At 42.2% G+C, this 121,329-nt stretch overlaps 1 protein-coding gene and 1 pseudogene across 1 annotated transcript; both read left to right on the top strand.

Annotated features, from left to right (window-relative positions):
- Positions 1-27,111: 27,111 nt before the first annotated feature.
- Positions 27,112-67,058, top strand: LOC115137181 (S-arrestin-like). The gene is made up of 16 exons (XM_029673313.1): positions 27,112-27,219; positions 27,635-27,700; positions 27,935-27,995; positions 28,118-28,162; positions 28,395-28,594; positions 41,302-41,361; positions 41,449-41,516; positions 43,334-43,469; positions 64,259-64,343; positions 64,430-64,502; positions 64,709-64,846; positions 64,960-65,037; positions 65,177-65,191; positions 65,368-65,420; positions 65,971-65,980; positions 66,533-67,058. Exons 2-16 carry the CDS (start codon positions 27,653-27,655, stop codon positions 66,621-66,623), a joined length of 1,161 nt encoding a protein of 386 aa, XP_029529173.1. The 5' UTR covers positions 27,112-27,219; positions 27,635-27,652; the 3' UTR covers positions 66,624-67,058.
- Positions 66,678-118,351, top strand: LOC115137516 (diacylglycerol kinase delta-like; annotated as a pseudogene).
- The last annotated feature ends 2,978 nt before the right edge of the window (positions 118,352-121,329 follow it).

Genomic DNA, 121,329 nt, shown 5'->3' with positions numbered 1-121,329 from the left:
TTAACCATACCCACATGAACATACTACCTCAATAAGCTTTGACTAACCGGTATCTGTATATAGCCTTGCTACTCTTATTTTCAAATGTCTGATTACTGTTGTTTTATTTCTTTACTTACCTACACACACACACACACTTTATTTTTTTCTTCTCCGCACTATTGATTAGAGCCTGTAAGTAAGCATTTCACTGTAAGGTCTACTACACCTGTTGTATTCGCAGCACGTGACAAATAAACTTTGATTTGATTTACTCTCTGAGGTCTAGGCTGCTCACTGGAGACTTTTCCATCCAAACTGACTGCACTGGAGACCATGAAGGCACTCCTCTTCACTTCCAGGCAAGACTAGAAAGTTCACACACAGCAGCAGGTTGTGATGGACTACTTTGGACTGGACCGTGACAGGGTCACTGATCTGAAAGGTGTGGGTCTTGGGATTTCTTTCCACCACCGTGTCGATGAACATCCTCCCATCGGTCTACCAACTTCCTCTGTCCTCTCTTGTTTGCTAGAAGAACTCTGTCACCTGGCTCGATGAGTGCACCTTTTACTCTCCTATTGTAAATATTTGCTTGGCGCTTCTGCTGACCACTGGTGTGTTTATCAGCGAAGACCATTGCCCCCTGGAGATCTTTCTTCAGTCCCTTCACATACTTTGGGTATGAGACATCACAATCTTCTCACACAGCGTACTTGAACAGTACGTCAACAGACAGACTGGGGACTCTACCAAACATCTGGTAGAAACGGGGGGAAACCAGGGGTCTCATGGGCAGTGCTGTTATACAGTACCAGTCAAGTTTGGACACCTATTCATTCCTGGGTTTTTGTTTTATTTTTACTATATTCTACATTGTAGAATAATTGTGAAGACGTCACTATGAAATAACACAAACATGTAGTAACAAATGTTAAACAAATCAAAATATATTTGTTTCTTCAAAGTAGTCACCCTTTGCCTTGACAGCTTTGCACACTCTTGGAATTCTCTCAACCAGCTTCGTGAGGTCACCTGGAATGCATTTCAATTAACAGGTGTGCCTTGTTAATTTGTGGAATTTCTTTCCTTAATGCATTTGAGCCAATCGGTTTCTTTTTTTGTGACAAGGTAGGGGCGGTATACAGAAGATGGTCTTTTACCAAATAGGACTTAGTCCATATTATGACAAGAACCGCTCAAATAAGCAAAGACAAACGGCAGTCCATTACTTGGTCAGTCAATCTGGGAAATTTTAACAACTTTGAAAATTTCTTCAATCACTCAAATATATTTATGAAGCCCATTTCACATCAGCCAATGTCACAAGGTGCTAAATGGAAACCCAGCCTAAAACCCCCAAAAGTAAGCAATGTAGAAGCATGGTGGCTAGGAAAAACTCCCTAGGAAGAAACCTAGAGGAGAATCAGGCTCTGAGGTGGCGTCCTCTTCTAGCTGTGCTGGGTAGAGATTATAATAGTACATGGCCAAGATGTTCAAATGTTCATAGATGACTAGCAGGGTCAAATAATAATCACAGTGGTTGTAAAGGGTGCAACAGGTCAGCACCTCCGGAGTAAAATGTCTGTTGGATTTTCATAGCTGAGCATTCAGAGAGAGAGTAGAAAACAGCAGGTCCCGGGCAAGGTAGCAAAGTTCCGGTGAAAGTTTCAAGTGCAGTCGCAAAAACCATCAAGCGCTATGATGGAACTGGCTCTCATGAGGACCGCCACAGGTAAGGAAGACCCAGAGTTACCTCTGCTGCAGAGGATAAGTTCATTAGTTACCAGCCTCAAATTGCCACCCCTAATAAATGCTTCAGAGTTCAGGTAATGGACACATCAACTGTTCAGAGGAGACAGGCCTTCATGGTCGAATTGCTGCAAAGAAACCACTACTAAAGGCCACCAATAAGAAGAGACTTGTTTGGGCCAAGAAACACGAGCAATGGACATTGTCAGTCTGAGTCTAAATTTGAGATTTGTGAGACAGTGTAGGTGAACGGATGAGTAGGTGAAAGCTTGCGTAGTTCCCACCATGAAGTATGGAGGAGGTGGTGTGGGGGTGCTTTTGCTTGTGACACTGTCTGTGATTTAGAATTCAAGGCGTACTTAACCAGCATGGCCGCCACAACAGTCTGCAGGCATACAGCTTCCCATCTGTTTTGGGCTTAGTCCCACTATCTTTTTGTTTTTCAACAGGACATTGACCTAACACGCCTCCAGCCTGTGTAAGGGCTATTTGACCAAGAGAGGGATGAAATGCTGCATCATATCTGGCCTCCACAATCACCCGCCTCAACCCAATTGAGATGGTTTGGGATGAGTTGGACCGCAGAGTGAAGGAAAAGCAGTGCTCAGCATATGTCAACTCATTCAAGACTTTTGGAAAGCATTCTTAGGTGAAGCTGGTTGAGAATGCCAAGAGTGTGCAAAGCAGTCAAGGCAAAGGGTGGCTATTTTGAAGAATCTAAAATATTTAGATTTAACACTTTTTTTTTTTTACTACATGATTCACCATATGTTATTTCATAGTTTTTATGTCTTCACTATTATTTTACAATGTAGAAAATAGTCAAAGTAAAAACCCTTGAATGATTAGGTGTCCAAACCTATGACTGTACATGAATGTCAATGTGTGCAGAATCTGAGGCCATGCCTGCTTCGTTCATGGTGGGAGTGCTCTGATTGTGTTCCCCAGAGTATGATTGAAACGCTCATTGGTGCCATTTCCCATAGGGTGTTATGGAGTACGAGACTTAATGCCTGAGATGTTGAGCAGGGCAGCTATCAACTCACTCTCAAAGTTGGCATCTCGATCAGAATGGATTCTCTCAGGGAAACCATTGGCACAGAAGTAGTTGTCCCACAACTTTCTTGCTAGCTACTTTGTGGTCTGGGCAATGGAAGGTATGAGCGAGCTTGGTAAAGTGATATGTAACCACCAACACATCCATAGATCTGTTCTTCAGTCTACAGCTGTCCAGAAGTGCATACAGACCAACTGCAGCAGCGCTGTTGTCTTGATACCCTTGAGTGGTGCCAGGCCCTCTGGCTCTGGTGTTTTACCCACCCTGACACAGCACTTGACATGGCTCTGCACATCACGTTCCATAGTACTCCGATAGAATCTGCTTGACGAGGTTGTTTGCTCCTGGCCTTGGTGACCTGCCTCGTTATGGCATCCATGCAGGTCTTCCTCTCGCAGTGATTGGGGTACTAGGTATATCTTTTTCCTAGTGATTGGGTCCTTACCCACTCTGTATAGGATTCTATCCTCCAGCACTAGCTTATCCCACTGTTTTTCAAGAGCTTCAGCGCATTCAGCGGCTCATTGCGTCGCTACCGTCTGGATGGTTGGTGGCGGCATTCCACATAGATCACACGGGCTAACTCTGTTCCCTCGCTGCTTGGCTCACAGGTAATTTTTAGGGATGGATGGCAATGCATCCTGGCCTATGTCGGTGACACTGGACATGGCTTGCCAAGGCTATATTTCTGATTCTGGCAGCGGTGTTCCAGTTGGCATGACTGTCAAGGATGGCAGAGACTTCATCACTGCAAAATGAGCTCACTGAAAGTGCAGCTGTGAAGGCTCTCACTCTCTTCCTGGTCTTCTAAGTGTACTAGTGAACATTGGACCACCTAAACATACCCTGGACTTTATCACCTGACAGCTTTTCTGGCTCAAAAGATTCTCATATGGCACACAGGGTGGACACTCCAATGCTATTGCCTGTGAAAGGCTCTCTGCTGAATATGTAAGCCACAACGTTATTTTGCCCAGGGGCGTATTTGAGATTGACGTTATAAGCAGTCAGCTTCGCCACCCTACGCTGTTCACAGGCATCCAGATTATCAGCCTGAGAAATAGGCAGTTTCATTTGGGTACGTTTTTCATCCAAACATCAAAATACTGCCCCCTACACTCAACATGTTTTAAGCATGTTCCAGTTTAGGTCACCTAGCAGCACGAGCTCTGAAGATAGATGGGGGGGGGCAATCAGTTCACATATGGTGTCCAGAGCACAGCAGGCGGCAATGGTGAGAGACTTGTTTTTAGAGAGTTGGATTTAGAAGTTCAAATTGTTTGGGTACAGACCTGGACAGTAGGACTGAACTCTGTAGGCTATCTGCAGTAGATTGCAACACCACCCCCTTTGGTCGTTCTATCTTGTCTGAAAATGTTGTAGTTAGGGATGGAGATTTCAGAGTTTTTGGTGGTCTTCCTAAGCCAGGATTCAGACATGGCTAGGACATCTGGGTTGGCAGTGTGCTAAAGCAGCTTCTAATGTTAACATGCATGAAACCACGGCTATTACGGTTACAGAAGTCATCAAAAGAGAGCGCCTGGGGAATAGGAGTGGAGCTAGGCACTGCAGGGCCTGGATTCACCTCTACATCACCAGAGCAACAGAGGAAGAGTAGGATAAGGGTACGGCTATGAGAATTGGTCGTCTAGGACGTCCGGAACCGAGAGTAAAAGGAGGTTTCTGGGGGTGATAAAATAGCTTCAAGGAATAATGTACAGACAAAGGTATGGTAGAATGTGAATACAGTGGAGGTAAACCTAGGCATTGAGTGATGAGAGAGATATTGTCGCTAGAATCATCATTGAAACCAGGTGATGTCATCGCATGTGTGGGTGGTGGAACTGAAAGGTTGGATAAGGTATGATGAGCAGGGCTAGAGGCTCTACAGTGAAATGGCATATTGACATTACGGAGAGGCATGCTTAGCCGAGTGAGCATAAGTGAGGAGTGCGGTTGGTTGGGGTCGGGGCGATTCAGACAGCTAGCCGGGCCATGGGTCGTAAGCTGGCAGAGGATGGAGGTCTGTTTTTAGCCTCCTCGTGCGTTTCCGTTGGCAGATTAGTGGGGTTCCGTGTGATAGAGGGGACCAATCCAATTGGCATGATAGATATAGTTATAGTGACCCAAGAAAATTGTCCGATAGCCGTCTTATCGGCTGCTATCTGAATAGGTCTAACGTTTAGCTGGCAGCAGATGGGCGTTCAGGTAACGTCGCGACGGAGGGGCCAGATAACTCCCTCGGTCAGATAACGTCGGTAGTCCAGTCGTGAAGGCCCGGTGGGGCTTCGCATCGGGTCCGGATAGGTGATTGCAGCCCAGGAGTGGCTGATGGAACTCTTCAGCTGGCTTGCTCCGGAATAATTTATGTTTGCTCCAGGACCGACGTAAGCAAAAGTCACTCTGATAGCAGCTAGCTCGCTGCAAGATCCAGGTGTAAATGTCCAGAGCTTGCGGTAGAAATCCGAGACATGGAAAGAAAATTGGTCCGGTATGTCCTTGTCTGAGTCGTGTTGTACAAAACTGGCAATAGCTTTTCGAGCTAAAGGATAGTTGATGACGACCAACCGTGGTTAGCTGAATACTAACGTTAGCCAGTAAACTGGCTAGCTTCTGGCTTGCTTCTATTGTGGATTTCAGATTTGAGGTGAATAATACGTGTTTTTCTTTCATTGGTGAGGCGGGTTGCAGGAGAGTGTTTGAAGTTGAGATTTTTAGAAAAAAAAAAAAATATATATATAAAGATATGCGAAGAAAAGATATTGTGTGTGTGTGGGGACAGACGGACGGACGGACCTCTGACTGCTATGCCATCTTGGAACAATGTGTGTAGTGTACTGAACTATGACTTGAGAATGACTGGGAAAATCTCACTGACTACTTCATACACTGTAGATCTGGTGTCACTGAGGAAGTTTTCATTAGAGCCCACACTTCCCTTCTCAAAATGTAGGGTGTCTAGTTTCACTGACTGGGAGAGGCTGTCGCGGTGGCATGGTTGACGAGGCGGTAGGGCACTGGTCCCTCATATGGCCTGGCTCATGACAGCTGAAAAAGGCAGTTCATTTGGCAGTATCCAATGGTGGAGTGGGAATTCTCATTACATACTGTATGTCACATGCTCTTCACCATGTGAATCGCCTTCTCTGCTGTGGGTGAATCCTACCCTGGGTGTGAGTGACAAGAACATGTTTAGGGGGAGACGGGCTATTCAGGACTTGACTCAGCATGTCTGCCATTCTATCCATATTGCTCTGCATTGAGGCACTCATTACTTCTCTGGGGCTGCTGGATGTTTTGTTTACATGTTTGCGACACTCACATGGCACATCTGATTGTGTGCTGTCACTCACCACTGCAACGACCTGCCTGGCAGTCGAGTGAGTGCTTACTGGGCCTGCATTTCAGCTCTGATATTCATAGATTATCCCGCACCTCCTTCGCTGTTCAGCTGTCAACCATCTTGCTCTTAAACACAACAGACGGATAACTCAGGGCAATTCCTCACAAACATCATGGCTACCTCCTGTTTCGGGTTTTCCATTCTCCTCCCTTTGCTTTGGAAACACTCATCTGCTATGTCAGCTACTTTCTTCAAACGCACCCAGTAATCAACACTACTTTCATGGGCCTCGGGTAGAGTATTATAGAAGTCTGCAAGAGGCATGCAGGAATAGGAGAGGTCACTGAAGTGTTGCTTGAGGATAGCATAAATTGTGTCAGGGTGCTGTACAACATCAAGAGATGTGTCACTGTGTAATCCTATTTTCACCACATATTTGGCTCTCCCCATCAGCCTACTCATTATCTTATCACTGGTCAGCAGCACAGACATCCTTCTTTCTCCAATATGTTGTCATCAAATCAACCCACTTATGGACAGAGTACTTGTCAGCTCCGTGTTGTCTGTGGTGCGTTGCTGCTATCACTGGTACTGCTCTGTGAAGGTGTTTATTCTCCATCAGACATCAACCTCGCTGTGACAGAATCACCAATGTGTGTCCCCAACTCTGTAATTAAAGCACCTAAATGCTTAGAATGTATTGTCTGCTTTACGTGACAGATGGTAGGGAGTGGAGGTGCATGGGGCCTGTGTCACCTTGTCATACACATTATCACTAATGAACTCATCAGAAAATAACTGCTCACACAATATGTGAACCCACAGATCCTAGCACAATAACTGAGTGATAAGGAATGGGCCTACCCCTACTGTACCAACCAATGTTTTAGGGCGTACACAAACAGTTTGAAACACATTATCACTGTTCCCCTCTGCCATTGTTAATCATAAAAACACAGTACCAGAATTTAAAATATGAATAATCACACAATACAAATGACCACTGACGCTTGATGGCATACTATCAGCGTAAACAAATCTGACGTAACTCATTAGCGCAAGTTAAGGCCTTAACATATTTGCCTAATTGCGTAATCTGCACTGTCTCTGTGGATGCAAACTTCTCGGCTGTCACACCGCTTTGTAGCTGCGTCCCGCGACCGGCAGTGACGCCTCCATGAACTCACCAGGTCACGGCACCAGATGTAACCCCTCGATTCTTGACTGTCACTACTTTGCAGGACTGATACACGTGCCCACAGGATCATCGTTCAGTCAAGTGCCCAGTTTATTGTAGTCTGGCAGTAAAGCACACAACAACATGGACAATACATTGGAGATGGTGTAAGACAAGTCCTGGAAACAATAGAACACTATGAAATATCTGGGAAACCAGGCCTGGTTTACATAGCTGACTTTGAAAAGGGTTGTGATAAAGTACGACTGGAGTTTATATATATATATATATTCCTGGAATATTTCATTTATTTGCTCTTATAAAGTGGGTTAAAGTTATGTATAGTAACCCTAGGTGTAAATTATGGCTACATCTCAGTTTTAAACTGTCAAGAGTGAAACAAGGTTGTCCACTATCTGCATGTCTATTTATTATTGCCATTGAAATGTTAGCTGTTAAAATGAGATCCAACAATAATATTAAGGGATTAGATATCCATGGCTTAAAATCAACAGTGTCATTGTACGCTGATTCATATTTTCTTTCAAATTCACATTTAGAATCCCTCCACAGCCTCAGAGGATCTAGATACTTTTTCTAACCTCTGGATTAAAACCAAATTATGTGTACTATATTACGAATTGGATCACAAAAAAATACAACTTTTACATTACCATGTAGTTTAAAAATAAAATAGTCTGATGTGGACATACTCAGTATGCATATCCTGAAAAATAAATTCTCACTCCAATACGTTTCGATAGAAAGTTAGCAAAAATAGATAAGATCTTGCTTCCATGGAAAGGAAAATACCTCTCATTCAAAAGTTATACTTAAATCCGAAATGGTTCTCTAGCAAATTAGTAAGAATCTCTCACCCCATGTTCAGGAATGATCTTTTCCCCTTTATTAAAGATGACAACTGCTCACTTCCGGTTATTTGAAAATGAAATTATATCACAAAAAAAAGTTTTGAACAAGCCATAGAAAGTTTGCAATTTCAGTTTAATCCACCTGAAAATACAGAACAAATAATACAAGTATTGTGGTTCAAATCTATACTAATTGATAAAAGAGAAACAAGAACCTGAAGATCTCGTACAACGCTGTGTACTACTCCCTTCATAGAACAGCGCAAATTGTCTCTAACCAGAATAGGAAAAGGAGTGGGAGGCCCCAGTGCACAACTGAGCAAGAGGTCAAGTACATTAGTGTGCATCGGGGCCTCCCACTCCTTTTCCTATTCTGGTTAGAGACAGAACAGCTGGTAGTCGATGAACAGCATTCTCACATAGGTATTGCTCTTGTCCAGATGGGTTAGGACAGTGTGCAGTGTAGTTGAGATTGCATCGTCTGTGGTCCTATTTGGGCGGTAAGCAAATTGGAGTGGGTCTAGGGTTTCAGGTAGGGTGGAGCTGATATGGTCCTTGACTAGTCTCTCAAAGCACTTCATGATGACGGAATTGAGTGCTACGGGGGCGGTAGTCGTTTAGCTCAGTTACCTTAGCTTTCTTGGGAACAGGGACAATGGTGGCCCTCTTGAAGCATGTGGGAACAGCGGACTGGGATAAGGATTGATTGAATATGTCCGTGAACACACCAGCCAGCTGGTCTGCGCATGCTCTGAGGACGCGGCTGGGCATGCCGTCTGGGCCTGCAGCCTTAACACGTTTAAATGTTTTACTCACGTCGGCTGCAGTGAAGGAGAGTCCGCATGTTTTGGTTGTGGGCCGTGTCAGTGGCACTGTATTGTCCTCAAAGCGGGCAAAAAAGTTATTTATTCTGCCTGGGAGCAAGACATCCTGGTCCATGACGGGGCTGTTTTTCTTTTTGTAATCCGTGATTGACTGTAGACACTGCCACATACCTCTTGTGTCTGAGCCTTTGAATTGCGACTCTACTTTGTCTCTATACTGACGCTTAGCTTGTTTGATTGCCTTGCGGAGGGAATAGCTACACTGTTTGTATTCGGTCATGTCTCCGGTCACCTTGCCCTGGTTAAAAGCAGTGGTTCGCGCTTTCAGTTTCACGCGAATGCTGCCATCAATCCACGGTTTCTGGTTTGGGAATGTTTTAATCGTTGCTATGGGAACGACATCTTCAATGCACTTTCTAATGAACTCGCTCACCGAATCAGCGTATTCGTCAATGTTGTTGTTATTGACGCAGTACGGAACATATCCCAGTCCACGTGATGGAAGCAGTCTTGGAGCGTGGAATCAGATTGGTCGGACCAGCGTTGAACAGACCTGAGCGCAGGAGCTTCTTGTTTTAGCTTCTGTCTGTAGGCAGGGAGCAACAAAATGGAGTCGTGGTCAGCTTTTCCAAAAGGAGGGCGGGGGAGGGCCTTATATGCGTCGCGGAAGTTAGAATAGCAAATTTGTGCACAACATTTTAGAGAAATTAGATTGTTGTGCATATGGAACATTAAAAATATTTTATTTCAGCTCATGAAACATGGGACCAACACTTAAAATGGACAAAATATTTTTGGGGTCTGTATTCGCTGCTACTGGCCAGGGCTTTTTAGTTTGCTACTTGGCAAGAAGACAGAGTGGTTGGTTGATGAATTTGACAATGAATGAACTAGGAAAATATGTTTTTCTCTACCAGAGGTTTCTCATTTCATGTTCAGGATTATTGATAGTTAATGAAATAGTAATCAAGTATAATTTCAAAACATGAGCAAGAAAAAAAAATAAAAAATAAACAATGAATCATTATATTTATTCAAAGTCCTCTATTAAAATAAGCCCTCTTTTTCAGTCCTTTCTCTTGCGTTAGCAGTGGGAGTTTTTTTTTTAGGTTTAGTCCAGAGAGAACTGTATATCTTTTGAAATTTCATTTGTGGTTTTATGCTGCCATGTATTGTAAATATTTTGCTGTACATTAAACAATGTGTTGATCAGACCATCAAAAAGTTTTTATTTACTGAATAACTGAATAAGTGTATGGTAATCCTGAAGTAGTAGTTACCGAGTGGCACAGCGGTCTAAGGCACTGCATCTCAGTGCTAGAGACTTCACTACAGGCCGGGGTTCGTAATCGGGAGTCCCATAGGACAGCAGACAATTGGCCCAGCGGTTTCAGGGTTACGGGAGGGTTTGCCCGGGGGGGGGCTCATCATGCTCTAGCGACTCCTTGTGGCAGGCTGGGTGCCTGCAGGCTAACCTCGGTCGTCAGTTGAGTAGTGTTTCCTCTGACACATTGGTGTGGCTGGCTTCCTGGGTTAAGCAGGCGGGTGTTATGACCTGCCAAACTGCAATTCTTGTTTCAGATGACGCATGAATCAACCTTCGTCTCTCCCGAGCCTGTTGGGGAGTTGAGCAATGAGACAAAATCTAAATTGGGGTGGTCTCCCGCCACTGTTCTGGGATCGGGCTGGAGAAATGTAACCACTAAAATGTATAGACAGAGCTATGAATGCAAGGACTGATCATCCATGGTATAAAAGTTATAGTTTGAACATTATTTTAGGCTTTAAAGTGTTTATTTACATTCACTTTGTTTACAAACATTGGAGTAAAACAAGCTAGCATCTAGAGATGGCGCTGGCGGAGATGGCTGCTGTTCTACGGGCTTGTCATGCCAAATGTCCCCCGGCCAAATATTTTTCCCCTCCGTCACAATGAGATTTGATAAACTATTAGCGGCAGTTGCTATATCAACGGTGTGATGACCTAATGATTAGAATTTTGGCGATCATTACAGCCTAAATTACATTTTCTTCTTCGCTATGCAAACAAGGCTGATTTCTGTGACAATTTCACTGTTAAAATAAGTTTTGTTTAGCTAATAAAATGAACATGAATTTGAACTACTTTTGGGTATCTTGTTATCATTACAGCATGAAATCCATGTCTTAAACATTGCTACGTTTCAGAAAGTGGCCAAGAAAACGTTAACCGCTTGACATATTAAAGTTACTTACCTTACAGATCAGGAAGTGAGCTAATTTTCACTCCATTCATATGCAAATCCATTTTTTTCAAACACTGTCTTGTCTGACTGTCATGTTTTTATTTTCACCCGCCCTTCCCTTATCTACACTGAAATAATATCATTTCTGTAGTCCTCTGTTAAAAAATATATATCTCACATTGCTCATTAGTACACCCTTGTGGTTGAATGTATATGTATCTATTGCAGGTCCTAGGATACAACAATGAATAATTTGGAACAAGTAAATACCATCAAAGGATACCTTACAACTTGTCAATCAACTGTGAAAACTAATCTGCCAATATTTAAGATTTAACATAAAATTTGAACGTTTTTGTCATTCATTTATTTTCACAGATTTTTGTGTACACTCACATGGCAATCATAGACAGTCAATGGTCCTAAGCCATTTGGGGAGGTAGTATTGTATCCCTTATTTCTTTTCTCCAAAACTCTTGAACGTGCCGTCCTTGGCCAGCTCTCCCGCTATCTCTCTCAGAATGACCTTCTTGATCCAAATCAGTCAGGTTTCAAGACTAGTCATTCAACTGAGACTGCTCTTCTCTGTATCACGGAGGCGCTCCGCACTGCTAAAGCTAACTCTCTCTCCTCTGCTCTCATCCTTCTAGACCTATCGGCTGCCTTCGATACTGTGAACCATCAGATCCTCCTCTCCACCCTCTCCGAGTTGGGCATCTCCGGCGCGGCCCACGCTTGGATTGCGTCCTACCTGACAGGTCGCTCCTACCAGGTGGCGTGGCGAGAATCTGTCTCCTCACCACGTGCTCTCACCACTGGTGTCCCCCAGGGCTCTGTTCTAGGCCCTCTCCTATTCTCGCTATACACCAAGTCACTTGGCTCTGTCATAACCTCACATGGTCTCTCCTATCATTGCTATGCAGACGACACACAATTAATCTTCTCCTTTCCCCTTCTGACGACCAGGTGGCGAATCGCATCTCTGCATGTCTGGCAGACATATCAGTGTGGATGACGGATCATCACCTCAAGCTGAACCTCGGCAAGACGGAGCTGCTCTTCCTCCCGGGAAGGACTGCCCGTTCCATGATCTCGCCATCACGGTTGACAACTCCATTGTGTCCTCCTCCCAGAGCGCTAAGAACCTTGGCGTGATCCTGGACAACACCCTGTCGTTCTCAAATAACATCAAGGCGGTGGCCCGTTCCTGTAGGTTCATGCTCTACAACATCCGCAGAGTACGACCCTGCCTCACACAGGAAGCGGCGCAGGTCCTAATCCAGGCACTTGTCATCTCCCGTCTGGATTACTGCAACTCGCTGTTGGCTGGGCTCCCTGCCTGTGCCATTAAACCCCTACAGCTCATCCAGAACGCCGCAGCCCGTCTGGTGTTCAACCTTCCCAAGTTCTCTCACGTCACCCCGCTCCTCCGCTCTCTCCACTGGCTTCCAGTTGAAGCTCGCATCCGCTACAAGACCATGGTGCTTGCCTACGGAGCTGTGAGGGGAACGGCACCTCAGTACCTCCAGGCTCTGATCAGGCCCTACACCCAAACAAGGGCACTGCGTTCATCCACCTCTGGCCTGCTCGCCTCCCTACCACTGAGGAAGTACAGTTCCCGCTCAGCCCAGTCAAAACTGTTCGCTGCTCTGGCCCCCCAATGGTGGAACAAACTCCCTCACGACGCCAGGACAGCGGAGTCAATCACCACCTTCCGGAGACACCTGAAACCCCACCTCTTTCAGGAATACCTAGGATAGGATAAAGTAATCCTTCCCCCCTTAAAAGATTTAGATGCACTATTGTAAAGTGGCAGTTCCACTGGATGTCATAAGGTGAACGCACCAATTTGTAAGTCGCTCTGGATAAGAGCGTCTGCTAAATGACTTAAATGTAAATGTATTGGATAGAAAACACTCTGAAGTTTCTAAAACTGTTTGAATGATGTCTGTGAGTATAACAGAACTCAAATGGCAGGCGAAAACCTGAGCGAAATCCAACCAGAATGTGGGAACTCTGAGGTTTGTAGTTTTTCAAAGCTTGACCGACCGAATACAGTGTCTATGGGATCAAGTTGCACTTCCTAAGGCTTCCACTAGATGTCAACCGTCTTTAGAAACTTGTTTCAGGCTTCTGCTATAAAGGAGGGGGAATGGGAGCTGAATGAGTCATGGGTCTGGCAGAGTGTCTCAGGCTCGTGACGCACAGCCCCAACAGAGTTAGCTCTCGTTCCAGTGCTTTTCTACAGACAATGGAATTCTCCGGATGGAACCTTACTGATGATTTTATATTAAAACATCCTAAAGATTCATTCCATACATCGTTTGACTTGTTTCTACGACCTGTAACGGGACTTTGAGTTTTTGTCTGAACGAAGTGCTTGCGCCTCATGAAGATGGATTACTGGGCTGAATACGCTGACAACAAGTGGCTAAATGATAGACTTTATGGAACAAATCAGTCATTTATTGTCAAACTGGGAGTGCATTCTGATGAAGATCATCAAAGGTAAGTGAATATTTATAATGTTATTTCTAACTTCTGTTGACTCCAACATGGAGGATATTTCTTTGGCTGGATTGGGCTCTGAGCGCCATACTCAGATTATGCTTTTTCCGTAAAGTTTTTAAAAAATCTGACGCAGCGGTTTAATTAAGGAGAAGTCTGTCTTTAATTCTGTGAATGACACTTGTATCTTTTATCAATGTTTATTATGAGTATTTATGGGATTTGATGTGGCTATCTGCAAAATCACCGGATGTTTTTGTATCAAAACATTACTGCACGTAACGCGTCAATGTAAACTGAGATTTTTGGACATAAATATGCACATTATCGAACAAAACATACATGTATTGTGTAACATGATGTCCTATGAGGGTCATCTGATGAAGATCATCAAAGGTTAGTGATTAATTCTATCTATATTTCTGCTTTTTGTGACTCCTTTGGCTGGAAAAATGGCTGAGTTTTTCTGACTTGGCTCTGACCTAACAAAATCATGTGTTGTGCTTTCGCTGTAAAGCCTTTTAAAAATCGGACACGATGGGTAGATTAACAAGTAGTTTTTCATTTGCTGTATTGGACTTGTTAATGTGTGAAAGTTACATATTTCTAAAATATCTTTTTAATTTCGTGCGCTGCCTTTACAGCGGAATGTGGTCGAGCGGTTCCGCTAGCGGAATGCCTGTCCTAAAAAGGTTCAACTCAATTTTTCACAATTCCTGACATTTAATCCTAGTACAAATTCCCTTTTTAGGTAGTTAGGATCACCACTTTATTTTATGAATATGAAATGTCAGAATAATAGTAGAGTGATTTATTTCAGCTTATTTATTTCATCACATTCCCAGTGGGTCAGAAGTTTACATACACTCAATTAGTATTTGGTAGCATTGCCTTTAAATTGTTTAACTTGGGTCTAACGTTTCAGATAGCTTCCCACAATTTGGCCCATTCCTCCTGACAGAGCTGGTGTAACTGAGTCCGGTTTTTAGGCCTCCTTGTTCGCATACGCTTTTTCTGTTCTGCCCACAAATGTTCTATAGGATTGAGGTCAGGGCTTTGTGATGACCACTCCAGTACCTTGACTTTGTTGTCCTTTTTACCACAACTTTTGAAAAACCCATTTGCGACCAAGCTTTAACTTCCTGAGTGATGTCGTGAGATGTTGCTTCAATATATGCACATCATTTTCCTTTCTCATGTTGCCATCTATTTTGTGAAGTGCACTTGTCCCTCCTACAGCAAAGCACCCCCACAATATGATGCTGCCACCCCGTGTGCTTCACGGTTGGGATGGCGTTCTTCGGCTTGCAAGCCTCCCCCTTTATCCTCGAAACATAATTATGGTCATTATGGACAAACAGTTCTATTTTTGTTTCATTAGACCAGAGGACATTTCTCCAAAAAGTACGATCTGTGTCTCCACGTGCAGTTGAAAATCGTAGTCTGGCATTTTTATGGCGGTTTTGGAGCAGTGGCTTCTTCCTTGCTGAGTGGCCTTTTCAGGTTATGTCGATATAGGACTTTTTTTTTATTTTTACTGTGGATATAGATACTTTTGTACCTGTTTCCACCAGCATCTTGACAGGGTCCTTTGCTGCTGTTCTAGGATTGATTTGCACTTTTCGCAGCAAAGTACGTTCATCTCTAGGAGACAGAATGCGTCTCCTTCCTGAGCGGTATGACGGCTGCATGGTCTCATATTGTTTATACTAGCGTACTCTTATTTGTACAGATGAACGTGGTACCTTCAGGCGTTTGGAAATTGCTCCCGAACCGAACTTGTGGAGGTCTACAAGTAGTTTTTCTGAGGTCTTGTCTGATTTTCTTTTGATTTTCCCATGATGTCAATAAGAGGCACTGCGTTTGAATGTAGGCCTTGAAATACATCCACAGGTACACCTCCAATTGACTCTAATGTCAATTAACCTATCAGAAGCTTCTATAGCCATGACATCATCATCTGGAATTTTCCATGCTGTTTAAAGGCACAGTCAACTTAGTGCATGTAAACTTCTGACCCACTGGATTTTTGTGATACAGTGAATTACAAGTGACATAATCTGTAAACAATTGTTGGAAAAAATTACTTGTCATGCACAAAGTAGATGTCCTAACTGACTTGCCAAAACTATAGCCCACAATCATCACCTTGATCACATTGAGGTTGAGGTTGTTGTCCTTGCACCACACGGTCAGGTCTCTGTAGGCTGTCTCATCGTTGTCGGTGATCAAGCCTACCACTGTTGTCATAAGCAAACTGAATGATAGTGTTGGCGGCTTGCATGCCCGTGCAGTCATGAGTGAACAGGGAGTTCAGGAGGGGACTGAGCACGCACCCCTGAGGGGCCCACGTGTTGAGGATCAGCGTGGCGGATGTCTTGTTCCCTACCACCTGGGGGCGGCCCGTCAGGAAGTCCAGGATCTAGTTGCAGAGGGAGGTGTTTAGTCCCAGGGTCCTTAGCTTAGTAATGAGCTTTTGAGGGCACTATGGTGTTGAGGGCTGAGCTTTAGTCAATGAATAGCATTCTCACATAGATGTTCCTTTTGTCCAGGTGTGAAAGGGCAGTGTGAGGTGCAATAGAGATTGCATGATCTGTTGGTGCGGTATGCACACTGGTGTGTGTCTAGGATTTCTGGGATAATGGTGTTGATGTGAGCCATGACCAACCTTGGAAAGCATTTCCATTTTACTCACATCGTCTGCGGAGAGTATGATCACACAGTCGTCTGGGAACAGCTGATGCTCTCTTGCATGTTTCAGTGTTACTTGCCTCGACGCGAGCGTAGAAGTTATTTAGCTCGTCTGGTAAGCTCGTGTCACTGGGCAGCTCTCAGCTGTGCTTCTTTTGTATTCAGAAACAGGCTGCCTCACTGCTTGATAGTCAGCAGCAGCAGGTCACAGTGAATTGTATATTTTTAAGAAAATGCCATGGCAGCCACAGTGCAATTTAGAAATAGCCCAAAAACCCGCAACCCGCGACCAATACATTTTCATCCACAACATTGTTTTGAAAGTAGCCCAATTTGTTAGAAAACCGGACATGGCGACCCTGCTTGTCACTCATTCAACTGACAAGCTAGCGCGAGAACTACAGTAGTGAGAGCTCGTGAAGAAACCGACAAGAGCCACCTCTGTTGGCTGAAACCAGCACATACCCACTTCTATAAATAAATGATTAGTTAGAAATTACAAAGTTGACGATACATCTCACACACACAGTGGCATTTTAACATGTACATTTTGGTGGGGAAAAATCCCCAAAAAATGTGCGATGCATGCGGGCGAAGCCACTACACAACACAACACTAAACAATATATTAATTGCACTATAACGGTAACAAATGGTGCCCATAAACTGTTAAAGCCTACAGTAAAGCTGTCCCAACAGCAGAGCTTTATTTACATTTACATTTACATTTAAGTCATTTAGCAGACGCTCTTATCCAGAGCGACTTACAAATTGGATTCTTTTCAGTACCATGGAGTGAATCCTTACCACTGCTACACCTGGCTATCAGCGGAGCCTTGTCTGGCAGCGAAACAGTTAATTCAGCCTAATTCTCTGCCTTTTATAAACCAAAGCTGATGTGGCTGACTTGCTTAACTAAATGTGTTTTCTACTGACAATTGAGGTCAGTGGCGATTTTAGCATGTAAATCTTGGTGGGGCAAAAGAAAAGTGGGATGCATGCCAGCAAAGCCACTACACAACCAACACTAAACAATAAATTAATTGCACTATAACGGTGACAAACGTTGCCCACAAACTGTTAGGGCCTACATATAGCTGTCGCAACAGTAGTCCCAGCACCTTACCATTGTTGCATCTGGCTATCAGTGGAGCCTTGTCTGACAGAGAAACAGTTCATTCAGCCTCATGTACTGCCTTTACAAAAACACAGCTGATAAATGGCTGACTTGCTTAAACAAATGTGGTTTCTAATGACAATTGAGATGTACAAACTATGGCATAAAGGGATGACAAGCGGATAAGAGGCAATCCGTATTTCGATTAAGACATTAATGAGCCAGCTAATGTAGGACGGACGTAGTCAATACAACTATTTGTTTAGCACTTTTGAAATGTAAAGCGACAGAATTCAGAACATGGACTGTTCTTACATTGTAATCCCTGTACACCAAGTCAGGGACATATAAGCAGACAATGAAAGCAGACAATATTTGATGATTACATTTCTCTAGAACAGGTTATAGGCTACATGTGCACCACCAAGTCAGAACAGTAGGCACAACTAAGAGGGGTAAATAAACCAAATTAAAAGGGAGAGGCACATGGGCTACATACCATCTTGCTACAGTATACATATCTCCCTGGCATATTACATCATTTATGCAGCAGCAAACAATACAATAAAAAAAAATTGGACTCACCTTGTGCTGCGCTCACTTGAACAGGAAGGTGGCACAGCGGTCCTTCATGGGCAAATTTTGTCCTCAAAGTCTGGCATTCTCTGGATTTAAGGTCCATAAAAACCAAGTTCAAATCATGGTGACGTCATTGATCTTCAGGTCATAGCTCTAGAAAGACGACAGATTTACAATTCCGAGTTGGATGACCGTTCAAAACGTATTTTCCCAGTCGGAGCTTGTTTATTCCCAACTTCCCAGTTGTCTTGAACTCACTGAAGTCATGTTTTGAGCATGGCACAAATCCTGTTTAATTGACATGGCATGGTCGATGTTGAATGTTTATAATTTTAAACTTGAAAAATAGACCCTTAATAACAGATTTGGGACCACACAGACACTTCACAATGTCACTGATTCCTTCCATACCACATTGTTGAATTTGCAATTTCCAACTTGTTGTGTAATGTTTATGTCCAATGGCCGATGAGCACCGATACGTTATCTTTCATTTCTCTTCATTGTTTTCTCTTCATATGACAAGGATTAAAAACGATTTACCTGTAGATTGTTGAATTGACTCATGATGCTGACTGCTAGCTAAGATTTTGAAAGTCTGATGATGACATAATCAGTCCAATCAAAGCTACTGTACATATGTTATTTGAAGTCATTTTATCTGTGGAAAATGACCTTGAGCCTTCTTGGATTGGCACTTCTAATGTAACTTCTATGGCTGCATTCAAGGGGCAAGAATTTTCTAGCTCTACCCTTAGACTTGGCGGCGACATAGTAACGGAACACTGAGCCAATCACGGCGCAATGCTCCGTATTTTCTGCTCGCTTGCCCCACCATCACAGAAAGCACTAAACTAGGCTGAAACACCTGCATTTTGGAGCTGCCTTACTCAAGAAAACAAAAAAGAAGCCATGTTTGTATGTGGTGTCGTAGCTGAATCAGAATTAGTTAGATAACATTGATAAATAAAATGTTTTATTTACCTAAATAATATGCTTATGTGAGATAGTCACTTGGGGCCCAGAGACGGGAGAGGTCAGGATTGTCTTCATATTTGAATGTGTCTAACTATTCCTAAACCATGTGAAGGGCTCCACCATGTCTGTACTCCAGTCACTCCCTCCTTTTCCCATTGGGGGGAGGAGTATGGCAGTGTCTGGAACCATTGTATTACCCCTCTGATGTTGCATGAATCTTGACCTAGTATATGACCTAGAGGCTCACTCCCCTCCGTGAGCTTGCCCAGTAGGGGTGTTGTATTTGAGATGGGAGTATCTAGAATTGACAATTGATATATGCCATTGGATGAGGTAATGTTTTGGTACTATGAAGTACCAAGAACGAGAAGTAGAACCTCGTCTAAGAGACCAAACTGAACGATAATTTATAGCTTATGCTATCTGGCTATGGAATATATGGGATACTCCTCTCAAGTAAAATGCCCTTTGAAGTTCCTAAGATCTGTGGTTCGTCATGTGAGTTGAGAGGGGTGTATCTTATCTTATTATTTTGTAAGCACTCTGAGAATTCATTTATAGACACTGAATTGATCTGAGAGTCAAAGGGCTATGGTGAAGCTCATATTATCAAAATATGAAGTTTAAAATAGAATTCTGACTTGTGTATGGTCTGTAAACTCTCCTCATTTACATTTATATTACAGGAAATGACCACGACAGTGGCTTTAACTCAATGATATTTATATATATATATATATATGCATTCTTTGCAAACTGATATGTGACACGTATTAATGCCAAAATAACATGTGAAACAGGAACACCCCCCCCCCCCTCTCAAACTGGGGGGCTCAAAACAGGTGAATGACGGGTCGCCACTTACAGTGCCTTGCGAAAGTATTCGGGCCCCTTGAACTTTGCGACCTTTTGCCACATTTCAGGCTTCAAACATAAAGATTTAAAACTGTATTTTTTTGTGAAGAATCAACAACAAGTTGGACACAATCTTGAAGTGGAACGACATTTATTGGATATTTCAAACTTTTTTAACAAATCAAAAACTGAAAAATTGGGCGTGCAAAATTATTCAGCCCCCTTAAGTTAATACTTTGTAGCGCCACCTTTTGCTGCGATTACAGCTGTCAGTCGCTTGGGGTATGTCCCTATCAGTTTTGCACATCGAAAGACTGAAATTTTTTCCCATTCCTCCTTGCAAAACAGCTCGAGCTCAGTGAGGTTGGATGGAGAGCATTTGTGAACAGCAGTTTTCAGTTCTTTCCACAGATTCTCGATTGGATTCAGGTCTGGACTTTGACTTGGCCATTCTAACACCTGGATATGTTTATTTTTGAACCATTCCATTGTAGATTTTGCTTTATGTTTTGGATCATTGTCTTGTTGGAAGACAAATCTCCGTCCCAGTCTCAGGTCTTTTGCAGACTCCATCAGGTTTTCTTCCAGAATGGTCCTGTATTTGGCTCCATCCATCTTCCCATCAATTTTAACCATCTTCCCTGACCCTGCTGAAGAAAAGCAGGCCCAAACCATGATGCTGCCACCACCATGTTTGACAGTGGGGATGGTGTGTTCAGGGTGATGAGCTGTGTTGCTTTTACGCCAAACATAACGTTTTGCATTGTTGCCAAAAAGTTCCATTTTGGTTTCATCTGACCAGAGCACCTTCTTCCACATGTTTGGTGTGTCTCCCAGGTGGCTTGTGGCAAACTTTAAACGACACTTTTTATGGATATCTTTAAGAAATGGCTTTCTTCTTGCCACTCTTCCATAAAGGCCAGATTTGTGCAATATACGACTGATTGTTGTCCTATGGACAGAGTCTCCCACCTCAGCTGTAGATCTCTGCAGTTCATCCAGAGTGATCATGGGCCTCTTGGCTGCATCTCTGATCAGTCTTCTCCTTGTATGAGCTGAAAGTTTAGAGGGACGGCCAGGTCTTGGTAGATTTGCAGTGGTCTGATACTCCTTCCATTTCAATATTATCGCTTACACAGTGCTCCTTGGGATGTTTAAAGCTTGGGAAATATTTTTGTATCCAAATCCGGCTTTAAACTTCTTCACAACAGTATCTCGGACCTGCCTGGTGTGTTCCTTGTTCTTCATGATGCTCTCTGCGCTTTTAACAGACCTCTTAGACTATCACAGTGCAGGTGCATTTATACAGAGACTTGATTACACACAGGTGGATTGTATTTATCATTAGTCATTTAGGTCAACATTGGATCATTCAGAGATCCTCACTGAACTTCTGGAGAGAGTTTGCTGCACTGAAAGTAAAGGGGCTGAATAATTTTGCACGCCCAATTTTTCAGTTTTTGATTTGTTAAAAAAGTTTGGAATATCCAATAAATGTCGTTCCACTTCATGATTGTGTCCCACTTGTTGTTGATTCTTCACAAAAAAATACAGTTTTATATCTTTGTTTGAAGCCTGAAATGTGGCAAAAGGTCGCAAAGTTCAAGGGGGCCGAATACTTTCGCAAGGCACTGTATTACACGGTAACCTCAAACAACCTCAAACGGTCCCTTCCACAAACTACCTGAAAACAGCTTCCACAGACTACCACAAACAACCTCAAATAACCCCAAAATACCTATATTACAAGAACAAACTACCACAATCAACCACATAATATCATAATCTGTAGTAGTTTCTAGTGGTATTTTGAGATTGTTTATTGTAGTTTGTGGCATTATGGGGGGGTTGTTTGTGGTAGTCTTGGGTAATTCATAGGAATGACCTTTTGTTACAAATTGTCTGATGTCACAAATAGTTTCATTCAGATATGTTGGAACTAAAATGAATGTAATATATAATAATACATGCCATAGCGCATCCTGACGTTGCAAGTGTCATGCTCTACCAACTGAGCCACAGAGTACCACATTAATGTGATTATATATGTAAGCAATGCATGCTCTTTCAGGTGCATGTGGGCAAATGCATGTCAGTATTAAATGCAGAGGAAGGACTGTAACTCCCTCTGCCCATCTTTGTTTACTGTATTAACAGTGTGTGTAGAATGGTCTGTGAGAGAAGAAATTGCAGCGATTCATCTCTGGTGATTAATATTCAAAGTGTAATCCCCTAGTCCCCTCTGCTGATGTCAGCCTGCAGACTGCTGAGTTTGACAACAAGGTCTTTACAGCTCAGAGTCAGGCAGGAGAGACTGTACGGTGTCCATATTAGGACAATCCTAGCAAGATTGACGCTGCCCTCATATGGACACCTTATTACAGACCCGACTGACTGACCAGTCCTCAGACAAAAACTAACCCCCAGCTACAAATAGCCCAAGTTAACAAATGTAACTTAAGAAACAAGGTTCATGAAATCAATCATTTGCTAGGAGCAGATGACATTCATATTCTGACAATCACTGAAACTCACTTAGATAATACCTTTGATGATACAGCGGTAGCAATACATGGTTATAACATCTACAGAATAGACAGAAATGCCAAAAGTGGGGGTGTTACCGTTTAATGCTTAGAGAGGATCTCATGTTAAGTACTGTTAAAGTAATATGGCTACAGGTTCATCTCCCTCACCTAAAGCCTATTCTGTTGGGACGCTGCTATAGACCACCAAGTGTGAGTAGTCAGTATCTGGATAACGTGTGAAATGCTTGATAATGTATGTGCTATCAACAGAGGTATATATTTTGGGTGATTTAAATATTGACTGGCTTTCACCAGGTTTCCCACTCAAGAAAAAGCTTAAAACTGCAACTGTTAAATCCCTGTGAATTGATGAGGCAAAGGGAATGGTAAATAAGTCTGGCTGCACAACCAATTGGCAAACGTACTGCAAATTGAGAAATCATGTGACTAAACTGAATAAAAAGAAGTAACTATACTATGAAACAAGAATAAATTACATAAAGAATGATAGTAAAAAGCATTGGAGCACCTTAAATTATAATTTGGGCAAAAAGGCAAACTCAGCTCCACCATTCATTGAATCAGATGGCTCATTCATCACAAAACCCACTGATTTTGACAATTACTTTAATGATTTATTTTCATTGGCAAGATCAGCAAACTTAGGCATGACATGCCAGCAACATATGCTGACACTACACATCCAAGTATAACTGGTCAAATTATGAAAGGCAAGCATTTTAATTTTGAATTCCATAAAGTGAGTGTGGAAGAAGTGAAAAAATTACTGTTGTCTATCAACAATGACAAGCCACCGGGGTCTGACAACTTTGATGGAAAATTACAGAGGATAATAGCGGACAATATTGCCACTCCTATTTGCCATATTTGAATTCTAAGCCTACTAGAAAGTGTGTGCTCTAAGGCTTGGAGGGAAGCAAAAGTAATTCCACTACCCAAGAAAAGTAAAGCCCCCTTTCCTGGCTCAAATAGCTGACCAATCAGCCTGTTAGCAACCCTTAGTAAACTTTTGGAAAAATGTGTGTTGGTCCAGATACGATGCTATTTTACTATAAACAAATTGGCAACAGACTTTCAGCATGCTTAAAAGGGAAGGACATTCAACAAGCACGGCACTGATGATTGGCTGAGAGAAATTGATGATGAAAAGATTGTTAGACTTTTTAAATGACATTATTGACCATAGTCTGCTGCTGTAAAAACATATGCATTATGGCTTTACACCCTGTGCTATATTGTGGATAAAAAGTTACTTGTCTAACGGAACAGAGAGGGTGTTCTTTAATGGAAGCCCCTACAACATAATCCAGGTAGATTCATGAATTCCCCAGGGCAACTCTCTAGGCCCCTTACATTTTAAAATGTTTACTAATGACATATCACTAGCCTTGAGTAAAGCCAGTGTGTCTATGTATGCAGATGACTCAACACTATACACATCAGCTACTACAGCGAGTTAAATCACTGCAATGCTTAACAAAGGGCTGCAGTTAGATTCAGAATGTGTGGCAAGGAATAAGTTAGTCGTAAATATTTCAAAACTAAAAGCATTCTATTTGGGACAAATCATTCACTTAATCCTTAACCTCAACTAAATCATGTGGAAATTGAGCAAGTTGAGGTGACTAAACTGCTTGGAGTAACCCTGAATTGTAAACTATCATGGTCAAAACATGGTGATACAACAGTAGCAAAGATGGGGAGTAGTCTGTCCATAATAAAGCGCTACTCTGCTTTTTTAACAACACTGTCAACAAGGCCGGTCCTACAGGCTATGGTTTTGTTGCACCTGGACTACTGTTCAGTCGTGTGGTCAGGTGCCACAAAGAGGGACTCAGGAAAATTGCAATTGTATCAGAACATGGCAGCACAGCTGAACAGTAGAGAGAACATTAATACAATGCATGTTATTCTCTCATGGCTCAAAGTGGAGGAGAGATTTACTTCATCACTAATTGTGATTTGTAAGAAGTGTTGACATAATGAATGCACCGAGGTGACTGTTTAAACTACTAGCAGAAATCTCGGACACCCATGCATACCCCACAAGACATGACACCAAAGGTCTCTTCACAATCACTAAGTCAAGAACAGACTATGGGAGGCGCACAGTACTACATCGTGAAATGGCTACATGGATCTCTTTTCCACATCAGGTAACTGATGCAAGCAGTAGAATCCGTTTTTAAAAAACAATTAAAAATACACCTTATGGAACAGCAGCTACTGTGAACAGACACACATACACATAAGACACACACTTCACACATACAGATGGATGTTATATTGTAAATATGTGATAGTGAAGTAGTGGCCTGAGGGAACACACAAAATGTATTGGGTAAATTGCTATGAAATGTAATGGCATGTAATGTTTATAATTGTATATAACTGCCTTTGTCAGGGTGTGTATGAAGGCGAAGTCAGGTGCAGGAGAGCAGAGTATGATTAAATAAAGCTCACTTTATTATAGTTCCAAACCAGGAGCACAACAAGATAAATGCGCTCATGAAACAGAACAATAAAGTAAAGCGCTTAACGAACATCACTTGAAACAGAGGGTTAAATACAAGTAGATTGAGTGGGGGAATGAAAACCAGGTGTGTATGAAAACAAGACGAGACAAATGGATATATGAAAAATGGAGCGGCGATGGCTAGAAAGCCGGTGACGTCGATCGCCGAACGCCGCCCGAACAAGTAGAGGAGCCGACTTCGGCGTTGGAAGTCGTGACAGCCTTAATGTTGCTGCACCCTAGCAACAGTAGCTGCTACCTTGGATCCTTAATAAATACAGATGACAAAGTGAAAACATGTTTTTAGAAATTTTCACAAATGTATTGAAAATGAAAAATATAACTAATTTACATAAGTATTCAAACCCATGAGTAAAAGCACCTTTGGCAGTGATTACAGCTGGATCTGGATTGTGCAACATTTGCCCATTCTTCAATATTCTTCAAGCTCTGTCAAATTGGTTGTTGATCATTGCTAGACAACCATTTTCAAGTCTTCCCATTGGATTTTCAAGTAGATTTAAGTCAAAACTGTAACTCGGCCACTCAGAAACATTCACTGTCTTAAGCAACTCTAGTGTAGATTTGGCATTGTGTTTTAGGTTATTGTCCTGCTGAATGGTGAATTTATCTCCCAGTGTCTGATGGAAAGCAGACAACCAGGTTTTCCTCTAGAATTTTGTCTGTGCTTAGCTCCATTTAGTTTATTTTTTATCTTGAAAAACTTCCCAGTCCTTAATTAACAATAACAAGCATACCCATAACACCACTATGCTTGAAAATATTTTTATTCTGGACAAAAAGTACATTAGATTTGCAACATTTTTTGCAGTATTACTTTAGTGCCTTGTTGCAAACAGGATTTATGGTTTGGAATATTTGTGTTCTGTACAGGCTTCCTTCTTTCCACTTAGTAATGTGGAGTAACTACAATGTTGTTCATCCATCCTCAGTTCTCCTATCACAGCCATTAATTCAACTCTGTAACTGTTGTAAAGTCACCATTGGCCTCATGGAGAAATCCCTGAGCGGTTTTCTGTAGCGAGTGGGTGTATTGATACACCATCCGAAGTGTAATTAATCAAGGATATTTAGTGTCTTTTAAAAAAAAATTATGCATCTACCCATCTTTGCGAGGCATTGGAAAACCTCCCTGATCCGGGTTGAATCTGTGTTATAAATTCACTGCTCGACTGAGGGACCTTACAGGTGTATATGTGGGGTAGAGAAATGAGGTAGTTATTCAAAAATCATGTTAAGCACTATTATAGCACACACAGTGAGTCCACGCAACTTATGTGACTTGTTAAGCACATTTTTACTCCTGAACTTATTTAGGCTTGACATAAGAAAGGGGTTGAATACATAGTGACTCAAGACATTTCATCTTTACGTTTTTGGTTTATTTGTAAAGATTTTGAAAAACACAATTCCACTTAGACATTATGGGGTATTGTGTGTAGGGCAGTGGGGAAAAAATCTGAATTTAATACATTTTCAAGTTGTGGAAAAAGTCAAGGGCTGTGAATATTTTCCGAAGGCACTATAGTAGTATAATGGCTCAAAGCTCAGTCAGAGGTCGCGTTCCAGGCCGAAAACATTGCAACAGTTACATTGCATCAATTAATAGTGGCATGCCATGTCATCAACTGTGCAGTCGGGCATCAGATTACTAGCTGATGTGGCTAGTGTATATGTTAAACACCTATCCAGGTGTTGTGTGTTGTGGCATACCTCTGCAATATAGTCAACCTGGAACGCTGCCAGTGTGTACGACCCATCACGGTGCACTCTGCTGGTTAGGCCTACTGTACATGTGTAAGGATTATGTCCTCGTGCTTCAGATCTTGGCCCTTAATCAAGCTGATGGAAAGGAGCTGACGATCCAATTACTAACTAAACTCCTGCTTTATCCCGAGGGAGGCGTGACAGGGAGGACCTGAGGTGGGATGAAGTCGTCCCTAGACACTGATCTGTGGTCAGTTTTGACACTTTACTCCATAGTGGTTTAGAATAGGATTCATGGAGGGTGAACTTATCCTAGATCTGTGCTTAAGGGCAATTTCTGGCTTGAGATGAGGCAGAGTCGAGGGAGGGTCAGCAGCACCCACACAGATCATAAATGCAGCCACATAGTTGTGCCTGGTACACTAGTGTTACCTGCAGCTGACCCCTACACATCCAGCACTACAACTACAGGTCAGTCAACCTGCCCATGTGGCATTTCTACTGTATAGGTCGGGTGTGGGGAAGATGGGTGGTTAAGCATGTTTGTGTAGCAATTCTAAGGTAGTTATCATACGATGCAGCAACTTCCCTAGACTGGTATTGAGAAAATAGCAATGCCAGGTGAAGAGGCAAACTATTAGTACAATGAGAGAATATTGGGTTGATGATATCATATGATGGGGTTTTTAGAACTAGAATGCTGGAGGCTTTAAACTGTTTTCAGCAGCCATTTAGTGTTTTATTGCCATTGCACTGATAGACTGAGTCAGATTTGTATCTATGCCTGCAGATATCGAATAAAGACGGCCGCCAATCAAACATCAGCCCTTATTTGATCCTATGTCAGTCAGCCGCATTTGTAGTGACAATGTAATTTCTTCTGTAGATTTCAGAGACTAAAACCATGAGCCCCAAACATGTTATCTTCAAGAAACTCTCCCGTGATAAGTCGGTGAGTATCCCTCCTAAGGCCAGCAAAGACAGTACCAGAGTTGTCTTTAAAAAATGATGTATTCATTTTGGTTTTATCCTATCCATCTGCCCGTGCTTGTCATCTATGTTATTTTCTCCTGTTTGTTTGTTTGTTTGTATTTGCAAGCAGTTGGTGACAACTACAACGACGTAGGCTATGTACAGGGCCGTTTGTCATTACCATTGGAAAAGTCTCATGTCTGATCTGTCATAGGTTGGGGTGTACATGGCCAAGAGGGACTTTGTGGATCACTGTGACTCTATCGACCCTGTTGGTGAGTGTGTGACTGAGAAACAAAACCATTTCAGAGAAGGGAAGGACTTGCTTCTATTTGGATCTTTTTGCCTTGTGCTTTTGTCATGCTCAAGGGCTATTTCTCTCCCCTATATGAATCAGATGGAGTTGTGCTGATCGACCCTGTACAGGTCAAAGGAAAGAAAGGTTAGTTTTTCAACATTTGAACTCATGTCAGCTTTGTAAATTAGGAATGAAGAGGGGCCAGGAGTTTTTCCTGACCATGTGATTTCACGATAGGAAAATCCCTGGGTCCTAGTTATAGCCTATAAATATGGCACCAAGTTTTTCCTAGTAAGCTTACGTTGTACCTAGGAATGAACGTAACTGTCTATAAAAAAAAGCAGTGAAGACGTTGTTTACTACTTGTGCCCCATAGTGTTTGTCATGCTGTCCTGCACGTTCCGGTATGGCAGAGATGACATGGACGTGATGGGTGTGGCCTTCCGTAGGGACATCTTTCTGACCACCCGACAGGTGTACCCCGAACTGCAGGACAAGGAAAGGAGCATACACACCAAGATGCAGGAGAAACTACTGCGCAAGCTGGGAGACAATGCCATTCCTTTCTTCTTTGAGGTGACAAAGAGCAGACTCATGCTTCGGGGTGAAGTGTACCCCTAGGTACAGATCTAGGATCAGCTCCCCTTCCCCAAATCCTAACCTTAACCATTAGCGGGGAAAATTCGAAACTGGCCCACATCACATCTAGGGGCAACTTCACCCTACACCGCAGACACACAGTACACAAAGGCGTCATGCCCATAGGGGGCACAGGGGCTTGTGCATTCAGATTTATCCTGTTTAGAAAATATAAAATATTAATGTTCCATTTTCTGTTGTTTCTCTGTAATACTACTAACCACCTTGCACTTTTATGAAGTTGGCTTCAGCTAGCCCATGTACAGTTGAAGTCGGAAGTTTACATACAAAAACAATTCCTTGTCTTAGGTCAGTTAGGATCAACACTTGATTTTAAGAATGTGAAATGTCAGAATAATAGTAGAGAGAATGATTTATTTCAGATTTTATTTATTTCATCACATTCCCAGGGTGTCAGAAGTTTACATACACACTGATAGTATTTGATAGCACTGCCTTTAAATTGTTTAACTTGGGTCAAACGTTTCGGGTAGCCTTCCACAAGCTTCCCTCAAGCTCCTGACAGAGCTGGTGTAACTGAGTCAGGTTTGTAGGCCTCCTTGCTCGCACACACTTTTTCAGTTCTGCCCACAAATATTCTATAGGATTGAGGTCAGGGCTTTGTGATGGCCATTCCAATACCTTGACTTTGTTGTCCTTAAGCCATTTTGCCACAACTTTGGAAGTATGCTTCGGGTCAATGTCCACTTGGAAGACCCATTTGCGACCAAGCTTTAACTGCCTGACTGATGTCTGGAGATGCTGCAATATATGCACATAATTTCCCTTCTCATGATGCCATCTATTTTGTGAAGTGCACCAGTACCTCCTGCAGCAAAGCCCCCGCACAACATGATGCTGCCACCCCCGTGCTTCACGGTTGGTATGGTGTTTTTTGGCTTGCAAGCCTCCCCCTTTTTCCTCCAAACAGTTCTATTTTTGTTTCATCAGACCAGAGGACATTTCTCCAAAAAGTACGATCTTTGTCCCCATGTGCAGTTGCAAACCGTAGTCTGGCTTTTTTATGGGGGTTTTGGAGCAGTGGCTTCTTCCTTGCTGAGCGGCCTTTCAGGTTATGTCGATATAGGACTCGTTTCACTTTGGATATAGATACTTTTGTACCTGTTTCCTCCAGCATCTTCACAAGGTCCTTTGCTGCTGTTCTGGGATTGATTTGCACTTTTCACACCAAAATACGTTCATCTCTAGGAGACAGAACGCGCCTCCTTCCTGAGCAGTATGACGGCTGTGTGGTCCCATGGTGTTTATACTTGCTTACTATTGTTTGTACAGATGAACGTGGTACCTTCACGCATTTGGAAATTGCTCCCAAGAATGGATCAGACTTGTGGAGGTCCCAAAAAATGGCTGGCTGATTTCTATGATTTTCACATTATGTCAAGCAAAGAGGCAGGTGTTTGAAGGTAGGCCTTGAAATACATCCAAAGGTACACCTCCAATTTACTCAAATGATGTCAATTAGCCTATCAGAAGCTTCTAAAGCCATGACATAATTTTCTGGAATTAAAAAATTTTCTGAAAAATGACTTGTGTCATGCACAAAGTAGATGTCCTAAGCGATTTGACAAAACTATAGTTTGTTAACAAGAAATTTGTGGAGTGGTTAAAAAAACAAGTTTAATGACTCCAACATAAGCGTATGTAAACTTCCAACTTCAACTGTACGTTCCCAATCTCCCAACCTCATAACTAGCTACCAAGAAACCATTTCAGGCTATCAATCAAATTAAAGTAGCTAGCTTGTCTAACTATCTTAGCTGGCATGCCAGCTGGCAAGGTTGGTACAATTCAGAAAATAAATGTTCTGAATAAGACTTGCATTCCTTTCAATTTTTTTACCCAGATTTGAGCAGAGATGCAGAGAATAATGTTGTTGTTTTTTTAAATGTAATTACTACCAGTCAGGGGGATACAGACAGCTCAAGAGGCAGTCTTAGATATGCAGAAAAAGTATGATCTGTATTTTGAATTACACAATGATTATGGCTCTAGATTGTAGGAAAAAGCTGTTTCAGGTTTTTGAAAAATGCAAAATGTTCACATTTACAGATGAGGGGCTTACCCCCTAGAGCCCCCGGCCAACCTCATGCACTTTTTGCTCTCTCGGATTTTTGGGGTTTATGATGCTCCAAATATTACACATGATGCCAGAAATAATTGTGCATTTTACCTCTGCTACATTTAGTATAGGTAACCTGTATGGATTCCATAACGCCCAGTATTTTTTTACTGACCACATGACCTGATCAGGAAAGACACTGGGCCCAGGAAAGACCTAGAGTGGTCAGGTCAGATGCTCAGAAGAAAGTCCTAATAAGGAAGATTACAATAAACTGTAGCAAGTAGTAGATGTGACATTGCAACATACTGACAATAGTCCATACAGCATGTACAATCTACATTTGACCAGTTTCTCACAGCAGGGTAACAATCCTCCAACAACAGGAAATTGGAATTATTATGTGGATTATAATATATGGACATTTTTGGTTGATTTTTCTGACATTTTAAAGTGGAAATTAAAAACTTTAGAAAACTTTTTAAAACTGGAATACATTACAAATTTTGAATTTAATGCTGTGCAGGAAAATTATCTGCAGCAACAGGGTGATCAGATTAAGATAGTGGATGTGACACTGTAAAAAACTGACATTAGTAAGTAGTGATGTGACACTGTAAGAGACTGACAGTAGTAAGCAGTGTGTGTGACACTGTAGCAGACTGACAGTAGTAAGTAGTGATGCAACACTGTAACAGACTCACAGTAGTAAGTAGTGGATGTGAAATTGTAACAGACTGACAGTAGTAAGTAGTGGATGTAACGTTCTAGTAATCTGACAGTAGTGGGTGTGACACTGTAACAGACCGTACGTAGTAAGTATTGATGTGACACTGTAAAAGACTGACAGTAGTAAGAAGTGGATGTGAAACTGTAACAGACTGACCGTAGTAAGTTGTGATGTAGTATTGATTTGACACTGTAACAGACTGGCCATAGTAAGTATTGATGTGACACTGTAAAAGACTGACAGTAGTAAGTATTGATGTGACACTGTAAAAGACTGACAGTAGTAAGTAGTGATGTGACACTGTAAAAGACTGATAGTAGTAAGTAGTGGATGTGAAACTGTAACAGACTGATAGTAGTAAGTAGTGGATGTGAAACTGTAACAGACTGAAAGTAGTAAGAAGTGGATGTGAGACTGTAACAGACTGACAGTAGTAAGTAGTGATGTGACACTAACAGACTGACTGTAGTAAGTAGTGATGTGACACTAACAGACTGACAGTAGCAAGTAGTGGATGTGACACTGTAACAGACTGACAGTAGCAAGTAGTGGATGTAACATTCTAGTAATCTGACAGTAGTGGGTGTGACACTGTAACAGACTGACAGTAGTAAGTAGTGGATGTGACACTGTAACAGACTGACAGTAGTAAGTAGTGATGTGACACTGTAACAAACTGACAGTAGTAAGTAGTGATGTGACACTAACAGAATGACAGTAGTAAGTAGGGATGTGAAACTGTAACAGACTGGCCATAGTAAGTAGTGGATGTGACACTGTAACAAACTGGCCATAGTAAGCATTGATGTGACACTGTAACAGACTGACAGTAGTAAGTAGTGGGTGTGACACTAACAGACTGACTGTATTAAGTAGTGATGTGACACTGTAACAGACTGACAGTAGTAAGTGGTGATGTGACACTGTAACAGACTGACAGTAGTAAGTGATGTGACACTAACAGACTGACAGTAGTAAGTAGTGATATGACACTGTAACAGACTGACAGTAGTAAGTAGTGGGTGTGACACTATAACAGACTGACTGTATTAAGTAGTGATGTGACACTAACAGACTGACAGTAGTAATTAGTGATGTGACACTGTAACACTGACAGTAGTAAATAGTGATGTGACACTGTAACAGACTGCCAGTAGTAAATAGTGATGTGACACTGTAACAGGCTGACAGTAGTAAGTAGTGATGTGACACTGTAACAGAATGACAGTAGTAAGTAGTGATGCGACACTGTAACAGACTGACAGCAGTACATATTCATGTGACACTGTAACAGACTGACAATAGTAAGTAGTGATGTGACACTGTAACAGACTGATAATAGTAAGTAGTGGGTGTGACACTAACAGACTGACAGTAGTAAGTGATGTGACACTAACAGACTGACAGTAGTAAGTATTGATTTGACACTGTAACAGACTGGCCATAGTAAGTATTGATGTGACACTGTAAAAGACTGACAGTAGTAAGTATTGATTTGACACTGTAACAGACTGGCCATAGTAAGTATTGATGTGACACTGTAAAAGACTGACAGTAGTAAGTAGTGATGTGACACTGTAACAGGCTGACAGTAGTAAGTAGTGATGTGACACTGTAACAGAATGACAGTAGTAAGTAGTGATGCGACACTGTAACAGACTGACAGCAGTACATATTCATATGACACTGTAACAGGCTGACAGTAGTAAGTAGTGATGTGACACTGTAACAGACTGACTGTATTAAGTAGTGATGTGACACTAACAGAATGACAGTAGTAAGTAGGGATGTGACACTGTAACAGGCTGACAGTAGTAAGTAGTGATGTGACACTGTAACAGAATGACAGTAGTAAGTAGTGATGCGACACTGTAACAGACTGACAGCAGTACATATTCATATGACACTGTAACAGGCTGACAGTAGTAAGTAGTGATGTGACACTGTAACAGACTGACTGTATTAAGTAGTGATGTGACACTGTAACAGACTGACAGTAGTAAGTGGTGATGTGACGCTGTAACAGACTGGCCATAGTAAGTATTGATGTGACACTGTAAAAGACTGACAGTAGTAAGTATTGATTTGACACTGTAACAGACTGGCCATAGTAAGTATTGATGTGACACTGTAACAGACTGACAGTAGTAAGTTGTGGATATGAAACTGTAACAGACTGACAGTAATAAGTAGTGATGTGACACTAACAGACTGACAGTAGTAAGTAGTGATGTGACACTGTAACAGACTGACAGTAGTAAGTTGTGATGTGACACTAACAGACTGACAGTAGTAAGTAGTGATGTGACACTGTAACAGACTGACAGTAGTAAGTTGTGATGTGACACTAACAGACTGACAGTAGTAAGTTGTGATGTGACACTGTAACAGACTGACCGTAGTAAGTAGTGATGCGACACTAACAGAATGACAGTAGTAAGTAGTGATGCGACACTGTAACAGACTGACAGCAGTACATATTCATGTGACACTGTAACAGACTGACAGTAGTAAGTAGTGATGTAATGTTCTAATAATCTGACATTAGTAAGTAGTGGATATGACACTAACAGACTGACTGACTGTAGTGATGTGACACTATAACAGACTGACAGTAGTAAGTAGTGGATGTGAAACTGTAACAGACTGACTGTAGAAAGTAATGATGTGACACTGTAACAGACTGACAGTAGTAAGTAGTGACATGACACTGTAACAGACTGACAGTAGTAAGTAGTGATGTGACACTGTAACAGACTGACTATAGTGATGTGACACTGTAACAGACTGACAGTAGTAAGTAGTGATATAATGTTCTAATAATCTGACATTAGTAAGTAGTGGGTGTGACACTATAACAGACTGACTGTAGTGAGTAGTGATGTGACACTGTAACAGACTGACAGTAGTGAGTAGTGATGTAATGTTCTAATGATCTGACATTAGTAAATAGTGGGTGTGACACTATAACAGACTGACAGTAGTAAGTGTTTTTTATTTTATTTTATTTGACCTTTATTTAGCCAGGTGGGCAAGTTGAGAACAAGTTCTCATTTTCAACTGCGACCTGGATAAGAATAAAGCAAAGCAGTTCAACACATACAACAACAGAGTTACACATGGAATGATCAAAACATACAGTCAATAATACAGTTGAAGAAAATCTATACGCAGGCAATAAATAGGCCGTGGTGGCGAAGTAATTACAATATTCCAATTCGACACTAGAGTGATTGATGTGCAGAAAATGAATGTGAAAGTAGAGATACAGGGGTGCAAAGGAGCAAGATTAATAAATAAATACAGTATGAGGATGAGGTAGTTGGATGAGCTATTTACAGATGGGCTATGTACAGGTGCAGTGATCTGTGAGCTGCTCAGGCAGCTGGTGGTTAAAGCTAGAGGGAGGTAAGAGTCTCCAGCTTCAGGAATTTTTGCAAATCATTCCCAACATTTGCAGCAGAGAACTGGAAGGAATTGGCTTTGGGGGTGGCTAGAGAGATATACCTGCTGGAGCATGGGCTATGGGTGGGTGCTGCTATGGTGACCAGTGAGCTGAGATAAGGCGGGGCCTTACCTATCAGAGACTTGTTGATGACCTGAAGCCAGTGCGTTTGGCGACAAGTATGAAGCGAGGGCCAGCCAACGAGAGCGTACAGGTCGCAATGGTGGGTTGTATATGGGGCTCTGGTGACAAAACGGATGGCACTGTGAAAGACTACATTCAATTTGTTGAGTAGAGTGTTGGGGGCTATTTTGTAACCGACATCGCCGAATTCGAGGATCGGTAGGATGGTCAGTTTTACGAGGGTATGTTTGGCAGCATGAGTGAAGGATGCTTTGTTGCGAAATAGGAAGCCGATTCTAGATTTAATTTTGGATTGGAGATGCTTAATGTGAGTCTGGAAGGAGAGTTTAAAGTCTAACCAGACAGACACCTAGTTATTTGTAGTTGTCCACATATTCTAAGTCAGAACCGTCCAGAACCGTCCAGAGTAGTGATGCTCGGCGGGCGGGCAGGTGTGGGCAGCGATCGCTTGAAGAGCATGCATTTAGTTTCACTTGCATTTAAGAGCAGTTGGAGGCCACAGAAGGAGAGTTGTATGGCATTGAAGCTCGTCTGGAGGTTAGTTAACACAGTGTCCAAAGAAGGGCCAGAAGTATAAGTATACAGAATAGTGTCGTCTGCATAGAGGTGGATCAGAGAATTACAAGCAGCAAGAGCGACATCATTGATGTATACAGAGAAGTGAGTCGACCCGAGAATTGAACCCTGTGGCACCCCCATAGAGACCGCCAGAGGTCCGGACAACAGGCCCTCCGATTTGACACACTGAACTCTGTCTGAGAGGTAATTGGTGAACCAGGCGAGGCAGTCATTTGCGAAACCAAGGCTGTTGAGTCTGTCGATAAGAATGTGGTGATTGTCAGAGTCGAAGGCCTTGGCCAGGTCGATGGCAGTCGATGCACAGAAATGTCTCTTATCGATGGCAGTTAGAATATCGTTTTGGACCTTGAGCGTGAGGTGCACTCATGACCAGCTCGGAAACCAGGTTGCATAGCATAAGGTCTAAGACCTTATAAAGATAGGATAGGTATAGGTCTGTGGCAGTTTGGGTCTAGAGTGTCTCCCCCTTTGAAGAGGGGGATGACCGCGGCATCTTTCCAATCTCTGGGAATCTCAGACGATACGAAAGAGAGTTTGAACAGGCTATTAAAAGGGTTTGCAACAATTTTGGCAGATCCTTTTACATTTACATTTACATTTAAGTCATTTAGCAGACGCTCTTATCCAGAGCGACTTACAAATTGGTGCGTTCACCTTAAGACATCCAGTGGAACAGCCACTTTACAATAGTGCATCTAAATCTTTTAAGGGGGGTGAGAAGGATTACTTTATCCTATCCTAGGTATTCCTGAAAGAGGTGGGGTTTCAGGTGTCTCCGGAAGGTGGTGATTGACTCCGCTGTCCTGGCGTCGTGAGGGAGTTTGTTCCACCATTGGGGGGCCAGAGCAGCGAACAGTTTTGACTGGGCTGCGCGGGAACCGTACTTCCTCAGTGGTAGGGAGGCGAGCAGGCCAGAGGTGGATGAACGCAGTGCCCTTGTTTGGGTGTAGGGCCTGATCAGAGCCTGGAGGTACTGAGGTGCCGTTCCCCTCACAGCTCCGTAGGCAAGCACCATGGTCTTGTAGCGGATGCGAGCTTCAACTGGAAGCCAGTGGAGAGAGCGGAGGAGCGGGGTGACGTGAGAGAACTTGGGAAGGTTGAACACCAGACGGGCTGCGGCGTTCTGGATGAGTTGTAGGGTTTAATGGCACAGGCAGGGAGCCCAGCCAACAGCGAGTTGCAGTAATCCAGACGGGAGATGACAAGTGCCTGGATTAGGACCTGCGCCGCTTCCTGTGTGAGGCAGGGTCACTCTGCGGATGTTGTAGAGCACATATGTCAGAGTCAAGGCCCGCGGGCCACATCCGGCCCGCAAGAAGGTTTTTTACGGCCCCTGGGATGATCTTGATTTATTATTAGAACCGGCCCGCAGCAAGCCGGCAGCCCGCAGATCTTTTACACGCACCAATACTACATTTCCCACAATGCAAAGGTGACGCACCGAGCAGTAGGCTGCTTCATTTCAATATTTATTGGCACAGCAGTCGTCAGCATCACAGTAAAATTAACTTTCAGATACCCATCAAAAATGGCAAAACGGAAGGTGGATACTGAGAACCGGGGTTTCAAACAAGGTGGGAGTCGGAGTATATGTTCACGAAGGTAGCTGGAAAACCTGTGTGTCTTCTGTGTGGAGAAAGTGTGGCGGTACTGAAAGAGTATAATCTGAGACGACATTATGAAACGAAACACGCGGACAAAAACAAGAATATGGACATGGAACAAAGGCTACAAAAGGCAGAGGAATTAAAACGAGGCCTCAAATCTCGACAGGCTCTGTTCAAAAAAGCCAAATCACAAGGCCAGGCTGCTGTCAAGGCCAGTTTTATTTTGGCAGAAGAGATCGCTAAATCAGCCCGGCCATTTACGGAGGGGGATTTCATCAAAAACTGCATGATTAAAGTTTGTGACGAAGTTTGCCCAGAAAAAAGGCAACTCTTTTTAAATGTGAGTCTGAGCAGAAACACCATTGCCGAGAGAGTAGACCAGTTGTCCATCAATCTAAAAGAGCAGCTTGTGAAAAAGGGAAAAGATTTTATTGCATATTCCTTGGCTGTGGATGAGAGCACCGACATTTCTGACATTGCCCAGTTGTCAATTTTCATCCGCGGAGTGGACTCCAACCTAAGCGTGACAGAGGAGTTTTTGGCTTTACGTCCTATGCATGGCACAACTACGGGGCATGATTTGTATGAAGAGGTGTCAAGATGTGTAAATGAGATGGAGCTGCCTTGGGAAAAACTCGTGGGTTTGACAACCGACGGAGCACCTGCGATGTGTGGACACAGGAGCGGACTGGTGGCGAAGATACGGGAAAAGATGCAAGAGGAAAACGCGACAGGTGAGCTGACAGCTTATCATTGTATCATACACCAGGAAGCGTTGTGCGGTAAAGCCTTGAAAATGGAGCATGTAATGAGCATCATCACGCGCACAGTTAACTTTATCAGAGCCAAAGGTTTGAATCACCGCCAGTTCAAGGCATTTCTGACGGAGTTAGAAACGGAGCATGGTGATTTGCCTTATCACACAGAGGTGCGATGGCTAAGCCAGGGAAAGGTGCTTCAAAGATGTTTCGAGCTTCGTGAGGAGATTTGTCTGTTCTTGGACAGCAAAGGGAAAGACACAACACAACTCCGAGACGAAATGTTTCTGTGTGAAATGGCTTTTCTGTGTGACATTACGAGTCATCTGAATGCAATAAACTTGCAGCTGCAGGGTCGGGATCGTGTCATCTCTGATATGTACAGTACAGTGAAGGCATTTAAAACCAAACTGACTCCGTGGGAGACGCAGATGCGGAAAGAAAATTTGAGCCACTTTCCCAGCTGCCAGACCATGAAAGAGAAGCTCTCTACCAGTGCGTTCCCGAGCACACAGTTGGCTGATAAAATAGGTATGCTTGCCGCTGACTTTCGACGCCGATTTGCTGACTTTGAAGCACAAAAGCAGGTTGGAACTGCTCGGTAACCCATTTGCTGTTGACGTGGAAAGCTCACCACCAAACCTCCAAATGGAGTTGATTGACCTCCAATGCAATGATGCACTGAGGGCAAAATATGCGGCAGTGGGTGCTGCGGAGTTCGCCCGTTTCCTCCCGGCACAATGCCCCAGCTGCGCATCCAGGCTGCTCAAACGTTGTCTATGTTTGGCAGCACATACCTGTGTGAACAACTGTTTTCTTTGATGAACCTGAACAAAACATCACACAGAAGTCGACTTACTGCTGAACACCTCCACTCAATTCTGAGGATTTCTTCAGCTCAGAGCCTTACCCCGAACATTGATGAACTTGTGGAAAAGATGGGACACCACCAAGTATCACCCTCAACCTCAAACAAGTGAACATTACTGTGCAATCACATATTTAGAGTTTTTACTCAGTTCAAGTTTAAAAGTTAAAATTTAATATTTGTTTTCACTGCATGTTACTTCTCCTTAAACAAAGTGTTGTTTTTGATTAATAGATTTTTGCACTTTATTTTTTTGTATTTCAATCCAATTATATTTTAAAAATATTTCAGTTGAGTGGATGATAGAAAATTGCTATTATTGTTTTTTCTTTGAAGTAAATTTAGCCCACTTTTGCTAAAATAGAAAATATAGTCTACTGATGGTGCCTTGAATACCGGTTTCTTTCATTTAATGTTCATGTTATGGGGATATTTATATAAAGGAAATTTGTCTTTTGTGTCTGTTGAAAATTAAAGATTACTGACAGAGCCATAAGAAAATATTGCTTTATTTATCTGATCATATTGTAATATATTTGTTAGGTTTTCAGTAGGTTCAATTAGGTTCACTAGACTATATGCGTCATTTAAAAAATTTTCAATGAACATTCGAACAGTCCGGCCCTCGTCTTGTAGCTGATTTTTTTATTTGGCCCTCCGTCCATTTGACTTTGACACCCCTGTTGTAGAGCATGAACCTACAAGAACGGGCCACCGCCTTGATGTTAGTTGAGAACGACAGGGTGTTGTCCAGGATCACGCCAAGGTTCTTAGCGCTCTGGGAGGAGGACACAATGGAGTTGTCAACCGTGATGGCGAGATCATGGAACGGGCAGTCCTTCCCCGGGAGGAAGAGCAGCTCTGTCTTGCCGAGGTTCAGCTTGAGGTGGTGATCCGTCATCCACACTGATATGTCTGCCAGACATGCAGAGATGCGATTCGCCACCTGGTCATCAGAAGGGGGAAAGGAGAAGATTAATTGTGTGTCGTCTGCATAGCAATGATAGGAGAGACCATGTGAGGTTATGACAGAGCCAAGTGACTTGGTGTATAGCGAGAATAGGAGAGGGCCTAGAACAGAGCCCTGGGGGACGCCAGTGGTGAGAGCGCGTGGTGAGGAGACAGATTCTCGCCACGCCACCTGGTAGGAGCGACCTGTCAGGTAGGACGCAATCCAAGCGTGGGCCGCGCCGGAGATGCCCAACTCGGAGAGGGTGGAGAGGAGGATCTGATGGTTCACAGTATCTTAGAAAGTATTTAGAAAGATATAGTATTTTAGAAAGAGAGGGTCCAGATTTTCTTGTCCGGCTGATTTGTATGGGTCCAGATTTTGCATCTCTTTCAGAACATCAGCTAGCTGGATTTGGGTGAAGGATTAATGGTGGGGGCTTGGGCGGGTTGCTGTGGAGGGTGCTGGGCAATTGACCGGGGTAGGAGTAGCCAGGTGGAAAGCATGGCCAGCCGTAGAGAAATGCTTATTGAAATTCTCAATTATAGTGGATTTATCGGTAGTGACAGTGTTTCATAGCCTCAGTGCAGTGGGCAGCTGGGAGGAGGTGCTCTTATTCTCCATGGACTTTACAGTGTCTCAGAACGTTTTGTAGTTTGTACTACAGGATGCAAATTTCTGCTTGAAAAAAGCTAGCCTTAGCTTTCCTAACTGCCTGTGTATATTGGTTCATAACCTCCCTGAAAAGTTGCATATCACGGGGGCTATTCGATGCTAATGCAGAACACCACAGGATGTTTTTTTGCTGGTCAAGGGCAGACCGGTCTTCAGTGAACCAAGGGCTATATCTATTCCTGTTTAAATTTTTCATGAATGGAGCATGCTTATTTAAGATGGTGAAGAAGGCACTTTTAAAGAATAACCAGGCATCCTCTACTGACGGTATGAGGTCAATGTCATTCCAGGATACCCCGGCCAGGTCAATTCGAAAGCCTTTTCACTGAAGTGTTTTTGGGAGCGTTTGACAGTGATGAGGGGTAGTCGTTTGACCGCAGATGGATGCAGGCAATGAGGCAGTGATCGCTGAGATCTTGGTTGAAAACAGCAGAGGTGTATTTGGAGGGCGAGTTAGTTAGGATAATATCTAGGAGGGTGCCCGTGTTTAGTGTTTTGTGGTTGTACCTGGTAGGTTCATTTATAATTTGTGTGAGACTGAGGGCATCAAGCTTGGATTGTAAGTAGTGGATGTGCCACTGCAACAGACTGACCATAGTAAGTAGTGATGTGACACTGTAACAGACTGACCATAGTAAGTAGTGATGTGACACTGTAACAGACTGACCATAGTAAGTAGTGATGTGACACTGTAACAGACTGACCATAGGAAGTAGTGATGTAACACTGTAACAGACTGATAGTAGTACGTAGTGGGTGTGACATAGTTCTGCCGAAGTTGACAGCATGATGTGTTCTGTGTCTTTCAGTTCCCAGACAACCTGCCGTGCTCTGTGTGTCTGCAGCCGGCTCCATCCGATGTGGGCAAGGTGAGTAACACAGCCAGCAGCAGCCTTTCTACCTCAATTCATGTGCGCTGTATGGTATTCTAAATTCTCAACCTCCTCTGTTCACAGCGCTGCGCTGTCGAATTCGAAGTAAAGGCTTTCTGTGCCGAGAACCAAGACGAGAAAATCGAAAAGCGGTAAGTTCAGACTCAGAAACAAACATTTATATTTTATTTAACCCTTATTTGGCTAGGCAAGTCAAATTCTTACTTTCAATGACAGCTTACACCGGCCAAATCCGGATGGCGCTGGGCCATTTGTGCGCCGCCCTATGGAATTCCTAATCACGTCCGGTTGTGATACAGCCTGTTGAAGTACAGTGCAGTTCCACCTTCCCAATTCATATACTAAACTCAGCAAAAAAATAAACGTCCTCTCACTGTCAACTGCGTTTTTTTTAGCAAACTTAACGTGTAAATATTTGTATGAACATAACAAGATTCAACAACTGAGACAAAAACTGAACAAGTTCCACAGAAATGTAATAATGTGTCCCTGGAGAAGGGGGGAGGGGCAAAAAAAGTAAGTCAGTATCTGGTGTGGCCACCAGCTGCATTAAGTACTGCAGTGCATCTCCTCCTCATGGACTGCACCAGATTTGCCAGTTCTTGCTGTGAGATGTTACCCCACTCTTCCACCAAGGCACCTGCAAGTTCCTGGACATTGCTGGGGGGAATGGCCGTAGCCCTCACCCTCTGATCCAACAGGTCCCAGACGTGCTCAATGGGATTGAGATCCGGGCTCTTCGCTGGCCATGGCAGAACACTGACATTCATGTCTTGCAGGAAATGACGCACAGCGATCATTATGGCTGGTGGCATTGTCATGCTGGAGGGTCATGTCAGGATGAGCCTGCAGGAAGGGTACCACAAGAGGGAGGAGGATGTCTTCCCTGTAACGCACAGCGCTGAGATTGCCTGCAATGACAACAAGCTCAGTCCGATGATTCTGTGACACACCGCCCCAGACCATGATGGACCCACCACCCCCAAATCTATCCCGCTCCAGAGTACAGGCCTCGGTGTAACGCTCTCTTCCTTCGACGATAAACGCGAATCCGACCATCACCCCTGGTGAGACAAAACCGCGACTCGTCAGTGAAGTTTACTTTTTGCCAGTCCTGTCTGGTCCAGCGACGGTGGGTTTGTGCCCATAGGCGACGTTGTTGCCGGTGACGTCTGGTGAGGACTGGCCTTACAACAGGCCTACAAGTCCAACCTCTCTCAATATATTGCAGACAGTCTGTGCACTGATGGAGGGATTATGTGTTCCTGGTGTAACTTGGGCAGTTGTTGTTGCCATCCTGTACCTGTCCTGCAGGTGTGATGTTTGGATGTACCGATCCTGTGCAGGTGTTGTTACACATGGTCTGCCTCGGCGAGGACGATCAGCTGACCGTCCCGTCTCCCTGTAAGCGCTGTCTTAGGCATCTCACAGTACGGACATTGCAATTTATTGCCCTGGCCACATCTGCAGTCCTCATGCCTCCTTGCAGCATGCGTGAGGCATTTTCACGCAGATAAACAGGGACCCTGGGCATCTTTCTTTTGTTGTTTTTCAGAATCAGTAGAAAGGCCTCTTTAGTGTCTTAAGTTTTCATAACTGTGACCTTAATTGCCGTCTGTAAGCTGTTATTGTCTTAACGATCGTTCCACAGGTGCATGTTCAGTAATTTTTTACTGTTCATTGAACACGCATGATAAACCGTGTTTAAACCCTTTACAGTGAAGATCTGTGAAGTTATGTGAATTTTTACCATTATCTTTGAAAGGAAGGGACGCTTCTTTTTTTGCTGATTTTATATTGTCTTTAGTTTCTCTGGATATTTGTGTATTCTGGTTTACTGCACTACAGGTCCAGGTCATTGCATTTCAGAATCTAGTGTTAAACTGAATGACAATTCTTCACCAAGCCACCAGGCTACTTACTGATTGTTGCGCTTTGTCTCCCACAGGAGCTCTGTGCGTCTGGCCATCCGTAAGATCCAATACGCACCGGAGGATAGTAAAACCATCCCGTCCTCAGAGATCACCTGTGAGTTCCTCATGTCGGACAAACCCCTGCATATGCAGGTCAGCCTGGAGAAAGAGGTAAGTTTTCCTTCAGAGAAACCAATAAGTCAGCATCAGTTCCTCACCATGGGCTAGAATTGTAGGAGAAAAACTTTGAACATAGGGGAGTGACAGCAGCCCTGGAAAGGCAAGATTTAAAATTAGGAGTTTAGTTTCAAAGTGCTTTATCCACCAAGCTTTCACATTTATTTTTTCATCAGAAATGTTTGGTTATATGTACCTTCATGTGTGTGTGTAAAATATTACTATTCTCAGATTTTTTTATTGATACATTTTAGATGTGTATTAAAATCGTGGGGTGTAGAAATTATAATGCACCAATATGTTTTCAAATAACTGCCATTTTTCTGGCCCGCAAATGGCTTTTTACGAACAAATCAGTGCTGAAAAACATCTCTGTGGCCCTCTGCTGAATTTTGAAATCCCAATGTGGCTGGAATGGAACATTTGTATCCTGTATATGTGACTGTGATCTGTGGTTGTCTCGCCGAGTGATCTAAAGATCACTGTAAGTTGCTCTGGATAAGAGGATCCGCTAAATGACTAGTATGTAAAATGTTAATATTTTACATACAGATCTCATATTACTGTATTGTTTCATAAAAAAATATATGCATATACTGTAGTACCAGTCAAAAGTTTGGACACTATTTTCTACATTGTAGAATAATAGGGAAGACAACAAAACTATGAAATAACATATATTTTAGATTCTTCAAAGTAGCCAGCTTTGCACACTCTTGGCATTCTCTCAATCAGCGTCATGAGGTAGTCACCTGGAATGCATTTCAATTAACAAGTGTACCTTGTTAAAAGTTCATTTATGGAATTTCTTTCCTTCTTAATGCGTTTGAGCCAGTCAGCTGTGTTGTGACGAGGTAGGGGTGGTTACCTCTGCTGCAGAGAATAATTAAGTTCATTAGAGTTAACTCCACCTCAGATTTCAGTCCAAATAAATGCTTCACAAAGGTCAAGTAACAGACACATCTCAACATCAACTGTTCAGAGGAGACTGCACGAATCAGGCCTTCATGGTCGTATTGCTGCAAAGGAATTATTACTAAAGGCCACCAATAAGAAGAAGAGACTTGCTTTGGCCAAGAAACAAGAACAATGGACATTAGACCAGTGGAAATCTGTCTTTTTGTCTGATGAGTCCAAAATTGACGTTTTTGGATCCAACTGCCGTGTCTTTGTGAAATGCAGATTAGGTGAACGGATTATCTCCGCATGTGTGGTTCCCACTGTGAAGCATGGAGGAGGAGGTGTTATGGTGTTGGGGTGCTTTGCAGGCACACTTAACAAGCATGGCTACCACTGCATTCTGCAGTGATACGACATCCCATCTGGTTTGCGCCTAGTGGTACTATAATTTGTTTTTCAACATGACAATGACCCAAAACACACCTCCAGGCTGTGTAAGGGCTATTTCACCAAGAAGGAGAGTGATTGAGTGCTGCATCAGATGACCTGGCCTCTACAATCACCCGACCTCAACCCAATTGAGATGGTTTGGGATGAGTTGGACCACAGAGTGAAGGATTTAAAAAAATGTAACCTAGGCAATTCGTTTTAGAACAAATTCAGCATACATGGGAACTCCTTCAAGGCTTTTGCTGGTTGAGAGAATGCCAAGAGTGTGCAAAGCTGTCATCAAGGCAAAGGGTGGCTACTTTGAAGAATCTCAAATAGAAAAAATGTTTTGATTTGTTTAACACTTTTTTGGTTACTACATGATTCCATATGTGTTATTTCATAGTTGTAATGTCTTCCCTATTATTCTAAAATGTGGAAAATAGTCAAAGATAAAGAAAAACTATTAAATGAGTTGGTGTGTCCAAACCTTTGACTGGTATTGTATCTAGATGTCATACATGTATAATTTGTACAGTTCTTTATAAAAAATGTAGTTATTTGTCACATTTGACTGTGTAAAAGGGTTTATAGGGTTTTGCAACAAAACCTGATTATTTTTCTCTCTGAAATTAAACCGTTGTGATAGATTTCAAACAAATACATGTATGCCATTGAGCAACCCCATGCATTGAAAAGGTGGTGAAAAAACACACCAGTCTCTTACATAAGTTCTTTAAAACAATAAAAGCTATTTTAAATGGATATATAGTGTTTTGGAATCAAACTCTTCAAATGAAAATTAAACCAAAACCTAATGAAACTGTCATAATTGTCTCTGTCTGCCACTCTCACTCTCACTCTCTCTTTCCAGAGTTGTGGACTCAGTCACATGACTTGAATTCGAGTCTGACTCGAGTTATAAATTTGATGACTTGACTTGATAGAAAATAAAATAACTTGAGAGACGACTTTGACTTAAGACCAATGACTAAAAATGTCATCCGGCCAGGTTTTGCAATGTTTTGTTACCCATTTTGTGGCACAGCATTTATGTGGATTACTCTGCATGCAGCCAGAGATTGTTGCCTCAATGTCTCCCTTGCAACAAAAAAAATGCAACAAATTAGCTAGTGAAACGCAGACTTGCTCCTCTGATTGGACAAGCAAAATGTCAATCAACACAGGTCGGGTGAGCTAGCGAACAGATTGCTGTACAGCTGTAGGATAGGGTGCAGCGCAAATTGTATGGAGAGAGCATTTTGTCCTATAGCTTGTCAATAAGGAGCTATACAGAGCTCTCCGCATTGTTACAAAATTTGAGAGATTCACAGCGATGCGGTACAGTTCTTGATATGGCCGATGTGTGCCTCCGAAGGCTCCGCAATTGCGTTACACCCTTCATATGAAGCCTCCGACCACATTCATCAGATCAAGCATAAATTGGCTTTTACGCATCAACAAGCATTGCAGTGCCATCTGAAGAAATTACCTAAAATCACCAGTGGCCAGACATTTTCATGAGGCTAATCATGCTGTGGCTGATCTTACATTCTGTGCCATTGATCGAGTTTTCTCAAGCCGCAGATGCCGCAATATGGATGAGTGCCTTCTCCAGTGTGAAGTCCGATGGATCTTCCACTTAAAGATTCTACACCCGGGGAGCACGTGATGCCGCGGAGCTGAGCAGACGTTGAAAAACCGAGCTCTTCAAAGTTATTCTATTTTTACCTAAATAACAACGTTAAAACAATATTCTAACATCGGCTGATAAATTGTCAAGTACTTACCTTCCCAAAGAGCCATGGACCTCCGACCGAGAGGCAAGAAGGACGACCAAAACGTAGTTGATTCCCAAGATAACGATAACGCTACAGCTAGCAAGATTAGCATTAGCCCTCATAACGCAGACGACAGTTCCAGACTGTTGCCCTCAGCAGCCTCTTGCGAGCCTGCCGACATGCTGGCTACTCTCCTCCGGGAAATTCAGGATGGTAACAGAGGTCTTTCTCTGAAAATTGATAAGAAATCGGCTGAACTCCAGTCTTCCATTGACGACCTGAAATCCTCCATGAATGATCTCCTTTTGAGAACGACTGAGGCAGAGTTGCGCATTAGCACAGTTGAAGATACCATCGCTAGACATGACCAGGTCTTGATACAACTGCAAAAGGACAATGCCTACCTCAAAAACAAGGTAGATCAGATGGAGAACCAGAATAGACGTAGTAATATCCGTGTGGTGGGATTGAAAGAGGACAGCGAGGGCCGTGACCCGGTCCGTTTCTTCACTCAATGGATCCTGGAGGTCCTAGGCATAATCAACTTCACCAAGCCGCTGGAAATCGAACGCGCCCACAGAACATCAGCGCCGAAACCCCGGCCAGATGAGCCCCCACGAGCCGTCCTGATCAGGTTCCTCCGTTTCCAAGACAGAGAGAAGATACTGCAACGCGCAAAGAGCCAAAGTGGACATCACCATCGATGGAAAGAGGGTCAGCCTTTTCCCAGATATGAGCATCACTGGATCTCGCCAGACGCCATCTCTTCAAGCAGTTCAGACCTGCCGCTCAAAGCACTGAAGGAGAAGAACATCACTGGCTATCTCCCCTCATCCACCCTGAGCATTTACAGGGATGAAAGTTCAGTACAAAGGCCGTTTAAGCCATCTCTTCAACACACCGGGAGAAGTGCATAAACACTTTTCTCAAAGAACTGTTTTAGCAACGTTTAGCTAGTAAGAGCCAGAACACAAGAAATTGTTTGATTGTTGGGAATGGTAGGACAAGTGGGTGGGATTTTATAATTTTTTTGCATTTTTTCTATGTTTATTGTTTCCTTTAACTCCAACGCAAGAGGAACTGCAATTTTGATAAGTAGACACATCCCCTTCTCCACTAAAATATGTCAACAACACCATCTCTGATCCCTCTGGCAGGTTTGTTTTCAACAACACCATCTCTGATCCCTCTGGCAGGTTTGTTTTGGTTAGGGTCATATGTTTTCAGAGTCTTGGACCCTATTGAATATTTATGGTCCCAACTTCGATGACCATATGTTTATTCAGAATGTCTTCCTTCAGGTTGCTCAAGCACCACCAGGATGGCTACTGGTTGGAGGAGATTTTTGCTTAGATACAGTTCTTGATAGGTCTTCTGATAAACCCTCACTTCTTACCAAAGCCGGCAAGCTCACCATGTCATTCATGAAAGATCTCAATTTACTAGACATCTGGAGACAGTTGCACCCACAAGGATAGGGACTACTCTTTTTATTCACACCCACACAAGACACACACGCATAGATAACTTTTTACTTTCGACACAACTGTTTCATAGAGTGTTAGATGTCGAGTATCTCCCCAGATTGCTTAGTGACCATTCTCCTCTGGTATTATCAATCTCCATTCCTACCAAGGTAAATGGAGCATATAGATGGAGACTAAATTCTACACTCCTAAAGCAACCTGCATTTTGTGCATTCATCAAAGAGCAGATCAATATTTTTACTTTGACAAACAAACCCTCTGCTCCTGACAGCTTCATTCTTTGGGACACATTGAAGGCCTATCTGAGGGGACAGATTATTTCCTATACTAAAGGGCTGAAGAAAAAACACGGTGCGGAACTGAGTGCCCTTGAATCTGAAATCTCCGAGCTAGAGAGATCCTACCAAAGAGGCCCGACTAAAGATCTATACAGGCTTTTGGTAAATAAAAAACTTAAATATAATATTCTGAACACATATCAAGCTGAGAGGGCCATCACTAAATCAAAACACCGTTATTATGAGCTTGGAGAGAAAGCTCACAAAGTATTGGCATGGCAACTGAAAGCAGAGGAAAGTAAGAGGACAATTAATGCCATAGAAACTCTTAGTAATGAGATATCTTTCGACCCTACTGAAATTAATAATACTTTTAAGAAATACTATGAAGACCTCTACACTTCCCAATCAAGCGATGATCTATCAGAGATCGACTCCTTTCTCTCCTCTCTCAACCTCCCATGCCTGTCAGGGGAAGACAGCGAGCGCCTGAGTGAACACTTCTCAGTTCCTGAATTGTTGGAGGCCATTAAATCCTTACCTTCTAATAAATCTCCTGGGGAGGATGGCTTCCCTCCAGAGTTCTATAAAGAATTTAGGGAGCTGTTGGTCCCCTACCTTATGGAGGTACTTAAAAAAGCCAGAGAAGACAACTGCTTTCCAGAGTCCTTCTCTCAAGCAATGATTACTGTAATCCACAAGAAAGGGAAAAACCCGCTAAAGTGCGCCTCCTATAGACCAATCTCTCTCCTTAACACAGATTGTAAACTGGTCACCAATATGCTATCTAAGAGACTGGAGTCATGTCTTCCCCTGTTGGTCAACCCAGATCAGACTGGCTTCATAATTAATAGATTGTCCTCCAATAATCTCAGAAGGTTCTTTGATATAATTCACCTTGCTAACAAAAACAAAATACCTAGTGTCGCAGTCTCCCTCGACTCTGAAAAGGCCTTTGATAGGGTTGAATGGCCATACCTCTTTCGCGTCTTGGAAAAGTTCGGTTTAGGTACCGTGTTTGTAAATTTGATAAAATCACTCTACAAATCTCCTAAAACTAGGATTGCTACCAATGGGATTACTTCCTCCTCTTTCCCTCTTTATAGGGGGAACAGACAAGGTTGCCCAATTAGCCCCCACCTCTTTGCCCTCGCCATCGAACCGTTGGCTGAGGCTATTAGAACGTGCCCTGACATACATGGCTTTGAGGTGGGCCCCCATACCCATAAATTATCACTCTTTGCGGACGACCTTATCTTCTTCCTAACAAACCCAGAACACTCCCTCTCTCACTTGCAGATCCTACTACAGTGTTATAGTTCTTTCTCTGGATATAAGGTCAATTTCGATAAAAGCGAAATCTTACCGTTGTCTGTCTTTGACCATCATACCATCAAGCACAAGTTTCCTTTTAGATGGTCGTCTATGGGCTTCACATATTTGGGCATAATGGTGGATGGTAATCTGAACAACCTCTATAAACTCAATCTGGCCAGTTTGTTGCAAAAGGTGGAGGTTGAACTTTGTAAATGGATGGACTTACCTCTCACTCTACTGGGTAGAATCAATGTAATTAAAATGAATGTCCTGCCCAGGTTTCTATATCTGTTTCAATCTCTCCCTATCCCTGTTCCCGCAGCATTTTTTTCCTCTCTCGACAAGCTGACCAGACGGTTTATCTGGCACGGCAAAACCCCTAGGGTTGGCCTGGATAAACTGACCCTTGATTACAGTCAAGGGGGCTTAAACCTCCCCAAGTTTAGAATGTACTACTGGGCTGCACAGTCTAGGTTTCTGGCTCAGAGGTTTGACAATGGTCCCTCTCCCTCATGGTTGAACATTGAAAAGCTTGAGGTAAATGATGACACTGGGGCAGATTTGTTTTACAAATGGGACAGAAAATCTATAAAAACCATCACAGACAACTCTTTAATCATACATTCTGTCCTGGCATGGTGCAAACTGCATGAGCTGTTCGGACGAGGGGGATTCCTTTCCCCTAAAACCCCTTTATGGAACAATAGATTGATCCCTATGTTTTTCCAGAATAGTAACTTTAGACCATGGTCTGATAAGGGGATCACTCTTCTGGAACATTGTTACGAGGAGGGAGTTCTTATGTCTTTTGATCAGCTGAAACAGAAATACCACATGCCTAACAGGGACTTCTTTAGCTACCTACAACTACGAAACTTTATTAGGGTGACTCTCAAGGGACAATGGAACCTACCTAAGATGTCACCTATTGAACAACTCTGCCACGCAGACCAACCACTGTTCAAGACCATTTCCCGTGTTTACAATGCTCTTATGTTAGGACTAACACTGCCTGGGCTAGATAAACCCCGACTTAGATGGGAGAAGGATCTGGGTATTGATCTTGATGAGGATCTATGGAGTGACCTATGCAGGGATGGTGTTACATCCACATTGAACTCCAGATACAGACTGATCCAGTTTAATTTCCTCCATCAGCTCTATATCACCCCATCTAGACTGCACAGGTTCAACCCAGATATCTCCTCCCTATGTTTTAGATGTGGCTCAGATGAAGGAACATTCCTCCATTCCACTTGGCAGTGTTCAAAACTACACGGTTTCTGACAGGGGGTATGCGATACCATATCCTCAATTCACGGGGTTGCATTCCCTTTAGACCCGGAGGTCTGTCTACTGGGTAACTTTACTAACACCAATCTTAGGCAAAGCCATACTTTAAAGCTAACAGAAATATTGCTAGCGATTGCCAAGAAATGTATTGCCTTGAAATGGAAATTGGATTCCTCCCTGCCAGTTGCAATGTGGCTATCGGAAGTTAATAGTTGTATCCCTTTGGAGAAAATCACTTACTGCTTGAGGAATAAGTTAAAGACATTTTACAGAATTTGGCAACCTTTTATTGACTATATGGAGAATCTCCCCCCACATCTCATTGATTGAATCTATATATAATCCTCACATAATGTTTCACACGTAATGTATAATATGTAGCCTACGGCAGGTGATCCAATGTCTTGTTATTTCTTCTTTTCTTATTGTATGTTTGTTTATATAATTATAATTATTATTTATTTTTGTTACGCTCGTCTGTTACTGTCACTTTGTCCTATCGTTGTCTAATATCGTTTCACTTTTGTTTTGAATGTTCTTAATTGGAAAATGCAAAAATAAAATATAAAAAAAATAAAAAAAGATTCTACACCCCCAAGGGCTTAATGAGGAATTGGACCTTGTATATTTCTTGTAGTGTTTTCTACATGCAACAGCAGTCCCCCAAATATGAATCACTACAAAACTTATTGTATGACCTCTTATACACTATATTAGTCCCAGCCTTTGGAACTTTGGTGTTATTAGATATGGTTACTATATTGTGATCACTACATCCGATGGATTTTGTGTTCTTTTGTTCGTTAATTTGTGTTTTTTGTAACTAGTCTTTTTTGCTTATTTTGTACATAATGTTGCCGGTACCGTCTCTTATGACCGAAAATAACTTCCGGACATAAGGACTGCGATTACTCACCACGGACTGGCAGAATCCTTTTTTTACTTTAACGAGTCTTACGAGCCCAACGCTAACGATATACTGCTTTCTGGGGAACAGGCCCAGATCCCCGTGATCTGCTTGAAGAGGAGGAGGAGGAAAAATAAACCCCCGCTTCCTTCCATTCTGCTAGCAAACGTGCAATCTTTGGAGAATAAATAGATGACCTAGGCGCAAGATTAAAACTTGTTCACGCTACCACGTTCCCCTAGGGCCCCCCCCCCCCCACGCTCAACTCAAAAGATGGCGCACAGAATGCAAAAATATTCTTAGAAATATTTAACCTCCACATATTAACTAGTCCAATAGCTCAAATGAAAGATAAACACCTTGTTCATCTACACAGCGAGTCAGATTTCTAAAATGTTTTACGGTGAAAACATAGCACATATTTATGTCAAACCACCACCAAAGACACAGCCAATATATAGCCATTTTGTCGAACAAAAGATGCAGTCACAAACGCAGGATTAAAAGAAAAATAATTCACTAACCTTTTGAAAATCTTCATCAGATGACAGTAATAGGACATGTTACACAGTACATTTATGTTTTTTTCAATAATATGCTATTTATATCCATAAATCACCGTTTACATTGACGGCCATGTTCAGAAAATGCTAAACAATGTCCGGAGAAATTATATATAACTCCGCCAGATAACGCCAGATAATAGCAATACACATCATAAACTTTGACTAAATATACATGTTCTACATATAGTTAGAAAGATACACTGCTTCTTAATGCAATCGATTTGTCACATTTCTTTTTAACGTTACAGAAATCGTTCATTGTTCAATAATCTGAGACGGCGCTTAGACATAAGCAATATTTCTCTTCTATGTTGGAGTCAACAGAAACACAAAATTACAACATAAATATTCCCTTACCTTTGATGGTCTTCGATCATAATGTAGTGGAAGAAGTCATACTTACCCGAAACATCGTTTGGTTTCAATTCGTGTGTCTTTGTATTAGCAAATGCTGCAAGTTCCAGCTGAAATACTACCAAAAATGACTTCTGGTCACGAACAGTTGCGCATCAAAATTACATATTATATGTCGACTAAACTGGTCAAACTAAGTGCAGAATCAAGCTTTGTGATGTTCTAAATGTACAAAACTATTATCTAATCTCTCGGACGAAGGAACAAAGGAACGTGTCTCCATAAAGCTCGCTCTCGTAACATTGAATTTTCTCGCGACACTCAGTCTTTTGCCTACCAAAGGCTCAAAACACGCACGATTTGCACAATTAAACACTGTACTGAATGAGGACATCTAGTGGAAGACATAGAAAGTGTCTCCAGATCCATAGCTGGTTGGGAAGGGTGGGGGCGATGACGTCAAATTTGCCCCAAGTTTGAAGCTCCCAAAAATAGTTTGGGAGATTGCCTGCCCTGTGAGTTCTGCTATACTTACAGACATAATTCAAACGGTTTTAGAAGCTTTAGAGTGTTTTCTATCCAATAATTATTATTATATGCATATATTAGCAATTTTGGACAGATTTTTTTCAGTTTACTATGGGCACGCAATTCCTATTCTAGCCTTAAAACTGGACTACCAACGGGACATTCAAGACTGTAATATTGGGGCATAGAAAACTGTAATATATTATGCTTCACGGAGTCATGGCAACACTATCAACATAACATACAGCTAGCTGGTTACACGCTGTACCGGCAGGATATAACGGCGGCATCTGGTAAGACCAGGGGTGGCAGGCTATGTATTTTTGTAGATAACTGCTGGTGCATGATATCTAAGGAAGTCTCGAGCTATTGCTCAACTGAGGTACAGTATCTCATGATAAGCTGTAGACCACACTATCTACCTAGAGAGTTTTCATCTGTATTTTTCAAAGCTGTTTACATACCACCTCAGTCAGAGGCTGGCACTAAGACAGCATTGAATGATCTGAATTCCGCCATAAGCAAACAAGAAAACGCTCACCCAGACGGCACTGTTAGTAACCAGGGACCTTTTTACCAAATTTCTATCCGCATGTTAAATGTACAACCAAAGGGGGAAAAAACTCTGGACCACCTTTACTCCACACACAGAGACACATACAAAGCTGACCATAATTCTATCCTCCTGATTCCTGCTTACCAGCAGAAATTAAAGCAGGAAGCACCAGTGACTAGATTAATAAAAAGTGGTCAGATGAAGCAGATGTTAAGCTACAGGATTGTTTTGCTAGCACATACTGGAATATGTTCCGGGATTCATCCGATGGCATTGAGGAATACACCACATCAGTCATTGGCTTCATCAATAAGTGCATCGATGATGTCGTCCCCACAGTGACCGTACATACCTCAACCAGACGCCATGGATTACAGGCAACATCCGAACTGAGCTAAAAACTAGAGCTGCCGTTGTCAAGTAGCAGGACTCTAAAAAGGAAGCTTATAAGAAATCCTGCTATGCCCGCCGACGAACCATCAAACAGGCAAAGCGTCAATACAGGACTAAGATCGACTCGTACTACACCGGCTCCGACGCTCGTCAGATGTGGCAGGGCTTGCAAACCATTACAGACTACAAAGGGAAGCACAGCCGAGAGCTTCCCAGTGACACAACCCTACCAGATGAGCTAAACTACATCTATGCTCACTTCGAGGCAAATGGCACTGAAACATGCATGAGAGCACCAACTATTCCAGAAGACTGTATGATCACGCTCTCCGCATCCGATGTGAGTAAGACCTTTAAACAGGTCGACATTCACAAGAACGCAGGGCCAGACAGATTACCAGGACGTGTACTGACCAACTGGCATGTGTCTTCACTGACATTTTCAACCTGTCCCTGACCGAGTTCGTAATGCCAACATGTTTTAAGCAGACCACCATAGTACCTGTGCCCAAGAACACTGCCTAAATGACTATCGACCCGTAGCACTCACGTCTGTAGCCATGAAGTGCTTTGAAATGCTGGTCATGGCTCACATCAACACCATTATCCCAGAAACCCTAGACCCACTTCAATTTTCATACCGCCCTAACAGATCCACAGATGATGCAATCTCTATTGCACTCCACACTGCCCTTTCCCACCTGGACAAAAGGAACATCTATGTGAGAATGCTATTCATTCACTACAGCTCAGCGTTCAACACCATAGTGCCTTCAAAGCTCATCAATAAGCTAAGGACCCTGGGACTAAACACCTCCCTCTGCAACTGAATCCGGGACTTCCTGACGGGACGCCCCCAGGTGGTGAGGGTAGGTAACAACACATCCGCCACGCTGATCCTCAACATAGGGGCCCCTCAGGGGTGCGTGCTCAGCCACCTCCTGTACTCCCTGTTCAGTCATGACTGCACAATTATCTCTTTTGTCTTGATCATGTTGAGAGAGCGGCTGTTGTCCTGGCACCATGTGCCAGGTCTCTGACCTCTTCCCTATAGGCTGTCTCATCGTTGTCGGTGATCAGGCCTACCACTGTTGTGTCATCGGCAAATTTAATGATGGTGTTGGAGTCGTGCCTGGCCATGCAGTCATGACTGAACAGGGAGTACAGGATTCAGTTGCAGAGGGTGGTGAAACGTATGTGATTTCAATATTGACTGGCTTTCATCAAGATGCCCACACAAGAAAGAACTTCAAACTGTAACCAGTTCAGTATGTACATTTACATTTACATTTAAGTCATTTAGCAGACGCTCTTATCCAGAGCGACTTACAAATTGGTGCGTTCACCTTAAGACATCCAGTGGAACAGCCACTTTACAATAGTGCATCTAAATCTTTTAAGGGGGGTGAGAAGGATTACTTTATCCTATCCTAGGTATTCCTGAAAGAGGTGGGGTTTCAGGTGTCTCCGGAAGGTGGTGATTGACTCCGCTGTCCTGGCGTCGTGAGGGAGTTTGTTCCACCATTGGGGGGCCAGAGCAGCGAACAGTTTTGACTGGGCTGCGCGGGAACTGTACTTCCTCAGTGGTAGGGAGGCGAGCAGGCCAGAGGCGGATGAACGCAGTGCCCTTGTTTGGGTGTAGGGCCTGATCAGAGCCTGGAGGTACTGAGGTGCCGTTCCCCTCACAGCTCCGTAGGCAAGCACCATGTATATATGTATATATATGTATATACCATATATATGTGTATATATATATATATATAGCTTCTGATAGGCTGTTATTCTGACATTTCAGATTCTTAAAATAAAGTGGTGATCCTAACTGACCTAAGATACTAGGATTAAATGTCAGGAATTGTGAGTTTAAATGTATCAGGCTAAGGTGTATGTTAACTTCCGACTTCAACTGTATATTCCATCTAATACTACAATACTTGCTCGAATTTCATCATTCCATCACCATACCGTTTATTGCAACACGTAGACGTTTCTGTTTCATGTTTGATAGGCCAACGATACATTTTCCTTTCTTACCCAGCTATGAGTGGGCAAGATGTTTATGGTGCACATGACCGTTAGCAAGAGGTAGTTATGTTTATTTAATTCAATGTATGGTTTCCATTGTTAATATTTCTCAGGTTTTGAAGGAGTTCGGTGTGACTGTGTCCTACTGTATGTCTCTGTCAGTTTTGTTGTGCGTAATAGGAGCGTGCGTGCAACTAGGCTACATAGCCTGCGCTCAATGCTTTGGAGCCAGAACGTTGAATAAGATACAATTATTGTTCCATGTATGCATGGTGTTGAAATATAATGAATAATCATTCATCTGATTCAGACGAATGTGCGTAGCAATGTAACAATAGATGTGGAAATGGCCTTTTACACTGTAGAACCAGTTTATTGATTGTAATTGCGAATTGGGTAATTGTATGGTCCTAGGGTTCCAAGTGCTTCTATTCTGTGGGCCTACCTGTTTGAGCTCCTGTTAGACATGTTCAATTTGGTTTCGCAAGGGGAGGCTGTACAGTCTTGCCTTCTACCAGTGTCTGTTCTGATAGCCTCTGTATCAGTCTTAACTTGTCCTATTTCTTTTGGGCTATTGCTGGTGTATATTTGGTAAATCTACTTGCATATTTTGTATGATATGGCTCTTTCACCATTGGATCACCAAGACCTGTCAATAACTTGACATTCTGAGTACATCAAACTGCTTTTCCTTCTGCTGATTTCGTGCCCTTACCACTACTACAAGGTCCGTTTTTTACAATTACATAGGTTGATAAAGATACAGTATATCCTACTATACTCCACCATAGCACCATACACTATATACAGTATACTATACACACCAACATACAGTCAGCACAGCTACCGCATGTCATAGGTATGTCAAAGAATTGCATGTATTACACTGTAACCTGTTCCTTTTAGTTACTTCAATGACATTTTTGCAATAACCTTTTTTTAAACAATTTGTATTATGGTTGATGTCGGAAGTAGTTTCATTCAAAAATGTTAGCGCCTTAAAGGTTGTCACGATCGTTATAAGGAGTAGACCAAGATGCACCGTGGTATGTTTCCAGCCTTTATTTTGGAATGGAAAACTTCAAAAAACAAAAACTACATGAACAAACACAAACAAACGAAACGTGAAGCTAGAATAATGCTCACAGGCAACTATACATAGACAAGATCCCACAAAGCATGATGGGAAAATCTAAATATGATCCCCAATCAGAGACAACGATAAACAGCTGCCTCTGATTGGGAACCATGTCAGGCCAACATAGATATACAATTCCCATAGATAACCCACCCTAAATCACACCCGACCCAACCAACATAGAGAATAAACAACTCTCTGTCACGCCCTGACCATAAAGGTTCAATTTGCAATTTTTACATTTGAATTAATGATATACTGTTTACAGATGTTTTTATCTTAATTTGATCAGTCTTTTCCCAGATTCTTTGCCACGGGAAATGCAAACTTGTAGTGTATTCAAGTTTTAAAAAGGCTTCTAAAGTTTGTAATTTACACTTTAAAATGTCAGACTTGATTTGCCCTAACAAAAAATATATAAATCCCTACAAAAATGTCAATTAACTATAATTTACATAATAATGCACATGTCCTGTTGCTGCAGGATTATTTTCCTGCTGTGAGAAACTGGTCAAATTAAGATAGGACATCTGTACCTTTTATTCTTGAAGAATATACAGTTCCTTCGGAAACTATTCAGACCCCTTGACCTTTTCCACATTTTGTTACGTTACAGGCGTAATCTAAAATTTACTAAATCGTTTTTTCCCCTCATTAATCTACCCCATAATGACAAAGCAAAAACAGGTTTTTAGGAATTTTTGCTCATTTTTTAATTATTTTTATTAAAAAATATATTACATAAGTATTCGGACACTTTACTCAGTACTTTGTTGAAGCACCTTTGGCAGTGATCACAGTATTGACTCTTCTTGGGTATGACGCTACAAGCTTGGTACACCTGTATTTGGAGAGTTTCTCCCATTCTTCTCTGCAGATCCTCTCAAACTCTGTCAGGTTGGATGGGGAGCATTGCTGCACAGCTATATACAGGTCTCTCCAGAGATGTTCAATCAGGTTCAAGTTCGGGCTCTGACTGGGCCACTCAAGGACATTCAGAGACTTGTCCCGAAGCCACTCCAGCGTTGTCTTGGCTGTGTGCTTAGGGTCATTGTCCTGTTGGAAGGTGAACCTTTGCCCCAGTCTGAGGACCTGAGCTCTCTGGAGCAGGTTTTAATCAAGGATATCTATGTACTTTGCTACATTCATCTTTCCCTCAACCCTGACTAATCTCCCAGTCCCTGCCGCTGAAATACATCCCCAGAGCATGATGCTACCACCACCGTGCTTCACAGTAGGGATGGTGCCAGGTTTCCTCCAGATGTGACGCTTGGCATTCAGGCCAAAGAGTTTCATCTTGGTTTCATCAGACCAGAGAATCTTCTTTCTCGTGGTCGGAGAGTTCTTTAGGTGCCTCTTGGCAAACTCCTAGCAGGCTGTTAAGTCTCTTTTACTGAGGAGTGGCTTCTGTCTGACCACTCTACCATAAAGGCCTGATTGGTGGAGTGCTGCAGAGATGGTTGTTCTTCTGGAAGGTTTTCCCATCTCCACAGAGAAACTCTAGAGCTCTGTCAGAGTGACTATCGGGTTCTTAGTCACCTCCCTGAACAAGGCCCTTCTCCCCCAACTGCTCAGTTTGGCCGGGCGACCAGCTCTAGGAAGAGTCTTGGTGGTTCTAATCTTCTTCCATTTAAGAATGACGAAGGCCACTGTGTTCTTGGGGACCTTCAATAGTGCAGAAATGTTTTGGTACCCTTCCCAGATCTGTGGCCTCAACACAATGCTCTCTTTGAGCTCTACATAAAATTTCTTTGACCTCATGGCTTGGGTTTTCCTCTGACATGCACTGTCAACTATGGGACCTGATATAGACAGGTGTATGTACAGTGCCTCGCGAAAGTATTCGGCCCCCTTGAACTTTGCGACCTTTTGCCACATTTCAGGCTTCAAACATAAAGATTTAAAACTGTATTTTTTTGTGAAGAATCAACAACAAGTTGGACACAATCTTGAAGTGGAACGACATTTATTGGATATTTCAAACTTTTTTAACAAATCAAAAACTGAAAAATTGGGCGTGCAAAATTATTCAGCCCCCTTAAGTTAATACTTTGTAGCGCCACCTTTTGCTGCGATTACAGCTGTCAGTCGCTTGGGGTATGTCCCTATCAGTTTTGCACATCGAAAGACTGAAATTTTTTCCCATTCCTCCTTGCAAAACAGCTCGAGCTCAGTGAGGTTGGATGGAGAGCATTTGTGAACAGCAGTTTTCAGTTCTTTCCACAGATTCTCGATTGGATTCAGGTCTGGACTTTGACTTGGCCATTCTAACACCTGGATATGTTTATTTTTGAACCATTCCATTGTAGATTTTGCTTTATGTTTTGGATCATTGTCTTGTTGGAAGACAAATCTCCGTCCCAGTCTCAGGTCTTTTGCAGACTCCATCAGGTTTTCTTCCAGAATGGTCCTGTATTTGGCTCCATCCATCTTCCCATCAATTTTAACCATCTTCCCTGTCCCTGCTGAAGAAAAGCAGGCCCAAACCACGATGCTGCCACCACCATGTTTGACAGTGGGGATGGTGTGTTCAGGGTGATGAGCTGTGTTGCTTTTACGCCAAACATAACGTTTTGCATTGTTGCCAAAAAGTTCAATTTTGGTTTCATCTGACCAGAGCACCTTCTTCCACATGTTTGGTGTGTCTCCCAGGTGGCTTGTGGCAAACTTTAAACTACACTTTTATGGATATCTTTAAGAAATGGCTTTCTTCTTGCCAGTCTTCCATAAAGGCCAGATTTGTGCAATATACGACTGATTGTTGTCCTATGGACAGAGTCTCCCACCTCAGCTGTAGATCTCTGCAGTTCATCCAGACTGATCATGGGCCTCTTGGCTGCATCTCTGATCTGTCTTCTCCTTGTATGAGCTGAAAGTTTAGAGGGACGGCCAGGTCTTGGTAGATTTGCAGTGGTCTGATACTCCTTCCATTTCAATATTATCGCTTGCACGGTCCTCCTTGGGATGTTTAAAACTTGGGAAATCTTTTTGTATCCAAATCCGGCTTTAAACTTCTTCACAACAGTATCTCGGACCTGCCTGGTGTGTTCCTTGTTCTTCATGATGCTCTCTGCGCTTTTAACGGACCTCTTAGACTATCACAGTGCAGGTGCATTTATACAGAGACTTGATTACACACAGGTGGATTGTATTTATCATCATTAGTCATTTAGGTCAACATTGGATCATTCAGAGATCCTCACTGAACTTTTGGAAAGAGTTTGCTGCACTGAAAGTAAAGGGGCTGAATAATTTTGCACGCCCAATCTTTCAGTTTTTGATTTGTTAAAAAAGTTTGAAATATCCAATAAATGTTGTTCCACTTCATGATTGTGTCCCACCTGTTGTTGATTCTTCACAAAAAAATACAGTTTTATATCTTTATGTTTGAAGCCTGAAATGTGGCAAAAGGTCGCAAAGTTCAAGGGGGCCGAATACTTTCGCAAGGCACTGTATTTCCAAATCATGTCCAATCAGTTGAATTTACCTCAGGTGGACTCTAATCAAGTTGTAGAAACATCTTAAGGATGATCAATGGAAACAAGATGTACCTGAGCTCAATTTCAAATCTCATAGCAAAGGGCATGAATACTTATGTAAATAAGTTATTTCTGTTTTTTATTTGTAATACATTTGCCCCAAAAAATTGTAAAACTGTTTGCTTTGTCATCGGATATTGTGTGTAGATTGATGATTTTCTTTTTATTTAATACATTTTAGAATAAGGATGTAACTTAACAAAATGTGGAAAAAGTCGAGGGGTCTGAATACTTTCCGAATAGACTGTACCTACATACCTCAGGAGCTTTGTACAACTGTTTACCCCCATCATAGCACTAAATATTAGGTTCTATTGCTCCATTGTTCTATTGCTCCATTGTTTACTCCATGTTTAGCATATAGTTTCAAAATATGCATGATACTCAATGGCGGACTGGCCCTCGGGAGCACCGGGACATTTCCCGGAGGCCTGAGGGTCGTTTTGGCCTGCGGTGAATAGTCAACTTGACCAGCAATAATATAGCTAGCATGAATGAGTTGAGAAATCCGTCAAATGGTGTGCGCACCAAAAATGACATCTGGTCTCTCCGCAACGCACATAGCAATGGTCTACCTGCTTCTCTATGAATAACATTTTAGACAATTCGCACGGCGAAATGAACAGTCAGAAGAGGAAAGGTGGAGCAGAGAGGGAGAGAATAAAAAAGAGAAAGGCCCTTTGCCACAGATGCAGCTAAATATGCGACATGTTCACCAGTAAGGGACCAGGTCAGTCAAAAACACTAGCTAAACCACACACACTGACACACACACACACGACACCCAGCATGGCTAGCTAAGTAGCCTAGCTAAAAATAGTGGCACAACGGCCGGTAGACTAAACAGTTTGCACGTCTTCGTGGAGGAATTATATCATAGCAATGAGTGCAACATAGCGATCATAATATGACATTGAAGGCCATATGTTTCAACTAGTACAAAATAGTAAACCTAGACTATGGACTTGCCAGTATTCGGTCATGACTCATGCCACATAAGCTAGGGAAGGTGCACATACACTGTACAGCGAAACAGGCTACAGTAACTTAACCATAATACATCCATGAACGTAACACAGTAGTAGCCTGTGTGACACAGCACAGGCAATGACAAAGATCATTAGCACCATTAGTACCAGCATTACAAGTTACAATAACATACAGCTCTGGGAAAAATTAAGAGACAACTCCAAATTAAGAGACCACTCTTTTTATTTTTTTCCAGAGCTGTATTCATGTTGCCTACTGATACACTAATGATAGTGAATAGGATAATAGAGTATGTTCTTTGAAAAGGTGGAGAAGGAAGCAGCAGCATCACTAGAGCTTCAGGTGCTCCTGCAGAACTGGAGATGGTGGTCAGTTCAGAGTCAGACTCGGAGCAGGAACCTTCAGCTACAACTGAAGAGCACAAACCTAAACATGGAGGCTATGATTTTAGATTAATATGTGCTTTATTTATGAGGTTATCAGTAGGACTGTAATCGGGGGGCATTCAATCGATGACTGCACGAGTAATACAAGTTTAAGTTTAGGTTAATTACAATGTTAATCTCATTCTGCAGAGCAACCAGATGTGCAGAGAGAGAGAGGTTCAGAGCCCAGTACATGGAAAATTGAAAGGCACAGCGAAAGCACTGAAAATCCATTTGATTATTTTGCCCATCAGTCCAAGGATTTTGACTTATTTTTTCAGTACCACCCAAAACAAACCCCTCAGTCATTCCCAATATATTCCACTTCAAAGATGGCACAAACAGAAAATGTCTGACATACAATGAAGTAACTCACTCCTTGTTCTGCTCAGTATGTCTTGAATTCGCAAAACCTTCAGCCAGTGATAGTGCATTTATCAAAGGGGGCATGCAGGCCTGGAAACATGCCCATGAGAGGGTACAGGAACATGCGAGAAGCAAGACCCATAGAAAAAGTGCAGAAGCCTTTTTCCTCAGAGCCAGCAAAGCAGACATCTGTACCCTTCTGAGAGATAAGCAAATGTCAGTTCAACGAGACCACCGGGTCAGAAAGAGGAGGCAGGTCATGGAACGTGTGATTGATGTAGTTAGTTGTTGGTAAATGTGGGCTTAGCTACAGGACACAGACACAAAGCTGCATATAACTTGGAAAACATGGACGACAATCATGGCACGTTTTTGAAATGATATTGCTACTAGTGGTAATTACTTCCTGGTTACTCTGAAGTAGCTATGTTATGACTCTTCCTTAACCGGCTGACAAGTGTGAAAGAACATTTGCTGTGAGTTAAAGCTTTTCTACAGAGGCATGTTTTTTGGACTTTCATATTATACTTGCAGTTATGTAGCCAATGTTCAATTTCATTGACTCAGTGTATAGACGTGTTTATTGTGTGCTGTTGGCTTTATGGACACCAGTGAGTGAACATTGTAATCTAAATTTTTGTAGAGGTCTTTTTCGACTTTTGTATTATACCTACTTACATTGTTGTAATGTTATGTTCAAGTTCAGTGAGTGTGTGTGTGTGTGAAGTTTTGTTTGATACTTTTGATATGCTTGATGCTTGAATATAAAGATAATAATTTGAACATTTGAGCTAACTCTGGATATTTCATTCTCTTTTTAAAAAGTGTAGGCTAATAGTTTTGTGTGTCTAGCCTTGTACATTTGTATGTGCTATGATTGGTGTATTCCTAGAGAGTTTGAGGGTGCACCCATAGCCATAGCATACCTTGAAAACTGGTCAGTCCCAAATGTGTGTATTTTGTCATGTGGATAACTTTCTTCCCAGATGAACATAGTGGCCAAATGTATAACTAGTTTGGTACCCGTTACATCAACAGATAGGGTTAGCCTACAAAATTAGCGTTCTAGTGGTTTGCGTGAACAGGGTGGCCTGGGATGGAGTCAAATCCCCAGCCTGAATTGTTGTTTCAGTCCGCCCCTGATGATACTATTACGTTGATCTTATGGAATATTAGTCTCTGCATCCACAATTCCAGCAAAGAAGAAGAATACTTATATTTTCCGTTCAGATTACGAAAATGTGTCTTTTGCTTTCAAACCTTGAAGTACTCGGTCAGCCACAGTGCAGCACCCCTGACGCAATTTTTTGTGTTGATTTTGGTGCCTTGCTAAAGGGCACATCTGGCTCGACTTGACTTGCTCTTAGAATAAACGACTTGGACTTGACCCGTTATACTTCGGACTCGACTTGAGACACGAACCTTGTGATTTGAGACTTGCTTGTGACTTACACCCTCATTCCTCTATTAATAGTGGCTTGGTCTGTGTCTTCCTCTCTCTCTCCCTGCAGACACACTACCATGGTGAACCAATCAAGGTCAGTGTCTACATCAACAACAGCTCCAGCAGATCACTGAAAGACATCACTGTTGCAGGTGAGAATGTTGTTGTTGCTGTTTGGCGGTGTGGTGTTTTGAAGTGACCTACTATATATGTTCATTCTGCCTGCCTCCTTCTACAGTGGAGCAGGTGACCAACGTGGTACTTTATTCCAATGACAAGTATGTCAGGGCAGTTGCCCTAGAAGAGACCTCGTAAGTATCAATCAATCAGTCTCTTGTTCAGACAATTTAATTGGATTTAATAAAATACATTCCCCATTGAATAACTTTCTACCTCTGTGTAGATTTTCTCTTTATGCTACCTTTATTGCTGGTGATTAGTTTTTGGTCAAATAAAGTTACATCATCAAGCTGGTGGAATCACAAATAAGGCAATGTCTTCCTATGTTTCCCCACAGAGATACAGTGCCCCCTGGAACAACCCTGAAGAACGTGTACACCCTCATTCCTCTATTGGCTGCTAACAAGGAAAGACGAGGCATTGCTCTGGATGGGAAACTGAAGCATGAGGACACCTGTCTGGCTTCCTCGAGCATGTGAGTGTGAGCATAACTATGCTCTGCTGCTCTGAGATCTCATACTGGTTTACATTTACAAGACGGCAGCAGAAGATCTCTAATATTCTGACCTGCCTCTCTCCTGCCTGCAGTGTGAAGGAGGAAGTCCTAAAGGAAGTGCAGGGTATGCTTGTGTCCTACAAAGTGGTGGTTAGGCTCAATGCTTCTGGGTGAGTATGTGAATCTTCTATAGCTAGCCATAGCATATCTACCATAACATAATCTAAGCTCCTATGTTAAATATTCTAAATAATACCACTTCATTTAATCTTCATCTAATCACCTTCTTTCCTGATCTATTCTCAAAAGGATGGTGGGATCTAGGTATGTCTGATTTCAACTAAATATGATTAAGTAACTGGTTCCACAGGCTTTTTTTTTACTCATCTTTTCGGTGAATTTATTTTTTATTTTTTACATTGCAGTCACTCAGTCAGTAATAAAAAATAAAGTTTCTGTCATACCTATTCTCATTTTTGTGAATGTATTTTTTGTTCCAGTGAGGTTGCAGTGGAGGTCCCATTCCGACTCATGCATCCTAAACCTGAGCCAGGTTAGTTCAGGGCCTCTTAATCCCCAGCCTCTCTCTTTATGTCCACAATGTCCACTATGTCTTTCACAAAGCTCTGCACCTACACCACCCTTCACTCTCCCTTCATCACCCTCCATGCATTCCCTCTCAGAGCCCTTGATGACTGACTAGGGCTGGGAGTTTTTCCTTGGACAGGTCACATAGTCTGGAAAATCTTCTGGCCTTTTAAATAACTGTCTACTGCACACCTTACAATCACTGTCAAGCTTCTATTAGAACATTTTGCAGTCCGTTTCAAGCAGTGTTCAGAGGCCAATGTATTTAATCAGCTTGTCTTATTGCTGATTCCTCTTATTACTAAATCCACCCCAGTGACCCCACTGCTGTGTAGACAAGCTTACAAGTAGCTTTGTAATGTCCACACATACCTAATACGCCTCCATCCAGATTACATTTAGGCCTATATAGAGAGGACACAATCTCTTCTGATGACATTCTTTTATGTTATCCTTTATGATGACCACTTTCTTTCCATTCCTTTTCCATACCTGGATCTGTTTGCATTATACAGCTAAGGAGGGGTAAGCCGCTCCTGTTTTGTTGTGATGTCATTTCATGCCACTCCCTGTTTTGTTGTGTGTGTGATCCATAGAAATAGAAAGACATTAAATGTAATGCTGAGCGTCAAGATTTAACTTCCTGGCATGGGTACACTCAATATTGCCACCAGTCCGCCAATCACGGATTTTTGACTTGACTGTAGATGTCCGTTCTATATATTATATTTCTGTGTTGTGATTCCTCCTGCTTGCCTGTTGCTCCTATTATTCAGTGTTAGATCCTTTTGTTTTGCATTCTATTTTGTGTCACTGTGCGTCCTCCTGTTCCAATAGTCCAATAGGACTTGGCTAAATTGAAATGGTATAGTGACAGACAGTTTTATAACATGCATGCATGTCAGTAAGAACTGACTGGTGAGAGACCTGACTGGCTTTCTCTTTGGACTGATACTGATGTCTCCTTGTGTCTCTCTCCTTTCTTTCTGCCCATCTCTCTCTCCCCTCTCTCTCTGTGCCTGTCCTTCTCCACCTCTTCAAATCGTTGTTAACTCAACACTATGGCTGTGCTGGCAGTGAGTCTGATGACATGGTGTTTGAGGAGTTCAAGAGGGTCTACCTGAAAGGAGTCATCCCTGACGATGATGAGTCACCCACCGAGGCATGAGCGGGCTGTCCAAGGAAGCAGAGCTCTTGCATGGGTCAGCCACACTGTCGAGCCATGGCCAAAGGCCTAATGTACAACATCAGCTGGACGTCACAGCTTGAAATGCTGAGGGTCATGAAGAACCCGAAAGGCGAGATGATGTAGAGAGCTTTTAAGAATTGTCTGCTTATGTAATGTTGTCACTTGTCTGCTTTGCTGCATGACTCATTGCTCCATATTGGTATGGTCGTTATTGTTAAAGAGATGTGTTCTACATGACTTACCTGGTAAAATAAAGGAAAATCAATAGATAAAATAAGATTACTGTAGATGCCATGGTATTGCCATTCAGTATACCTGTAGACAAATCCAGACCCAAGGCCTATGCTTTATAGTAATGTTCACTGTTGTATCGATTTACTGTACGTTATACAGAATACATCTGTACTGAATCACTATGGACTTTTTCTTTAACATTTTATTTGTGATTTTCTTAGAGAACAAGCATATACAGACATCCAAAAACATTTAAATTAATGTGATGGAAACCCAGTGGGTGCCTGTGATATGGGAGAAAAGGTTGCCTTCTGATACTTAAAGAAAGTGACCCTACATTAAGCACCCTGTCTCCTACAGAACACACACTCTTCCCCTATTTTCTTATTTTATCAGTCTTTTTCTCTCCTTTACCTTTCATACAGAAGCTGTTCTGTTGCTGTCCGTCGACAGAACAGCACTTCCACTTCGTTACTATTTAGGCTGAGCACACCGTCCTCTTCCTTTCTGTCTAACATTACTGTAGCTACACGGCTGCGTCTTCTCACGTATCCTTCCACCGCACTGAACAGACACACCTATGCTTCTTTCTATAACTACATCAGTGGTTCTTCAGCAGATCTCTCAGATTGAGAGGGAGCCTCTTTGAACCGCGGTTCTGATGTAAACAAGGTGTCTCCCGGTGACTGCCGTGATCAGTTTACACGGACAGGAGCACAACTTTGCTTGGAGGATTTGTTTTTGTGACTACCCTTTTGTAAGACATGTTCAGATACAAAGGAATATAATAATTGTAAGAAGAATACAAATCCACTCACATACATACCCACACGCAAACTGATGTCATATTTAATGATGTTCGCTTAAAACAACCATGCACACAAACATATCCCGGGAGGCAGATTGAGGCCTCTTTTCATGTGGGTTTCTAGCAATGTTTCAATTGCACATGTTGATAAAAACAGAAAAACTTTCCAGAATAGCTGATTCTGCCGACACACAGAACAAAAACACAGCAACAAACAAGCACAGAACTAAAATACTGAGGGAGGGCAGAGAGCTTACAGTTCCAACATTAACTGTTTGTGTTATGCTTGAGAGGCCAAAGTAATATAAGGTTAGACAAATATGTAGATCAAGTATCTAGGTGCTTTTTCAGATGGCTATTGGCACTTTTTCATAAATCAAATTATTTGTCACATACACATGGTTAGCAGATGTTAATGCGAGTGTAGCGAAATGCTTGTGCTTCTAGTTCTGACCATGCAGTAATATCTAACAAATAATCTAACCTAACAATTTCACAACAACTACCTTATTCACACAAGTGTAAAGGAATTAATAAGAATATGTACATAAAGATATATGAATGAGCGATGGCCGAACGGCATAGGCAAGATGCGGTAGATGGTATAGAGTACAGTGTATACATATGAGATGAGTAATGTAGGGTATGTAAACATTATATAAAGTAATGTGGCATTGTTTAAAGTGGCTAGTGATACATTTATTACATCAATTTTCATTATTAAAGTGGCTAGAGATGAGTCAGTATGTTGGCAGCAGCCAATCAATGTTAGTGGTGGCTATTTAACAGTCTGATGGCCCTGAGATAGAAGCTCGGTCCCCGCTTTGATGCACCTGTACTTACTTCGCCTTCTGGAGGATAGTGGGGTGAACAGGCAGTGGCTCGGGTGGTTGTTGTCCTTGAAGATCTTTTTGGCCTTCCTGTGACATCGGGTGGTGTAGAGAGGATGATGGCGAATGCACCTAGGAGCATGCATACAACCATGGGGCCCAACCCCGATATTTCCACCCAGGTAAGAAGGTCTTGGTGCTGATCCCCATAACAGAGAGCAAAAAATGACATTGTCGAGCGGGTGGGTGACGTCAATTATAAGGTCAGCCAACCAGAGCGGAGAAAACGCCTCCAGCTTTACCATATGTACCTTCTAAAGAGATGGCAAGCACTGTTCCCGGGAACAGCAGAACCCGTCCTCCGTCGCAGTTTCCATGGGGGAAGACCTCAGCATGATCCAACGACAAGCACTCCGAGAGTTGGTCCAGCAGAAAATTTAATTTAATTTTTATTTAACCAGGAAGTGCTCATTGAGATTTGAAATCTCTTTTTCAAGAGCGTCCTGGCCAAGATAGGCAGCACCAAGTCATTACACAATTACAGACAGACATGAAAAACTACAAGTAATCTAGTAAAAACCATAGACTTCACAAGAGTATTACAAAATCATCAAACAGCTAATTAAAAACATTGACAGGTCAGGGAATCAGCTTCAAAATCCTTCATCAGTGATTTAGAAATACCAATCGGGACAAGTTCTTCCAGTTTAAAGCTCTTTTACCAAATTCAGTTCTGACATTTGGAACAGTTAGCAGGATAAGGCCCTGTGAACAAAGAGAGTACCCACCACACCAGAACAATAAAAATGCCCATATAAAATGTTAGTAAACCCAAAATGGCTTTGTAAATAAAACTATACCAGTGACAGCCTACGAGTGACTAGAGAAGGCCAGCCAATCCTGGTATACAAAGGGCTGTGGTGCGTAAGGGTTTTGCAATTTAAAATAAATCTCAATGCGTCATGGTAAAGGGTGTCAATTGTTCTCAAACACTGAGCTGAAGCATTCGTATATAAATATCCCCATAGTCTAGTAAAGGCATAAATGTAGCTGATTACTAGCCTCCTTTTGGCTTCAAAAGAAAAACAGGCCTTATTCCTCAAATAAAATCCCAACTTCAGCTTAATTTTTTTTGTAAGTTGTTGAATATGCAATTTAAAACAGAGGCAGTCATCAATTAAAATTCCAAGAGACTTTCATGAGGTTACAGTCTCAATCTCATTACCCTGACAGGTAGTAATAGGTGAAAGGTTCAGAGATCTATGTCTTGCTTTAGAAAACACTATTAGTTTAGTTGTCAGTATTGAGGATAGGCTTCAAATGACACAAAAGTATAAAAAGCAGTTTGCAAGTTCTGGAAAGGTTTTGTGAGAGACGAGGCACCACAATAAATAACAGTATCATCAGCATAAAAGTGAAGTTGCACATTTTTGTCAAAATTATGTATATAAATAGTGAATAAGAAGGGACCATGTACAGAGACCTGGGGCACACCATTACAGACAGACAATTTAACAGATATAAGCCCATCAAATTGAGTGCACTGAGTTCTATCAAACAGATAGTTAACAAACCATGCAACTGCATGCTCTGAAAGACCTACACTCGACAATCTCTGCCTCAGTATAGCATGATCAACTGTATCAAAAGCCTTAGAGAGATCAATAAAAAGTGAGACACAGTGCTGTTTTTGTCAAGGGCTTCAGTAATATAATTTAAAACCTTCATGACTGCTGTAATTCTGCTATGCTTCTGCCTGAAGCCAGATTGGTACATAGATAAAATAGTGTTAGCATATAAAAACTCTTAAGGGTTTCAAGTATTTTCACCAGGGTGACAGCTTTGAGATTGGCCTATAATTATTTAAAAGAGTTGGATCTCTCCCTTTTAAAAGTGGTAGGACAAATGCTGATTTCCAGATCTTTCAAATAGACTTTACAGCGAAAGCACCACAAATGATTATGTTAGGTCACCGCCAAGTCACAGAAAGATTCTGCCATTTTTCCGGCCTAGAGAGGAGTCACAAAAAGCACAAATATATAAAATGAATCGCTAACCTTTGATGATCTTCATCAGATGACACTCATAGGACTTCATGTTACACAATACATGTATGTTTTGTTCAATAAAGTGCATATTTATATTAAAAAATCTCAGTATACATTGGCGCGTTATGTTCTAGTTCCAAAAACATCCGGTAATATCGAGAGGAGCCACATCAGTTTACAGAAATACTCATTATAAATGTTGATGAAAATACAAGTGTTATACATGGAAATATAGATATACTTCTCCTTAATGTCAGATTTCAAAAAAGCTTTACGGAAAAAGCAAACCATGCAATAATCTGAGAACGGCGCTCAGAAAACAAAGATATCCGCCATGTTGGAGTCAACAGAAATCAGAAATAACATTATAAATATTCACTTACCTTTGATGATCTTCATCAGAACGCACTCCCAGGAATCCCAGTTCCACAATAAATGTTTGATTTGTTCGATAAAGTCCATCATTTATGTCCAAATACCTCCTTTTTGTTCACGCGTTTAGTACACAATCCAAACTCACGACGTGCGGGCAAGTCCAGGTGAAAGTTCAGACGAAAAAAAATATTACAGTTCGTAGAAACATGTCAAACGAAGTATAGAATCAATCTTTAGGATGTTTTTAACATAAATCTTCAATAATGTTTCAACCGGAGAATTCCTTTTGTAGTAGGATGTCCCTTGGGGGTATCCGTACCTATGTAGGACATGTGAGGGTTAGGTTAATAAACAGGCTGGAGCTAGAACCTCGTTATCACCTGTCCTTATTTTAGATCATACTACACCTTTGTCTGTAGAAATGCGATGGAATTGCAACTAACTCTCACGTGAGCGCGGGTGACCAGCTCATGCCACTCTGGCAGACCTCTGACTCATTCAGCTCCCATTCCCCCCTCCCTCACAGTAGAAGCATCAAACAAGGTTCTAAAGACTGTTGGCATCTAGTGGAAGCCTTAGGAAGAGCAATATGACCCCATTTCCACTGTATCTTGGATAGGCAAAGAGTTGAAAAAATACAAACCTCAGATTTCTCACTTTCTGGTGGATTTTTTCTCAGGTTTTTGTCTGCCATATGAGTTCTGTTATACTCACAGACATCATTCAAACAGTTTTAGAAACGTCTTAGTGTTTTCTATCCAAATCTATTAATTATATGCATATTCTAGCTTTTAGGACTGAGCAGGCAGTTTACTCTGGGCACCTTTTTATCCAAGCTAATACCAGTCCCAAAGAAGTTAATCACTCTATTTTAAAAAAAGTTGAAGAATTTCCCCCCAATTGGTAGTAGTTAGTCTTGTCTCATCGCTGTAACTCCCGTACTGACTCGGGAGAGGCGAAGGTCAAGAGCACTGCTTCTTGACACAATGCACATCCAACCCGGAAGCCAGCTGCACCAATGTGTCGGAGGAAACACTGTACACCTGGCGACCTGGTCAGTGTACACTGCGCCCGGCCCACCACAGGAGTCGCTAGTGTGCGATGAGACAAGGATATCCCTGCCTGCCAGGGATGCGTCGCCCCGTGGGCCTCCCGGTCGCGGCCGGCTGCGACAGAGCCTGGGCTCGAACCCAGAATCTCTGGTGGCACTGCATCTGGCATGCAGTGCGCCACCCAGGAGATGAATCACTCTATTAATCACTCACCATAATAACTCCCAGACACACCTGGCTAACTTGATGGGTCATGTAATCATTTGGTGAGTCTTTTGTTTAGACATGTAGCTAGCTAGCTAAACAATGAACCAGCATAATCTCAACTAGTTTGTAGCTACAGTGCCTTCAACGTATTCAGACCCCTTGACTTTTTCCACATTTTGTTATATTACAGCCTTATTCTAAAATTGATTGTTTTTTTCCCCTCATCATTCTACACACAATACTCCAATAATGACAAAGCAAAAACTGCTGTTTATACATAAAAAAAATGACATCACATATACATAAGTATTCATAGCCTTTACTCAGTTCTTTGTTGAAGCACCTTTGACAGTGATTACAACCTCGAGTCTTCTTGGGTATGACACTAAAAGCTTGGATCACCTGTATTTGGGGAGTTTCAGGATGGACCTGAGCTCAATTTCGAGTCTTATAGCAAAGGGTCTGAATAGCTATGTAAATAAGATATTTCTGTTTTTTAAATTTTTATAATGTGCAAATAAAACGTGTTTTCTCTTTCATTATGGGATATTGTGTATATATTGATGAGAATTTTTAAAAATGTAATCCATTATAGAATAAGGCTGTAACATAACAAAATGTGGAACAAGTCATGTGGTCTGAAAACTTTCCGAAGGCACTGTACAGCTTTGTTTTCGCCATCATTTAGTCAAGTTACTCCGGTTCACACTGACTGTGGCATGTGCAGAAAGTAGGCCATCTCAACTTTTTCCAATTTGATAGCGCCTGCTAAATTCAGGGCATTAATGTTGCTGAAAAAATAGCAAAACCTTTGACGTTCTGTTATATCTTTAACAAAAACTGCAGTTAAAGGTTAATCAACGCATAGTGAGCAGCTCACGTTATATACCAGAAGCATACTACTTGGCAGACCAATCCAAACTCATCTCCCGGCATGTCCAGCCCATCCATTATCTCAGCCAATCATGGCTAGCGGGAAGGGTCCTGTCTTTTTCCGTGGCTAAAACAACTTGGCTTGTAAATTTAACAATTGTATTCGTTTTTACAGATGGAATCCAAGTTTGATATTAAGGCACATGAATGTTCATATTCCAGATTGATAAAAAAATAAGATAATTCAAATGCCTCTTCTGTGAAGTAGTGACATGTGACCAGTGGTGGAAAAGGTACCCAACTGTCATACTGGAGTAAAAGTAAAGATACCTTAATAGAAAATGACAATTAAAAGCCACCCAGTAAAATTAAACTTGAGTAAAAGTCTAAAAGTATTTTGTTTAAAACATACCTAAGTATAAATAATTTCAAATTCCTTATATTAAACAAACCAGATGGCATCATTTTCTTGTTTTTTAAAATGTATTTACGGAAAGCCACGGGCACACTCCAACATTCAGACATCATTTACAAAAAAAGCATGTGTGTTTAGTGGGTCCGCCATATCAGAGGCAGTAGGGATGACCAGGGATGTTCGGTTGATAAGTGTGTGAATTTGACTATTTTCCTTTCCTGCTAAGCATTCAAAATGTAACCATTACTTTTGGATGTCAAGGAAAATTTTAAAATTACAATATTTTCTTCGGGAATGTAAAAGTAGTCAAAAATATAAATTGGGGTTGGGTCAATCGAATCTGGTATCAGGATAAATATGACATTGAGTCATCATATTGTATACTATGTACTTTTTATTAGCTAAGCAATAAGTGGTAAATGCAATTTTCATATACACAGGCTCTCGGTCACACCTCGCAGGGCAAACAGAGAACTGACTTGTTCCTGACAAAGATATTATAATATACTCTGACAGAAGTACTTCCTGCTTCCGAGCCGGCCTGTCAGAGTAGAGACTGGGCGTGGTTTAAACTCACTCAGCCTATCGTTGATCGTTGGCGCCCGAGCTGGTCCCAGCCCCCTAGGCGCTTCAGCGGTCAGTCGTTGTAGTTGTGTAGAATATCTATGCGCCCATGCTCGATACAGTTATCACGCACCTGGCTCCTGTTATCTAACAAAAGACCGTTTGTTCCCTACACTACTTTCTGTATGTGTCCGTTTTTATGTTGTTCTGTATTTTTCCATCACGAGAAAGTCCCATGGCCCTGAAACTGTTAACAATGTCTCAAGTCAGCTATGTTGCATAACACATACACCCACACAAGCCAACAGCAAATAATATTCCATCACATATGATATGGTAACGGGCTATAGTGTATAACACAGAACCTCACAATAACCTGGGCTCAAACCAGGGGACCCTCTGCACACATCAACCACAGTCACTCACGAAGCATCATTACCCATCGCGCCACAAAAGCCACGGCCCTTGCAGAGCAAGGGGAACAACTCCTTCTTGGTCTCAGAGCAAGTGATGTCACCGACTGAAACACTATTAGTGCGCACCACCGCTAACTAGCTCTATTGTATTTTACATTTTTGTTTCATTTAAACTTTATTTAACTAGGCAAGTCAGTAAAGAACAAACTATTATTTACAATGACGGCCAAACCCAGACGACACTGGGGCAATTGTGCGCCGCCCTATGGGACTCCCAATCATGGCCGGATGTGATACAGCCTGGAATTGAACCAGGGAACCAGACCGCACCACATGGAGCCCTACAAGTGGCATTCTCTGTTACGAATCAGGTACTTCTCACATGTGTCAACGATCTGTTTAGAAATATATTATATTCTTATTTACAATAAAAGTGACTCCAAAATGACCTAATACATTATTTACCATTAATTGCTATTAGGCACAAAATAATCTGAAACACAACCAAAACAAACAGCAAATACATCAGACAAGCTTGTAGAGTCACAAGCTTGATGTAATCATTGTGTGCTAGGAATATGGAACCAAGTACTAAACTTTCTGCTTCTTTAATGCACATACAGCACCAGTGAAAAGTTTGGACACACCTACTCATTCAAGGGTTTTTCTTTATTTGTACTATTTTCTACATTGTAAATGTTTTTGTGAAGACATGAACTATGAAATAACACATATGGAATCATGTAGTAACAAAAAAGTGTTTATCAAATCAAAATATCTTTTATATTTGAGATTTTTTTTTTTGACTCATTGCGAGCTCACAGAACAGGGCTCCGGGCAGCCGAGCGGAAATGGAGGAAAACTCGCCTCCCTGCGGACCTGGCATCCTTTCACTCCCTCCTCTCTACATTTTCCTCTTCTGTCTCTGCTGCTAAAGCCACTTTCTACCACTCTAAAGTCCAAGCATCTGCCTCTAACCCTAGGAAGCTCTTTGCCACCTTCTCCTCCCTCCTGAATCCTCCTCCCCCCCCCCCCTCCTCCCTCTCTGCAGATGACTTCGTCAACCATTTTGAAAAGAAGGTCGACGACATCCGATCCTCGTTTGCTAAGTCAAACGACACCGCTGGTTCTGCTCACACTGCCCTACCCTGTGCTCTGACCTCTTTCTCCCCTCTCTCTCCAGATGAAATCTCGCGTCTTGTGACGGCCGGCCGCCCAACAACCTGCCCACTTGACCCTATTCCCTCCTCTCTTCTCCAGACCATTTCCGGAGACCTTCTCCCTTACCTCACCTCGCTCATCAACTCATCCCTGACCGCTGGCTACGTCCCTTCTGTCTTCAAGAGAGCGAGAGTTGCACCCCTTCTGAAAAAACCTACACTCGATCCCTCCGATGTCAACAACTACAGACCAGTATCCCTTCTTTCTTTTCTCTCCAAAACTCTTGAACGTGCCGTCCTTGGCCAGCTCTCCCGCTATCTCTCTCAGAATGACCTTCTTGATCCAAATCAGTCAGGTTTCAAGACTAGTCATTCAACTGAGACTGCTCTTCTCTGTATCACGGAGGCCCTCCGCACTGCTAAAGCTAACTCTCTCTCCTCTGCTCTCATCCTTCTAGACCTATCGGCTGCCTTCGATACTGTGAACCATCAGATCCTCCTCTCCACCCTCTCCGAGTTGGGCATCTCCGGCGCGGCCCACGCTTGGATTGCGTCCTACCTGACAGGTCGCTCCTACCAGGTGGCGTGGCGAGAATCTGTCTCCTCACCACGCGCTCTCACCACTGGCGTCCCCCAGGGCTCTGTTCTAGGCCCTCTCCTATTCTCGCTATACACCAAGTCACTTGGCTCTGTCATAACCTCACATGGTCTCTCCTATCATTGCTATGCAGACGACACACAATTAATCTTCTCCTTTCCCCCTTCTGATGACCAGGTGGCGAATCGCATCTCTGCATGTCTGGCAGACATATCAGTGTGGATGACGGATCACCACCTCAAGCTGAACCTCGGCAAGACGGAGCTGCTCTTCCTCCCGGGGAAGGACTGCCCGTTCCATGATCTCGCCATCACGGTTGACAACTCCATTGTGTCCTCCTCCCAGAGCGCTAAGAACCTTGGCGTGATCCTGGACAACACCCTGTCGTTCTCAACTAACATCAAGGCGGTGGCCCGTTCTTGTAGGTTCATGCTCTACAACATCCGCAGAGTACGACCCTGCCTCACACAGGAAGCAGCGCAGGTCCTAATCCAGGCACTTGTCATCTCCCGTCTGGATTACTGCAACTCGCTGTTGGCTGGGCTCCTGCCTGTGCCATTAAACCCCTACAACTCATCCAGAACGCCGCAGCCCGTCTGGTGTTCAACCTTCCCAAGTTCTCTCACGTCACCCCGCTCCTCCGCTCTCTCCACTGGCTTCCAGTTGAAGCTCGCATCCGCTACAAGACCATGGTGCTTGCCTACGGAGCTGTGAGGGAACGGCACCTCAGTACCTCCAGGCTCTGATCAGGCCCTACACCCAAACAAAGGGCACTGCGTTCATCCACCTCTGGCCTGCTCGCCTCCCTACCACTGAGGAAGTACAGTTCCCGCGCAGCCCAGTCAAAACTGTTCGCTGCTCTGGCCCCCAATGGTGGAACAAACTCCTCACGACGCCAGGACAGCGGAGTCAATCACCACCTTCCGGAGACACCTGAAACCCCACCTCTTTCAGGAATACCTAGGATAGGATAAAGTAATCCTTCTCACCCCCCTTAAAAGATTTAGATGCACTATTGTAAAGTGGCTGTTCCACTGGATGTCTTAAGGTGAACGCACCAATTTGTAAGTCGCTCTGGATAAGAGCGTCTGCTAAATGACTTAAATGTAAATGTAAATTTTTCAAAGTAACCACCCTTTGCCTAAATGCCAAGTTTGGCATTCTCTTGCTATTTTCTCAACCAGCTTAACCTGGAATGCTTTTCCGGTCTTAATAAATACAAATAATATATATTATTTGTATTTATTGAGACAGGACAGTAAAGAGGAGACATGAAAGGTAGGAGGGATTGCGAATCAGAAGGACTGATCAAATGTTTTTTCTCTTTGATAAGGTTGACCTGACAGAGGCGAGAGTGGCTGAATCCAGCACTAAGAACGTCAACAACATTTTCACAGTGAGTCCCTTCTTTCTATCTTTTTCTTTCTTTGGCCTACTTCTTTTTCTTTCTCTCTGTCCTTATGTATTTTTGTCTCTGGGCTACTGTCCATCAAAATATCAGTCTGTGACATTCACTGTGAGTCCCCTCTTTTTCTTTCTTTCTTACTTTCTTTCTCCTTTTCTTCCTGTCTGTCTTTTTCTCTGTACATTTCCTATGTTTCTTGTCTACTGTCCACCCCTATATTAGTCCTGTTTAGTCCCTATATTAGTCCTGTTTACTGTCCACCCCTTTTTGATAATGATAACATTTCCTGATGACATGAATAACATTTCATCACTTACACTCTACTCTGCGCTAGGGCGTTCTTTCTCTGCAAAAAATCACAGCACAAAATAAGTTTAGAGTCTGGCTTTGAAGTGTATTTATAAGTTGCCTTTGGAGTTGTTCCACCTCAAAAAGAACAAGAAAGAGGATTTTGACAACTACCATCTGATTGTTCTGAAATCGTTTCTGTTAGAAACAGATAAGGAAACAGATTACAGCAAAATTATTTTGTTGAAATATAATTTGGGGGAGGTACCATAATTATTGAACATTATATGAATCCTATAAATTAAAATGTCCAATTTGGGTGCGATCAATTAGCTTAATTTATCAGAGATCAAATTATATTTCAACAAACTAATGTTGCAGGAATGCTTATCCTAACTACAGAAAGGATTTCAGAATCTGAGATGGTGGGTGTCATGGCTTGCAGAAGTGACATGGAAAGACCCATTGGACTCATTTACATTTAATAACTGGGTGGAGCTGTCCATGATCCTGATTTCAGATCAGCACTCAGTGGTCATCTCCTCGGCGAAGTATGTCTGTAACTTCAATCAGTCTGCCCACCTGCTATGTCCATACTGTTTCTTATGTCCAGCTTCACTATCCCGAGCATTGTTAGGTGTAGGCTTCCATTGCCCTGACTGTGTGTGTGTGTGTGTGTGTGTGTGTGTGTGTTGTGCATGTTCATAGGGTACTGTGTGAGACAGTGAAAGACTTTGTGGCTCGAGTGGGGAAGGCCTACGAGAAGAACAAGGAGAGCTCCGAGGAGTCGGAGGCTATGGCCAAGAAGGTAAGCTGCAAGGAACCCTTGCTTTGTCCCAGTTATCTCATCTTCCTCCCAAAGTGTGCAGTTGTTCACATCCATTCAGTGATTTTATGTAAATGATTGGTATAAGAAATATGGTGGAAACTCCCTCCTGCCATGTTTGTACTAATCCAGTGAATCAGATCTGTGTTGATTGGTCGATTGGTTGCAGTGTGGAGTTCTGAAGGAGAAGCTGGACTCGCTGCTGAAGACTCTCAACGAGGAGGCGCAGGTGTCTACTATGATGCCTGCCCCTCCTCCTACCATCGCTGAGGAGCAGGAGGAGGGCGAGGGGGTTCTGGTGCCATCGCACGCCGCCCGCCGTGCTCTCCCAGCCCCCTGACGGCCATCTTTAAACCCAGGGAACAGCTGATGCTGAGAGCCAACAGCCTGAAGAAATCCATCAGTCAGATCATTGAGCACACTGAGAAAGGTAAGCAATTATGAAAATTGGAATTATAATAACAATAAGGTTATTTTTCCTATACGGGAACTTTTTGTCTGATGTGGTTAAAAAATAAACAAGCATTAAAACATAGTAGGATACACTGACCTACTTGGCATACTTGAGGTTTCACATGTTACATTAAAACAGAGGACAGCCAAAAACATGAAAGCCATGAGCATTGCAACAGGAGAGCAGGACTCCCTGTAGCAATGACTCAGGTATTATAGTTATTGGAATAGGAATTTCAGTTTACTTCCTGAATTGAGTGAAGCGAAATGGAATAGACGTATGCCAACCCTGAGATAATATAGTTGCTATCTACACTCGTCCAAATAAGAATTGATTCCTAACTGACTTGCCAAGTTACATTTAAAAAGAAAGAGTGGTTTAATCTCTCCTGTACTTTTCAAAATACAATACCTACTCTTGTTGCTGAATGGTTTTCCTCTCTATTCTTCTTTCAGCGGTGGACGAGCAGAATGCCCAGACTCAGGAGGGGTTTGCTCTGGGGGCAGAGGAGGAGGAGGAGGAAGAGCAAGTCAAGCTGTTTTTGCAGTCGTCCTACAGTGGGAACGCCTGTAACAGCACCAGGATCCACCCAGTCCGCAGAGGTCAGTCAGTGAACCCTGAGTCTCCTAACCTGGGTCGTGTTCATTTGGTACCAAATGTAAGAAAACAAGACCGAACCAGGGAAGGACTACCTTTTTAACGTGTTTTTCGTTGCATGCCCTAACGAATGGCCCAGACGAAATTGATCATTTTAATTAATGATGCGTGCCCATTTATTCTTGAAGATTAACTCTTTTAAATGTGTGTTGTTTTTAAATTAAGGAGTGGGCCTTTAATCATCATCCCAGTGTCTCATGTCTTTCTGTGTCTCTATTTGATCCCGTAGTGTCCAAGACTCCTTGTGAAAAGCTCATCAACAAAGGAAGACTGTCACTGGGCAGCTCTGCGTCACTTCCTGCCCAGACAGGAAGTCGAGAGAGCATGCCAATGCTCAACACCAAGATCCTCTACCCAAGTAAGGGCACAAGTTCTCACCAGCTCTGTACCAAGGGCCCTCAGTTCCCCAATCCCAAATCGACCCCTACCCCCGTAGACACTTGTCTACACCGTAGTGCTTTTTGAGGTCGGTTCTGTTATGATTTAAATACTTTCTTTAATGTTGGTTAAATGCTGTAAAATCACAGAATAAAACAATTAATAAAAGTCCCAGGATGGTAGTGACTGCCCATGACTGATTATCACTTAATAATAACTTTACTTTAATAGAATATTTCAGTTGTTGTGTATATTACAATTGTTTTATTTGATGATGATTCAATTCCAAGTCATCATCTCCTTTACAGAGCTGCTGCCTAGGCTGTCTGACAAAACCAATATTTTGGTAGATCTTCAAAGTAAATACGCCATACTTTTATGACTGCTGAATACCAACTATCAATTACTTAGATAATGTATTTTCAGGTAGAGATACCGCGCAAAGAAACTGCTCTCTATATATTCCCTCATGATCTGCATTCTTCTGTCCCTTACGTAGCAGGCGTAAAAGAGAAACAGACCGGAAAAGTAGCCACACAATGGATTATGGTCATTGTAGTTAGTTTAACGCAGAAAACTTTATGTAGAACATTGGCCTATTGGAAACTACAACTCCCTATTATATCGCACAATTTGGCATGATCTGATTAATCACAAGAGAAACTGCAGCGCATTGAGCTCACAGAAAAACCCTGAATGAAATGGAATTCAAATAATTGAACTGACATTGGACAATTAGTTGTTTAAAAACCGAAAAATAACCAACTTTTTTTTTACTATTACACTTTATATTCCTGTGATATCATTTTGCTCTCTCTGTGCTCAATTGTCAGTCAGTGTTCAGTATGTGTTGTGTGTTTGTTCAGGTCTTAGGGCTGGTATCTCTGGCTCCCTCTCCAGCAGTTCGGTCATCAGCAGACTGCTGGTCAACGCTGACTCCTTCAGTCTCTACCTTGTGAGTGTCCACGTTTCAGTCTCTCTCCTCCTTCCCATAAAGGGTTAGTTAACTTTTTAGATTTTAGCTTATTTTCAACTTATCTTTGGTGTTGTCATTTCATCCAAAACATTTTTAGGTTTGTTAGCTGGTTATTAAACAATGTCCAGAATCTCTTGGCCAGCGTCTTGGAGCTTGGAGCAATGCTAGTGGAAACGGATTGAACTAGCAAGTGGTGTATTAAAAAGCATGGGAAAGAACTCTGCCTTCCTCTTTCCATGTCCCAGCCTTCCCCATGCTTTTGAAGTGAACTATCCCTTTAAGCTCATCATCATCTACCTCTTGCTCCAGAGTCGTGAGAGACCTTGTACTGTGTTTGGTTTCAGTGACTGCTACACTGAGAAATGTGTGATGAACAACTACTTTGGGATCGGCCTAGATGCTAAGATATCACTGGACTTCAACAATAAGCGGGCGAAGGCTAACTAAACCAAATAGACCCAGCCCTGGATCGGGTGATAAGCAGAGATGTAGTCTTGATCTCGTGGTCTTTGTCTTGAGACCACATAAATACAGTGTTGGTCTGGTCATGGACTCAGTACACAGGGTCTGGGTTTTGGTAGTTTTGATAGGGGTCTAGTCTGGGTCCGTGTAAAACTTTGTAAAACAGACCAGACAATTTAGAAATACATTTGGGGATTGGAAAAATGCTTTCAGTGTTAACTTAAATGACTGAAACAACACAGAAAGAATGCAGAAAATATTATGGAAATAACAATCACCAAAGTAAAACCTAGACAGTCAGTAAGAATCGAACATTTAAGAAACAATGAATTCAGACAGGGCAAGAAGGGCATACCAGTTGGGGCCCACTTTGAATTTCTTTTCATGTTTGAACAGAAGATCATAGCTTTAGCAAAGCAAATTGTGCAGAATTGTAGTAAATTAGTCCCACGTCAGTGCATTTTCGTGATCATTTGGACAAAAATCTTTGCAAATTGCTATGCAAAATAGCTGTATTGCCGCAGCAAAATCAAGCATTTTTGACTGCAAATATCACACAAAAAAATCACTAAATCCCAGAGAAACTGTTTATAGCTCAGACACACCGCAAAGACATATGGCTAAAAGCAGTGATTGGCCATGTTAGCTTTCACCTGCTGCTTTAAACTGTTCGACCTCATGGTGTGTTTTGTCCTTTATAATAGCAATGTCTTCCATTTCTGTGCTGCTGCTCTCCACAAAGAGCCTAATGTTTGTTTGTTGAACATAAAGCACATTTCTTTGTGTTGTTTTGGTTCTATGTATACAGTGTGTGTGTGTGTGTGCTCGGCCACTGTGGTAAGCTGTGGGTCGGTCTGTGTTCAGGAGTCGCACCAAGAACATGATGTGGTACGGGGTTCTGGGTACCAAAGAGCTGCTGCATCGCACCTACAAGAACCTAGAGCAGAAGGTACTGCTGGAGGTAAGAAAACAACGATGACCAAGTGAGTGCAACTAAGGGTACGTCCACATTGAGATTTTGTCTGAATATTCCGGGTGGAGACAGTGGTTTTTCAATGAGTGTCATCCGTTGCTGGATGAATAACAACGGAGATTAGTTGAAATTGTCCAACAAAAAACTCCAACGAAGACAATACATCCACATTTGTACGTATGCAACTCGTCCGGAATAAAAGCAGGGATGAGTTGTACTTTCGAAAGACGAAAACTACTATTTTATCTGTGTGAAGCGCCTCAGTGTGCCGTTCCCTAAAGAGACTTGACTGTCATCCCTTAACTCGAACCCTGACCCTTACCTTAAAGGACAATCTGGGATTGACACCTCTGTTTTTGGACTTTTCAATTAATGTCTGGTGTTGTTATTGTGGGTGTTTGTAACAGAGCATATGCAGAAAGTTTTATTTTTGTCACAGTATGATAATGTGTGTGTGTGTGTGTGTGTGTGTGTGTGTGTGTGTGTGTGTGTGTGTGTGTGTGTGTGTGTGTGTGTGTGTGTGTGTGTGTGTGTATGTGTGTTTAGTGTGACGGGAGGCCTATTCCCCTCCCCAGCCTGCAGGGCATAGCTGTCCTGAACATCCCCAGCTATGCAGGTGGCACCAAATTCTGGGGCGGGACTAAAGAGGATGATGTAAGTGTCATCAAAACCCTCTCTTTTTGAGATATGCTCCCTTTTTGATGTCAACTGTTAAATAGAGGAGACGGGATAAAGAAGGATTTTTAAGCCTTGAGACAATTGAGACATGGATTGTGTATGTGTGCCATTGTGTATGGATCCCCATTAGCTGCTGCCTAGCAAAATTAAGCCAGTTATATCATTTTAAAACCATTATGAACTGACAACTGTGTGTGTATCTCTTCAAAATCCCCCCTGTTCTTATAAGGTGTATTTTAAAAAAAATCTGATTTCACTGCCTGCATCAGTTACTTGATGTGGAATAGAATTCCATGTATTCATGGCTCTATGTAGTACTGTGCGCCTTCCGTAGTCTGTTCTGGACTTGGAGACTGTGAAGAGACCTCTGGTGGCATGTCTTGCTGGGAATGTATGGGTGTCTGAGCCATGTGCTAGTCGTTTAAACAGACAGCTCGGTGTATTCAACATGTCAATACCTCTCACAAATAGTAGTGATGAAGTCAATCTCTCCTCTACTTTGTGCCAGGAGAGATTGACATGTACTGTATATTATTAATGTTAGCTCTGTGTGTACATTTAAGGGCCATTGGCGACATGGTGAATTAGGATGGAGGCCTGTATCTTTGTAGTGACTGGGTGTATTGATACAGCATCCAAAGTAAAAAATAAATACATGTTTTTACCCATCTACCAGTAGGTGCCCTTCTTTGCGAGGCATTGGAAAACCTCCCTTGGCTTTGTGGTTAAATCTGTGTTTGAAATTCACTGCTTGACTGAGGGACTTTACAAATAATGAATTGTATGTTAGGGATACAGAGATCATGTTAGGGATAAAAAATAATGTTATATACTATTATTGCACACAGTGTGAACATATTTAGGCTTGCCATAACAAAGGGGTTGAATACTTATTGACTCAAGACATTTCAGCTTTTCATTTTGTATTAATTTGTAAACATTTCTAAAAACATAGTTCCACTTTGACATTATGCGGTATTGTGTGTAGGCCAGTGACACAAAATCTCAATTTAATCCATTTCAAATTCAGGCTGTAACACAACAAAACATGGAAAAAGATAAGGGGTGTGAATACTTTCTGAAGGTACTGTACATGTGAGAAGTGTTGCCACTCGACCACAGCTCTTCACAACATATATACTGAGTGTACAAAACATAAGAAACAAATGCTCTTTCCATGATATAGACGAACCAGGTGTATCCAGGTGAAAACTTTAATTTAATCAGTGTAGGTGAAGAGGGGAGACAGGTTAAAGAAGGATTTGAGACAAATGAGACATGGATTGTGTGTGTGCCATTCAGAGGGTGAATGGACAAGACAAAAGATTTGTCTTTGAACGGGGTATTGTAGCAGGGTTAGGATTAGGGCACCAGTTTGAGTGTGTCAAGAACTGCAACGCTGCTGGGTTTTTCACGCTCAACAGTTTCCTGTGTGTATCAAGAATGCTCCACCACCCAAAGAACATCCAGCCAGCTTGACACAACCGTATGAAGCATTGGAATCAACATGCGCCAGCATCCGTGTGGAACGCTTTCAACACCTTGTAGAGTTATTGCCCTGACGAATTGAGCCTGTTCTGAGGGCAAAAGGGGGAGCGACTAAATATTAGGAAGGTGTTCCAAATGTTTTGTACACTCAGTGTATTATGACATGTCCTCTTCCCTGCAGACGTTCACGGCGCCATCCTTTGACGATAAGATCCTGGAGGTGGTGGCGGTGTTTGGCAGCATTCAAATGGCTGTGTCCAGAGTCATCAACCTGCAGCACCACCGTATCGCACAGGTAGCACACACACACACATTGCAGACTCTGTTAATATACAGAGGACTGTGTCTGCATCCCAAATGGGCCCTGGCATCCTATTCCTGTGATGCAGACTATGTCCCAAATGGCACCCTATTCCCTTTTGGGACCAGGGCCCAACAGTAGTGCACTATATACAGCAATTTGGGACACAGCCTGTGTCACAGGCTAACCTGCCGCACCACCCACAACATTGCTTAGGTGAGGCATCCAGACAGAGTTGTCAGCTAGAGACATACATTTCCTTGAAACAGGTCAGCAGCATTGGCTCAATGGACAGAAGAGGTGGCTGTCTGTCCAAGTTTTCATGCGTCATAATACACCATGAAAGCTGGGATTGACCTTTTGAGTCACTTGGCTAATGCTTATCTGACAAACAACCGTTAGTTGTGCCGCTCTGCTCTGCTCTGCTTGTCACACGTGTATAATGTTACAGTTCTTTTCAATCACTTTGGTGCAATTAAGGACACATCGAAACAGACTAAGCACATTTTCAATTTACTGAGTAAAACAAACACATTTACAAAGGCACCTTTTCACTACACCAAATCACTTTCAACGTGTATACATATTCAATCTAAGTATCTGTTTTTAAAAAGCAATATTCACATCACTTTTGATATGATTTCTTGTCTATAATGTTTTTTCAATCACTTAAATGGTTCATCTTTTCTGTTTACCAATCTCTAAACTGATAACACTTGTAACGTCCCCTATCTTTATGGGTAGATCCTTTTGATTGTGCATTCATTGGGGTTTCATACATCTTTCACCCATGAGTCATTCGTGCAAAATCTGAAGTTTTCCGTGAAATAGCATGATTTACCACGTTTTGAAATCTCCCAATATCAACTTTGGTATTTGGTATTTTATTAGGATCCCCATTATCTGTTGCAAAAGCAGCAGCTACTCTCCCTGGGGTCCAACACAAAACATAATACAGAATGACAGAATACAGAACATCATTAGACCTTACACTCATTCTTCCCATACCATTAGCTCCACATCTATAACAGGGAGCTATTTTCTTAGGCTGAGATATTCTCTATAGCTCTGCTAACCACTCGCACGTCTGCGAGGGCAAGCAGAATCATATCTGTCCCCCATCGTAATGTATTTTCTGATGATAGAATGTTAATTAACATCAAAACGCTGGTAAGTTAAGCTTCTTGTTATGGTTTTATGTGATTGTTCCAATTCATTAATGCCTCCCTTAATCGTTTATTTTATTTATCCTGTTTACCGGGTATTGTTGCCCTACATTATCCAGTTTGCTCTTTCAAATTCAAGCCGAATTGGTAGAATTAACGTGCGCTTCTTTCAGCGACTCTATGGCTTTATTAAATTTCGCTATCTCTATATTCCAGGGAGAAACAGTCCGTTTGTTTCCATGCCACTATTTATTTATTTTTCCTAAACACTCCCTTTTATTAACTATTTCCCAAGGTAGGGCTACCCACTTTCCCAGATAATAATTCATTAGTTACAGCACTTAATACCTCCTATTAAAGCCTACTCTATAATGTCTGCAACTGTATTACTGAATACTACAGAAGACTTAATGTCTTATTCTAGTACAGTACCTCAAATATCACTGTGCGTTTATCCCATTCACAAATATCATTATTATTTATACTCTGCATAGGGGTTATATTATGTTCTATTCATTTTATCAGTACTTATTCTATTACTTTAACTTTATTCAGTGTATTAAATCCTATTTAATACCTTTTTTCTTTTCTTTTAATTCAGCTATTTATAATATCTACACTTTTTATTTATTGGTTCTTACTTATTATATTCTATTCTACTGTTTCTTATTGTTTTTATTCCTAATTTATCCTATCTTGTATATTTTTTAAATTCTTTCTTCCTACTTCGCATCCGTTATATACTATCCGTGCCTTGTTTAATACCTCTTTTTAACACCTATTGTATTTTTTACAATGGTCGTTCAACACATTATCACGTCAATGTTTTATCCTTATTTTCTTACCTTCTTTTGCCCAATGTTTATCAATTTCGTTCCCTTTGTCTAGCGATAGTTAAGAATGCCTCCTCTTAATTTATTACCCTGCCTGTCACAGAAAGACTCCGCTGTCCCTCCTCTGGACATCCTCTGGCACGACACACACACAACCTGTTCTTTATCCTTCCTCCACAGAGATTTCTCATTCATGTGTTTTATTTCCATTCATACAGTTCTGGCTCTGTATTTATACACATACAACATATGTGTCCATCCCGCATGCAAATGAAGTTACTTCCCTCAGTCCATCTGCCACCATTATATCCCAATCTGTGCATCCTGCTTGTTCACGCCCAATAACGCCCATATCTGCTTTTAGTTCAGTTATAATGGTGACAGGACCTCTTCATGTCCCAAAAATAATAAATGCCCATCTTATCCTATGGGCCCCTTATGTTTAGATTGGTTTGTTCTTTGTTATGTCCTTCCTTATTAGGACTAGTAGACTATGTCTTTTCTCTTCCTGTCCTAAAAATATGTCCTATGTCTATAGTCCATCCGTTGGTCATTTGGCTGACCCCCTCCTTTGTGTGTCCCTCTGACCTTAGTATGTCCAGCTGTCCTATGCTCTCATGGCCTTACTTTGGTTTCCTGTCCTATACAATAGACAATGCATTTTACCAGAATGGCAAATGCACTCTAAGTGTATCTTCCTCTTGTGGTACAGTATTATGTTTGTCCCTATATGTACAGCTTGCTCCCACAGGGGCAGGACTCTTAGATACATTATTGGATGGTACCCGTGATTCGGCTATGCATAGCCAACTGGAGGGCTATATTATACGGTGCATTCGGAAAGTATCCAGACCCCTTGACTTTTTCCACATTATGTTACAGCCTTATTCCAAAATTGATTAAAAAATTTTTTTCTCATCAATCTACACACAATAACCCATAATGACAAAGCAAAAATAGGTTTTTAGACATTTTGGCAAATGTATTAAAAAAAACTGAAATATAACATTTACATAAGTATTCAGACCCCTTACTCTGTACTTTGTTGAAGCACCTTTGGAAGCGATTACAGCCAAATCAAATGTTATTTGTCACATACACATGGTTAGCAGATGTTAATGGGAGTGTAGCGAAATGCTTGTGCTTCTAGTTCCGACAATGCAGTAATAAACAATGAGTAATCTAATCTAACAATTTCACAACAACTATCTTATACACACAAGTGTAAAGGGATGAAGAATATGTGAAGGAGAGTCCGCAGGTTTTGGTAGCGGGCCGTGTCAGTGGCACTGTACTGTCCTCAAAGCGAGCAAAGAAGTTGTTTAGTCTGTCTGGGAGCAAGACATCCTGGTCCGCGACGGGGCTGGTTTTCTTTTTGTAGTCCGTGATTGACTGTAAACCCTGCCACATACCTCTTGTGTCTGAGCTGTTGAATTGCGACTCTACTGTGTCTTTATACTGACTCTTAGCTTGTTTGATTGCCTTGCGGAGGGAAAAGCTACACTGTTTGTATTCGGTCATGTTTCCGGTCACCTTGCCCTGGTTAAAAGCAGTGGTTCGAGCTTTCAGTTTCACGCGAATGCTGCCATCAATCCACGGTTTCTGGTTTGGGAATGTTTTAATAGTTGCTGTGGGTACGACATCGCCAATGCACTTGCTAATAAACTCGCTCACCGAATCAGCATATTCATCAATGTTGTTATTTGACGCAATGCGGAACATATCCAAGTCCACGTTGTAGCGGTATTTATTAGAGGGGTAAAGAAAGACTTTGGTCGGGTGCCAGGCAGGTATTAATCATGCCTAAAGGAAAATAGTACAATAGAGAGAGTACCACTACCAGACCCACACACATCAGCAGAAGAAACTGCCTAGAGTGTAGCCTGTTTACCAGATAGCCAAAGAAAAGAGAATACACACCATATAAAACCCACATCACAGCACAGGGGTAACCCCAACAAGATTACCTCATACAATAATACTAATACTAATAATGGCAGAGCAATTTAACAGCCACTTCATACAAGAAAGAACCCAGTCATCAACAGAGGATTTGCAATAACCTGTATTATCTTCCAGTGGATGAGTACAGAGGGTATGAATGTGGGGGGTGTTCATAGATACAACAAAGGCCTTAAAAATGTTCACAATCTTCTCGGCCACATGTCATTAGTACACCTCACATCAATACAGTTCACATAACAATACACAACTTGCAAGCAACCTCCCTTGTAACTAAAATGTCCACCCAAATACTTCTGTCAGGGCAATAATAGTCCAGCTCTAATGAACGTCAATGGGAAGTGTATTTGAAAAATAGAGAGTCTGTTGCAGGGTAAAGCACTGGAACGATAGAGGGAAGAGAGAGAACAAGAGAGATCTTAGCTGTGGTCTTCAGGCGTGCCGGTGTACTGTCTGACCGTCCGATAGTTTGTATGTTAAAGCTTCGCTAATCCATGCGATCCATAACGGGCACGGTCCCAAATGAAAACAACCACGACCTAAAGCGATCACACTGATGATTGAGTTAAATACTTTATAAACTACATACACTGAAAACAAACAAAACTTCTGCAGCACACGCAATCAAACTGTCACACCACCCAAGAGCCCCTCTCCAAAGAGCTGAATGAGCTCTCTTTATTTCGCCCTTCCGTACTGCTCCTGCACTCTTAAAGTAGCAGCGCACGGTGAAGGCTCCGTGCAGGATTTCGCCACAACGTGATCGAAGCAATCTTGAAGCGTGGAATCCGATTGGTCAGACCAGTGTTGAACAGACCTGAGCACGGGAGCTTCCTGTTTTAGTCTCTGTCTATAGGCAGGGAGCAACAAAATGGAGTCGTGATCAGCTTTTCCGAAAGGAGGGCGTCGGAGGGTTGCGGAAGTTAGAATAACAATGATCCAGGGTTTTACCAGCCCTGGTAGCACAATCGATATGCTGATAGAATTTAGGGAGTCTTGTTTTCAGATTAGCCTTGTTAAAATCCCCAGCTACAATGAATGCAGCCTCAGGATATGTGGTTTCCAGTTTACATAGAGTCAAATAAAGGACTCGAGTTCCTGTATTTTGTTATGATCACACCACGTCTCGTTAATCATAAGGCATAAGGCATACCCCCCCCTGCCCCTCTTCTTACCAGAAGAAACCAGCTGGCTGTACCAACTCCGATGGCGTGTCTCGAGTGAGCCATGGTTCCGTGAAGCAAAGAGCGTTACAGTCTCTTATGTCTCTCTGGAATGCTACCCTTGCTCGGATTTCATCAACCTTGTTGTCAAGAGACTGGACATTGGCGAGTAGTATGCTCGGGAGTGGTGCGGAATGTGACTGTCTCTGGAGCCTGACCAGAGGACCGCTTCGTCTGCCCCTTTTACGGCGTCGTTGTTTTGGTTCCCTGGCTGGGATCCGATCCATTGTCCTGGGTGGTGGGGAAACACAGGATCCGCTTTGGGAAAGTCGTATTCCTGGTTGTAATGATGGTGAGTTGACGTTGCTCTTATATCCAGTAGTTCCTCCCGACTGTATGTAATAAAACCTAAGATTACCTGGGGTACCAATGTAAGAAATAACGCGTCAAAAAAAAAAAACTGCATAGTTTCCTAGGAACGCGAAGCGAGGCGGACATCTCTGTCGGCGCCGGAACAGCCTCAAGTCTTCTTGGGTATGACGCTACAAGCTTGACACACCTGTATTTGGGGAGTTTCTCCCATTCGTCCATGCAGATCCTCTCAAGCTCTGTCAGGTTGGATGCACAGCTATTTTCAGGTCTCTCCAGAGTTGTTCAATCAGGTTCAAGTCCGGGCTCTGACTTGTCCCGAAGCCACTCCTGCGTGGTCTTGGCTGTGTGCTTAGGGTCATTGTCCTGTTGGAAGATGAACCATCGCCCCAGTCTGAGGTCCTAAGTGTTCTGGAGCAGGTTTTCATCAAGGATCTCTCAGTACTTTGCTCTGTTCATCTTTCCTTTGATCCTGACTAGTCTCCCAGTCCTTGCCACTGAAAAATATCCCCACAGCATGATACTGCCACCAACATGCTTCACCGTAGAGATAGTGCCAGGTTTCCTCCATTCGTGACGCTTGGCATTCAGTTCAATCTTGGTTTCATCAGACCAGAGAATCTTGCTTCTCATGGTCCCACTAAGCGTGGCAGGTTGCCTAGTGGTTAGTGTTGGGCCAGTAACCGAAAGGTTGCTAGATCAAATCCCCGAGCTGACACGATAAACATTTGTTGTTCTGCCCCTGAACAAGGCAGTTAACCCACTGTTCCTAGAATTTGAACTGACTTGCCTAGTTAAATAAAGGTTAAATAAAAAAATATAAATAAAAGGCGCAAACCAGATGGGATGGTGTATTGCTGCAGAATGCTGTGGTAGTCATGCTGGTAAGTGTGCCTTGATTTCTAAATAAATTACCGACAGTGTCACCAGCAACGCACCCCCACACCATCACACCTCCTCCTCTATGCTTCACGGTGGGAACCACACATGCAGAGATCATCCGTTCACCTACTCTGCGTCTCACAAAGACAAGGCGGTTGGAACCAAAAATCTCAAATTTGGACTCATCAGACCAAAGGACAGATTTCCACCAGTCAATTGCTTGTGTGTCTTGGCCCAACCAAGTCTCTTCTTCTTATTGGTGTCCTTTAGTAGTGGTCTCTTTGCAGCAATTTTACCATGAAGGCCTGATTCATGCAGTCTCCTCTGAACAATTGATGTTGAGATGTCTGTTACTTGAACTCTGTGAAGCATTTATTTGGGCTGTGATTTCTGAGGCTGATAACTCTAATGAACTTATCCTCTGGAGTGTTGAAGAGGGCGAGGGACAAGATTTCACGATCCTTATCAGCCACACATTTGATCTCTGGAACTCCACCTCTGACAGGTGTCAGATATGTCAGGTCATTGGTTCACATTTCCATTCCTCATCTGATACCAGAACTTGACCAACTGCTCACCAAACAAGCAAGGGCAAGCAAGGGCCATCCGGACCGTTATGCTGTTCTGCTATTCCAATAATGCTTAACCAAAGAGAGATACCGTGAGTGGGCACAGAATACCAACTGGTATGGATCCCGAGGCAAATTTGACTTACAAGTGAACCTCTGAGTGTTCATCATGAATACTGTGTCTCAAAAGTTTCCCTCCAGCGATGCAACCCAGAAAAACATCAAAGACAAAGTAAATGAGTACCTGAGGTCGCCGAGAAAGTCTAGACATGGCCTTCTCTCCCTTATCTATGGAAAATGTCATTGTTCTTTTTTTTTGTCACACTGCCTAATAAACATCGGTACTTTAAAACAGTCATTAAAAATATCTAATTCAATAATATATTTCCACTACAGTAAGTGCAGATGCTGTGTTTTTTATTTTTAGAATACAGTACTGGGTTTACAGTAGTGATGGACATTTGGTCACAGTTCACGCCTTGATGAGCCATTAAATTGGACAATAGCCAGCACAAACTCGCATAATAGTTAATTGGTGATTGAAACTAATTTGAATGAGAGGTTGGTGTGTTCTTCAGGAAAAAAAATACATTCTTTAAAATGATGATAATCTCAAATAAAGGCCAGGATATAATATCAACAAGAGAATGTAACGAGTCACTTATGACTTGAAACGACCAGATTTGATTAAAACGAACAAATGTCGGCCTTTAACCGTCCAAATATTTCATACAATATTCTGCCCATATTTGTATTTTTTAAGGACTTGTATTAACAGATGTTTTAGTACAGTAGTATATACGCCTACATAGGATATACAACTACATAGGCTAATGTAAAAGGCAATTGATTTTTTACATGTAATCTCCAACTGAACCGGTCAAATTATGCTCAATTCAATTTTAATCATGACATGTATTCACAATTGCATGGCATGATGATCTCTGCTCGGCTTCAAATGCCCTCATTAATAAATGGAGTAGATGTGCTCAAAGATGCCTTCTGGTAGTTCGAACAAGCATTAACAGCAAGCACTGTAACACACTGTACCGTACCACTGTATACTGCACGCTATATCGAAGTATGATGCAACTGTTAATTGAGGAACCACTAGTTAATTGTACTGGTAACAAATGACAATAAAATCACACAAAAAGTAAATTGGCAGCAGGGCCAGACGGATTACCAGGACGTGTACTGCGAGCATGCCCTGACAACTGACATTTTCAACCTCTCCCTGTCCGAGTCTAATACCAACATGTTTTAAGCAGATCACCATAGTCTCTGTGCCCAATAACACAAAGGTAACCTGTCTAAATGACTACCTGTAGCCATAAAGTGCTTTGAAAGGCTGGTCATGGCTAACATCAACACCATTAACCCAGAGACCCTAGACCTACTCCAATTTGCATACCGCCCTAACAGCTCCACAGATGATGCAATCTCTATTGCACTCCACACTGCCCTTTCCCACCTGGACAAAAGGAACACCTATGTGAGAATGCTATTCATTGACTACAGCTCAGTGTTCAACACCATAGTGCCCTCAAAGCTCATCAATAAGCTAAGGACCCTGGGACTAAACACCTCCCTCTGCAACTGGATCCTGGACTTCCTGACGAGCCGCCCCCAGGTGGTAAGGGTAGGTAACAACACATCCGCCACGCTGATCCTCAACACAGGGGCCCCTCAGGGGTGCATGTTCAGTCCCCTCCTGTACTCCCTGTTTACTCATGACTGCGCGGCCTGATCACCGACAACGACGAGATAGCCTATCGGGAGGAGGTCAGAGACCTGGCCAGGACAACAAGCTCTCCTTCAACCTGATCAAGACAAAGGAGATGATTGTGGACTACAGGAAAAAGAGGACTGAGCACCCCCCATGCTCATCGACGGGGCTGTAGTGGAGCAAGTTGAGAGCTTCAAGTTCCTTGCTGTCCACATCACCAACAAACTAACATGGTCCAAGCACACCAAAACAGTCGTGAAGAGGGCATGACAAAACCTACAGTTGGGCAAAAAGTATTTAGTCAGCCACCGATTGTGCAAGTTCTCCAACTTAAAAAGATGAGAGAGGCCTGTAATTTTCATCACTTCAACTATGACAGACAAAATGAGAAGAAAAAAATCCAGAAAATCACATTGTAGGATTTTTAATGAATTTATTTGCAAATTATGGTGGAAAATAAGTATTTGGTCAATAACAAAAGTTTATCTCAATACTTTGTTATATACCCTTTGTTGGCAATGACAGAGGTCAAACATTTTCTGTAAGTCTACACAAGGTTTTCACACACTGTTGCTGGTATTTTGGCCCATTCCCCCATGCAGATCTCCTCTAGAGCAGTGATGTTTTGGGGCTGTTGCTGGGCAACACGGACTTTCAACTCCCTCCAAATATTTTCTATGGGGTTGAGATCTGGAGACTGGCTAGACCACTCCAGGACCTTGAAATGCTTCTTACGAAGCCACTCCTTCGTTGCCCGGGCGGTGTGTTTGGGATCATTGTAATGCTGAAAGACCCAGCCACGTTTCATCTTCAATGCCCTTGCTGATGGAAGGAGGTTTTCACTCAAAATCTCACAATACATGGCCCCATTCATTCTTTCCTTTACACAGATCAGTCGTCCTGGTCCCTTTGCAGAAAAACAGGCCCAAAGCATGATGTTTCCTCCCCCATGCTTCACAGTAGGTATGGTGTTCTTTGGATGCAACTCAGCATTCGTTGTTCTCCAAACACCACGAGTTGAGTTTTTACCAAAAAGTTATATTTTGGTTTCATCTGACCATATGACATTCTCCCAATCTTCTTCTGGATCATCCAAATTGTATTTATTTATTTAACCTTTATTTAACCAGGTAGGCAAGTTGAGAACAAGTTCTCATTTACAATTGCGACCTGGCCAAGATAAAGCAAAGTATTTCGACACATACAACGACACAGAGTTACACATGGAGTAAAACAAACATACAGTCAATCATACAGTATAAACAAGTCTATATACGATGTGAGCAAATGAGGTGGGATAAGGGAGGTAAAGGCAAAAAAAAGGCCAAGGTGGCAATGTAAATACAATATAGCAAGTAAAACACTGGAATGGTAGATTTGCAGTGTAAGAATGTGCAAAGTAGAAATAAAAATAATGGGGTGCAAAGGAGCAAAATAAATAAAATAAATACAGTAGGGAAAGAGGTAGTTGTTTGGGCTAAATTATAGGTGGGTTATGTACAGGTGCAGTAATCTGTGAGCTGCTCTGACAGTTGGTGCTTAAAGCTAGTGAGGGAGATAAGTGTTTCCAGTTTCAGAGATTTTTGTAGTTCGTTCCAGATGCCCTCTAGCAAACTTCAGACGGGCCTGGACATGTACTGGCTTATGCAGGGGGACACGTCTGGCACTTCAGGATTTGAGTCCCTGGCGGCGTAGTGAGTTACTGATGGTAGGCTTTGTTACTTTGGTCCCAGCTCTCTTCAGGTCATTCACTAGGTCCCCCCGTGTGGTTCTGGGATTTTTGCTCACCGTTCTTGTGATCATTTTGACCCCACGGGGTGAGATCTTGCGTGGAGCCCCAGATCGAGGGAGATTATCAGTGGTCTTGTATGTCTTCCGTTTCCTAATAATTGCTCCCACAGTTGATTTCTTCAAACCAAGCTGCTTACCTATTGCAGATTCAGTCTTCCCAGCCTGGTGCAGGTCTACAATTTTGTTTCTGGTGTCCTTTGACAGCTCTTTGGTCTTGGCCATAGTGGAGTTTGGAGTGTGACTGTTTGAGGTTGTGGACAGGTGTCTTTTATACTGATAACAAGTTCAAACAGGTGTCATTAATACAGGTAATGAGTGGAGGACAGAGGAGCCTCTTAACTTCTTGCGACTCCAAACCCATATCCGGGAGCGTAATCATAACCTCAAGCTCATTACCATAACGCAACGTTTCCTATTCATGAAAATCGCAAATGAAGTGAAATTAATATATTGAAACACAAGCTTAGCCTTTTGTTAACAACAATGTCATCTCAGATTTTCAAAATATGCTTTTCAACCAAAGCTACACAAGCATTTGTGTAAGAGTATTTATAGCCTAGCATAGCATTAAGCCTAGTATTCAGCAGGCAACATTTTCACAAAAACAAGAAAAGCATTCAAATAAAATAATTTACATTTGAAGAACTTCGGATGTTTTCAATGACGAGACTCTCAGTTAGATAGCAAATGTTAATTTTTTCCCAAAAGATTATTTGTGTAAGAGAAATAGCTCCGTTTTGTTCATCACGTTTGGCTAAGAAAAAAACAACGAAAATGCAGTCACTACAATGCCAAACTTTTTCACAAATTAGCTCCATAATATTGACAGAAACATGGCAAACGTTGTTTAGAATCAATCCTCAAGGTGTTTTTCACAATTCTATTCGATGAAAAATCATTCGTGGCAGTTGGTTTCTCATCAGAGGCAAACGGAAAAAATACTGCAGCTGGAGATTACGGAATAATTGCGTCGGAGGACACCAAGCAACCACCTGGTAGATGTAGTCTCTTATGGTCAATCTTCCCCCCCAAAATTTTTTATTTTTTATTTCACCTTTATTTAACCAGGTAGGCAAGTTGAGAACAAGTTCTCATTTACAATTGCGACCTGGTCAAGATAAAGCAAAGCAGTTCGACAGATACAACGACACAGAGTTACACATGGAGTAAAACAAACATACAGTATAAACAAGTCTATATACAATGTGAGCAAATGAGGTGAGAAGGGAGGTAAAGGCAAAAAAAGGCCATGATGGCAAAGTAAAATACAATATAGCAAGTAAAACACTGGAATGGTAGTTTTGCAATGGAAGAATGTGCAAAGTAGAAATAAAAATAATGGGGTGCAAAGGAGCAAAATAAATAAATAAATTAAATACAGTTGGGAAAGAGGTAGTTGTTTGGGCTAAATTATAGGTGGGTTATGCACAGGTTATGCACAGTTATGCATCTGTGAGCTGCTCTGACAGTTGGTGCTTAAAGCTAGTGAGGGAGATAAGTGTTTCCAGTTTCAGAGATTTTTGTAGTTCGTTCCAGTCATTGGCAGCAGAGAACTGGAAGGAGAGGCGGCCTAAGAAAGAATTGGTTTTGGGGGTGACTAGAGAGATATACCTGCTGGAGCGTGTGCTACAGGTGGGAGATGTTATGGTGACCAGCGAGCTGAGATAAGGGGGGACTTTACCTTGCAGGTCTTGTAGATGACATGGAGCCAGTGGGTTTGGCGACGAGTATGAAGCGAGGGCCAACCAACGAGAGAGTACAGGTCGCAATGGTGGGTAGTATATGGGGCTTTGGTGACAAAACGGATTGCACTGTGATAGACTGCATCCAATTTGTTGAGTAGGGTATTGGAGGCTATTTTGTAAATGACATCGACAAAGTCGAGGATTGGTAGGATGGTCAGTTTTACAAGGGTATGTTTGGCAGCATGAGTGAAGGATGCTTTGTTGCGAAATAGGAAGCCAATTCTAGATTTAACTTTGGATTGGAGATGTTTGATATGGGTCTGGAAGGAGAGTTTACAGTCTAACCAGACACCTAAGTATTTGTAGTTGTCCACGTATTCTAAGTCAGAGCCGTCCAGAGTAGTGATGTTGGACAGGCGGGTAGGTGCAGGTAGCGATCGGTGGAAGAGCATAAATTTAGTTTTACTTGTATTTAAGAGCAATTGGAGGCCACAGAAGGAGAGTTGTATGGCATTGAAGCTTGTCTGGAGGGTTGTTAACACAGTGTCCAAAGAAGGGCCAGAAGTATACAGAATGGTGTCGTCTGCGTAGAGGTGGATCAGAGACTCACCAGCAGCAAGAGCGACCTCATTGATGTATACAGAGAAGAGAGTCGGTCCAAGAATTGAACCCTGTGGCACCCCCATAGAGACTGCCAGAGGTCCGGACAGCAGACCCTCCGATTTGACACACTGAACTCTATCAGAGAAGTAGTTGGTGAACCAGGCGAGGCAATCATTTGAGAAACCAAGGCTGTCGAGTCTGCCGATGAGGATGTGGTGATTGACAGAGTCGAAAGCCTTGGCCAGATCAATGAATACGGCTGCACAGTAATGTTTCTTATCGATGGCGGTTAAGATATCGTTTAGGACCTTGAGCGTGGCTGAGGTGCACCCATGACCAGCTCTGAAACCAGATTGCATAGCAGGGAAGGTATGGTGAGATTCGAAATGGTCGGTAATCTGTTTGTTGACTTGGCTTTCGAAGACCTTAGAAAGGCATGGTAGGATAGATATAGGTCTGTAGCAGTTTGGGTCAAGAGTGTCCCCCCTTTGAAGGGGGATGACCGCAGCTGCTTTCCAATCTTTGGGAATCTCAGACGACACGAAAGAGAGGTTGAACAGGCTAGTAATAGGGGTGGCAACCATTTCGGCAGATAATTTTAGAAAGAAAGGGTCCAGATTGTCTAGCCCGGCTGATTTGTAGGGGTCCAGATTTTGCAGCTCTTTCAGAACATCAGCTGAACGGATTTGGGAGAAGGAGAAATGGGGAAGGCTTGGGCGAGTTTCTGTTGGGGGTGCAGTGCTGTTGACCGGGGTAGGAGTAGCCAGGTGGAAAGCATGGCCAGCCGTAGAAAAATGCTTATTGAAATTCTCAATTATGGTGGATTTATCAGTGGTGACAGTGTTTCCTATCTTCAGTGCAGTGGGCAGCTGGGAGGAGGTGTTCTTATTCTCCGTGGACTTTACAGTGTCCCAGAACTTTTTTGAGTTAGTGTTGCAGGAAGCAAATTTCTGCTTGAAAAAGCTAGCCTTGGCTTTTCTAACTGCCTGTGTATAATGGTTTCTAGCTTCCCTGAACAGCTGCATATCACGGGGGCTGTTCGATGCTGATGCAGAACGCCATAGGATGTTTTTGTGTTGGTTAAGGGCAGTCAGGTGTGGGGAGAACCAAGGGCTATATCTGTTCCTGGTTCTAAATTTCTTGAATGGGGCATGTTTATTTAAGATGGTTAGGAAGGCAATTTTTTAAAAAATCCAGGCATCCTCTACTGACGGGATGAGATCAATATCCTTCCAGGATACCCCGGCCAGGTCGATTAGAAAGGCCTGCTCGCTGAAGTGTTTCAGGGAGCGTTTTACAGTGATGAGTGGAGGTCGTTTGACCGCTGACCCATTACGGATGCAGGCAATGAGGCAGTGATCGCTGAGATCATGGTTGAAGACAGCAGAGGTGTATTTGGAGGGCAAGTTGGTTAGGATGATATCTATGAGGGTGCCCTTGTTTAAGGCTTTGGGGAGGTACCTGGTAGGTTCATTGATAATTTGTGTGAGATTGAGGGCATCAAGTTTAGATTGGAGGATGGCTGGGGTGTTAAGCATGTTCCAGTTTAGGTCGCCTAGCAGCACGAGCTCTGAAGATAGATGGGGGGCAATCAGTTCACATATGGTGTCCAGAGCACAGCTGGGGGCAGAGGGTGGTCTATAGCAGGCGGCAACGGTGAGAGACTTGTTTTTAGAGAGGTGGATTTTTAAAAGTAGAAGTTCAAATTGTTTGGGTACAGACCTGGATAGTAGGACAGAACTCTGCAGGCTATCTTTGCAGTAGATTGCAACACCGCCCCCTTTGGCAGTTCTATCTTGTCTGAAAATGTTGTAGTTTGGAATTAAAATTTCAGAATATTTGGTGGTCTTCCTAAGCCAGGATTCAGACACAGCTAGAACATCCGGGTTGGCAGAGTGTGCTAAAGCAGTGAATAGAACAAACTTAGGGAGGAGGCTTCTAATGTTAACATGCATGAAACCAAGGCTATTACGGTTACAGAAGTCGTCAAAAGAGAGCGCCTGGGGAATAGGAGTGGAGCTAGGCACTGCAGGGCCTGGATTCACCTCTACATCGCCAGAGGAACATAGGAGGAGTAGAATAAGGGTGTGGCTAAAAGCAATAAGAATTGGTCGTCTAGAATGTCTGGAACAGAGAGTAAAAGGAGGTTTCTGGGGGCGATAAAATAGCATCAAGGTATAATGTACAGACAAAGGTATGGTAGGATGTGAATACAGTGGAGGTAAACCTAGGTATTGAGTGATGAAGAGAGAGATATTGTCTCTAGAAACATCATTGAAACCAGGAGATGTCATTGCATGTGTGGGTGGTGGAACTAATAGGTTGGATAAGGTATAGTGAGCAGGACTAGAGGCTCCTCAGTGAAATAAGCCAATAAACACTAACCAAACAGCAATGGACAAGGCATATTGACAGTAAGGAGAGGCATGCTTAGTCGAGTGATCAAAAGGGTCCAGGTGAGTGGAGAGGTTGGTTGGGGGTCACGGCGATTTAGACAGCTAGCCAGGCCATCGGTAGCAAGCTATAGCATAGGATGGAGGTCTGTTATTAGCCACCTCTTGCGTTCCGTCAGTAGATTAGTGGGATTCCATGTGGTAGAGGGGATTAATCCAAATCACATAACAACAACAAAAATAAAAATAATAGATATAGTTATAGAGGCCCAAGAAGAAAACATAATAATAATAAAAATAAATAAATAAATTGTCCGATTGTCTATTCAGATAGCAGCCGATAAGATAGCTAACGGTTAGCAGGCCGCAGATGGGCGTTCAGGTAACGTCGCGACGGAGGAGCCAGCCGGATAACTCCTTCAGGTAGATAACGTCGGCAGTCCAGTTGTGAAGGCCCGGTGGGGCTCCGCGTAGGCAGTAAAACGGGTCCGGATAGGTGACTGCAGCCCAGTGATTGATGGAACTCAGGAGTGATTGACGGAGCTGGCTAGCTCCGGAATAATTGATGTTTGCTCCGGAATCGACGAAAGCCGATAGTCACACGGATAGCAGCTAGCTAGCTGTGAGATCCAGGTATGAATGTCCAGAGAGCGGTTGAAATCCAGGGACATGGAGAGAAAAATTGGTCCGGTATGTTCCGAGCCGCGCTGCGCTGCGCCGTACAAAACTGGCGATAGATTTTCGAGCTAAAGGATAGCTGATGACCACAAACCGTGGTTAGCTGAATACTAACGATTTGCCAGTAAAGAAGCTAACTAGCTTCTGAACTAGCTTCTGATTAGCTTCTGGATTAGCTTCTGGGCTAGCTTCTGGCTAGCTCCTGGCTAGCTTCTGGCTAGTTTCTGGCTAGCTTCTTGGAGTTTCTGGCTAGCTTCTTGGAGGATTACAGATTTGACGTAAATAATACTTTTTTATAAATATAAATTGGTGAGGCGGGTTGCAGGAGAGTGTTTTGAAGATGAGTTGATGGAAAAAAAAAAAAAAAAATGTATGTGAAAAAAGTTGTAAATATATATATATACGGGACACGACAAGACGAGGACAAAAGACGTCTGAACTGCTATGCCATCTTGGAAGGATGATGTGCCTACAAATACGTCACAATGCTGCAGACACCTTGGGGAAAACGTGGAAAACGTAAGCTGACTCGTAGCTCCTCCACAGCCATATAAGGAGTCATTGCCATGAGGCGGTTTAAAAAAATGCGGCACTTCCTAATTGGATTTTTATCTGGGTTTTTCTGTAACATCAGTTCTGTGGCACTCACAGACTATCTTTGCAGTTTTGGAAACGTCAGAGCTGTCAATTATATGCATAGTCAAGCATCTTTTCGTGACAAAATATCTTGTTTAAAACGGGAACGTTTTTCATCCAAAAATTAAAATAGCGCCCCCTAGTTATAAAAGGTTAAAGAAGAAGTTACAGGTCTGTGAGAGCCAGAAATCTTGCTTGTTTGTAGGTGACCAAATACTTATTTTCCACCATAATTTGCAAATAAATTCATTAAAAATCCTACAATGTGATTTTCAGGATTTTTTTCTCTTATTTTGTCTGTCATCGTTGAAGTGTACCTATGATGGAAAATTACTCATCTTTTTAAGTGGGAGAACTTGCACAATTGGTGGCTGACTAAATACTTTTTTGCCCCACTGTATTCCCCCTCAGGATACTGAAAAGATTTAGCATGGGTCCTCAGATCGTCAAAAGGTTCTACAGCTGCACCATCGAGAGCATGGTTGCATCACCGCCTGGTATGGCAACTGCTCGGCCTCCGACCGCAAGGCACTACAGAGGGTAGAGGTTGATCGATTATGATTTTTCAACGCCGATATCGATACCGATTTATTGGAGGACCAAAAAATGCTGATACTGATTAATCGGCCAATTTCTTTTTAAATTAAAAAAATAATAATTTCAATTTGGTTTAAATACTGCAAAAACAAAGTGTTTGACAAGAAAGTAAAAGTGCAATATGTGCCATGTAAAAAAGCTAACGTTTAAGTTCCTTGCTCAGAACATGAGAACATATGAAAGCCGGTGGTTCCTTTTAACATGAGACTTCAATATTCCAAGGTTTTAGGTTGTAGTAGAACTATTTCTCTCTATACCATTTGTATTTCATATACCTTTTGACTATTGGATGTTCTTATAGGCACTTTAGTATTGCCAGTGTAACAGTATAGCTTCCGTCCCTCTCCTCGCCCCTACATCGACAACAGCCACCCTCGAAGCATCGTTACGCATCGCTCCACAAAATCCACGGCCCTTGCAGAGCAAGGGGAACAACTACTCCAAGTCTCAGAGCGAGTGATGTTTGAAACGCTATTTGCGCGCACCCCGCTAACTAGCTAGCCATTTCATATCGGTTACACCAGCCTAATCCCGGGAGTTGATATGCTTGAAGTCAAACAGCTCAATGCTTGAAGCATTGCGAAGAGCTGCTGGCAAAACGCACGAAGGTGCTGTTTGAATTCATGCTTACGAGCCTGCTGCTGCCTACCATCACTCAGTCAGACTGCTCTATCAAATATCAAATCATAGACTTCATTTTAACATAACACAGAAATTACGAGCCTTTGATCATTAATATGGTCGAATCCAGAAAGTATCATTTCGAAAACAAAACGTTTATTATTTCAGTGAAATACGGAACCGTTCCGTTTCATCTAACAGGTGGCATCCATAAGTCTAAATATTGCTGTTACATTGTACAACCTTCAATGTTATGTCATAGTTACGTAAAATTCTGGCAAATTAGGCGGCCCAAACTGTTGCATATACCCTGACTCTGCGTGCAATGAACAGAAGAGAAGTGACAATTTCACCTGGTTAATATTGCCTGCTAACCTGGATTTATTTTAGCTAAATGTGCAGGTTTAGAAATAAATACTTCTGTGTATTGATTTTAAGAAAGGCATTGATGTTTATGGTTAGGTACAGTCGTGCAACGATTGTGCTTTTTTCACAAATGCGCTTTTGTTAAATCATCCCCCGCTTGGCGAAGTTGGCTGTCTTTGTAAGAAAGAAATAGTCTTCACACAGTTCACAACGAGCCAGGCGGCCCAAACTGCTGCATATACCTTGACTCTGTTGCAAGAGAAGTGACACAATTTCCCTAGTTAAAAGAAATTCATGTTAGCAGGCAATATTAACTAACTATGCAGGTTTAAAAATATATACTTGTGTATTGATTTTAAGAAAGGCATTGATGTTTATGGTTAGGCACACATTGGAGCAACGACAGTGCTTTTTCGCGAATGCGCACCGCATCGATTATATGCAACGCAGGACACACGAGATAAACTAGTAATATCATCAACCATGTTTAGTCAACTAGTGATTTTGATTGATTGATTGATTGATTGATTGATTGTTTTTTATAAGATAAGTTTAATTGCTAGCTAGCAACTTACCTTGGCTTACTGCATTTGTGTAACAGGCAGGCTCCTCGTCGAGTGCAATGAGAGGCAGGTGGTTAGAGGGTTGGACTAGTTAACTGTAAGGTTGCAAGATTGAATCCCCGAGCTGCCAAGGTAAAAATCTGTCGTTCTGCCCCTGAACAAGGCAGTTAACCCACCTGACTTGCCTAGTTAAATAAAGATCTAAAAAATTGTTTAAAAAAATTGGTGTCCAAAAATACCAATTTACGATTGTTATGAAAACTTGAAATCGTCCCTCGGCCATTACGATTAATCGGTCGACCGCTAACAGAGGGTAATGTCTATGGCCCAGTACATCACTGGGGCCAAGCTTCCTGCCATCCAGGACCTCTGTACAAGGCAGTGTCAGAGGAAGGCCCTAAAAAATGTCAGACTCCAGCCACCTTAGTCATAGACTGTTCTCTATGCTACTGCATGGCAAGCGGTACTGGGGTGCCAGGTCCAGGTCCAAGAGGCTTCTAAACAGCTTCTACCCCACAAAGGCATAAGACTCCTGAACATCTAATCAAATCGCTACCCAGACTATTTGCATTGCCCTCCCCCTCTTTTACACTGCTTCTACTCTCTGTTGTTATCTATGCATAGTCACTTTAATAACTCTACCTACATGTATATATTGTACATCCGGTACCCCCCTTTATATACAGTCGTGGCCAAAGGTTTTGAGAATTACACAAATATTAATTTTCACAAAGTCTGCTGCCTCAGTTTGTATGATGGCAATTGGCAAATACTCCAGAATGTTATAAAGAGTGATCAAATGAATTGCAATTAATTGCAAAATCCCTCTTTGCCATGCAAATGAACTGAATCCCAAAAAGACATTTCCACTGCATTTCAGCCCTGCCACAAAAGGACCAGCTGACATCATGTCAGTGATTCTCTCGTTAACACAGGTGTGAGTGTTGACGAGGACAAGGCTGGAGATCACTCTGTCATGCTGATTGAGTTCGAATAACAGACTGGAAGCTTCAAAAGGAGGGTGGTGCTTGGAATCATTGTTCTTCCTCTGTCAATCATGGTTACCTGCAAGGAAACACGTGCCATCATCATTGCTTTGCACAAAAATGGCTTCACAGGCAAGGCTAATCCTGCCAATAAGATTTGCACCTAAATCCACCATTTATCGGATCATCAAGAACTTCAAGGAGAGCGGTTCAATTGTTGTGAAGAAGGCTTCAGGGCGCCCAAGAAAGTCCAGCAAGTGCCAGGACCGTGTCCTAAAGTTGATTCAGCTGCGGGATCGGGGCTTGCTCAGGAATGGCAGCAGGCAGGTGTGAGTGCATCTGCACGCACAGTGAGCCGAATACTTTTGGAGGATGGCCTGGTGTCAAGAAGGGCAGCAAAGAAGCCACTTCTCTCCAGGGAAAACATCAGGGACAGACTGATATTCTGCAACGGGTACAGGGATTGGACTGCTGAGGACTGGGGTAAAGTCATTTTCTCTGATGAATCCCCTTTCCGATTGTTTTGGTCATCCGGAAAAAATATTGTCCGGAAAAGACAAGGTGAGCGCAACCATTAGTCCTGTATCATGCCAACAGTAAAGCATCCTGAGACCATTCATGTGTGGGGTTGCTTCTCAGCCAAGGGAGTGGGCTCACTCACAATTTTGCCTAAGAACACAGCCATGAATAAGGAATGGTACCAACACATCCTCAGAGAGCAACTTCTCCCAACCATCCAGGAACAGTTTGGTGATGAACAATGCCTTTTCCAGCATGATGGAGCACCTTGCCATAAGGCAAAAGTGATAACTAATTGGATCGGGGAACAAAACATCGATATTTTGGGTCCATGGACAGGAAACTCCCCAGACCTAAATCCCATTGAGAACTTGTGGTCAATCCTCAAGAGGCGGGTCGACAAACAAAACCCCACAAATTCTGACAAACTCCAAGCATTAATTATGCAAGAAGGGGCTGCCATCAGTCAGGATGTGGCCCAGAGGTTAATTGACAACATGCCAGGGCAGATTGCAGAGGTCTTGAAAAAGAAGGGTCAACATTGCAAATATTGACTCTTTGCATCAACTTCATGTAATTGTTAATACAAGCTTTTGACACTTATGAAATGCTTGTAATTATACTTCAGTATTCCATAGTAACATCTGACAAAAAATATCTAAAGACACTGAAGCAGCAGACTTTGTGAAAATTAATATTTGTGTCATTCTCAAAACTTTTGGCCACGACTCTAGTCTCACTGTTGTTTTTTTACTGCTGCTCTTTAATTACTTTCTTATTCATTAAAAAAACTGCATTGTTGGTTAGAGGCTCGTAAGTAAGCATTTTATTTCACTGTAAGGTCTACACCGGTTTTATTCGGCGCATGTGACTAATACAATTTTGATTTGAATATTGTATTTTGAAAATCAGATACTTAGATATGAATATGTAGCAAAATTGAAAGAGTAATTTGGTGCAGTGAACAAGTGACTGAATTTGTTTGTACTCAGTTAATTGAAAATGTGCTTTGAGTTTTGAAACATGAGCCATTTTGATGATCTGTTTAGATGTTGGTGCTTAGTGGTGAAAATGTACCACATACTTGTGAAAATTTTACCAAAGTGTTTGAAAAACACACTACATTTAAATATAACTTAATCAAACTGCTGAAAACGGTTAACTACTGAACCAAAATTGTATAGTGCCTAGTTTACGTATATAGTTTTATAACTGCTGAACACTGTCAAATTCTATGTTCTTACATCATGCATTGTGTCAATTGACATGTATTTGTTTTGGAAGATGAAACAAAATCATATGTGGCTGTAAATACATCATCCTCCATCAGCCAATGTGTTTCAATAGGACAAAGTCGAAAGAGTCACTATGTGCTACCATTTTGAATGATTGTGTCGTGTATAATGCACTGCTGAAATACCTGGGTTGTATATAAGAATATATTCCTCTCATTATCTATATTTCATTGATACACTGTAAACTGAATTTGTCAAGCAGAGAGACGGGTAATACAGTATCAGTTGAAGTCACATAGAAAATGTGATTTTGTACAATGTTGCATGGGGCAGAAATGGCATACACACACCGTGCTATCACAAAACCGTTATACTGGAGCCTACTGCTATACAATACCCCCACAATAACACCCTATTTTCGATGATTTGTCTTACGCATGAAACTGTAAGACTGACATATTTCTCAACATGCTCTCAACCTGCCATTGGAAACAAATCATCATTTTGAAAATAGTGCCTTGCATATTTTGCTATCGAATTAAATGTTTGTTAAAATCACTAAATGTTGACCTGATAATTATTTGACGTATTGGTAACTAAATGAAATGGTATTTCATGAAGAATATGTTTTTTGCATGAATGACTCAGGTGAAAGATGTGTTCAACTCCAATTTTTTTTTTCACCTTTATTTAACCAGGCAAGTCAGTTAAGAACACATTCTTATTTTCAATGACGGCCCAGGAACAGTGGGTTAACTGCCTGTTCAGGGGCAGAACGACAGATTTGTACCTTGTCAGCTCGGGGGTTTGAACTCACAACCTTCTGGTTACTAGTCCAACGCTCTAACCACTAGGCTACCCTGCCGCCTCCCAATGAATGCACCATCAAAGGTTCTGAACATTATACAGTGGACATCAGTTTAGAGTTTTGTATTTCGAGTTTTGAAAATCTACATCTGTAAAATGCATCAAAGTAATTGAAAACATTGAACATTGTCATTAAAGGGATAGTTCACCCAAATCACGTAATTACCCTGTAAGCAGTCTATGGACAAGGTATGACAACAATCCACGCATTGGTTTTGTTAACCAGGCTCTTTTTCCAAATGATAACTTTTTAGCATTTGTGGCACAAATCTAATGTAAAGCCAATATTAGAATTGTTTTGCGCTTCCTGTCCAAATCATCCTAAAGTATAATGTTACAAATAGATGTTTTGGACATGAAGCTAAATGCTAATATCGGTACCATTGACGTGCATTGGATTTGTGCCACAAATGCTAAAAAGTGTGCATTTGGAAACGGCGGCCAGGTAAGCGAAAGCAAATCATGGATTGCTGTCTTACCTTGTCCGTAAACTGTTTTCAGGGTAAGGAAACAAATATGTAATTTTGTCATTTGGGTGAACTATCCCTTTTGAGAGTTGGAGAAATGGAAGCATATACAGTGTGCGAGCCTTTCTGTTGTTTTCATGTATACTTTATTAGCCCAGCACTTGTGTTTTTAATCATGTGCGTATGACCATGAATATGGACATAGCAAATGAACAGTCTCTTTCGTAGTTTCATAGCGACCTGTCTGGTTTAATGTTTCTCCCCATCTGCTCTCCTGTTGCAGTGTCGTACAGTGAAGATCACCATCCTCGGGGATGAAGGCCGGTGCAGGTGGATGGAGAGGCCTGGGTCCAGCCCCCGGGGTACATCAAGATTATCCACAAGAACCGCACTCAGACTCTCACCAGAGACAGAGTGAGTACACATCTATGGTGTCACATAGATGCCTTATTTCTAGGGCCTCGAATTTTGGCTGACCAATTAGGATCCAGTTTTTCCAGGTCCGGTCGTGGTCCCGACCGCCTAACTTTGGTCTTCAACCTGACAAATTGAGGCTCATTCCGTGAATACGCTATTGTATATATTACATTAAAGTGCAAATTATCACGAAAAGGCACAGCTTCATATTCTGCAGTTGTAATTGACATGATTTGTTTGTACAGTATTTGTATCTGTCTTGTGTAAATGTTGCCGTCCTATTGCAGTCATATGTTTACTCGTATCGCATCTGACTTAACACAACTATTGTTCCCTCTGGCAAGAATACGGCTATTTTATTATATTCTATTTATCCTGTTGACTGTTTGTCCCAGGCCTTTGAGAGCACGCTGAAGTCATGGGAAGACAAGCAGAGGTGCGAGTTCCCCTGTCCGCTGACCCAGTATGCATTGCAGCCGGAGATCGTATCCGAGGAAGAAGCCTCCCAGATCAACCTGTTTGGCCAGGCGGGCGGCGCTCTCATCCACAGGTAAGGTTACTTGAATTCATCATTAATTAATAATAGCATTAGATTAAAGCAGGGTAGAGTTAAATTCCATTTAGATTGAAACATTCGTTGTACAAAATTATTTTCTCTAATTGGAATTTCAGTTAATCTAAATGGATTTGTACCAGCCCATGATATACAATGCCCTCAATAGGTCAACTTATGGCCAAACTATACCAGACACTCTGATGCTCCGTTTGCTGCTTCTGGCATACAGTAGCATGCCAAAAACAGCACTTACGGAACGCTTGTGATATGGTTGCAGTGTAGTTTCACAGTAACATTAGATGTTCGATGTCATGACGAACTGTGTGTGTGTTCACAGTATCCGAGAGATCGCCCAGTCCCACCACAGTATGGAGCAGGAGCTGGCCCACGCTGTCAACGCAAGCTCAAAGGCCATGGACGTGGTCTACGCCAATTCCAAGAGCACAGGGGTATGTGGGGCTCCTGTTCTACCTTTCTTTGATACCAGTCAACCATCTTCTAGTAGTACAGGGGTGTCCAAAATACGGCCGGCATGCCAAATGTGGCCGAGTGCCAATCTTTTTTGGTTCATACGGTATTCATGCCCCTTGACTTATTTCATATTTTGTTGTGTTACAGCCTGAATTCAAAATATATTACATCAATGTTTTCCTCACCCATCTACACACAATACCCCATAATGACAAAGTGAAAACATGTTTTTTTTACATTTTAGAAAATGTATTGAAAATGAGTTTTTACACCCCTGAGTCTATGCTTTGTAGAATCACTTTTGGCAGCGATGGCAGCTGTGAGTCTTTCTGGGTAAGTCTATAAGAGCTGGATTGTACAACATTTGCCCATTTTATTATTTTCAAAATTCTGGTTGTTGATGATTGCTAGACAACAATTTTCAGGTCTTGCCATACATTCAAGTAGATTTAAGTGAAAACTGTAACTTGGCCACTCAGGAAAGTTCACTATTTTCTGGGCAAGCAACTCCAGTGTAGATTTGGCATTGTGTTTTATTGTCCTGTTGAAAGGTGAACTAGGACACCTCCCAGTGTCTGGTGCCTGTGCTTCTGAAAAACTCTCCAATTATGATTAATGACAACAAGCATACCCATAACATGATGCAGCCACCACTATTCTTGAAAATAGAGAGTTGTTTGGGGCAAATACAATAAAACACAACACTTTGTATTCAGGACAAAAAGTGAATTACTTTACCATGTTTTTTGCCGGCCTAGAAAAATGCATCATTTTTTTTCTGGCCTTGTGTTCTAAAAATATGTTGTTGTTTTTTCATTTGAGTTCTTGAGTTCAATATAATTTATTGTGGCAGAACCTAAGATATGTAGTTGTGTCCTGTTGATAAATATGGATTCCCCCTGTGAAGAAAGTGTAGAATTGAAGGAAATTGTTTTAAAATGTAACAATAAATAATTTTAAAATGTGTAATATGAAATTGCACCCTCACTTTCAGACTGCCGCCCATGTCTATATTATAATACCATAAGCTACAAGCTTACGGCAGTGAATTTCAGTGCGAGTCTCCTGCTTTCACTCAATTCTCTGGTTTAATAAGAGCAATGGGAGTCCTTGACCATGCAGTTGCAGCCAAATATATTGGCACACTTGTGCTTTTCTTAAATAATTCCTTATTCCTTAAATACTTTTTGGGGATTTTCAACATTACAGAACCAATTTTATTTTTGTAAACTTAAGTTTACAATTTTAATTTAGAAAAAAAAGTGGCATGGACAAAATGATTGACACTCCGTACGCTAGTACTTTGTTACACAGCCTTTGGCCAAGATAACTGCCAACGCTTGTTGTAGGCATCAATGAGCTTGCTGCAACTTTCTACTGACAATTTGTCCCACTTTTCAGCAGCAAACTGCTCTAATTCTTCAATATTTCAGCGGTGCCTGCCACCAAGTGCTGTTTTTAGATCTCGCCATAGGTTTTGGAAGTAGAAAGCTGCAGCAAGCTCATTGATGGCTACAAGAAGCGTTTGCATGACACCTTCTTGTTGAACATCTCATTCCAAAATCATGGGCATTAATATGGAATTGGTCCCCCCTTTGCTGCTGTAACAACCTCCACTCTTCTGGGAAGGCTTTCCACTTGAAGTTGGAACGTTGCTGCAGGGACTTGCTTCCATTCTGCCACAAGAACATTAGTGAAGTTGGCTCTGAAGTTGGGCGATTAGGCCTGGCTTGCAGTCATCATTCAAATTCATCCCAAAGATGTTAGATGGGATTGAGGTCAGGGCTCTGTGCAGGCCAGTCAAGTTCTTCCACACCAATCTCGACAACCCATTTCTGTATAGACCTCGATTTGTGCACGGGGGCATTATCATGCTGAAACTGGAAAGTGCCTTCCCCAAACTATTGCCAAAAAGTGGCCAGTCCTCTTCTGGTTGTGCCGGGTGGAGATTATAACAGAACATGGCCAAGATGTTCATAGATGACCAGCAGGGTCAAATAATAATAATCACAGTGGTTCTAGAGGGTGCAACAGGTCAGCACCTCAGGAGTAAATGTCAGTTGACTTTTCATAGCCGATCATTAAGAGTATCTCTACCGCTCCTGTTGTCTCTAGAGAGTTGAAAACCGCAGGTCTGGGACAGGTTGCACGTCCGGTGAACAGGTCAGTGTTCCATAGCCGCAGGCAGAACGGTTTAAACTGGAGCAGCAGCACGGCCAGGTGGACTGGGGACAGCAAGGAGTCATCAGGCCAGGTAGTCCTGAGGCATGGTCCTAGGGCTCAGGTCCTCCGAGAGAAAGAGAGAGAATTAGAGAGAGTATGCTTAAATTCACACAACACCGGATAAGACAGGAGAAATACACTAGATATAACAAACTGACCCTAGCACCCCGACACAAACTATTGCAGCATAAATACTGGAGGCTGAGACCAGAGGGGTCAGGAGACACTGTGGCCACGATACCCCCGGACAGGTCCAAACAGGCAGGATATAACCCCTCCCACTTTGCCAAAGCACAGCCCACACCACTAGAGGGATATTTTCAACCACCAAATTACTATCCTGAGACGAGGCCGAGTATAGCCCACAAAGATCTCCCCCATGGCACGAACCCAAGGAGGGGCGCCAACCCGGACAGGAAGATCACATCAGTGACTCAATCCACTCCATCGTTGTAACATTAGCTGTGTTCGAATACTCATACTATCCATACTATTTGTGATGTAAATTGAGTATGTAGTATGCTTATTGGTCATGGTATGGATATAGATAGTAATCCAAAGTTCCCAGATGTCGTACTAAATTTGCCAAAATACGAAGTATACAAGCAGTGGACACTATTTCCATGCTTTTAGGGCCCATAATGCAATTCTTCAGAAAATGTGCGTGGCTACATGTTTTCAGATTTGAAGTTAATGGCAGAAAATATGCAGCTGAAGTCTGATGAGAGTGGATACAAATTCATTGCTTTAACTAATGACAAATGTTAAGAAAATGTTGAGCAATGTAAAAAAGGCATTTTCAGATACGTTACACCAGACATTTGGCTGACCATTTGTTAGCTATGCTATCCTTACGAACCGCATATCATTACAGCAGTATCAAGAGAGTAGCTAGCTACCTAGCTTAGTTGGCTACTCATATATCGGACTTGTCAGTATATTAACTATATACCATCTAACTAACTACCGCACATTTATTGACTTAATTATTCACGTCTTTCTTAGCTAAGTGGTATAGTCGTTGTGCATTTGCAATGGGCATTGTTAATTCGCTCTGGCTATCTACTCCCCATTTCAGTGCACTCTTGTCTGAGTGTGCCAGAGTGCATAATAACTGATGCAGCACAGTTAGTCACCAATGGTCTGGATAACATGAAAACAGCCTAACCAGCTCTGCTAGTGCAAGTAAAATGGTCAGAGTGGGATGCTCTCTTATTTGTGTCTGGAAGTAGCTAGCAAGCTAGCCAACGTTAGCCAGTTAGCTTGGGTATTTGACTACTGGCTTTGTGAGGTCAGAACCCTCGCACAAACCCTACTCCCAGTGTGTGCTCTGAAAACACTCCGAGAAGGAAACCCTCCAAATTTATGAAAGGACAATCTGACAGCGCTCTGAATTTACGAACGCTCAGAGCACACTCTGAGTGCGAACGCACCCTAGGCGTTTCTGTTTCTTCATCCTCCTCTTCATCCTTCATCCTCCCCTCTCTTCTCTTTCTCAATGTCCTCGCGCACTCTCTCTATTTCCACATTATTTTGCACCTAGTCTTATTTCCATTTCACCACCACAGCCAGTATCGTTGCTGTCTCCTTCTCCTCAGTGATGGCTGCTCTAATCTCCTCCATCCATTCCATTTTCATTATCAAGCCATTCCGCATTAATAAATTGTAGTTCATTACTATAAATGCAAGTCGTCAACTTGCAATGACAGTCCATTCTATTATAAGTGTGTGTGAGTGTGTACGTTTGTGTGTCTTTGCCTCTATTTGTTTGTTGTGAGAGTGCTGGGATTGTTTAGTGGGTTGTTTAGCATCAGTTGGCTGACCCGTTTGAGGAAGGGGAGACCTGCAGATTTGCTCACCACCATAGGGTGTCTGGGAGGATGATAGTGTATACACAACAATGAAGCCTGCAATGTGACGATCTGAGCCAGGTTCTTTTTTGTGAAAGTTATAATGCTCAGCCTGAAGTGGTCTGGCTACATGACGAACACGGGCTAGAATTTATTTTCAGAAAGGAAGAATTTGACTTTGCCCAATTTATTTCCAAACTCTAGGGGAGAAGAAGAAATGTGGTGTTTATATGAATTAACCTTACAATGTGACCAAGTGGTAGATATAGATGCTACAAATGCAATATATACATCTTAAATTGTAATATGTCATTTTGTTTTGCGCTTTGATGATTTGTGTCTTGGGATGAAGCCCATATGGGCTGGGCAGTGGGCACCAAATGGTGAATGACATTTGAAAAACAAATCTATCATATCTAAACAACCTACATACAGTAATCACACACATACAATGCACATTGTCCCCCTGCTTCTGTGGTTAACTAAATGCATCTGTGGTTTGTGTACATATGTCATTTGTTTGTGTTCATCTCTGTTCTACGCAGGGTCTGAACTGCAGTGTTTGTGGTTCAGATGGTCAGTAACGTCAAGGCCCTTCACAGTGAGACAGAGCTGCTACTGGCAGGCAAGATGTGCCTGGTAAGTCGCAAAGCTGTTGTCTGCCTGCCTGTCGGTGTGTCTGTCTGCCTGTGTGCAGCTGCCTGCGTAAAAAAATTTTTTTGGGGGGTCAATATGGGAGTACGTTTTAGTCCCAGTCCAGTAATACCACACCTGGTTTAACCCCTTACATTTGTGGGAATTGGCCAATATGGATAGGGCTAAATTGAAATGTTTCTTACAGAAGTGGAAATATGAAAATAATCTATAACTATGGTAACAATTAAAAGGGAACAGTTTGGAGATAATGGGGAAATGATTTTCTTTGGAACACAACCCTGCATCCCTGCCATAACACAATTACTGTTGTTTACACAGACCAAAAATGGTCCATTTTAAATCGCAATCTGGTCAGATGGGCATCATTTGAAAACTTGTTCTAATGCCAACATGACTAGCTAAATTGTAAAATACTATCTTACATTGTTAGCCTTTCACTAGGCAATTCAGAGAAGCAGATGGTGCGCATAGAAAGGAGTCATGAGTGCGTTCAGATGCGTGGTCTGTGGCAAATCTTTGTCACAATACAGCAAGCAGCCTCATTCTATTCGGGACAACCCAGGGTATAACGCCATGTCATTTTGTAACTGTACATCAAACATAGTGATCATAAACGTTTGAAACTGTATATTACATGAGTTTTATGATATGGAAATGTGAAATGCACATTTGGACTCACAGGTGTTTGGTTTGCTTGTCGGACATCAAAGCAGTACAAAGCAGACAACGTCTCATCTTTCGAGTCCTCACAATTTACAGCACTTCCCTCACTTAGACAACAATAAATGTGGAAAAGTTGCCCAATTAACGGGAGGGATGGGGGCCACTTCATAGTCGCACGGTGCTCAAGTTCAGAACGGCTGTCAGTCAAAACCCATACAGATCTTTGAAGTGGAGACACTGACGTCATGTACAGTATAACATGTTACTGTGCAGCCACTGTGTTCCAATTTAGTCACTTATTAGTGTCCAAATCTGCCATTTTCAACCTGTATACGAGTACGAGTGGAAAGGGCTACCAAAAATGGGTCTTGATGATTGATTAATTTAATCAGGTCGGTGTGTTAGTGCTAGGCTAGAGTAAATATTTTCACCTCTGTGGGTCAATAGCACTGAACAGTCTATCACCCAATGTCTAACCTGGCTGGCTGTTTTTCTCTAACCTGTCTGTGTTTCTGCAGGGATACCTGGCTGATTTCTCCAAGCGTAGCCGCAGTGCCAAGTTTTGTCTTGTCCCCAAGTTCACAAAAACAACAAGAACAAGGAAGCCTGTGCCACTCTCACACTGCCAAGTACTATCTACCTCTATTTTTCTCTCTTTTTCTCACTCTCACACACAGCAATTAGTCTGGAACACTCTGGGTTAAATAATGTTTGGACAATGACAAATCAGGGTCAAATCTCTTTGAAAATCACATTCAATTCTATCTGAGGTCGGCACCACCTTCCACACACCACCGATCTCTCTTCTGATTGGTTGACCGAATCAACACCTTCGCTCTGATTGGCTATCATAAGCAGAGCTCCTGGCCCAGTGGCTCCAGGTAGAACGTTTATACGCAGATCTATGATCAGCTTACCCTGCCCTGATCTTAACTTAAACCATTAAAAGTTGAAAACCACAAAACTGCAGTGGTGGAAAAAGTACCCAATTGTCATACTTGTGTAAAAGTATAGATACCTTAATAGAAGGTTATTCAAGTGGAAGTCACCCAGTATAATACTACTTGAGTAAAAGTCTAAAAGCATTTGGTTCTAAATATACTTAAGTTTCAAAAGTAAAAGTATAAATCACTTCAAATTGCTTAAATTAAGCAAAGCAGAAGGCACCATTTTCTTGTTTTTAAAATGTACAAATGATGCATTTGTGTTTAGTAAGTCCGCCAGATCAGAGGCAGTAGGGATGACCAGGGATGGTCTCTTGATGAGTGTGTGAATTGGACCATTTTCCTATCCTGCTAAGCATTCAAAATGTAACTTTTGGGTATCAGGGACAAATATATGTAAAAAGTACATTACCTTCTTTAGAAATGTAGTGGAGTAAAAGTTGCCCAAAATATAAATAGTAAAGTACAGATACCCCCAAAAACTACTTAAGAAGTACTTTAAAGTATTTTTACTTAAGTACTTTACACCACTGCAAAACTGACCTTAGATCAGCATCTTCTGATAATCTAAATTTACCCTGGCTCAGTTTATGGGCTGCAGTAGGTTGAAGTTCCCCTTAACCACTGATAGAGGCTCATATATTTTTCTTCCCCCTAATGGTCAACGTTAGTATTGACGGTAGGTTCATCTGACCCTAGAGCTGCGGTTAAGGGCTGTGGCAGGGTTGTGGCGTCTCTCTGTGGTGTCTGTCCGTGGTGTTGGGGGTCTGAAGGGGGTCTTGCTTTCTGCAGTGCGCCAGTGGGGCACAGAGGAGGTAGCCGCCTGGCTGGAGCTCATCTGTCTCACTGAGTACAAGGAGATCTTTATTGGAAATGACGTGCGTGGCGCCGAGCTGCTGCACCTGGAGAGGAGGGACCTCAAGGTACTGCACACACACACACACACACATGCAGGCTGTCCCAAATATCTCTCCTTCCTCCCAAAGTGTGCACTTGTTTACTTCCCTGCACTCATTTGAAAGGAAATAGTGGCATAAAGAACTCCCACTAGGCCATGCCTCCACCAATCCAATGCTTTTAGGTTTGTGAGAGGTAGTGAATGAGCAGTGATGGAGAGTAGAGAACTAAATGTAGTTCAACTAGTAATTTAATTACATTTTGCTGTAGCTTGGTTGTAGTTTAACTAAATTCTAATCTTGGTAGTGTTTTCAGTAGTTTTTTTGCCATGTAGCTAACTACTGGAACTACGCACCTTTTTTTGCAAAAATAACCGAAAAACATTTCACGAAGTATACTGAACAAAAATTTTAAAAAGCAACATGTAAAGTGGACCCATGTTTCATGAGCTGAAATAAAAGATCCCCAGATATACACAAAGCAAATTTCTCTCAAATGTTGTGCACAAATTTGTTTACATTCCTGTTAAGGAGCATTTCTACTTTGCCACGATAATCTATCCACCTGACAGGTGTGGCATATCAAGAAGCTGATTAAACAGCATGATCATTACACAGGTGTACCTTGTGCTGGGGAAAAAGGCCACTCTAAAATGTACAGTTTTGTCACACAACACAATGCCACAGATGTCTAATGTTTTGAGGGAGTATGCAATTGGCATGCTGACTGCAGGAATGTCCACCAGAGCTGTTGCCAGAGATTTGAATGATAATTTCTTTACGACATGCCGCATCACGATAATGCTCGGCCCCATGTCGCACGGATCTTTACACAATTCCTGGAACCTTAAAATGTTCCAGTTATTCCATGGCCTGTATACTCACCTGACATGTCACCCATTGAGCATGTTTGGAATGCTTTGGATCGACGTATACGACAGTGTGTTCCAGTTCCTGCCAATATCCAGCAACTTCACACAGCCATTGAAGAGGAGTGGGACAACATTCCACAGGCCACAATCAACAGTCTGATCAACTCTATGTGAAGTTGTTGTGTCGCGCTGCATGAGGCAAATGGTGGTCAAACCAGACACTGACTGATTTTCTGATCCATGCCCCTACCTTTTTTTTAAGTATCTGTGAGCAACAGATGTATATCTGTATTCCTAATAATGTGAAATCCATAGAGTAGGGCTTATTTCATTCATTGAAATGGACTGATTTCCTTATATGAACTAACTCGACAAAATCTTTGAATGTTTTGCGTGCTACATTTATATATTTGTTCAGTATAGTTATAGATAAAAGTTAAGAATTTGAAGTTAGGATAGCCTGTGTCTCTAAATTGTTGAATAAAATGTTTTGTTCAGTATAGTTATATAGTTTTTCAAAGTAACTTTAGTTAAGTGAACTATTTTCCTTAAAGGTAGCTTAATTTCTTCCATTGTGAAGTCATTTGTAGCTTGGTAAACTATATTTTCAGAGTAGCTTCCCCAACATTGTGAACGAGTGCACACGTCATGTGAAAGGATATGTTATTGGGACGCAACCATTCTTTCAGGTGCCAGGTAGAGCTTTTCTTATGTTTCACTACTCTGGGACTTTACCATGAGTGTTTGATTTTATTCCCTCGTCATTGATTAAAATGATTTATAGTCTATAATAGAGCTTGGAGTTTTCCCTGCTATAGGTGACGTCTGGGAAAAATCATGACCCTACATGTTACATGGGTCCATATGTGTGCCTTGGTGTTTGTTCTAATGTGTGTGTGTGTCCGTCCGTCCAATGCAGGACTTGGGGGTGACGAAGGTTGGCCACATGAAGCGTATCCTCCAGGGTATCAGAGTGTTGAGTCGCAGCAGCAGCACTGCCAGCGAAGCCTAGGCTCTCTCCTGTCTGTGTGTTGCACCAGACCCTCTACCAAAACTGACAGTACTCAGCCGCGCTGAACAGCTTGAACGCAATGGGACCAACAACTAACTTACCTTAACCTCTATACACTCAAATATGGATTTGAGTTTAGTCAACCAATCAGATTTAACACAGTGCCTTTCTTCACTCTCCACCTCGGCAGCATCCAGGAGCAACCAACTGAACTGCAAACAGGGGAGGCCAAACCACTATTTTATATTTTTTATTTAACCTTTATTTAACTAGGCAAGTCAGTTAAGAACAAATTCTTATTTGCAATGATGGCCTAGGAACAGTAGGTTAACTGCCTTGTTCAGGGGAAGAACATCAGATGTTTACCTTGTCAGCTTGGGGAATTGATCTATCATCCTTTTGGTTACTGGACAAATGCTCTAACCTGCCGCCCCCTAATCTTTGCTGCCCCGTGTAAGGAGGGGAGGGGTGTTCAATGAGGTCAGTTGAGAGAAGAAAGTCAGGGGAGATTACACGGAATCCAGTCGGGCTGGCTACCAGGAACACAAAGCCTGCCGACAGAATGCCTTATCAACAAACCAGCGCCAGACTCCACCAATTAACGTTAGACCAATTGAACTTTTCTTAGGGCTAGACACCCAACTTCCGGGGAAAACTGGAGGGCGCGCAATTCAAATAAATAATTATATATATTATGGATTTTAAACATTTATGTACATATAAGTGTCTTATATTGGCTGAAAGCTTAAATTCTTGTTAATCTAACTGCACTGTCCGATTTACAGTAGCTATTACAGCGAAAACATGCCATGCGATTGATTGAGGACGGCGCCCCACATCAAAATATTTTTCCACCGGTACAGGTTTCATACATTCACATATAACGATTACATTTTCACTTGCTTTTTGAAAATCTTCCTCTGATTTGTCATCCAAAGGGTCCCAGCTATAACATGTAGTGTCGTTTTGTTAGATAAAATCCCTTTATATCCCAAAAAGTCAGTTTAGTTGGCGCCATCGATTTTAGTAATCCACTCGTTCAAAATGCAGAGAAAGGAATCCAAAAATCTACCCCTAAACTTTGTTTCAACAAGTCAAAATACATTTCTATTTACTCCGCTGATACCATAAAATGTAATCAAACTATGATATTTATTTTGGAAAGAAGTATGTTCAATAGGAAACCGATTTTAGTAGGTGCGTAATGTCTTCATGGCGCGCACAAACACGAATTTCCAAGACTGTCCCTCTAATAAAACTGATATTTCTTATTTGTTTTTGAAGTTACACCTTGAAACCTTGAACATAGACTGCTGACACCCTGTGGAAGCCATAGGAATTGCATACATGGAGCTAATTTTCAATATGACCTTTCTTTTGCATTTCTAAGAGGATGGTCTCTCTCTCAAAAAATAATTCCGGTTGGGTTTTCTTTGGATTTTCTCCTACCTTATCTATTGTTATATTCTCAAACATTATTTTAACATTTCTACAAACTTCCAAGTGTTTTCTTTCCAATGGTATCAATTATATGAATATCCTGGCTTCAGGGCCTGAGCAACAGGCGGTTTACTTTGGGCACATCATTCAGACAGGAAGTGGAGAAAAAAGGGGCCTAGCCCTAAGAAGTTAAACCGTTGATACATTTTAGAAGCTCGATAGCCAAGTCAATAAAGATGTAGAAACTAGCAAGCTGCATCTCGAATGACACCCTATTCCTCATATAGTGCACTATTTTTGACTAGAGCTTCATAGGCCTCTGGTCAAGAGGTAATGCAGTGCATGGAGAATACTAGGAGGTGTCTTTTGAGCTGCACAACGTATAGAGTGGGCACCATAGACTATATTTCCATAGTTTCCACTGACTGGATCATAGAAAAGACTGATGGAACAGTTTTTTGTATTGAAATATGCATCTATTTATTTCTTATATGCATTGTACCGGATATGTTGTCCCAGAGTTTGAATGTGTTTGAACCAGGATATTTCTGGAAATGATGTGGGATGCCAGGTACTGTAATATGCTCCCAAAACAGAGACTGGAAGAGGTCTGTACAACAAGGATAAGAAGTGACAATCAACCAATCACTCTAATGAACCGAACCATGTGTAATTTCGTTCTCTGTATGTCTCTCCTCATCCGTGTCCTTTTTTATACAGATTCCAATTTCAACTACCTAGGTTGAATGTGGGCTGGTAAACTAGACGAAAGCGACGACCCTGCTTTGTCACCAGACGTCCTATGTTAGTGTGCGAAGGGCCCTCGATGGTCGTGTTCAGTAGCGCACACCGTAGCAAAACGTTTGGCAAGGAAAAACAAAGATCTGTGTTCTTATCAGAGATTCAGGTAGTCTCCCTGTTTCAAAATGTTTCCCACCTACTGAACAACACTTATTATGTATTGTAGGGAAAAGCCAAACTCAACCATGCTTTAAATAATCTACAAACTGTCACATATCGGGCAGGTCTCAGGGTGTGTGGAGCACATCTCGGCACTCTTCGGTGTTAAGTAGAGTTACAGTAGATCTGTGTCACATTCTTCAAACAATGAACACTGCTTTAAGATTATTCTCCTCTGTGAATGTAGTTTCCCAGACCCAGATTAAGCCTACTCCTGAATTAGAAAGGCACACTTAATGGAGAATCTACCTCAGAAGTGCTTTTTAGTTCAGGAGTAGACTCAATCTGGGTCCAAGAAACCAAACGGTAATGCTTAGAGCCTCTAGTTTTTCCTGACCATGTTATATCCTGAAACTCAACTCGACCACTAGCCCCCCCCACTTCTGTAGATCTGAGAGGATTGGATAGGAAAATAAGCAATATGGTGCTGGCTCAGTTTTGCCCTCTGACGGACCAGGTGGAATTGTCGCCAATTGCTCTTACCTCTTAAGTCTGCACAAGTGAATAAGAGGTAGGGACCAGGGGTTTATTTGGGATTCAGGGAATATCTAGGGTATAAAAAGTAGCCCTACCGGTGT

Source organism: Oncorhynchus nerka, linkage group LG11, assembly GCF_034236695.1.
Source record: "Oncorhynchus nerka isolate Pitt River linkage group LG11, Oner_Uvic_2.0, whole genome shotgun sequence".
NCBI classification, from domain to species: domain Eukaryota; kingdom Metazoa; phylum Chordata; class Actinopteri; order Salmoniformes; family Salmonidae; genus Oncorhynchus; species Oncorhynchus nerka.
This window is presented reverse-complemented; position numbering and strand designations above follow the sequence as displayed.

What these genes read in the sequence shown, in the direction of transcription:
- LOC115137181 (XM_029673313.1), top strand. Translation starts at nt 27,653, where the DNA reads ATGAGCCCCAAACATGTTATCTTCAAGAAACTCTCCCGTGATAAGTCG. An exon ending in AACTCTCCCGTGATAAGTCG is followed by an intron (nt 27,701 to 27,934) that starts GTGAGTATCCCT and finishes GATCTGTCATAG; the next exon opens with GTTGGGGTGTACATGGCCAA. An exon ending in GTTGCCCTAGAAGAGACCTC is followed by an intron (nt 64,503 to 64,708) that starts GTAAGTATCAAT and finishes GTTTCCCCACAG; the next exon opens with AGATACAGTGCCCCCTGGAA.